The sequence below is a fragment of the Jaculus jaculus genome, chromosome 10 (genome assembly GCF_020740685.1).
Source record: "Jaculus jaculus isolate mJacJac1 chromosome 10, mJacJac1.mat.Y.cur, whole genome shotgun sequence".
In the NCBI taxonomy this organism is placed as follows: domain Eukaryota; kingdom Metazoa; phylum Chordata; class Mammalia; order Rodentia; family Dipodidae; genus Jaculus; species Jaculus jaculus.
The window spans coordinates 103,520,837-103,665,015 of record NC_059111.1 but is presented as its reverse complement, the minus strand read 5'-3'; the positions used below and the strand labels follow the sequence as shown (position 1 = coordinate 103,665,015).

General features: G+C 42.9%; 3 protein-coding genes across 8 annotated transcripts; 2 read left to right on the top strand and 1 right to left on the bottom strand.

Moving 5' to 3' along the window:
* The first annotated feature begins 86,141 nt into the window (after positions 1-86,141).
* On the top strand, positions 86,142-105,485 carry Kel (Kell metallo-endopeptidase (Kell blood group)). Of its 4 annotated transcripts, none has more exons than XM_012949367.2 (19): positions 86,142-86,330; positions 86,634-86,711; positions 86,957-87,098; positions 87,358-87,534; positions 89,060-89,184; positions 89,503-89,649; positions 92,541-92,603; positions 92,683-92,850; positions 93,078-93,226; positions 94,255-94,384; positions 101,078-101,188; positions 102,016-102,114; positions 102,292-102,369; positions 102,766-102,866; positions 103,009-103,119; positions 103,263-103,330; positions 103,541-103,710; positions 104,063-104,158; positions 105,262-105,485. In XM_012949367.2, exons 1-19 carry the CDS (start codon positions 86,328-86,330, stop codon positions 105,421-105,423), a joined length of 2,178 nt encoding a protein of 725 aa, XP_012804821.2. In that variant the 5' UTR covers positions 86,142-86,327; the 3' UTR covers positions 105,424-105,485. The 4 variants fall into 4 exon arrangements, with proteins under 4 accessions (XP_012804821.2, XP_045016638.1, XP_045016639.1 ...); XM_045160703.1 differs by having other exon boundaries at positions 92,451-92,603; XM_045160704.1 differs by having other exon boundaries at positions 86,142-86,357; positions 92,451-92,603.
* Positions 105,486-105,928: 443 nt separating this feature from the next.
* On the bottom strand, positions 105,929-107,007 carry Llcfc1 (LLLL and CFNLAS motif containing 1). The gene is made up of 2 exons (XM_004661150.2): positions 106,866-107,007; positions 105,929-106,339 (listed from the first exon to the last, which is right to left on the bottom strand). Exons 1-2 carry the CDS (start codon positions 107,005-107,007, stop codon positions 106,161-106,163), a joined length of 321 nt encoding a protein of 106 aa, XP_004661207.1. The 3' UTR covers positions 105,929-106,160.
* A 4,670-nt stretch (positions 107,008-111,677) lies between these two features.
* Positions 111,678-143,620, top strand: LOC101610537 (transient receptor potential cation channel subfamily V member 5). Of its 3 annotated transcripts, XM_004661076.2 has the most exons (15): positions 111,678-111,950; positions 114,524-114,621; positions 114,950-115,072; positions 115,559-115,696; positions 116,023-116,121; positions 116,267-116,439; positions 116,570-116,716; positions 118,803-119,015; positions 131,145-131,231; positions 131,338-131,414; positions 131,629-131,794; positions 131,997-132,063; positions 134,573-134,841; positions 138,294-138,400; positions 139,689-143,620. In XM_004661076.2, the coding sequence occupies exons 1-15, from the start codon at positions 111,841-111,843 to the stop codon at positions 139,963-139,965; spliced, it is 2,151 nt and encodes a 716-aa protein (XP_004661133.1). In that variant the 5' UTR covers positions 111,678-111,840; the 3' UTR covers positions 139,966-143,620. The 3 variants fall into 3 exon arrangements, with proteins under 3 accessions (XP_004661133.1, XP_045016435.1, XP_045016434.1); XM_045160500.1 differs by lacking the exon at positions 139,689-143,620 and having other exon boundaries at positions 134,593-134,841; positions 138,294-138,401; XM_045160499.1 differs by lacking the exons at positions 111,678-111,950; positions 114,524-114,621 and having other exon boundaries at positions 115,564-115,696.
* The last annotated feature ends 559 nt before the right edge of the window (positions 143,621-144,179 follow it).

The window sequence follows — 144,179 nt, the reverse complement described above, 5'->3', positions numbered from 1 at the left end:
CCGTCCTGTTCCAGTTCCGGCCCTTCCACTCCGGCCCACTCTTTTCCCCTGTAAGAACTTCCTGTTCTTTCTGGGCAGTCTTCAGGGCTCCTGTTCTATGGACAGATGGTAGTGGACAGAATCCTCCACATAAGCTAGTAGCTTTCTCAGCTGGGGTTGTATACACCGGGAGATTCACCAACACTTTCTTTATAAATGTCTGTTTGCCAGCTATGGACAGAACTTAGAGAAAAAATATCAGAGTGATGGTATCTTTGACCACTTAGCTGGTCATCACATCATTATTAGTCCAGAGCTTTTCCAGGTTTTGGAATGAAAATTTTGACTCATGGCAGGTTCCTCAGTTCTGGACAAATTATGATGATAATCTACTCTAATTCCCCTTGTCTTACCACGTGGCTCTCAAAGTCCTTCAGCACTTAAGCTAATTGCCAGAGGCTTCCACTGAGCTGGGAATGGAGCAGTGCTATGGAAATGTAATTGCTTTAGAGTTTCCTGAATTGCTCTCTTCCCTTGGGATAAGGTCCTTTCACTCTCTTTAGAAATCTTACCATTATTGGCTTGTAGCTTAAGGTGCAAAATTGGCTCATCTCTTCCCACTTGTTTACTTCTGTCTCATCCATGAAATGAATAAAACAACAAAATCCAGTGGGAATAAGAAGTTTATCACAACAAAAACAACAATGTCCTCAGTCTACCAGATATGCAAGCCAGAGTCCCTTTGCATTCAGCAAAACAGAGAGCTGGGTAGATGAGCTGTCAGGTTTGCTTGGAATTTTCCTCTACTCCTTCTATCCTTCACTTTCTTCTTGACCACATTATTTCACCTTCAAAACTTTGCACTATGTGCTGGGGAGATGACTCAGCAGTTAGTGGTACTTGCTTCCAAAGCCTACTGGCCTGGATTTGATTCCCCAACACCTACCTAAAGCCAAATGAACACAGTGGCTCATGTGACTAGAGTTTGTTTTCAACAACAAAATGCCCTGGTGTGCCTATCCTCTCATTCTCTCTGTCTCAAATAAATAAAAACAAGCCAGTAAAAATATCATAAAAACCTTTCCCTGTGATTGCTACAGTAATCCTTTATCTGTTGTCTCTATCTTCTCCTTTCTTTAACTCAAATAATCTTAAACTACTATTAAATTATTCCTTTCTAAAGCAACACTCTAATTGGGCACAACTCTCAACAATTTTTAGATACTCCTGCCAAACATGATAAATGATAAGCCCTCGATCTGACATTCAAGGCCTTCTGCCATGCCAACAATTTATATTCACAAACTGACCTCCTACTGCTTCCATTACACCCCTTATCCACTGAGAATCAATAATCTTTTCACATATCCTTAGATATGTGCCTCCCATGGAGCATTGCCCAAACTGCATGCCATCCTCCATAATGCCTTCACGGAGCTCACGCTTCCCGCTGTCAGAGGTATTTGCCTTTCTTGAGGTGTTTTCACATAACACCTGTGTATGCAGTATTCTGTAGTCTTCTCAATCAGTGCCACAGTTTCTGCTGTGAGCTCTCAGTGTCCTGAATGTGCCCTTACTATCGAAATTATCTCACTTTCTCCTTGCACTATAATTGCATGACTTCTTAGGCTTACCTTTAGTGGGAAACAAGGCTTGTACGAGACTATAATGTGCACCACAAACAGAGTTTTGCCTGTGAAAAGAGATACAAACAAGAAGCTGATTTGTTGAGCACCGAATGACAGGTGACATTCAGAAAGGAGGAGGGGACGGAAAGGATCTGAGTGGGAAAATGTTTAGAGATCTGACCAAGAGTGATCTGGAGAGAGGAGAGACACCAGAAGACCAATGTGTCAGGACAAGATGCTTCAAAATTGAAAAAAAAAAAAAAAAAAGAAATGAACTGAGAGATAAGTGTTAGAAAGGCAAGCTAGAGCTAGCTGTGGTAGCTCAAACCTTTAATCCCAGCACTTGAGAAACTGAGGTAGGAGGACCAGCCTAGGCTATAGAGTGAACTCCAGGTCAGCCTGGGCTGGAGTGAGATCCTGCCTCTAAGCAAGCAGTCAAACAGACAACAACAACACATGTGTAAAGCATAAAAAAAGAATGGTAAATTGAAATGGTACTGTGAAAGGCTAATTTTGGTTCAAATGAATCATTCTACCATGATGTGCTGCTGGGTACCTCATTTTTACTCCATGTCAATTTCCTGTTGAAAATTAAGTCCAGTCATTTTCCTCATGGCATGGTAGACCAGTTTCTTAAAGATTAATAAAAATAACAGTATAGGAAAGCAAAAACTTTGTGAAATGAAGTAAAATATATGTGTATGTGAAAAGAATGAAAAGGCGTGTGGGGACAGTGGTATCATACGTCCTCCTCACATCCACAGGTCACCCATGTTCCTTGAGGCAGAAGACAGTGTCATCCTCTCTGGGAATGATTTCCATACCACTTAATGATACAGTTAGTTATACTCCTATTAATTGATTAGGGAACTTGATATACTTTATAGTAAACTTATGACAGATGAGAATTTTTCTTTTCTTCATCTTCAGCTCCTATTTTAACTAAATCAGTGATCTGTGTCTGGATCATTATCATGCAAACTTCATCAACTGTAACATTAAGTGGAAAGGTATGAGCACATTCCCTTTCTGTTGTAGCCTTTGTGTTTTTTTCCAAAGTAAAAGCAATGGTTTCTTATTGGCATGGCCTTCCATGTAAATATCTTCAGTTCTTTTTGCCTGATTTTGGATGCCATATGTCACACATAGTCCATGGAAATAGGTTTTCTGAAGGACACCATCCTGGAGTCCTGTATGGTTCATCCTTTCCTTGCTATACTGCACGCAATGGTGAGTCTTGGCTAGATGGAGAGACGCTTTGGAAGTTGGTAAACAACAATCCTCTCTTGGGATTTCTAGAGAAGACTGACTTACCTGTTAGTGAACGCAGAGGAAGAAGGACTCACGCAATGTGTGGGAGGCACCAACCCATAGGCTGGGGTCCTGGGTGGTAAGGAAAAGGAAAGATGAAGAAAGGAGAAGCTGGTACTCATGCACGCTGAATACATTTTGAGGCGTATATTTTGGGGGACTATGTGTGCATGTGGTGTGTGTGTGTAGCACACATGATATCTATTCAGTGGATGCACGTGTGCATGGATGCGTGCACCCTGAGTGCACACAAGCTGAGGACGGGGGAAGACACTGGGAGTGCTCCTCTACCTTACTTCCCTGAGACAGGTTCTCTCAGTAAACCTGGAACTCTAGTGTTCAGCTAGACTAGATGACCAGTGAGCTTCCTGTCTTAGATGCATCAGTGTTGGGGTGATAGGCATTCATGGTTAAGCCTGGAGTTTTGTATGGATACTGGAAGGTCCTCATGCTAAGCAATCTCCCCAGCAACAGATGTGATTTTTTTAACTATATTTTCTATTTATTTGCATGGAGAAAGAGGCAGAGAGAGAGAAAGAAGAGAGATAGAATGGGTTTACATGAGTCCAAGGGAATTGAACCCCATCAGACTTTGCAAGCTGGTGCCTTTCACTGCTGAGCTGTCTCTCCAGCCATAGGTTTTTATTGTGGTTTGTGTGTGTGTGTGTGGGGGGGGAATCTCATTCTAGCCCAGGCTGACCTGGAATTCACTATGTAATCTCAGGCTGCCCTTGAACTCACAGAGATCTTCCTACCTCTACCTCCTGAGTGCTGGGATGAAAGGCATGTGCCACCATACCTGACCAGGTGTGGTTTGTACTGCCATTGTCACACATGAATCTCAGACTGTAGAGTCCTCAGTGACTTCCTGTAGGGTTTCTATGCCTTTGCACTGAGATGGGTGGCATCAGTGGTCTCCCTTGTTCTGAGACTTTTAGGTTTTTGGATCAAGCAACTGTTTCTCTGGACTACCTGTTTGCAGAGACTACTGTGGGCTTTTCAGCCTCTGATTGTACCAGCCAACATAGCAAGTACTCTCTAGTGATTACATATACCTATATATTTTATTGGTTCTATTGGTGGAGAACCCTAACTCACATGTTACCAAAACAGTAAATGCTATGTCAATAGGGTTATTACCTTAAGGAATTGTTTTTAAAATTAATGGTTAGAAAACACAAACAGCTAATAAGGTTGCTAAGATTAATTAAAAGGTAGTGGATACTCATCAGGAAAAGCAATCCACACTGCAAAATATCAACCAGGAGTTCATGATACTCCTTGCATTTCTTGAAGATCAAGGTCCCATGTCATGTTTCCTTTTCCACTCTGGTTTCTGGGAGAGGTCAAAATCCTTTACTGAATAGAAGGATGCATGACCAAAGGACCTAACAGAATGAAGACAGCGTTAAACCTTGAAGACATTCGAGGCTGAAATCACAGAAGTCATAGCATGGCCACTCAGCAACAGTCAGCTTTCTTGTAAAAAGCTGCACTAAGTTTGTTTCTGAAAGGAAGAATGTAAATATAATTAACAAACATGCTCCTTCCTTTGAAGCACTGCAGTTTCACCACTTTTTTTCCCCCCAATATGTACCTAAGGGATAGAAAGTGATGCCAAGAGACTATCAAGCTGCATGGCTGATACTGATAACCAAGGCAGACGGATTTCATGAATCACTGGGCCCACGGAAGCCAGTCATCTCTTCTTTGGGATGCATTGTGGGAGAGTCCCCACACTGCTTGATGTGTCTGCACACTATGGTTTCATGGCTAGTGTCTCTCCAAACCAACTAATCATACCACAATTTCTCAGCCTCTTGCTTGGATGTTTAGAAATATTCCACAAGTAGTAGAAATATACAACTAGGGTTGGGAAGCACTGAAATTGTGGAAACCCTTAGCCTGGAGTCTGAATCTAGAACATTTGACCTAGGTATTGAAAAGGGAATAATTACTTATAGGAAACTTTTAAGTGGCTCTGTGAACATGTATGAATACCGTGAGCCGGATTCTTTAGACATTCTCTCTCAGGTTTTGAAGCAAATCCCAAAGACAACGGTGGATGTTTGAACTTAAACTTCAGATAAGTTAGGGCAAGGTAGTAATTATAATTCTTGCTCAGGTCTTTGCCCAGATAATATTATAACTAGAAGAACCCTCACCAGAATAACTTAGAACCACGAGCAAACCAAAGTTCTTTGGACACTCAGCGTTTCTCAAGTGTTTATACCTCTCACAAATCTGCTTCCCTGGATCGAATGCACTTCATTTTCTTCCATGTCACTCAAATACCTACTCCTTTTTTTTTTTTTTAAATTTTTATTTATTTATTTGAGAGCGACAGACACAGAGAGAAAGACAGATAGAGGGAGAGAGAGAGAATGGGCGCGCCAGGGCTTCCAGCCTCTGCAAACGAACTCCAGACGCATGCGCCCCCTTGTGCATCTGGCTAACGTGGGACCTGGGGAACCGAGCCTCGAACCGGGGTCCTTAGGCTTCACAGGCAAGCGCTTAACCGCTAAGCCATCTCTCCAGCCCACCTGCTCCTTTTTAAAGAATCTAGAAGAAGAGTCTACGTGGACTTGAAAGCTTGGGGTTGACTCTAAAGGGAGTGTAAGAAAGAATATCCAAGACCTATATGGCATGAAAGACAAGGTTAGGAGGATGTGACAATGGTTTTTAGATAGCTTCTCTTCAGCACAAAACGTATATTCCTTGTATCATTCTTGGTTTCGGTTTTGCAGAAAAAGACATAGGTATTTTAGGAGTAGAGATCAACAGGCCTTTTATGTTCATCAGACATTTGTAAATTTGGGTAATAATCTCAGTTTTCTTTTGGTGTCTCAACATAAATTTCCTGAGCCAAAGCTGCTCTTGCCCGAAGCTTTTGAATTTTTCATTTCTTCCTAAGTATCTTTCCTAAATAATGTTCAATTATTTGCAAGGAGGCTATCATCAGACAGACATAATTTTGCTGTAATAGTGTTTAGCACTCTTCTGGGAAAGCCTAGCCCCTCTGCAGCAATTTCACCATCAGAGTATGTAATACACAATGATAACGATGCTTCTCTCCTGCAGAGATAGGGCCACAGGCTGGCAAGCAAGAGGCACGAAGGGACCTGCAAAGCCCTGCCCAGGCAGGAACTGCGAGGACTTCTCTGGGATGAAGAAAGCCCTTAGCGAGTGTTTCATTCTTGTTATGGGCAATTTAGTTTTCTAGATATCTGAGAACGACAGCATACTAACTCTTTTATTAATTTTCATTAGCTTATAATTTCCTGATAATAGCCTTTTCTTTCTTTCACTCAACTTCAATCAGACATTAAAGTGGGTTCATCTCTTGAGTAATCTAAGCCTCTAAGTACTAAATAGAAGATCAAAACAAAATGACATTAGTAGTTTGGGGTTTTATGGTCATGGGAGGGCCTGGCACATTGTTTCAAATGAGAGATGCAGTGTTTCCAGGAGGCAGAAGTGACTAAGCTATAGTTCTTGGAAGAGAAGTCAGTCATGAAAGAGAGTGAGCTGATTTTCTTGGCAGGAGATGGAGATTTTGATGGCGCCTTGGAATGACAGCGGGGCCGTGGCACATTATTGGCTCAGCAGTGGTAAGAAAGCAGTTGTATCAGAGAAGAGTGAAGTTTATGAGTTTGATTTGAACTTAAATCAGTTTTGGGCTGTTGAAAATGCTCCACTCCTGAGGTGACTAAGATGACATTGGAAGAAGGACAGTAGGTGTCTCAGTCTTGGTTCCAAACCCACCATTGTTGGTCAAAGCACCCGACTCTTAAGCAGGAAGGTATCAAGTGTGTGCATGTGTGTGCAAGCATGCCCAGCAGGAAGGAGGAAGGGATTTGGGGAGAAGATTTTTATTTCAGAAGGAAGGAATATTCAGAGGCAGTGCATTGCTTTCTATTTATATGTTTGGTTCCAAGTCAATAAGGAGCAAGAATAATTCATGTCCTGGGATCCTGAACAGGGGACTTAGGCACACTCAAGGGTCCATCTCCATAGTTCACAAATTCTTAAAAATTCCTTTATCATGAGACTCACTGAATTAGCAAGAACTCCCCAGCAAGCAGTGCTTTATGAAATAACCCCATGCAGCCTAGAATCCGATCGTCTCCTCTAGCCATATTTTACCTCTTTGGCTTTGGGGCATTTTCTGATGCCTGTATAATAATAAATGGTAATTTTTCTCTTCTCATAATAACATACAGTGATTCTTAACATCACCAACTTTCTTTGTTTACAGTTTATTCCCAAGAAATAAGACAATCTCAAAAATCTACTCGTGGGCAGAACTCAGCATCAGTAAATGTAAATCGAGTTTACGTGTGGTTAAGTCCAATTGTTGAGGTTTCATTTTTGCTAGGCACTAGCTTAAGATACAGGCTAAAGACGCTGGCTGATTCTTTCATTTCATTCTCCTTTCACCATGGTGGAGTTGTCATTATTTTTCCTCCTTATGACATCTCTCACCTTCATACCTAGAAAGAGCTCATTTACTTATTTATTACTCACTGTACTATTGGCATCCTCTTACCTAACCTTCTTGTCTTCCAAACCTGTGGAAAAATAGGTTTCTCTTGCCATAAGTGCAAATCAATCCATGAACTCTGCCTGGACCCCGCTGAGCAGTCTCTTTTGGATCTTGCGCTCTGGGAACAGTCACTCACGTTCACTGTCCCGAGCTTGCATCCCCCTTTAGTTGACCGACATTGGAATTCCCCTGGGGTTTTTCTCCTCTTCTCCTATGGTGTCTCTAGTGTTTTATGTGTAGCCTTATCATCCAAGCTCAATTACTATTGCTTTGCAAACCCAGCTTCTTCAAAGATCCCATGCCTCGCATTTCTCCACTTTACTCACTCCTTCCACTGCCATTTCTTAAAATTTTATTTTAACTTATTTGAGAGGGAAAGAAGAAGGAAAGAGAGAGAAAGAGAAAAGAGGGTGAGGACAAGCATGCCAGGGCCTCCAGACACTGCAAATGAACTCCAGATGCATGTGCTACCCTGAATATCTGGCTTTATGTGGGTCCTGGGGAGTCCAACCCAGGTTGTTAGGCATTTCAGGCAAGTGCCTTAGCCACTGAGCTTTATCTCCAGCCTTTCTACCTCCATGTTTCACTGTCAATGGCCACTCTCACTTTGTCGGTATGCATAAATTATCCTGCAAAACTTATTTTAATAATCTTGAGGTTCAAAACTCCTCTTGATGTTACTATACTTTGCTCTTTGGACGTTAAAGGGGAGATGATTGTGCCCTTTGCCAAAGTAACAGCAACCTAATCAAATCAGGCATATGTCCCTCATGTGTTTTAGGAAGAAATTGTGTGTGAAAAAGAGACTGATTTATGTCACATAGAAGTACAACTACCTTCATACCCTTTCTTCTGGAGCTTAGGCACAAGAGGTCATGGAACTCCACCTGGATTTCAATCTTTGAGACACATATTCCTGTGTTTATTTGTGATTTTTCTGGGCTATTTAACATTTAATTTTCATGTAAATGAATTATATAAATTGTAGTTCATCAAACTCAGTTTCCTTTTTTGTTTCCTTATATGTTCAGTAAAACATACTTCAAAAATTGAATGCACAAAACTCTCACTCCTGGGAATGCAACCAAGGAAATCTAAGCCAGTATAACACAGACACTTGCTCACTTATGTTTCTTGTGGCACTGTTTACAATGGCCAGGTTAGAGAATTCACCTAGGTGTCCACGTTCAACTACCGACAATGAATAAAACATGATATCTATGCACAATGGAGTTTGATTCAGCCAAAAAGAAGAATGCAACTGTTATTTACAGGCAAACCAGAATTAAAGATCATCGTGTTATATAAAGTAAGCGATTACCAGCAGGCTATGTGGAATGTCGGCCTTGTGTGTATGTGTGTGAGTGTGTGTGTGTGTGTGTGTGTGTGTGTGTGCATGCGCATGCATGTGCACATGCATGTATGCATCTGTCTGTCTGTCAGTGTGTGTATCTCACATAATCGTGACAGAAAGACTGTTTGGGCAAAGGGAGAGGGCTAATGGGACAGAGGTAACATGAGTGTGTAACAGGGAATGAGTAATGTCAAGGTATGTGATGCCCCAGCAAATATATCATTATGAGCACTAAGGAGAGTGATCAGCAGATAAAAACACTGCTTCTTTCAGATCCCCAGAATCCACAAAAAGTCACACACAGTACAGTGTCTAGATTCCACCCCCACCACCATGTGAGATGGAAAGCAGAAAACAAGTCAGGAAGCTCTATGGCCAGCCAGCTTGGCAAACACAATAGTAAACAAGAGATCCTACCTCAGCCACAATAGAAGGTGATAATTGATATGTGGGCTTGTTCTCTGACCAACAAACACTCGTGTTCTGTGGCATGTGTGCATCTACACACACACACACACACACACACACACACACACACACACACACACATTATATACAGACAGAAAGATAATTTAAAATATTATGTAACTGGTGGTTTGATTCAGGTGTCCCCCATAAACTTAGGTGTTCTGAATGCTAGGTTCCTAGCTGATGGAGATTTGGGAATTAATGCCTCCCACAGGGAGTGTATTGTTGGGGGTGGGCTTATGGGTGTTATAGCCAGTTTTCCCTTTCCAGTGTTTGGTGCACTCTCCTTGCTATTGTCCACTTTATGTTGGCCAGGGGGTGATGTCCAGCCTCTGCTCATGTCGTTGCCACCATAGAGCTTCCCCTTGAGTTTATAAGCCAAAATAAACCCTTCTTTCCCAAAAGCTGCTCTTGGTTGAGTGATCTTTGTCAGCAATGTGAACTTGACTGCAACAGTAACTCATCACCTTGTATAATAAACACTTATAATTTTTCAAAAGGGTAAAAATTATGGTCCATGCTATTACATTAGTCTGTCTTTATTAAAGATTTAATGAGTTCTAATTCTGTGAATATTTTAATAAAAACAAACCTTCAACATGCAACTGCCTACCCCCTACCAAAAAAAAAAAAAAAAAAAGATAAAGAAACCTGACCTATTAGGGAGGAAGGTGCTGCTACAGGTGACACTGGAAATACTTGTTGTTCAGCAAATATGAGGAAATCTGAGTCTGGCAAAAGTGAGCACATGGTGGTAGCCTAGGATGCATGCAGGGTCACATTGGACAAGAGTATATAGGACATAAGTCAAAGAGCTCTGCTTCTCTACTCTCTGGGGTTCATTCCCACATACCGCTAGCCTGGGGAGTGTCGCAGGGAGTCTGGGCTTCTTTGTCCTCTGCACCAAAATGAAGACTCAGGTTGTTGAGAGCTCGTCAGTGAGAAAGGTGTAACTGCTTGAGGCAAAGAAGGTGGGGAAGGATAGGGCAGTGCTATGCCTTGTGTCTTTGTGCATGGGAGATGATTTACATTTTTGGCTTGTTGGAGAAGTCAGGGAACTTTGTCATGCTAACAAGGAATTACAAAATCTATTTGGTTTTTGCAACTACAGTAACAGAATTCTGCTGTTATCATGTGATGACCTGATATGACAAAAAAAAAAAAAAAAGAATTATGTGACAAGATGAAGTTGGGTGTATGGTATAGGCACTGTGATGTAGCTTTAGGCTACTATATAAGTTACTTGCCCATAATTACTGTGATCCCAGGGCACTAGCTCTGGAAACTGAGGTAGTTACTAAGTACTACTGAGCTGGTGCTGTAAGGAGCATGGATGCACTGGGCCATGTCTGACACATCCAGAAGAATGAAACAGTACTGACATTTCCATCACATCACACCACCTTTCCTCCTGAGTGTTGAGAGCTAAGGAGATAAATTCTTAACTCCTCACCTGTGCTCCTGAGCTGTTAGTTTGTGAAGCCATTGTGCCCATTATCCAGCCCCACATAGTCTTATCTAGACTAGAAACTTGATTCTAGGGTCGTTAGGGAATCACTGAAGACCATGCCACAAGAGACGGGCAGCGGTGAAAGAGAGCAGCCACCGTCCCTCAGGAGGTTCCTGAGTGCTCTTGTCCCTGGGAACTCACAGTTCCCAGATTGAGGCTGCTGCTGGGAATCCCTTGTGCAGGCTGATGCACCTGGAGACTCACTGCCACAATTCTTCTCAAGACGGTGCACAGCAATGGTACCAGGCCTTGCAGGAGAAAGGCTGGCAGCTTTGTGAGAACATTTTGGTTTCAGACCTTCTGTCAAGAGTTCTTGGCTAGTAGTGAAGAAAGAAAGAAGACACAGGTCAAGTGGAGCATCTCCATCCTGATGTTGTTTCTTCTTGGTTCATTGCAGACCACCCCAGAGTGCCTGAATCAGGCAATGTGCCTGCAGAGAGCTAGGTGGGGAACTGGGGAACTCTGCCTCATTCAACCCGCTACACTTGCCCTGTTGTCCACTTAGTGAACGCTCTCCGTCCTGAATGTAGACCTAGACAATAGATGGTAAGCTGCCAATGTTGAGTGTCCTACCTTCCTTTCTGTCTCAGTCACACCTATCACAGTTGGCAACGGTAAACTTGCTTTCTGTTTCCACAACATGGCTGTGTTCATTCTCTGTTCCTACAGTAGCAATACACACAGTGCAGCCATTCATGTTTTATGGCATGAATGAGCAAGTTAATGAGCCATGCCCCACTCACTGAGCTACTGATAGAGTGCAAGATAGACTCCAAGCTCTGCATGGATCTCATTTTTCCCTTTCTCTGGGAAGAATCTTAGCATCTTCTGTCCCCTCCACTCCTCCTTCCCTTCATCAGAACAGCAGAAGCATCAGTTCCTTCCTGATAAACTGCCGTCCTCTCTCTGAGTCTTCCTAGGTTCCTCACTGCTTAGCTCACCTTCCTCCCGATCATCCTTTGTCTCTCATTCAATTCTCCCCACTGCCATGCTTTTTATTGAGAATTGTAATACATGGACATATTGTAATTTGATCCCAGTTTTCTCCCATTACTTTTTTTTTTTTATCCCTCACCCCTATTCCAGTGAACTTCCTCCTCTTCCCATCTAGTTCTTTTTCTCTTTTTATGTTTTTTTTTTCACCTTCCTCTGTCATCAATGTCAAAATGCTGATGGGATCCATGTCATACAGCTGCTATGCTATGACAACCTAAATGCACTGGTCACTTCATTCCTTAAGTACTCTGCTCAAGCCCTGGCTTTGACAATATTTCTGCCCAAATTTCTGCAATGTTTCCTAAGCTTTGGAGGGCATGATGGAGTTGTCTCATTTAGCTCAAAACACTCAGTAGCTCCTTATTCTCAGCACTTTCATGACTTTTGAGTCTCCCCAGTGCCCATGCCCATTTCTAATTTCTACTTCAGTCTTGCTTTTAGCTGTTCTGCTTGCTCTGCATTCCCAGTGTAAAACTTTTTAAAAGCACAGCAATTTCCTAGGTCAGAAAAGTTGTTTCAGGAATAAAAATTACAGGTATAATTGTATCCACCAGGGTTGAGTGGGTTGATATGAACAGGGAGAAAGGTTAGTAACAAGGAGGAGACTTTGAAATGGTTCCAAGTCTCTGCTGCATTATTATGTGCTCCTGTGAATTCAACAGACATCTAAACTGAAAAGCTTGCAGCATGCAGGACTTGAGGAGAGATGGATGAGGTAACATCAGTTTCAATTATGTACTATGAATATGTTCTTGAGGTTTAATCTGCACCACAGGGACTATCATAAATGTTAACATCTTGTGCACTTGAAATTTTCTAGGGGGCTAGATCTTAAGTCTCACTTATTTATAATGATAAGTTTGTGAATCCATGGCCATATTAGTAGGCTTGGCTAGAGGAATCAGTTTGTTGTGTAAGTTCATATCAAGACATCATGTGTAAAACTGAAATATGGACAACATCATGAAAAATGCCTTGCCTATAACTTACACCTGTAGGTAGGGGTAGCCATGCTAATCTTTTAAAATATGCACCATGCTAGTTTTCCTGCATAAATTAGCTCCTTGGTAGATTAAAGTTTTGGAGATGAATTGGTTTATACATGTTTTAAAATATAGAGTAGAAATCATATTGCTTCATATTTGAAAAGAAGCAAGTTGGGCATGATCACTTAGACAAATAAATTTTCTAGCAATGTATGGATAAAGCAGAAATTGAGACTCAATAAATAAGAAAATCATTAAGAATGATGTTGAAATAATGAAGTTAAGAGAAAACAAATCCTTGAACTAGTGTTAGGCAGGGGAAAGGAACTTGAATTAGTTGGTAAGGAAGTAGGAAAGAGCAGAGTTTCCTTAGAGTTTCCAGCCTCTGTCACTGAGGTGTTGGGAAGGCGTGGATATGATACAGATTTTGAAGGCTGCAAGAATTGTGTGAGTGTTCGGGCATGTGTGGTGGGTGTAGGAAGTTAGGGATGTGAGTTAGGACTCAGAGAAAGGCAATAATATCAATTTGAGAGTCACTTATATTTTTAAGGTTGTTTTGACTAAGAGAGAAGCTTAGACTTTTACAAAGGAATAAAAAGAGAGATGTAGAGGCCTCTGTTTTTAGAAAATAGTGGCTGGAAAAGCATACGAGAAAACAGAACAGAGAGAAAACCTTTAACTGCAAGAATCCAAGCAGTTTTTATGTCATTTGAATTGTCCCAGAGAATAAAAATAGGATGATAATTGAACAAAAAAAAAGACAAAGAGAAATAATATTTGAGACACCTAACCATTTCTAGTACAGGGAAAGAGTGTGGAAGTTAGCACTGGATCAAAATACATAAATATAGAAGTTCGTAAATATTTACCACCTTATCCCGGACCCAGGTAAATGTCATGCACAGAGCCAGAGCTTAACCACATATTGAATTAAGCCAAGGATAAGTGGATGATGAGAAGAAGGTGGCGATTTCTAAAACTCTTCACCACAGCCAGGGCTTTCCTTGTCCTAAGGACACTTCAGCCTTCTGGGAACACTGAGATTAATCATGCATAAGGGCTAGGATTCAGAGGGAACCAAGCCACCCATAAGAGAATTTGGTCAGGGGAGAAGCTAATGGTGGTTTTCCCACTAACATTTCCTGACCTCTCATAGATATCACCATGAAATGGCATCACATGCCATGAGTAACTAGTGGCATGACCAGGGGATTTGTGCTCCTGGGATTTTTCTCATCGACATGAATTTCCGATCTTCTTGATGTCTTTCATTCTGATGACATGTGATGGTGATGGTGCTTGGGAACCTGGATATCCATCCCCTCACATGCCTTGACCACCACCTCCACTCACTCATGTGTTTCTGTAACTTCTCTCATTTCCCAGGATGCTGGAATACCATGTTCTTGGCCAACTGCCTGACTCCATCTTTCATTTCCCTCTGGGCTCTACCACTTTCCTGAGGTAAACAGGGATAGCTTTTGATTACTATGCAGCCACCTGCCCTCATCTGCATACCCAACCACCATGAGAGGCCAGTTTGTTCGAAGTTGGCGTTGGCCTGCTGAGTGGTCCAGTTCTTTTCCACCTTCTGTTCCACCCCGTGGAAAGTACAGCTGTGGTTCTGTGGGCCTCAAATCATTGACCATTACTTCTGTGATTCTGCACCACTCCTCAAGCTTACTTGCTTTGTTACTGCCACGTTAAGCACGTGGCCTTCTTCCTGTCCTTTCTGCTTATGCGCCAGGCTGCTCACCATGGTCTAATCCTCACCATGATGGCGACACTGCAATTCTACCCTCCTCCACATTGCTAGAAGGCCTTTTCTACCCGTGCCTATCACCTCACAATGGTGGTTCTGGACTATGACAGCGCCATCTGCATCTACGCAAGGCCAGGCAAGGACTATTCCACACATCTCAACAAGCTGGTGGGCATGATGACTGCTGACTGCTCTAGTAACCTTTTTTTACCTTCCAGAATGAAAAGGTGAAAGAGGTCATAGAAGACATGACCAACAGGATCCACCTCAGAGGCTCAGCAGTCCACAGATGAAGAACAGAGGGTACCTGTCATGTCATAAGAGGGTCCGCATTGGGCACAGGCAGAAGACCCTCAGGCTAAAGCACCTCACTCTCCACATTCCTAGTCTCAGCCACTGGGTCCACTGCACTCAAGACTCTGCTCCCATACTGAGAAGAGATGCTGAACACATCATCACTCCAGGGCCTCAGAGGCAAGTGTCTGTGAGCCTGTGAGAGGTAGTAAGATCTGGATGACTTCAAGGGCACCATGGAGTGACAATGATGGAATGATATCCATTAACTGAGATAATCCAAGTGAAGCTATTAGAACTGAATCTCGTCTTCCATGAGCACTCAGTAATCATAACCTTTAATAATAAATGTGCTATCAAAATCTCCCTCCTTAATCTTGGCTCCATGGTTTTGCTTACATTCATCAGGTTTCTTTGTGGGTAATTCTTATTAAGGGTATACTTCCTTCTTAGGACCTGGATTCAGGGAAGAGTATGGAGTTCTATAATAGAAGACCCTGTAAGAAGAGCAGAGACATTTGGCACCCCAACACAGAAGAGACTATTCACCTCTGTTGGCTTCCCTGCCTCAGGCTTTTGGTTAGAAGCGCAAGTCACTCTCAGGTTGCCCACCTGTCTCTTTTGGACCTGAGGTCTTTTGTCTTTCATCAGCAAAGACTAAGTGCCTCCCTTTCAGTTCCATAGAGAAAGATCCTCAGAGCCTTAACATTTTCATGTATTCAGGAGAGAAAGGGAAGCTGAGTTACCACTCAGACTACTTATTGCTCCTCTTCTCCCTCAGAAACTCAGACCCATGTCCCAGAGAAGAACCAGTCAACTGGGACCACTGAAGCTATCTTCCTAAAAGCAACCTGAAGAAGCCAGAGAAGAATAAAGAAATAGGGCTGATTCTGCAGAAAAGGGTAGGAGTACAGATGGAAAATGGCATCCCTTGAAAACCAGTAGGTGGCAAAAGTAGGCATGGGACTATGGAGTGGTCAGAACAACTCTGGTGTCTGCTTTCTTAGAATCTGAATAGTATTGATGTGAGCAAGGCAAGTAAAAAAGAAAGAAAGAAAGAAAGAGAGAAAGAAAGAAAGAAAAAGAAACTTCCTCTTACTTCTTAAACTACCTTTGTCCACATGGTATCTCAAGGAGAAGCCCTTGAAGCCGTGTGGAATGTTGATAGTCACAGTGTGTGGGGTCACTATGGAGCCAAAGCAATGAGGAAAGATCACTGTTGTGCAGGCAGCATTCCTGGGTATACAGCCAAGTGGTACTCATCTCTTACTAAATTAAAATGGTGTGCTTTTGTGTTTTTACTTAAAAAAAATCCCCACAGAAAATTTTGCTTGCATCTATTGGTCTCACCACCTATGCACAGATAGTTTGATATTGTTGAAAGTACAGCAGGGCAAATAGTTGTTTTTTTTTTTTTTCAGACTAAGAACATTCCTTTATCTCTCAAGGGACTAATTATATTTCCCTTTTTGTTAACTTTGTGAAGAATGGAAGAACTGAGTAAGGAACAATCATCTCCTCTTGATATTCAGTTACTTGCCTTCTACTTGCCCTCTTAAAACAGTCAGCCCACAATCCACTTGGAGTTTCCTCCAGAGAGAAACCTTCCTAATGCTCGCTAATCTCTGAAATTATCACCTTTAAAAATTGAGAAATAATCAATGATTCATGGCATTCTATTGCCTGTTTCTCATCATGTTTTCTTAGGAGGGGATCCCTGATTGGTCAGTTTGAAGGTAGATGTGATTTGTCTTGGGGCTGCAGAACTGATACCCTTCACTTTCAGCATCATATGGTCTATACTGGCTTCATGATTTAACCCAATCATGGTCCTTAGCTGTTCTAAGTGTGATCCTTAGAAAGGCATCAGAACCCTTGAAAGCTTGTTACAAATGTAGATTCTCAGGCTCTATCAAGAACAACTGAATCAGAACCCATGGGTTTTTACAGTACTCTCAGGTAATTCCCATGCATGTTAATATTTGAGAAGCACTGATCTACAGAATTTCAATCATGAATTTTATGTTCAAGTCCTTTTCCTGAGTCTGGGGATGTAGATAAGTGGTATAATTCTTCCTTACTATGCACAAGGTCCTGCAATAGATCTCCAACAACACACACATACCACACACACACACACACACCACACACACACACATACACACCTGCTCCCATCTCAATATGAAGGGCACTGGAAGCAGAATTTGATATCACATTTGTTATTAGTAAAGCCAATTTCCTCAGAGACATTTTCCTCAAGTCCCACTTCTGGAGTCAGTAACCAGGCAAGTTGTTTCATTCTACTCTGATGTTACATGTCTTGAGTGGCATTAGCCAGCAGTCAAGTCCCCGAGTTTCAGGTAGGGTACTGTGTATTCATGATGTGGAGATCTTCTGATTCCATATATGTGCCTCAGTAGGCCAGTGGCTGTCACTGTGCATAGTGTCAAATGAGGTTTCTGGGTAGATATGACTTAGAAAATATTTTTGAGGGCTGGAGAGATGGCTTAGTGGTTAAGCGCTTGCCTGTGAAGCCTAAGGACCCCGGTGCGAGGCTTGGTTCCCCAGGTCCCACGTTAGCCAGATGCACAAGGGGGCGCACGCGTCTGGAGTTCGTTTGCAGTGGCTGGAAGCCCTGGCGCGCCCATTCTCTCTCTTTCCCTCTATGTGTCTTTCTCTCTGTGTCTGTCGCTCTCAAATAAATAAATAAAAAATGAACCAAAAAACTTAAAAAAAAAAAAAGAAAATATTTTTGAAAGCTTTCCAACTTGCTAGACCAAATCTTGGGATTTTAGTGCTAAGTCAAAGTGGTTGTTAGGAGAGTCTTCCCAGGTTTAAGTCATGATGTAATAAAAAATAGTGTAGCCCCATGAAATTGCAAGGGGGCTTGTAGATCATATAGACCCATCTCCCTCCAATTGAGTATGGGCATTCTCACTGTCACCATTGATAAGCCTGGCTCACAGACTATAAAATGGATGGAGTATCTTTGTCTTTGTGATGGTTTTTAATTTTAAGTTGAAACGTTTATGCCAAATGTGACTCCATCTAACACTTAAGTACTGTCCAATATGTCTCTCTTTGAATCACATAGAATAACGAGCACAAAGTAAAGATGTTACATACTCCCCTTATAGAATATTCAGATTTACAAGTAAGATGTGTTACTGAGCAATTTATAAACCTCTCACCATCCAAGTTGCTCCTCCTGGTCCTTGTTAGTAGGTGGATGTTGGAGCCAGTTGTAGTGGTAGCATAGACAACAAACTGAGGTGGCTGTTCTTAAGTTTCTGTTACCATGGCATTCCATATTGTAGATTATCATGTTCACTCATGTTCCAAGTTCATCTAAAAATTTCATTTTTTAAAGGCAGACAACACTTATTGAATACCAATTATCTTTTATGTGCAGGAAATACAAAGATATATAAGGCATGTTGCCTGACTTGAGAAGCTCAAAGTTTAGCACAGAAAGACAAAACTGTGTAGGAATGTAGCGGAGGGAATGCTTCATTGTTTTGGGTTAATTTGAAAGTTAAGTTTAAGCAACTTTCGATATTTAAGTCAAACTCTGAGATTTGAAGAACATTTTCACAGACTGAGAAAATAAATGTGACTTTCTCAGAGGCAATTGGTTATGCAATCTAATGCTGTATAGGTGGCAATCAAGGCTCTGGGAGGAGAAATTTAAAATGGACCGTCTGGAGAGTGGCCATGTGCATCTTCACTAATTACATCAGAGTTCCTCAGGGAGCTTGTGAGTGCTGTCTTCAAGATGCACTGCTCCTCTCAATTGGCCTTGTCTTGCTACTGCAAATTCAACAGTGGGCACTGAAGACCTTGGAGTACAACTTCTTGCCTTCGAGGACAATAATATTGCATTTACAAAAATTGCTATTTACCTGAAATGCCAGGATTTATTCATTTTAAGTTTCAAATAATCTAAATAAGTTCAAAGAAATCTTAACTTTTTGGAGAGGTTTTGTTCCCCCCTCAGTGAGCAACTCAATTGGCCAAATCTTATGACCCTTCAAGGCTGTTCTGGTCAGGCCTTCCAATGAGCAGAAGTGTGGGTATGAGAGCGGTTAGAATAGGGACATCTACTCTGGTTTCTTCTACTATGTCTGTGGATGAATAGAGGGAAGCAAATCTGTGGTGCTCCCCTACCTCTTTTGCTCCTTTGATCATAGAAAGTTCCAAAAGGACAAGATTTCATATGAGTCTATACAATCCAAACCAAGGTATGGGAGACCTAAGGACTTCTGAGTGAGTGTTTATCAGTTGAGAGGTATGTAGGAACATAGGTGAGAGTTGTTCTGTGAGGTGCTAATGGAGAAGAAAGGTGTGTGTGTGTGTGTGTGTGTACACAAGACTCAATATGCATGTGGAGGTCAGAGGACAACTATAACCTTCTTTGAGACAATGTCACTTGCCACTGCAAACAAAGTGTGAAAGTACCAGACTGCAAATAAATGTCAGACTACGTGGCTCACAAGATGATCACAAGTACATGTACAGTTTTGTTACTTTTTTAATGCGGGTGCTAGAGAATTGAACCCAGGCTGGCAGGCTTTGCAAGAAAGTCCCTTTAATCACTGAGCCATTTCCTTCCAACCTTTCAAAGCCTCCTGTGATATACAAGGCAACGTATTTACAAATTCCAGGGAGAAGGAAGTTACAGTATTGAAAACCAAGCTTACTCTGACACGACACACTTTCCTTCTGTCTTTGTCCATGTACAGTGGAGGGTTGCCTCTCTGGAGTGCTATGTCACCCAAGCGACAGGCACAGAAGGAGTGAAATGCCAATCTCTCCATCACCCATGCACATAGCAAGTCATCAAAACCATTTTGCTTGGCCAAATCTCACTCTGTACAACTGAGCTTAGATGTAGTTTGTGTAGACATCTAAAACAAAAGCTAATTATAGACTGTGTTTGATGTACTTGTCATGTATGTTTTAGAATAGCACAGCCATCCTTGGTTTTACAGATACTGCAGAGCACCACTTAAGAAGTGTGATAAATTTTGTTTGTAGAATACATGATTACCTGATAATGTATGTTTATTTTTTCAGAGCCATCTATTTGCCCCTCAAAAATTAGAGAGACAACTTTTTTTTTTTAACATGAAATCAGGCATTGAAAAAAGAAGTTCCCTTACCTGTCTGTCAAGTTTCCTTTGTAAAAATGAAAGAATTATCCAATGTGTGCTCGTTTTTCTCTCCACAGGTATCCTCCATATCCAAGCTCAAAGCACTGGAAAATGTTGTATCTTATTAATTTTCCAGTCTGTGTGAATGAGAAGGCAGAGCAAGGCAAACTTATCATGTATGTCAAGGACTCGGATGCTACACATATTAGCGTCAGCATTCCATAGGCCCAACGAGGGTGGCTTTTAATTTTTAAGCAGTTAATGATATTTATCAAAACAAACTACAGTTAACAAAATTGTATGTCAAAGAAGAGGTATTTTCTAGTTATCTGTTGGGTATCTGTTTCTAACACCAAACCAACAATGATTTTACTATATCTGCTTCAATTTTTCACACCATTTTTTCCTTCAACCTGAACACAGAGTTCTTGCATATCATCCAATTGATATTTATTTTATATCCATAATATCAAAGAAAATATTTCTTCAATGGTTTCAGAAGAATGTAAGACACTTAGAAGAAATGGAATTCACAAATCCTGACTATGTATTAACTCTGGATTTTATATATATATATATATATATATATATATATATACACATATACATATACATATACATATGTATATGTATATGTATATGTATATGTATATGTATATGTATATGTATGTATGTATGTATGTATGTATGTATGTATGTTATATATTATAAACATATATATTTTAAGCTGAAGTCTCCTGTAGCCTAGGCTAGCCTCAAACTTACTACTAGAAGAGGCTAAATGGCATGGCATTGACCTCTAGATTCCCCAGCCTCCACCCTCCAAGTCTTTGGATCTCAGACCTTCGGCAGTATTCCTATCCCCCAAATTGCATTTATTAGGCAAGAATATGGAATCTCACAGAGCTACAGTAATTCCCTATGTCCTAAGTCATCATGTATTGAAGGCTGGAGTTGAATGAACTTCTGATTGCAACAACTTGACTGACCATGTGTTTCTCCTGTCTCCCACAGAGAATCACAGTACAATGACCCTTCAGAATATTCTGTGACTTGCTGGAGACAAAGCGTTTGACTGAAATTATCCACATTACTTGACAATTAAACTTAACATTCAGGAGCCAGACAATATTTCATATGTTATAATGGGCAGTTATTGCTCACCCATGCTGCCATCCTCCCTGAAGATGACTTTCCCGGTGATAATACCATAACAGTATTACATGCCTTTTCTCTGCTTTAGCCGAGGGGTATCCAAATGGCTTACCTGCACGAGAATTATGTGAGTGGAAACAACATGAGTCACTATTAGTAGAGGCATTAAGAGCCAGCATTTGATTCACTCTGTGCAGGTGGTAGAGCATTTTCAGATGGGGTTTCTACTGGCCTGGGTCTCTAAGGGTCATCACGATCAGAGTCAATTCCCTGGGCAATGGCACACACATGGTATGAGCAAGACATAAGTGTTGTTAAAAGCCATCACAATAGTTGAGTTGGTCATTCCTTTGGCATGAAGTGCACTGTCGGAAGTGGTGTCGCAGTCCACCCAGACCTCCTGCTTCCAGTTAGTCATGTCTGTGTTAAACTTTCTTATCTTTGTGATCAGAAATAAAGGCAGAGGTTCAGAGGAGTGGCAGACAGAGAAAGTATAGTGTGTGCGTGTGTGTGTGTGCGCGCGCGCGCGCTCGTGCATGTGTGAGGATTATAAATATAGACAAAGCAGCAGGCTAAAGTGTCCTTGACACTCTTGCTGGATGCCCTTCTGGAGAGAATCACTCCTGGTCACATCTCCAGTTATTCTGCCAGCAGAGAAACCATTGTATTTATGAGACACTTGGCCTGGGCGGGGGTGGGGGGATCCACAGCAGGGAAATAGTAAGATCCCTTTGGGATGACCATTTGCTGCCTGCAGAGGAGGCAGCATGACATCTAGACCCAAATTCCACAACCAAGCAATGGCCGAGTGGGTACGGCTGCTCCAACAGCCCTTGGAGGATGTGTAGAAATGTGCGTGAACTGCCGTGGGTTTTCTGCTGCACTAGCAACCCCTCGCCCGTCTCTCCTGACCCTGTTTCCTTTGTGGTGGGGGATGACAGCGCGGGCCGGGCCGGGGCTTAAATCCGGGCTCCGCTCATTACCACTTGTGAGGCTGCACGAAGTTACTTCCAGAGCCTCCTGCTAGGATGCACAGATTTTGACACAGAGGTATGACTCTTGGAGATGAAGCCAATTGCCCTGGCAGTTGACTTGCAAACTGAAATAGGTCACAACCTGATAGCTAGTGAAAAAGTTAGCATTACTCTCTGTGCAAGCCAAGGCAGCCATCGCCGAAATTGATGTGAGTGCTGAACAGACCAGGGGAGACCGGGAACTCAGAGGAGAACACGTCTCCTGCTCCCAGTGCTGTTTACTCACTCTGTTTCTCAGGCTTTCAGGTCTTGCTGACGTTTAGACCTCAGTGGAGCCTGGTAAGAGGCTTCAGACTGTAGCCTGGTTTCTTATGTGGAAATGACAAGAAAAAGCAAGGCGTCTGCAAGGTTTGTATAATGCTGATGTTAGGCTTATCCCAACAGTGTGTTTCACCTCACAGCACACACTGAGGCAAACCCCACTCCGCCCATGACTCTGAGAACACTGCGTGTGTGTGTGTGTGTGTGTGTGTGTGTGTGTGTGTGTGTGTGTGTACAAGGACACTCACATGTGTGGTCTTTGGAGTTAAGCCTGATTTTGAAACCTAATGGATTTTCACTAAGCATTCACTGAATTAGATGCATTCCAGATAAAGGCTGGGGATTTTATCTCATAAATATCAATTTTATGGTGATAGTGATGCATCCCTCAGAAGGATATTTTCAAAACCAAATGAGACATAATATGTGAAGTAGCAGCACAAATATTCTGTAACATAATGGGCATAAAAAAGTTAATCAGTTGAGAGGAGCAAGCTGAGGCTTGCATAATGGATGGTGTCCTTCTCTCACCCTTTCCTGCCTGCTGTGGACCCTTGGGTTTCTATCTCAGGCTCACAGCGGGGATACTGTGCTGTGAAGACGCAAGGGCTGAGCGCCTTTATACATTCCATTAACTCTCCTAAGCTCTGAGATTGTAGTGAGCCATACACTCTAGCTAATGGAACAGGTGTCCATCATATTAAAAAAAATACATTTAATTATTGTCTCTAACAAGGACAATGTACATCCATTGCTGTGGTATTTTTTGAGCATCTGCTTTATGTTAGCATGTGATTTAGTGAACTCAAAGCTCCAAGGTTTTATTAAGAGACCTTTGTGGAAATAATGCTCTTTCTAAAAATTTTCCTAGGTGGCAGGGCCTCAAGAAGTTGGTCCAGTTGACCCTGAGTCAGGCAGGGTGTCTATTCCTGCTGATAGTTTCCTGCAGCCTATGGGAGGCTGATGCAGGAGTCAGGAATGCCTGCATTCCCATCTGAACTCAACTAGTAAATGGCCGCATGACTTTAGGTCACTTACTCATTGGGTTTACTGCATGAAAAATCAAATCTTAAGAGACCAGTATATCATTAATCATTCTAATCTTTTGTTCCTACCAGCAAAATATGGCAGTCTTTTTGTTCAAGTACAAATAAAGAGGTATTCTATCATGGGAATTTTGTACTCTTTCTTTCATTCTTTCCTTCCTCTTCTTTCCTTCCTCCCTCCATTTCTTTCCTCTTCCCTCCCTCCTTCCTTTTTTCTTTCCTTCTTACCTTCCACCCTTCTCTTTCTCCTTTTCTTCCAGTTTTCATCTTTTCCTTCCTCCTTTAGTTATCCTAGAAATATATATTCCACTGACAGAAGATCTATTAAAAAAAAACCCTAGATCTATAGCTCATGCTTCCAAAAAATAAATTCCAGATGGCTCAAACAGCTTTAATTGTAAAAAAGTAGCAAATGAGAATTTTTTTGCTTTTTAATTACTTTGGAGTATGAATGTAGACTTTGCTATAGGGAAACAGCTCCTAAGAGTCTTAAAAACAGTTAAGTATAACTACAGAAGAATGAAATATTTATTCATGGTAATAGCAAAATAGAAAAATAAAAGCACATGAAATAAAGGTTTATTTGATTTATACACAAGGTTCTCTTGGAACCAATTAGTTGATTAAGGAAAAATATAAATGTCTTTCAAATGCTATTACTCAAAAACCAAAAAATATAAAAATATTTCAAAAATTTAATGATAATATTTTTGAGATAGGTAGGGTCTTATTCTGTATCCAGGGCTATCCTGGAGCTCGCTATATAGCCCAGGTTGGCACATACCTTTGGTAATTTTTATAAATGTGAACAGAGCTAACATTATGCCTTCTCTAGGAAAGCATACATGAATCTTGAAACTACCATATGTTATGATGTTTGACCTTCTCACATAAACCACTGGTGACACAGGTAACATGAGACATCACCATGGTCCAAGGGGTAAAAGCACTTTAGAAACCTAGTGATTTAGATATGGTTATTGCCCTGTCCATGTCGAACATATATACCTATGGGCGGCTGAGACAGGCCTTTCTCATGCTGACTGCCTTAGATGAAGAGCTATGTTCTTGGAAGACCATTTAATGTTGACAGGGGGAATTTCTGGGACAGCCTTGGTTGTTGGCTGGGGGAAAAAGTATCTTGGTCCCGCATAAGGTCTAAGCAGTGCACCACTCTGGAAATATCTGGAAAACACTTGGCTGCTGACATGTCTGTGGCGGTTTGTGGAGGCAGCAGCAGAGGTAACAGCTACCTGATACCTGGTGTTCACTATCAAAGCTCTGTGGGTGGGAGCAGAACAAGATCCCCAAGAGAAGGAGCAGTAGGTGGTAAAACACCTGGAATAATGTCAATCAGTGATTGTTCCATGGTATTAAAGCGTGAGACAGAGGTGACACAGGGGATGGCCTTTCACCCATGGACAGTGAGAAACATTTTTCTATAATGTTTTGTGTAATTTATTCTATAAACTTTGTGTTTATATATCCACTTAGTCAATACTTTTTAATATTTTATTTTTAAAAAATTTTAAAATTAATTAGTTTTGTATTCAGCAAATACAGTCAGTTTGGTACCATTAGTAGGCTCATCTGTGACCTACCCTCCCCCCTTGGCCCCTTCTTGTTGAGGTATATGGGTCAAGCATTGTGGAGTTAGCCCTCAGTTATGGGTAGCTTTTATTTATTTGATAGTGACAGACAAAGAGGGGGACAGAGAGAGAGAAAGAGAGAGAGAAGAGAGAATGGGCAAGCCAGGGCCTTCAGCCACTGCCAACTAACTCCAGATGTGTGAGTCCCCTTGTGCATCTGGCTAACGTGGTTCCTGTGGAATGGAGCCTCGAACTGGGGTCCTTAGGCTTCACAGGCAACTGCTTAACTGCTAAGCCATCCCTTCAACCCAATACTTTTTTAAAAGTAGAAACTTTGTATGGACAAATCACATGTTGGTACCATTCCCCAAGATCTGGTCTGACAAGGTTGTAAAAGCTCACTCATATTGCTAGGAAAATAACACAGCAGAGAGATCAAAGCAGGGGCAGACAGGAAGGTCAAGCTCAGGGCTTTCATAACAATATATAACAGGGCAATAACCCTGTCTGTACCACGAGGTTTACAAAGTGGCTTCTGTTTTCTCTGGACCATGATGGCATCTCCGGTCCCCTGTTTCTCCAATGTGCTTATGTTGGGATGGCCTTGGGATTGAAGGATGGTCAATTGACAGATTTATCGAGCTGTAAAATCAGAAGCCAAGGATATATTCACATGCAGGGTCTGGTATGGCCTGTGATAGCTCTTGATGGGTTCCGAAGAGAGTCCTCGTGGAGGGTTCCATGGTAAGAGTCATGTGTGGGGAGTTTCCATGGGCACTGTGAAGCTCAGTCCTCCTCCATTCCTGCTGGTTGACTTTGGAAAAGCTAGAGTTAGAAGAAATTACACATCATAGGCATCAGTGCCCTGTTATATTAGAAGAGAACAATAAGTGAGTAAACACTCACAGTGGATATCACTAAGCTAATATGTTAAAAGAATGAACTTCCAGGGTTTCCTTAATCAGGCACCTTAGACCACCTGGCCACACTACCACACAGCATGTGGGTTTTCTGACTCCAATTTGATGGTGCATTTCTGATCTTATACCGTCTTGAAATGCTTTAACTTTCACTAAAGATGTGTTCCCTTTAAAACTGTGTTCTCAATATGACAGACTCCCCTGGTGGGAGATGTCTGTCTTCCTTCAGAAAAATTCTATTCTCATAAGTGTTTGCAGAAAGTGACTGAAAAACGTTTTGGTACAGCTTGGCCAGAAAGACATCTGTTTGGGGGATATGTCTGGGAGTTACTTGTCACACTGTCATAGCTATTAGAGTTACATAAGCTGGTTCTTCTTTAGTCCCCCCATGCTCTCCCACCGCCATGTCCACCCCCATCCCATAGCCATACTCAACTTATCTCACATTCTATACTTACTACAGTCACTTTCTGATTCACTTCAACTTTCTCTTCATCTTTCCTCCTGTCGCTCCCCGCCGTTCCACAGGTACTGTCCTCTGTTATAGGTTTGGATTAAATTTTTTAAAATATTATCAAGGTTAGCAAGGTTGAATTTTCTATAGTAACTGCACTCACTTCAAGCTGGAGTTTCGGACAGTTTTAGCAAGTTCGTGCACATGCCTGGTGTCCACCATCATCAAGTCAGAGAACATGTCCGGCCTCTGAAAGGTTCCCTTTGCCCTTCAGAGTCAGTGTCCGTTCCTGCTCTCAAGGCAACCATTGGCTTCCTGCTACTATAGATTTTTGCTTTTATTTCTTGTTTATTGCAGGACTATTAAAGCCTTGACTTGATGTCTGAATTCATTGGATTAATTTAACCTTTTAGAGATTCAGTCATGACTCGTGATGAAGCATCTATCAATTCGTTTTATTTATCTAGTAGTATTCCATTATATGGATATGCCACAGTTTATTTGCCCATCTACTTATTATCATTTGATTTGGTAGAAGTGCTTTATGAACTAAGCTGTTGTCATTATTCTCTTTAAAAAAATATATTTTACTTCTTTATTTGAGAATGAGAGAGAGAGAAAGAGTCAGATAGAGTAGAGCGAAAATGGACCCACCAGGACTTCTAGCTACTACAAACAAACTTCAGACACATGCTCCACCTTGTGCATCTGGCTAACATGGTTACTGGTGAATCAAAGCTGGATCCTTAGAGTTTATAAGCAAGCCCATGAACTGCTAAACCATTTCTCCAGCTCATATTGTCATTATTCCTAAACATGCTTTTGTGTGGATAGATGTTTTCATTTATCCTGAGAAAACATCTGGGAGAGGCATTGCTGGTGTGTATGGTAACTATTATTGTTTGTACCCTTTTTCATCAGTAAGTTTGATGTTATTTACTGTTAGGTTTTTAAATAGATTTTATTTATCAGTTTTTTTTTTATCAGGTTTTTAAATAGATTTTATTTATCAGTTTGAGGAAGATCTGTTTTGTTCCCAGTTTTCTCAGTTTTAAACCAATAAATGTTGGCATTAAAGGCTCTTTCCATCACTGGTTTTTATTCTAAATCTGTTAGTGTAGTGTATTTATTGATTTATATTATTTCACAATGTTAATTTTGAATTTCTAGGATAAAATTATCATGTTTTGATAATGTATTATCTTATTGTTGGATTTTCCTTATATTTTATTAAGAAATATCAAAAAAGAAAAGACTGTGGTCACCTATGTCCATAAGAATATTTAGTCTATATTTTCTAGGTATATTTTCTCTTTATATGTTTGATGTAGACATAATTATGACCTCAGGAAATACACTGGGAGATGTTTCCTTCCAAATTTTCAAGATTTTTTAATAGGAGTTGTATTGTTTCTTCTTAAATATTTAATAGAATACATCAAGAAAGCCATATAGATTTGAATCCACAGTTTTCTATGTAGGAAGCCTTTATCTAGTAATTTGATGTACTTAACATACAGAGGATTATTCAGTGTTTTTTTTCTTATTTAATCGGTTTATTTATTTCTTTTAAAAGATTTTCTTTAATTCTATCAAGTATGTCAGATGATTTCTTTCTTGAGGTATCTTATCTTTTCTCTTCAATTCACAATTAGAGTACAATTTTAGTTATACCTGTGGTTCATGGCAGATAAATAAGAGGCAGCCTGTCATGTAGGCTTATTAATTATCTGAACCAATCCAAACTCTTTAGATTATCATTTGGCATCAGTTGAAAGCAATAGCTTCAAAACATCTGCCTTTTGGCCTAGAAATTCCAACTGTGGGGAGTTATTCCAGGAAAATAATTGTATATGTATTTATGACTGTCTAAGAATAATTAGGGTACATTTTAATAAAAATAATAAAGACAACAAAATGTGACTCATAGAGGGCTAGCTAATTGAGAATATGACATCCATCCAATGGAATATAATCTAAGAGGGAAAATGTGCATCTATTCATGTTCTTATAGAAAGTATCTTTTATATATTGTTAAGTGGATGAGAAAAGGTTGAAAACAGGTTTTTCACAGCCTCCTTTTAAAAGTAATATAGAGACCCACATTTAGAAAATTTCTTTACAATTGCATGGAACACTGGCTTGGCTTGAGCAATTTAAGAAATAGGGAAGGAAAATTACCCTGAATTTATACCCTTCGATGTCAGTTGACACTCTCAGACTGAGTCGGCATGCTTAAAAATGAGAACCTAAATCTAGATAGATGTTTTGTAACTCTCACTTTTTACATCTTCTGCAGGACTGAGCAGATTTCTTATTTGCATTTTGTCAGTTCTTCCAGGTTGGGAGTATAGTGTCTGTAGAGGCTTCCTTCTGCTGCCTCCACTTGGACATGGCCCAGCTGGTAATCTGAGACATAGCACAGAAGAATCCGGTGGCAGGAGCCTTGCTCAATTGCACGCAGACCCACATATGCTCCAAAGAGAGGAACCTAAGACGTTCCGCAGGGTGAGGCTGGACTTAGCAGTAGGACGCCTCTGCAGTTTCCTGTAGGACCCCAGTACTAGACATAGGACCTCTGCCAAGTAAGTGGAGGACTCATGGTTTTCGTGGGGTATGAGATCAGGTTAAGGCATTCCCTGTTATGGGCTGGGGCAGATATTGTTGCATAGTTTTGAGGCCAACTGTGGTTTCTCCTATTGAACAAAGAGATGATTTTGGCCCTGAATTACTCAGAGGAGAAGCCGGGAATAAAGAGCTGAGAGGATGAACTGCTTGGAGTCTGGGATGTTGTCTGGATCCTTGAGGAAGGCATTCCTAGCATTAAGAGGTCCCTGTTGAGTCAGCTTTCAGATTTCACCTCTAAAGAAAAACTTTTAAAAGTTATATAACTTAATTGATCCAACAATGAAAACAACTAAAGCTTTTTTTTTTTTTCCCCTACTTTCCCAAGACTTATTCCTTAGAGACTTCATGAACTTGGGATGGAGGGAAAGAGAAAAATGAGAAACAGAGATACAACTTCAATGTTAAACCCACTATTATGAGTGAACTTATTCCTAAAATGCTGCACAGGGACAGGCAGATGGCTTCTTTGCCATGAGTGGAGGCACCAGCAACTTCAGTAGCTCATGGCCAGCTGGTGGGGAATTCTCTTCTGCTGAGTCCAGAGAACATTAGAAGTAACAGGGATGCCCCTCCATGGATGTGAGTGCTCTCTTAATGGTTGATTCTGTGGAGGAGACTGGAAGGATTGGGATGGGCAACTGGACATCTCTGGGACTCAATGCCTCCCAGAAGCCAAAAAGACTGGAGTCTGAGAAGCCAGTTAGGGGAGTGGCAGAGTAGACAGGCTCACCTCAAATCCAGGACTCAGTAGACTCACTCTCAGCTCTGAGCTGGGCCAACTCCGGCCACAGCGTCACTCTCAGTGCCAGCCAGCATCCTGCTCAGTCAGGTTCCTTCAGCCCAGCTGCAGAGAGAGCAGACACTGAGCTCTTCCAGCCGCTCTTTCTTTAAGCTGTGACATCTCTGTTAACAGGTCTGCCATAGAGAAATGGCAAGGGCAATCCTAGGAGTGAGGATGAGGAAAAGAATAGTGCTGATGTGAGGCAGAAGAAGAAACTGAGTTAAGTATGGATGAGCTATCGCTGGCCAGACGTATTTCCTCACTCCATTCGTGCACCCACATATTCATCACCTACAATGCCTTTTCATCAGTACTTATTTTACTTACGAATTTAAGATGTTATACATGATATACATCTTTATATACATATATACAAACATTTGTAGACCAAATGGATTTTATGTGCTCATCTTTTTTTGTTGTTGTTTTTTTTTTTTTTTGGTTTTTCGAGGTAAGGTCTCACTCTAGCCCAGGCTGACCTGGAATTCACTATGGAGTCTCAGGGTGGCCTTGAACTCACAGAAATCCTCCTACCTCTGCCTCCCAAGTGCTGGGATTAAAGGCGTGCGCCACCATGCCCGGCTTTTATGTGCTCATCTTGAAATACAGATTTGAAGATGTTTTTGCTCTCATGGAATTTTTACCTACTGCCATAGATTGAAAATATCCAAAATAAAATTCCTCTCCTTATTCTTTCCATATGGCATGATTAGCACACTAATATATTGTGTATCTTGTTTTCTTCTTTGCAGTGTAGCTCAGTCCCTACCTTTGATTGTAAATTCCACAGGGCAGGGATTTCCAGTTGTTCTATTTGTTCATGGTTATAGTTGTTCAATATTAGATGAAGGAAAGAAATAAGCAATTAGTCACGTAATACCAGGCAATAACAAACTATGAAGGAAACCGAAACTCTGGGGCTGGAGAGATGGCTCAGTGGTTAAAGGTCCTTACTTGAAAGCCTGATGGCCTGGGTTCAATTCCCCAGTACCTACACAGGGCCAGACGCACAGAGTAGTGCATGCATATCGAGTTCATTTACAGAGACAAGAGGCACCCATTCAGTCCTTCTCTCTCTCTCTCTCTCTCTCTCTCTCTCTCTCTCTCTCTCTCTCTCTCTCTCTCTCCTTGTAAATGAATTAAACAAAATATTTTTAAAAGTTGAAGTCTAACGATGAGCATGGTTTTCTGTTTCAGGAAAGGTGACTGGGAAGAGCACTTTGAAGAGGTGTCATTTAGGCTGTGAAATAAGTAAGTTGATGAGTGGGGGTCCAGACATCACGTCTGCTGGTGGCTTCAGATCTATTCTCTATATGCGCCAGACATGACACTGTCTTTCCTTCTTTTCAGGACTTTGAGGGAAAATGGAGTTATGAAAGAGTGAATCTACTTTGGAGAATTATCCCACATCCTAGATTTTTCATATGTACAACGTTTAATTTTAATTTTTCTTACTGGGAACTTTAACATATGAGCATGCTGCAATTTGGTTATGTTCCCGCCACGTTATTACCTTCTGTCCCTTCTCTCCAACCCCCATTCCATTGAGGACCCTCCTCTTTCAAGGTCATCCTTCCTCTATTTTCTTGTCTCATTCCTCTCATTTGTCAACCTCCTGTGTGTCAAAATGGTCATGGGTTCAGAACAATGAAGTGTTTTTCTCTTTTCTTTTTTGTTTTTTCAAGGTAGGGTCTCACCCTAGTCCAGGCTGACCTGAAATTCACTATGGAGTCTCAGACTGGCCTTGAATTCACAGTGATTCTCCTATCTTGGCCTCCCAAGTGCTGGAATTAAATGCAGATGCCACCATGCACGTCAATGCAGATTTTGTGGAAGATTCGATAATCATTGTGAAGAGACCTTCCTGTTCTGTAGTCATGTTTAAAATCTGAGGATAGCAACAACATCAATCCTATATTCTCTTCTATTCTGTTGATCCCCAAAAGGAGTGTGTACCATAATTACATGTGTGTGTGTGTGTGTGTGTGTGTGTGTGTGTGTGTGTGTGTGTGATATGTAATTATGTGTTGGTACCATCCTTTCCCTCATCTCTGCCCCCATTCTTCTGGGGACCTTTCTCAGTGAGATTTCAAGTATTCCCCAAGGAGTTGTGGGTCATGCATTGTGGCAGCAGCAGTCAGTTGTTTGGGGAGACAGTGCCTCTGGGCATGATGTCCCAACCTGTGACTTTAACAATCATTCCACCACCTCTTCTGAAAAATTCCCTGAGCCGTGGTAGGTGAGCTTTAAGTCTATTTCAGTGATGAGCTCTTAGGAGCCTCTGGATCTCTGCTTTGGTAAGTGCTGAGTATCCTCAGGGTCTGTCTCCTTCACCCTGGTGCTGATTGTCAGGCTCACCATGGAAGATGCATTCTTGCTCACCTCCCCAATTCCTTTGTGGTTTAGCTGGGGTTGGCTGAAATGCAAGGGGTGGTTTATTTTCTCAGATATCACTACTTTCTGAAAAAGAAAAAAAAAAAACAGATTCTCCAATGGAGAGTGAAGTCAGCACAGGTTAAGTAGGATAAGCATTATTAATGTAGGGAGAATTTGATGGCTGTAGCCCTCTTTTAGCCAAAGATTAGTGGGAGCTTGACGTTGGAGAGCATGATCTTTGTCTCCATAGGACTCTAGCCAGGTTCCTACATCCTGATATGGGTTCCTTTCTACTGAGCAGATTTCTTAGCCAATCAGAAAGCTACTGGTTACTCAACGAGGCTGTGTGCCACTATTGCACTTGTGTGTACTTCTTGCCAGGATGTTTGCTTTTGAGTAGCTTAGACTCCTGGTTGGCCAGACCGTTGTTGGCCACACTCCTCCCGTAACACATGTAGTGCTTTCTAACACTAGATGAGCTCTCTGGGATCTCTTCCAGGTTCCATCCAGGTCTCTCCATGTTCTGTGTCAGCAGCATATGGTGTCATCAGCAATAGGGTCTTACCTCCTACCTCAGGTGCGTAAACAAGTGTTTTGAAAGAAGCCTGTCTTGTTTGGGGAACCTCATAGGTCTCTAGGGTTAACAGCTCATGTGAGTAGCAACCACTTACAGGTAGTGGGAATTATAGGCCAGCGTCCAAAATAAATAAATAAATAAATAAATAAATAAATAAATAAATAAGTTTAGGCTTTATCCCACCCTCTCGAGGGCCCTTATTTTCAGGAGCTTTCCTCGTACTTTGGTTGATGGTTCGGTCTTCTAGTATATCTTTAAGGATAAAGGTTTCTATGGTACCAGTTCATTTATGGATTAGTTTTGTGTTTTTTCCTCCACCCTCTCTTTCCCCTCACCCTGAACCTTTCCATTCCTATTGTTTGGGCCTCAAATTGCCTATCAGGTATGTCAGCAACTCAAGCTGATCCAGGTTAGGAACTGCAGATGAGTAAGACCATAAGGTGATTGTCTTTCTGTGATTGTGTGAGATCACAGAGTCTGATTTGTTCCTAGTCTGTCCATTTGTCTACAAATTTAATTGCATCATGTTTTCTTAGTGCTGAGCAGAATTCCATTGTGTAAATGTACCACAACTTTGTTATCCACTCATCCACTGATGGGCACCTGGGTGAGTCCCAGTTCTTAGCTATTATGAATTGAGCTGCTATAAACAAGGTTAAGCAAATATCTCTGTAGTGAGAGATATTTGGGATAGATGTCCAGTGAGGGCATAAGCAGGTCTATGTTGATTCCCACAGTGGTTGGACAAGTTTCCATTCCCACCAACAGTGAATGAGGGCTCTCCTTTCCCCACTTCTTCACTAATACTTGCTGTCATGTGGCTTTTGTTTTGCTTTGTTTAGGCTTGGTTGTTTTCCTCCTTTTATTTTTTAATTTTTTTGTTATTTAATTTTGTACTCAGCGAATACAGTCAATTTGGTACCATTGTTAGGCTCATCCATGTCCTACCCCCTCCCCCTGGCCCCTCCTTGTTGAGGTATGTGGGTCATGCATTCTGGAGTTAGCCCACAGTTATGGGTAGGATAAATGTCTCTGCATATCATGACCCAGAATGTGGCTCTGTCATATCGTTTTTTAATGATTGCTATCCTTGCTGCAGTAAGGTGAGAATTCATAGTTATTTTTTTTAATTTGCATTTTCCTGATGGTTAGGAATGTTGAACATTTTCTTAAGTGTGTGTCAGCCATTTGAATTTCCTCCTCAGAAAACTCCCTATTCGGTTTTATGCCCCATTTTTTGAGTTTATCTTTTCTTTATATTTTGTGCTGTCTATATTTTGAGTTTGTTGTAGATTCTAGATATTAGGCCACTGTCTGTGGTACAGCTGGCAAAAATTTTCTCCCATGCTGTGGGTAATCTACTGGCTCTGCTTATGGTATGTTTGTTTGTGAAAAAGCTTTTTAGCTTCACGAGATCCCACTGGTTGAGAGATTGTTTAATTTCCAGGGCTACCAGTGTTTTGCTCAAGAAGTCTTCCCCCACTCTGATATCATGGAGAGCTTCTGCTATTTTTTTCTTCCTGTAGGAGAAGAATTTCAGGTCTTCTATTGAGGTATTTATTCCATTTGTACTTGGATTTTGTGTGGGGGGAGATGAGTGCGTCTAGTCTCATTTTTATACATATGGTTATCCAACTTGTCCAGCACCACTTGTTGAAAATGTTATCTTTTCTCCAGCCTATATTACTGGCACATTTCTCAAAGATCAAGGAGCTATAGTTACTTGACCTAAGGTCTTGGTCTTCAATTCTGTGCCATTGGTCTATATTTCTGTTTTTATGGCAGACCCATACTGTTTTTGTTACTATAAGTTTGTAATATAGCTTTAGATTGGGTATGTGATACCTCCAGAGATGCTTCTTTTGCTGAGGATATCTGTGGATATCTGAGGCCTGCTACCCTTCTACATGAATTTTGAGATCATTTGTTTTTCTATCTGTGTGAAGAATGATGCTGAAATTTTTATTGGTATGGCATTAAGTCTGTAGATTGCTTTTGTAGAATTACCATTTTCAAAATATTAATTCTACCCATCTGGAGTACAGGAGGTTTTTCCATCTTCTCAAGTCTTCCTCAAGTTCTTTCTTGAGTGTTTTTATGGTTTCATTATATAGGTCTTTCACATCCTTGGTCAGTGTTATTCTAGGTATTTGACTTTCGTGTTGCTATTGAAAATGGAACAGCTGCACTGGTTTCTTCTCTGTATATTTGTCCTTTGCATATAGAAAAGCTACTAATTTTGTGTGTTGATTTTGTATACTGCCACATTTTTGCAGATGACATGACTTTTGGGTCATTTCATCTGCAAATATAGCTAGCTTGACTTCTTCTTTCCAATTTGTGCTCCTTTTATTTTTTTCTCTAGTGGTTTCGCTTAGGCCAAGACTTCTAGTACTATCTTGAAGAGCAGTGGTGAGGGTGAGCACCCTGTCTTGATGGGAGATCCCTGAGTCTTTCCTTGTTAAGTATTATTTGGACTTTAGGTGCTTTAATTATAGCTTTTATTGTGTTGAGATACCCCCCCCATGCCTATTCTCTCCAGAATTTTAATCATGAAATGATGTTGTATTTTATCAAAAGCTTTCCCTGCATTTATTCAAATGATCATGTGTTTCTTGTGATTAAGTTTATTTACGTGGTATATTACATTGACCAACTTTCCTAAGCTGAACCATCCCTGCATCCATGGGATGAAGCCTACTTGATCAAAGTGTATAATGCTTTTCATGTCCAGTTGAATTTAGTTTGTGAGGATTTTGTTCAGGATCTTTTGAATCTAAGTTTATCAGGGATATAGGCATATAGTTTTATTTTCTTGTTGTGTCTCTGTCTGGTTTTGGTATTAGGGTGATGTTAGCTTCATAACAGGAGTTGGAAAGCATTCTCTATTCTCCAATTATGTGAAACAGTTTGAGAAAAAATTGTTTTCAGTTCACCAATAAAGGATTGATAGAATTGGACTGAGAAGACATTTGGTCCTGGACTTCTTTTTTAGGCAAGGTTTTTATTACCTTTCCAAACTCAATGAGTTTGATTCTTCTTGTTTTTCCAATGCCTTTAGGTGGATGGTTAGGTTTCTAATTTAGGATTTTTCTGTCTTTGTTATGAATGCATTTAGTGCTATGAATTTTCCCCTTAGGACTGCCTTCATTGTGTCTCATAAATTTTCATAAGTTTTATTGTCATTGTCATTCAATTCTAAAAATATTACAATTTTTTGTTTCTTTCAATACTCATGTATTTTTTAAAAGTGTATTGTTCAGTCTTCAGGAGCTAGTGGAATTCCTGAAGAGTCTCTTCTTGTTAATTTTTAGCTTTACAGCACTGTGATCTGATATGATGCAGGTAATTACATCAATTTTCACAAATTTATGGAGGCATGTTTTATGTCCTAATATATGATCTATTTTGGAGAAGGCTCCATGGGCTGCTGAGAAGAATGTGTATTCTGTAGAAGTGCTTAGCACAATTATAAGAGGTTATGTAATTTATAACTTTCAGTGGTTCTTCTTGTTTATCTGGTTAGGCAGTCATCAATCTGCCAGCCACAGAAAGAGCTATTTAAAAGTCACTCACTGGTGGTTCCAATATCTGAACCTGTATGCATTGAGGTTTCCTGAAAGTGGGTTATCTTTTTTTCTCCTCTTTATTTATTTTTCATGGTTTGTAATGGAAACCCTATTTGAATGGCATACAGTCAGTTTTGATGTAGATAACATTTGCCCACAGAAATGTAAAGACATTTTATTTGGTCCAGAAGTAAATTTGAGGGGTTCATGTAATCTGGTGAAGAAATTGAGCTGGGTTGGGGTACTTGGTTTTGTTTAGTGAACTACTGGTTAAAATTCCTTTAGTCAGATGCTGCTATTGTTTTGAGATTAGCATATTAAAGTGATATACTTATTGTGTTTAATGCCAAACAAGACCTTAATACTTAGTATTCGTTAGAGGTGCAAAAATATCATCAATGCTATTACAGGTGATGTTGATATTTTTGGCCTAACCAAATAGACATTTGTACGAAGGATAATCCCTTAGCCCCTTGGTCATGATTTTGATATGCTGAGGCCTGGTCTTGTTGAGACACATTTTCTTCTGACCATATCCTCTATTATTCTCAAGGCCGTGATGTGCACAGCTCAGAATTGTTTTGGACTATCTCCTGTAACATCACACATATGTGGAATTGCTTTCAATGTATCTAGTCACACAGGCATTTTCCCATATGGTTAGCACCTGGAGAACATTCTTAGAGAAGTGATCATGTTTTACATCTGCTTTTCTTCATCATCACCCCCCCAACAGATATAACTTTCATTTTACTTTTTGTTTTCACCACCTATTCACTTTTTGAGAATGAAAAGAGATAAAGAAAGTCTCCCCCTACTGATCAGGGGAACAATTCACCACGAGGACATCAAATTCTAAACGTATATACATCATCAAACACAGGTGCACCTAACTATAAAACAAAATCAACTAGATATAAAGTCAGAGGTAAATACCAACACAATAATAGTCGACTAGCTGGGTGTCATGATGCACACCTTGAATCCCAGCACTAAGGAGGCAGAGGTAGGAGGACTGCCATGAGTTCGAGGCCACCCTGAGCCATATAGTGAATTCCAGACCACCCTGGACTAGAGTAAGACCCTACCTCAAAAATCCAAATAATAATAATCATAGTAGGCTACTTCAGTACTCTAGTATCATCAATAGACAGGTCATCTAGACAGAAAACAAGCAGAGAAACAAAAGCTACATGATATCATAGATCAAATGTACCTAATACACATGTATAGAATGTTCTATCAAAACACCACAGAATATGCGTTCTTCACAGAAGCCCATGGAACTTTCTCTAAAATAGACCACATATTAGGTCATGAAGCAAGTCTCAACAAATTCATGAGCAAATTCAAAGAGCCAACATTACACTAAGACCAAAACTTGGTAGAGACACAATGAAAAAAATTTGTAGCCCAATATCTTTGATGAATTTAGATACAAAATCCTCAATAAAATTTTTGCAAATCAAATTCAAGTACATATTAAATATATCATCCACCTCAATCAAGTAGCATTTATGATAGGAGTGCAGAGCAGTTTCAACATGAATAAGTCAACAAACATAATATAGCACTTAGATAGATTTGAGAATAAAAATCATATGATAATCTCAATACATGCAGAAAAAGGCCTTTGGAAAAAATATAGCATCCCTTCATGATACAAACTCTGGGGAGACAAGGGATGGAAGGAACATATGTCAACACGATAAAGTCTATACATAGCAAATCTAAAGCCAATATCATACTAACTGGAGGCAAATTTCATATATTTCCTTAAGATCTGAAACAAGACAGGCATTTCCACTCTTTCCACTGCTATTTAATATACCGCTTGGAACTGATAGCTAGAGTGAACAGAGAAAGAAAGAAAAGGGACACAGATAGGAAAGAAGTTGAATTATCCTTATTTGCACATGATGTGATTCTGTATTTAAAGATTCCAAAGGCTACACCAGAAAACTCCTAGAGCTTTTCAACACTGTCAGCAGTATGGTAAGGTATAACATCAGTGCTCAGAAATCAGTAGCCTTCTTTTGTATTTTGCTGGAAGTAGTGGAGCATGCCTTTATATGAGAAAGAGCTAGTGAGCAGCAGGGAAAATTGGCCTGCCAGCTCCTCTACCCTGCAATCAAACTATAGATGTGTGTGTACAAAATAAAGCATTTTTAAGCAAATATATTTATTTATGTACAAAATAAAGTAATGGGAAAGGAGTATCCCACAATCTCATGGGGAATACCAGCAACCCCACTGAGGAGGGCCTCCAGTGGAATGGGGGCAGGGAGGAGGGAAAAGATGGTACCAACACATGGTGTATCTATACAAAGTACATTCTTAATAAAAAAAATATATTATGTAGACGCATGGAAATTATCAATAAAAAGTTTTTAAAAATGAAATGATGCTTGCATGATTGTAAAAGAAGAGGAATCTTTATTTTTCATCATGGAAGTGTAAACTGCTACAGCCATTATGCAAATCAGTGTGAATGTTTCTCAAAAAGCTAAAATTAGATCTACCTAGGATCAGGTTATATCACTCCTGGACATATAGCTCCAAGAACTCTCCACTTCACTACAGAGAGCCTTGCTTACTGATACTCTATTCATAGTAGCTTACAAATGGAACCAGCCCATCAGCAGACAAGAGGCTGAGGAGAATGCATCACTAAGTGAGACATCTTTACCGCATCCTCCAAGGCTCAGAGAACATCTGGAAAAGGGGGTAGAAATAATGTAAGAACTAGAGGATGGGTAAGAGTACTCTGGGACACTGTCCTCCAGACATGACATGGCCAGTGCATTCACTATCAGACCTAAACAATATTGAGTCCATCTGCATTTTGACATAGATGAAGTAGGAAGACAAAATCAATGAGACTCAAAATAGAAGAACTACTTGGAAAGAGGACAATGTCCTATGGACTGGGACAAAAGAGGGTAATGGGAGGAGATTATGATCAAATTAAAAAGTGAAAAATCTCTCTCTATATATATAAAAGATTTTGGGCTGCAGAAATGGCTTAGTGATTAAGGTACTTGCCTGCAAAGCCAAAGGACCTAGGTTCAATTCTCCAGGACCCACTTAAGCCAGATGCACAAGGGGGTGCACACATCTGGAGTTTGTTTGCAGTAGCTGGAGGCCCTGGTGTGCCCTTTCTCTCTCTGTCTCTCCCTCCCTGCCTATTTCTCTCTCTCTCTCTCAAATAAATAAATAAAGTAAAATATTAAAAACAAAAGAGTTACTTTTTTTCCTTTGCTAGGCTATTATTTTAGAGGTTCACGAACAGTAGCTATACAAACTATGGAACTTGGTAGATGTTTCTAAGTGTCATTGCTGGGGAGAAATGCTCAGATTTATTTCCATTAATGTACCAGTTGGAGGGAGTATTCTTCCATTTTTTTCTCACTGTAACAAAACACCTAAAGCTGAGGTTTATTTAGCTCACAGTTCTAGGCCTCTAGAATCATGGAACCACATATGCTTGGTACCAGTGAGTGACATCAAAAAGGTGACAGAACACACAGAAGAGGCCACAGGGCAAGAAGGAAGCAAAACTGAAAACAGCTAAGATAACTTGATTTCTTTTTGTCTTTTGAGACAAGTCTTCTCATAATGTAGGCCAGCTTGTGCTCAAACTCACATCAAGCTTCCTGTCTCAGCCTCTTTTTCAACCTGATTTTGCACATCCCATTCTCATAAAGCACTCCACTCCAGGAGGCCAACATTATCATATCCCTCTGAGAGTGGTGATGAAATGGCTTGATTACCTATGACATTGCTGAAAAAAAAAATCTGGGATGAATGTGGTGGAGAACCTTGAATACCCATATTCCTTGACTTGAATAAATTACTTATTCTCCTGTTGGAAGATATGACCTCCTCCTCTACTTTAGGAATCTACATAGATCAGATAAAGTAAGTGTCTTGCAGGAAATGTGTGACTTCTTCAGAATAAGTCTCTATCTTCTCAAGTTATGTCAGTAGAGTTGAATGACAAGAGAAATCTGAAAGCTGATGCTGGAAGCAGAGTGGTGAGGTTATACACCCAGACTTCAGACAGCTTGACTCTGCATGTAATGACAGGTCCTGGGGCTGTGCCTGCAGGGGGTTCAGAGTGGTGGATCAAGGAAGCTGGAAAGGGAGATTGTATAGAAGTGGATCCCTTCCTCCATCAAGTGGAATTTAACACTTTAGCAAGGAGCTCAGAAAATGAGTCTAATGCAGGCTATTTGCTGACTCATGAAAGTTTTCAGAAGTCACAACAGCCTTCATTAAAATAAGTAGAGATGCCAAAAATTGCCACGGGAGGCTGAAAGAAGGGAACAAAGAGCTTAGAAAAGTGAAAATGCCATAATTGGTCTATTACATTAGACGGAGAAACCTACCTGCTAATCATGTTCCCCAGAGGCCTTTGGGAAACTATGTAACTGGTAAGGCAATTTCAAAAGTGCTTTTAAGGAAGTTGTTACCTGGGATGGCTTGTTAGGAGTTACTATAACAGATTTAGGCTCTCCAGCAGCTAGGAGACACAGGTAGCCAGCTTATCAGAGAGCAGATAACAGCACTTAAATTTCAAATAGAAAGTATACACGTGTAACCTACTGGGCAAAAAGAATGAAGATGTCTGTGTAGAACATGATGCTTATGGGGTAAGATATATGGTCAGCCTCTAACAATGTGTTTAGTATACCTAATCAAAAGACCTCAAGAATGAATGAGAAGACTGAAGTAGTCATTGTAATGCAAAGTCATGTTCCTTTGCCCAGGCTCCAGATTTGAGCCAGTTCTCAGACCCAAAATCTATCAAATGCAAAGGAAGCTGTGATACATTACGACATAAGAACTAAATAAAAAGGAGATCCAGGGCTGGAGAGATGGCTTAGCAGTTGAGGCACTTGCCTGCAAAGCCAAAGGATCCTGGTTCGACTCTCTAGGACCCATGTAAGCCAGACGCACAAGGTGGCGCATGCGTCTGGAGTTCGTCTGCAGTGGCTGGAGGCCACTCTCATCCCAGGTGTCTGTCAATTACCTCTGTAGGAGGCCAGAACTGTAGGAAAAGGGGATAATTAGGTATCTGAAAGGTCTGTCACAAAAAACACAACACAAAAGGAGCCTCACTAGAAAGTGTGCAGGAGTCAGAGTGACTCACACCGGCTCCACTGGGCCAGCCCTGTCCTCTACCACTTCCTCGTTCCTGCCCATCACCTTCTCTTTTACCCTCTACTTATATCTCTCCAATTCCTTTCTGTGTTTACTTTCTGTGTATCTATCTATCTGTTTATCTATCCATCCATCATCTGTTTATATCGCTTCACATTGCTGGGAAGAACTGTCAAACAGACACAGTTAGTGTGAGTAACAGGAATTATTTCAGATTACAGATCAAGGGGAGGTTCCACAATGGCAGAAGAGACTGGCCCCCTTGCACAGACACAAGCAGAGAGACATAACCAGCCAGCACACACCCAAAACACCAGCAGGGGCCCAGGCTGAGGCTGAAAATCAGATCTGTCCCCTAATACACCTTGAGGGCTGGACCCCAGGATCCACCCACAGTGATACCTCTTCTATCCAGGTGGCTGTAAATCCAAGTTACGAGCTTTAATAAAACATCTGAGTCTATTGGGGGACATACCTTAAAACTACCACATCACACACCCGTGCGCATGTGCACACACACACACACACACACACACACACACACACACACACACCGAGCTCTAACTCTGCTGACTATCCTAGGTCCTCAGAACTTAGAGATGGTCTCCAGGCTTGCTGGCACAAGGAGGGACAGGAGCAGGTCAGTGAACAGAACAATGTATCGTGGCATCACAGAGGGACATTGGTGGAGGACGTCTGGCACCACTGTGGGGCGGGGAAATCAAGGATGGCTGCTCAAGTCAGTGCTTTTTGACTTCCTATTTGAAAGGCACGTGAGTGTCTTCAGGCAGAAACTGGGGCTTCCCCGTGTTCTGAAGCTCACGTTCACCTGGGGCTTGGCTTCTTTCAAGGTTAGTCTCCTGTCATGCAGATCTGGTCACGTTAAACAAACAATTTACAGGAAACCCAGCTGGTGTTAAACCAACCATGAGGACATTCAGAAAGCTAGTTTATAAGCAGAAACTTTCCCCTCAGGAGTCTGGATTCTGCCATGTCATTTCTCTCTCATGGTTGAGCTTCCTTCCTGAGGCCCCTAGAACATGCTAAAGATTTGCGTAGAAAACCACTCTGGCTAAAGGAGCTGCTCGGGCAAAAGAGAGGTTTCCTAGTGGCCCAGATTTTTTTTTTTTTACTCTGAATCTCATCTTGCCCTTGGTTAGTGGAAAAGCATGGAATTTACAGCTGGCCTTGGTTCCAACTCAATTTTGAGTGTTTATTCTGACATTGATATCTACACTCTCTAAATGTTTACAACGTCCATGTCTTCAGAAATCAAAATTAAAGCAAATTAAAAATATAAAACTCAATCCAAGCGTGTTGGAGCACTCTTTTAATCCCAGCACTTGGGAGGTAGAAGTAGGAGGAACGCCATGAGTTCGAGGCCAGCCTGAGACTACTAGTGAATTCCAAGTTGGCCTGGGTCAGGGTGAGACCCTACCTCATGAATCCAGTGTATATAAAACTTAGATACTGGTGCATATTATTCTCTACTGAATTTAAGAGGTAAAATAATCATCTGATATCACCTGTGCTTGCTTATTTCATATGCTATTTTCAAATTCACATGATGAGGAGTAAGCTAGAGTTTACTAAATTGCAAAAATAAAAAAAAAAGAAAGAAAGAAGAAGGAAAAAAGACAAATAAAGAAAGAAGAGATAGAAATACAAAGTAGATTGGGGAGAAAAGATACAAGGGAGCCGAAACATTATATTCAATAGGCAGGTTTATGGTAATCAATCCTGAAAATTGTTTGAAAATGCTCAGGGAACCAGTGAAACTGAAGAGGGATTTGTGGTTAAATTTTGAGAGAAAAAAAAAAAAATCCAAGGAGGAATTGCTAAGATCAGAAAGACAGAGAAAGCATAAAGTGGTCTACTGACAAAGTCAAGTTCCCTTCTTTGGAGGGTAGGCTAGATAGGAAAGCAGGCTGGGACCAGTGCAGGCCAATCCACCCCCTCTGAGTATGCCTGGTGACCACTGTCATCTACTCCCCTCCCAGCGTGAAGAGCTCTGCTTAAATGTGAAAGTGCAAGGCTCAAACCATGTTCAGAAAGAAGGGACTAATGTGCTCATGTATGTCCCCCAGGACTCGGTGGCAAGATTAATCCACCAAATCCTATGCTAAAGGTATTTAGAGCTGGACCCCTTGAGAGCTGAGATTCGACAGTGACGTTGGGGTGAAGCCCTCACTGTGGCATCCACTGCTACGAGAAGTGACAGTGGCATTGGCAGGGCATGCGGTCACATGCTCTTCGTCCCAACATTCACTGAGGAGGCTGAGGTGGTAGGATTGCTGTGATTTTGTTTCCAGCCTGGCGCTACAGAGTGAGTTCCAGGTCAAACTAGGCTAGAGCGAGACCCCGCCTCACTCAAACACACACACACACACACACACACACACACACACACACACACACACAGAGAGAGAGAGAAAGAGAGAGAGAGAGAGAGAGAGAGAGAGAGAGGGAAATGAGATCCCAACAAGCAAGCTTGCTCGGTCTTACCATGTGATGCATTCCATCACAGTAGGATGCAGACCCAGGCCCTTCCCAAAGCTGGAGGCCTACTCTTGGACTTCCCAACCTCCAGATGCAAAAACCAGTCCACCTAAATTCTTTATAAATTACCTAGTCTCGTATATTTTGTCCCAATCATGGAAAATTAACTAAGATAGGGGCTCAGGTCACAAATGTTGGGAGCAGCAATTTGAGATACTGTCAGGAGAGGGATGAAGAGCATATGAGTCACCTTGAGAGACCTCATCACCTGAGTGATGAGATTAATCACACAAGTCAACTCTTTGAAAGAAGTAATGCAGAATTAAGGCATTAGAAACAGAGATTACAAAACTTTGTGGAAGGTTGACAGTATCTAGTGACGTAAATTGGCCAATCCCTTGTTTACATGGTTAATATATTTTTATAATGCATTCTTTATAGTATTTTTTTATTGGAGAGGAGGGGAGGAGAGAGAGAGACAGAATGGGTGAGCAAAGGCCTCTTGTCACTGCAGATGAACACCAGGCGCATTTGCCACTGTGCATCTGGCTTTACACGGGTACTGGAGATCTAGCCCTGACCATTAGGCTTTTCGTGCAGGCACCTTGGCCTACTACGCCACCTCTCCAGCCTACATGGTTATTTTAAGTTTCTTCCATTAGATAATCGTATCATGTGTTTGTGTAATCTTTTTTGTTGTTGTTTGGTTTTGGTTTTGGGTTTTTGAGGGAGGGTCTCACTCTAGTCCAGGCTGACCTGGAATTCACTGTGCCATCTCAGGCTGGCCTTGAACTCACGGCAATCCCCCTACCTCTGCCTCCCGAGTGCTGGGATTAAAGGCGTGCACCACCATGCCTGGCTTGTGTTTGTGTAATTTTGAAGAGAAACTGTAGAGAAGGGATGAAGGAGGTGGACACTAGATGGTGAAGAAGATGTCAGCACAACTACAGAATGTGAGGCATGCAGAGGGAGTGATGTAAGAATACTGAGTGGCAAGAAAACATGCATAGTCTCTAGCTTAAGGTGTTCTGATTTAGTTTTTTCTTACTTAAAAAAATAACTTTTTTTTTTCAAACAAAGAGAGAGAGAGAGAATGAATGAATGAATGAATATGGGACCACCAGGACCTCTTATGGCTGCAAAGGAACTCCAGACACATATGCCACTTTGTGCATCTGGGTCTATGTGGATACTGGGGAATTGAAACCAGGATGTTCGACTTCATAAGCAAATATCTTTAGCTGCTGCTCTATCTCTCCAAGCCCCCGACTTACTCCTTTTTAACACAATTTTCTCAACCAGTATGCAACAATATGTAGAAAGCAATGTGCATTCTGTAGGAATCTTACTTCAACTTTTATATTTTGACTTTTCCCAGACTAGCAAGGTATACTGTGCTGTCCTATGATGCAAGGCAGTTATCCTCAGATCATGGTCAATGTGAGGGTACCCAACTGACAGCCTCAAAAGTGGATCTGACTGATTTATTTATTTATTTATTCATTTATTCATTTATTTATTTATTTGAGAGCGACAGACAGAGATAGAGGCAGAGAGAGAGAGAGAGACACACAGAAAGGGAATGGGTGCTCCAGGGCCTCCAGCCACTGCAAAAGAACTCCAGATGTGTGTGCCCCCTTGTGCATCTGGCTAACATGTGTCCTAGGGAATTGAGCCTCGAACCAGGGTCCCTAGGCTTCACAGGCAAGAGTTTAACCTCTAAACCATCTCTCCAGCCCCTGTCTGTATGTTCCAGATACTGTGTTTGCATTTCTGCCTCTCATCATGTCCACAAAGGCCCATCTCTGTGTGACATTCCACATTCTAGTATGGAGCAGGCTCTGTGTTGGATGATTTTGCTCAACTTTAGGCTAATATGTGTTCTGGGCACATTTAAGTCAGGCTAAGCTAGAAAGTTCAGTAGATACTGATGTCTTTGATTTAGAATGGGTTTTAAAAATCCCACTGAGGCTTGAGAAAAAAAAAAAGATAAAGTGAGGGGTGGGGTGGGAGTCGGAGCGTCAGAGGTGTGGGAAGGCGATGCAGGGAGAGTCCTTGCACACAAAGTCCAGAAAGGACCGGCCTAAGTGGCTTACAGAAAACCTGGGTCCCCTTCAAAACTGCTTGAGAGTGAAACATCTTGTCACGTTCAAGGCATTGCTTACATTGCCTGTTATAGTCATCTGACCTCGCTAAGGAAAATTACAGCAGAGAGCGTGAGGTTCAAGGAGTTAAAGAAACACCTCGACAGAAGTTATGCTTCAACTTGGGTCTGGTTGACATCAAAGCCACACCTTGGTGCTTCCGAACCACAGCGGGATGCTGACAAGTTCAGCGAGGCACCAGGCCTGGCCACACTGCTGACTACATACTGTGAGCTCCGAGTAAATAAATGTGCTTGGTCGGGGCTCTGGCAAATGAAATGGGCACTCTGGAAATGGTGCTGCTTCTGTCGCTGTATTGTATGAATTTTCTCAATGAGGGGCTAGTAAAAATAACCCACTTTATCGCTGGTTTGGGGGGAGGGAGAGTGTCTCAGTATTCGTGAGCGTTTCAAATGGGAGTTGGGGACTTCACATAGCCAGCCTCGCTCTACATCACATTAACAGAGAGTGCTTCACCTCCCGGGACCGTGCACGGGGCACGGTGACAGTGGCCGTTCCACAGGCGAGTGAGTTTGCAGTACGCAGAGGGACAGAGTATATAGCAAGCCGCTTGAGCCTGGGCTGTTAAACTAGATTGTGCCCTAGAACAATCCTGGACTTTTTTTTGGGGGGGGGGGCACGGAATTCCACAAACCCCAGTGACCATAGGTAGTATGAAAAGACTTTTGCTTAAGGTAGTTACTGATGATATTATATTTGCCTCTTGTTTCCAAGGGAATTAATTGCACTCACTAATTACTGTTTCTACTCTCCTTCCAAAGAACCTAAGAAAGCCAAATTGCCAAGTCTCAGGTACCTGTGCTTTCACGGAGGTGTGTCTCCACTCCCACCTAGTGGTCACTCTCAGAAATGCACTGGGGTTGCCTGAGCGTCAGGCAGCGGAGCGGAGTCCAGACAGAAAAAGCCAGAGCATGTATCATTCATTCATTGGGAATACTACCAGTTATTTCTACGAATGGAAGAACTTAACAGCTAAATTTTACGAGTTGTACTGGACTATTGTTGCAGTTACCTTTTCATTTCTGGGACAAAAATAGCAGAGCAAAGCGGCTGTTGGAAGAAAAGATTTTATCTTGGCTTACAGTCTCAAGAGGGAGCTTAATGGTGGTGGGAAGTGACCTAGTGTGGCAAGTATGTACATAGCACTCTGTATTCTAAGTCACCTAGAGATTGTTCAACGTTTCCAGGAGGATGTGTATGGGCTACATGCGAATACTGTTCCGTTTTTTATCAGGGACTTGATCATCCACCTTTTGATATATATGGGGCTCCTGGGAGCATCTTTCATAGTGTGATTATATTCTGTCTCATGTTAAGAAGAAGGCATGCAAGGGTGACTTAAGAGATCTCAGGTCTCATGGTCAAGATTTCTGAAGCACTAGAATGCCAAGCTGGAGTAGAAATTCAGGGCTCTGACTCCAAATCCTGTTCTTTCCTCATAGTGTATTGCTTTATTTATTTATTTTTTGATCATGTGTATTTAAAAATTATTTTTAAAGTTTGTTTCAAGTTATGTTTATTTGTTGAACTATTAGTAAATTCATGTGGTTTCCCGAAGAGTATAAGAGAAAATGAAAAGCACTGTCCTTTCTCTAAGCTATCCAGTCACTCAACCTCTACTGCCAATTAAATGTGTGTTCTTTCTCTGTAGTCTGTCATCCATGTCTATGAATAAGAAATGCTGGCCAGGCATGGTGGCTCATGCTTATAATCCCAACACATGGGAGTCTGAGGCAGAAGGATCATGAGTTTGAGAGCTATCCAGGCTGTATCACAAGACTCCTTCTCAGAAACAAACAAACAAATGAGTCCATCTCCAGGGGGTATGATGGAAAGTGGAATTGTGAAGGGGAAAGTGAGGGCAAGGGGATTATTATGGTTTATTATCTATCATTATGGAAGTTGTCAATAAAAACTGCTGAAAAAAAAAGAAATGCTATTTCTTACAAAAAAGTTACAACACAAGGTTAATTAAATTTCAACATTAAGTCAAAACTAATAAGCCCATTCCAACAAAAAAATGTAAATCCAATCAAAGTCTATTCATATAGAATTTTCAAAATTCAAGATGTTAACTCACCATTCAGTCAATGGAATAGTTTTGAGTCATTACTACTATAAGGCTTTAAAATGATTGCTTCAATTTTCTCCCAAGCTTACATGCATTCCCTAAACACTGTTACAAAGCAACAAATTATCTGTGGCCCATCTCCCTTCCCTTTCTTTTATTAAAGAGGCTCTTGTTATTCCCAGATCTGTTCCTTGGTTATTAAATTGACCCCTAGCCAGCCAAGTTAATTCAACTAGAGACACCTTCATGCAAAAAGCCATAGCCCAAAGCACCAGTCTGGATTTCAGATCTGGTGAAATCACAATCTAGATGGTCGTCCCTTTAACAAAATGCCTTGAAGTTTTAAAAATATTCCCAAACTCTTTCCCCACATGTTGTTTTGTCAGTATGAGGAGTCCAGTTTTCACATGCAAAGTGAATCAGCTCCATCACTCTCGATTTTAAGTTTTATTTATTTATTTTATTTTTTAATTTTTTACAGGACGTCCCATTTTTAGCCAGGTCACAGCTGAGCTTTCCTGTCAGCTAATTAGTACTTGTTCTCAGATCGGGCAGCTCCAACCCGAGTGAGGAGATGAGATGCAAGTCGTTTTCTCTCCCCTCTTAAAATCATGCATGCTGTGAAATGCATGCTCCCTGGTTTTTCCCTTTGTTAACCAGAGGGCTTGGTTCCATCCTGAACACGTCAATAGAACTCATCAAATTTTGCTGCTCTGATTTGAAAAGTAATAGAGTAATTTCTTGATATGCTTTACTTCTTTGGTTGCCAAGCAACCTTTAATTTGTTGTAGCTAACTAGTTTTAAAATTATACATGATAGCGAATCATAACCATGTGCTATCTGCATTTTAGATGTACATAATGCTGGCCAAGGCACAATGAAGATGGTAGCCTTGAAGTATCAAAACTAATAATAAACAAAAATTCCCACAAAAACTGGAAATGCCTTTTGAGATTAAGAGAAGAATTATTCTCTATTCCCTGATATAGTGAATACAGAAACCTGTGGAAATTGCACAGCTTGATGAAATCACAAAATTAGAGAAACCTGGAATACTGGAAGATCCTTGTCCCTACAGAAAATAGTTATAAGCTGGAAATGTGAGATAGGTTCTCTTGAAAGACCCATTAATTTGGTTACGCAGCCTATTTCTAACCTACAGCTTGTATAGGAAAAGTTAAAATAAACCAGTGAATTAGTTTGTAACCAGTTTATTAGGTGAGATACTTTTAGTGGGAATATAAAATGCTTTCAATTTTTTTTTCTCCAACTATTGTCTCCAACATGGTCCATCCATCTCCTCTCCTCCTCTCCTCCCACCTTTTTTTTTTGGAGGAAAGGTGTTGCTGTAGCCCAGGCTAACCTGGAATTCACTACATAGACTCAGGGTGGCCTCAGAACCATGGTGATAGTCCTACCTCTGCTTCCCAAGTGCTGGGACTAAAGGCGTGTGGCACCATGCCAAGCCATCCATCTCTTTTTTCTGCCCCTGTGTGAGATTTAAGGCAGCTCCTGTCTACAGACAGGCATTAATATTGCATCTAATTAAAAAAAAAATCTCCCCTGGACATAAGTGGCCAACACCTTGGAGATCTGGAGATGAACAGGAGTAGCCTGTCCTTTCACCCCTTCTTCCTGATGTAGGCTGGGCCTCCACTGGGCCCTGGGTCTTCTACTGGCCGGTCAGAAAAGAGGAGTGGGGAAAGGCTGGAGTCTTTTTTTTTTTTTTTTGGTTTTTCGAGGTAGGGTCTCACTCTAGCCCAGGCTGACCTGGAATTAACTATGTAGTCTCAGGGTGGCCTCGAACTCACGGCGATCCTCCTACCTCTGCCTCCCGAGTGCTGGGATTAAAGGCGTGCGCCACCACGCCTGGCTAGGCTGGAGTCTTTTGACTTGTCGGCAGCTCTTTGTCTTTTCCTTCACAGGCGTTCTTGCGGTCCTGCTCTCCCAGGGAGCTTCTGTGGAAGGACCACAGCATCCTGCACCATTTTCTGATTACCTTCCCATTCCGGTGGGAGCTTTTCAGTGCTGGGCTCTGCTTGCCTGCAGGGAGCAGACCATCTGGATACAGAATTTACATGAGCAGTCATAGTCAGCTAATTTCTATGGGCAAGTGTCGCACTCTTTTTGCTAAAGGCCATGGGAGAATAAATGAGTGAACAAACTAGACGCTGGTGTATCCCCCTCTTTAATACACAGTCCTTTGACCTTCTGCCTTGAAGGTCACATGAAGACCTGTGGGTTCTCATAGCATCTTGCAGAGTTGTCTCTAGTAGTTTTCCTTTAGAATTTATTGGCATGAACACCTATTTCCTGAGCTTTGGCCTTTACAACTTATAACAGTGAAAAATGTTCAGTTTAATCTGCCATTATGACGGGAGGCACGAGACAAAAGAGCCATGTCGCGTCAGGAAGAACAACCCTCCTGTGTGACAGTTGCCCGTCTCCGAGTCAGCCATCGACTCAGACTCCTCTGATGTTCTAGATTGGAAGTTCAGTTCTATGTGGAGTTCACAATTTTGGCAGTCAGGGGACACATCAAGAGAATGAAAGGGGGACAAGGTGTGGTCATGCAGCAGGACACGTGGCTAGCATACAGAGAACACGAGAAGGTTTGAAAGAGCCGTGTGTTAGAAAACAAGAACTAAAGCACCCTTCTCGCACCGTGGGTTTTGCTTGTCCTCTGCAAGCCTGCTGAAGGCAACGCCACCCTGAGCCAGGCGAGGTCCTCACAAACCGAATAAGCTCAGAGGTCTGAAATATTTCTCAGGGGAAATATGACAAGAGAAATAGAAGGAAGCCTGCGATGTGGAAGGTAGGTAGAGCCATGCCATCCCGGGGTGGGTGTGAGCTTTATGAAGGAGGCAGGCAAGGCTGGAGAAGTATGTGCAAAAGTCTGAGTCTGTAGAGAAGTTCTAACAGAATTGAGAAACAGAGTTTCCAAGTAGTTCTTGAGCCTGTTGCACAGTCCTGTGCTGTTCTTGCCACCGACAGTGATCAGCTGTGAGTCACTCCTGGCTGCTGGCTCAGGTAAAGGATTTCAGAGAACAGTCATTACAGATAAGACTGGCATATTTGCCTGGCAATTGCACCGTCTCATCAGTGAACGGGCGAGCCCCCCTTCCTTGGCCATGGCTAACCATTACCTTAGCATCCAGTCTTAGGCTGCGTTCTCTGCTGTGCAAGGACAGCCTTTGCTCTCACCACTGCACTTCCCATTCACTTCCTTAGCGGCAACAGCATGGATCTGCCTTTTTGAGATACTGCTGTAGCTGCGAAGACGGGGACTTCAGTAGTAGCTCATGTACCCTGTGAGTGCTGGTGCTTAGAAATAAAGTCAGTCCTGAAAGACTGATGTGGATTCCGCAGGGATATGTGAAGAGCCAAGCATCCGAGGAAGGGAAAGGGGACAATACAGGTTTGCACATCTCAATAAAGCAAGGAGAAAAGAGGAAAGAGTGTGTCCCTTAAAAGTAACTTCTGGGATAATATCATAATGTTTTTTTTTTTTTTTTCTCTGTAGGCTGAGGAGATGGGTTAGTGGTTAAGGTGTTTGACTTAAGCCAAAGGACCCAGGTTCAATTCCCCGGGACCCACATAAGCCAGAAGTACAAGGTGGTGCATGTGTCTGGAGTTCAGTAGCTGGAGGCCCTGGTGTGCCCATTTTCTCTCTCTCTCTCTCTCTTTTTCTCTCTCTCTCAAATAAATAAAATATTAGAGGGAAAGGTGTTTGGGGGTTGGAGAGATGGCTTAGCAGTTAAGCGCTTGCCTGTGAAGCCTAACGACCCTAGTTCGAGGCTTGATTCCCCAGGACCCATGTTCGCCAGTTGCACAAGGGGGCGCACACGTCTGGAGTTCGTTTGCAGTGGCTGGAGGCCCTGGCGTGCCCATTCTCTCTCTCTCTCTCTGCCTTTCTCTCTGTGTCTGTCACTCTCAAATAAATAAATAAAAAATGAACAAACAAATAAAAAAAGGTTTTGTTTTGTTTTGTTTTTAAGAAATGCTACCCTACTGGCTATGTGCACATTGGAAACACAAAGCAACCAATCAAATCTGCCACCTGCTGGTTGGCTTCAGATTTTCCCCATGTCAACAAACCTGTCAACATCAGCCTTTGCTCTCCTCAGCCGCAAGGTAGATGGTCAGGAAGGGACTTTGGTTTCTTTCTTAGAGTTCATGCATGGCTTTGACTACCCAGACATCTGTCCTTCCCAGACCGTCTCCCCAGAGTTCAACATCAGAGAAGATGGCTCAGTCTACAAGTGAGCTAGCCCAGGTTATGTTTCCCATGCAATGACAGAGCATCAACTCAAACTCATATACTTCCCCTTCATGTCTGAGGGAGTTCAGTAAAGTTTCTGACATCCTAAATTCAGTTAGGCATGAGAAAAAATTGCAAGTATGAGACACTTGACACTGGAAAGGAAAAGTTCTTGTTATTTTTGTTTTCATATAATATATGGATTTGGAAAACTCAAGAAAAGAAGGCAGAAGCTGTAAGGTAACCTAGAAAGGAGACAGAGCAGCACATTTATTCTCAGACTTAATACCTTGACATACACAGACAAACCCAATTGCAAAACATAAAGGCAGAAAGAGAATTTATTTACATACAGAAGCAAAAACAAACAAATATAACATTGATAGGAATGGACTTAGAAGGAAAGGTTTACATAAAGAAAACTTTAAAATCTCCCTGAGAAACTTGAAGAAGATTGGAACAAACAGAAAAGGGAACTTAATAGTACAGTCATTTCTCTAAGTGTAGCCATAAACAATTACACATCACAATTAAAATATCAATTTTTAAAACAACTTTCTTCTTTCTTTTCTTCCTTCCTTCCTTCCTTTCTTCTTTTCCTTCCTTCCTTCCTTCCTTCCTTCCTTCCTTCCTTCCTTCCTTCCTTCCTTCCTTTCTTTCTTTCTTTCTTTCTTTCTTTCTTTCTTTCTTTCTGAAAGAGAAAGAGAAAGAGAAAGAGAAAGAGAAAGAGAAAGAGAAAGAGAAAGAGAAAGAGAGAGAATGGACACTCCAAGGCCTCCAGCCACTGAAAACAAACTCCAGATGCATGGGCCACCATATGCATCTTGCTAAACTGAGTACTAGGGAATCAAACCTGGGTCCTTAGGCTTCTCAGGCAAGCACCTTAACCACTGGCCATCTCTCCAGCCCTGTCATTGTGAGTGATGGGTTAGGGATGTGGCTCAGTAGTACAGTGTTTTCCTAGCATGTGTAAAGCCCTGGCTTCTACCCCTAGGACTGAGACACTATAGGAGCAAGATGTTTCCTTGGCAAGGCAGACAGGGCAAAGGCGCCCTTGGTAAACCTAAGATGGTGGAGAGGGTGATTCACTTCCTTCTCTAAGTGAACGTTCCTGTGGGCGGGCAGGCTCGGTGGGCTTCCTGAGACCTGTGCTGTACTGGCTGCATTGTGAATCAGCCAGGTTCTTTGTCTTTGTTTACGATGACCAATCATGTACTCTGGATGAGTGACTTTCCCTCAGTCAATAAAAGTCCACAGCTACCATTGGCATGGCAGGTTTCCTACCTCTGAACTTAGTTTTTTTTTAAAAAATATTTTATTTATTTATTTGAGAGAGAGAAAGGGGGAAAGAGAGAAGGAGAGAGAATGGGAGATCCAGGGCCTCTGGCCACAGCAAAGGAACTCCAGGTTCATGCGCTCCCTTGTGCATCTGGCTTACATGGGTCCTGGAAAATCTAACTGGGATCCTTTGGCTTTGCAGGCAAATATCTTAACTGCTTATCCTTTCTCTCAAGCCCCATAAACTTTGTTTATTAAACACTTTCCTCCCTGTTTAATTTTCTAATCCACAGAAGAAACAAACCCCAACGCCCGCTCCCGACAGTGTCAGGATCACAAAACAAATAAAAATCCCAAACCCCTGACTTATGGCAAAGTTATCAACTTTCTAGCTGTATCTGAATGCAGATTTTGTAGCCATCATTAAAGCATTAAGTACTAACAGTAAGAAAAGAAATGGATTATTTAACAAATGGTCAAACTAGACAATTTGCTGGGACTAAATGTTGAATGTAGTATTATATACACCACAACAGAATAAATTTCAATTGGCTCAAACATTTAAATGTAAAAAGACGACATCAAAAGTTTGACACGAGCTAGAGATGGTCGCACTCTTCAGACCCTGTGGTAGCATGCTGGTGACAGGCAGGGTTCAGCTACGTCCGGCTCCCCAAGGTTGTTGCTCAAGTCCTGAGATGCACTCAGACGGAATTCAGGGCGCATGCCCAGACCGCTTCTGGCAGCAGCATAAACACTGTGAATGCAAAGAAGGAATCAGTGACCTGGGCCAGAGCTTGAAATGCTGTATTTATAAGGTGAACATATGTGGGGATCTGTTGTGGTAAACCAAAATCAATCTTGCTTCAGGCAAAAAGGAAAGGTAACAATCTTACCATGTTTCCCCCATCGCTGCAGAGACTGGCTGAGGCTTCTTGGTTCCCACAATGAATATTAATAACCTCACCGAAGACCACTGGCAGAACTGAGGCAGGGGAGAGAAGATCTATGTGTGCAAACTTTTTATAAAAAATACCAATAATGTTAAAAAAGTAATAGCTTTTTTATAACTTTGCACTGCCCATACATTAAAGTGGGGCTCACTCTTTAAATCAAATAAAGGTATTTCCATAAGAATGGATAAGATATGTAAAAGCACAAAATGTACACAGAAGTCACAGAAGAAGATTTTGAAAAGAACAAACCTGCTTAACAAAACTAAAACATCACTATGGTTTATACCAGCTCATACAAAGTCAGTATGCAACAGAAAAAAAAATACTATGAAGCAAACTCATAACTCCAACCACACAAGGTTGATTTGGCTAATATCTAAAGAACTTTGCCAAGATACTAAGTAAAATTACAAAGAACTAAATGCAAACATGTGCAAGAGAAATAGATAAAAATATATGATGTCGCCATGAATGGTACAATGACAACTAAAGGTATATTCAGATGTCACTTCTCAGTTTTTTTCTCAGTAAATTGCCGCATGCCAACAAGTTACAGAGTGCACTGAGGAAACATAGATAGGATGTACTAGTACAGTTTTGGTTGCTGGGACAAAAAACCCTGACAAAAATCAGCTTAAGAGAGGAAAGGCATAGTTGAGCATGCACTTCTAGATTGATCTCAGTCCCAGTGGCAGGGAAGACATGGCCATAGGAGCTGGAGGCAGCTGCTAACACAGCCCACAGTGAGGATGACTGCTGCCTTGGGCCAGGTAAAGTGGATCTTCCCATCGCAATTAATCTAAGCAGGATTATCCCTGGAATTCCTGTCTACTCCTTCTCAGGTGATCGAGGTCCTGCCAAGTTGACAGTCAATAAAAAAAACTATGGTCATATTGGATAAAATATTGTACAAACAGGGTTGTTTCTCTGTATCTATCAGAGTTGCAAATATCCACACCTTGGTGTAGAAATTGTAGTTCAGAAACTTAGGTGTAAGGAAATAATCACTATATTTGATTATGAAAATGCATCATTGGTTATAGAAGCAAAAGATCAAAATCAACTTACATATGGATCAACAGAGAATAGTCGATTAAATATATACTCGTGATCTGGAATACTTGGCACTACACATAGTACTTTGGGGGCTGACGCAGGAAGATTGGGAGCTTGAGGGCAGCCTGGTCCACTTAGGGTATATTCTTAATATACTATAATGTGTTCAAAGGGAAAAATATTGTCTGTATATGATTATATTGTTACTATATGTGCTTAACCTACATCTGTAAAGGAACATGAAACTTATAAAATTGGTTAGACTGAAAAGGAAAATCAGATAGCACACAAATAGGGAGAAAAATGATTTAAAGCTTTTGTGTCTTGTGAACTCTGACAATTTTGCTTTTTGTATTTGATCATAGTTGTCTTCCTTAGAGATGCTATTGCTTTAAAATATCTGTACAATACTAAATCTATACATACCATCATGGACAAACACGCATGCACATACTGTATATAGGCTACATCACACGTCTCACATTACCTACACCACATTACCTACGCTGCCTTTCTAGAACACAGATAGAAATGAGAGAGGACTTCACCCCAATGACATCTGCTAGACTTCCTTTAATCTACTGATTAATTTATTGGAGATAATTACAATTAGGCCTGTTAGAATAATTTGCTCACAAAAGATTGGTAAAAGGGCAGGGCCTTCTGAAAGCAGTGAGGAATATGGTACTTCATGACCAGGAGTCAGGATGGGGCAAAAGAACATCTGCAGAGTTTCTTCAAGAACCTTAGTCATTTTGTTTACTGAGTGCATAAGCAAAACATCTCTGAATCAGCCTTTTGGGAGGGAGACACCCTAACACTGACCTTGAGGGACCAAGGAGATAGTCAGATATGCTTGGTAGGATATGTTGAGACTGGTTTAACGTGTAATATTTAAATGAAATCTAAAAGTGTACTTGAGAGGCTAAAGAAGGAAAATCGTGAGACCAAGAACATCCTGGGTTAAAAAATGAGAACCTAGCCAGGCATGGTGGTGCACTCCTTTAATCCCAGCACTAGGGAGGCAGAGGTGGGAGGATTGCCTTGAGTTGGAGGCCACTCTGAGACTACATAGTGAATCCCAGATCAGCCTAGACCATAGTGGGGCCCTAGCTCAAAAAACAAAACAACAAAAAAAGGAACCTGTCTACAAAACATATATATATATATATATATATATATATATATATATATATATATGGAGAGAGAGAGAGAGAGATTAAAGGGAGGGAGGCAGTAAAGGAAGGGAGGAGAAAGAGAAGGAATGAATGATTATTAAAAATCTGAAACAGAGGAAGGGTTAACCAAAACTAAAGATATTATGAATAAGCCATAGGGCAGCATTCTTCTTCATTAGCTAATTTAAAATACACTGGATAAAAGAAAGAATTTGGGCAAAGTTATCCTGCAGGGATGGATAATGGTACATCCAGAAGCCATAGGTTGTTAGAGAAAAATCCCAGTGCCTGGGGTAATACCTCTCAATAAATGGTTGGTCAAGGAGGCCACTGAAGTCCCTTCAAAATACAGGATGTTGCCAACATTCTTGGTTACCCACCAGAAGCAGATAGTATGAGCCTTCTGTTGTAGTACAGTGAGAAAGCAAACTGGAGCTGAGGTTGACTCTTTCCCTCTATTCTTTAGCTTATATACTGGAAAGTGCTATGTAGGGTAGAAAAGTTATCAATAGTCTTAGTGAGCACTGGGCCTGCATGCTATACAATTGGCCAGTCAGGCAAAATGTGCTCAATGAAGCAAAAGTACCATGAATGTTATGAGGGGTAGTTAACCTCTCTCTGATTCAATCTGAGACCTACTCCATAGGAAGGGATATGCTTGGTACTGAAAACCAAGTCAAAATCCTATGGCTGGGGAAGCCAAAAGCCTTAGCAGGGAAAACTTACTACTGCTGTTTGGTAAAATGGATATATCCCCTCAAATGGCTTCCTAGATATTTACATTTTAGCCCATAGGTTAGTGCATCTCTCATTTTTGGTCAGAGAAGCTTTGTTTTGCAAGTGGCAGTGATCACTTGCAAGATCCAAGTCCTGTGCAAATGCTGAGAATAAGTTGAGTCCTCAGCACTAGGTTAGACATCTCTCCAATGGAACACTGTAGAAGTGGATAAAAGACTATAAACCAAAGGGGAGCAGTGCTTTGGAATGCTGTCTTCTGTATATGAAATGGTTGTTGCATTCCTGACCTCCTAGAGGCTGTCATTGTTTGCACAGACATGTATAATACTGGGCCCATCATCATGTCATCATGGATGGTGGAGGAGAGCAAAAAAAAAAGAAAAGAAAAAGATGTCAAAACAGGAGAGGGTGTAATTGGAAAGGAGAAAGGGTTCAGTGGAAGGAGGATAATTGAGAGGGACAAAAGAAAGTAATGGGAGGCGATTATGATAAAAGTACATTATAAACTTGTATGGAAATTATAAGTGAAAATAAAATAACACAAAAGAAGAAAAATCTAAAATAGGTTTTCTGGAAAACACAATAATACACTTCATATTGCAGATGACTTAGTGTCAATTTTTTTTTTATATTGAGTCAGGGTCTTACTGACTGATCTAGGCCTCACTATATAGCCCTTAAATTCATGGGAATTTTACCTCAGCCTCCCAAGTGCTGAGATCACAGGTATGTGTCACTGTGCCAGCTTCAAGTCTATTTTTAAAATGTTTACCAGGCCATCTCTTAAAAATGCCAAAATTTATTTTTTGTACTCAAGGAAATACCAACAGAAAGATTCATCAAGTGAAAACAGCAACATTGAGGCTTGTAAAAAAATGAGGCAATTAAACTATTTTAGGTGAAGAAAACATACAGGTCCCAAAGTAATTTTTGGCTTCTCTGAAATGGAATGACTCAAAAATCGCAATCAAAATATATATAATAAGCATTGCATGTTAGCAAAAAGAAAACAAGAACAATTGCAACAGTCATTAGTGCAAGACAGGTTAGAATCAAAGAGATGGCAAGGTAAATGATTAACCACAATAGTATCATTAAGACTATTGCTGGCATACTCTTTGACCCACCTATCCATTTCTAGGAATTATTCTTCCAGATATACTCACACAAAGGTACAGAGTTTATACATATGAATAGGTATGCCCTTGTTGGTAAAATACATATCTATTGCTTTGAAATAATGAAGCTAGAAACAAGTTAAATGCACAATAGAAGGGACTGATGAAATAAATTTTTCTATATCCAAAAAATGGAATACTACGTAACCATTAAGGTTGAAATACTATATATATCCACTAGAACATGAAGAAAAAATGAAGTTGTAGAATATCTTTCATATATATATACATATATATATATATATATATATATATATATATATATAATATGTATGTATATATGTAATTCTATTTCTGTGTGTGTTGGTGGAGAAGTGTCAGGATATGACTGGGAAGAGAATTACCTATAAATTTGGTTAAACTTCACATTTCTTAATATTACATATAGTAATAATATTTGACTGAAATAAATTTTTAAGATGTTGAAAAAGAATATTATTGTTAACAAAACTTTGAGAATGGTATATATTGATTTGCATCAAGGTTAGAGGAAATTTCTGAATGAATGGTATCCATTGAGTGCAATTTATTATAATAACCAGGGATGGTTCAGCCTATAGCTGCAACTCTTTACCCTTGGGAAGTACTTTCTTACCTTGGGAAATTCTTCCTTTTCTACTATACGTATTTATCTCAGAATATACAACTGTCTTCCAAAATTTATGATCCTACCAAATGATGAGCCTAACAGGGCCCACCTGCCCTAATCTGGGCCAGTCACATAAGGGTCTCTCCAGCACAAATAGTCATGTAGGCTTCTGAGAAATATCACTAGCAACATTTTGTCAGTATTTTTCAAACTGAACTTGGAGCAGAAGGAGAGTTATTTCTTCCTTGATGATGGGACTCAAAGGTGCATCTCTCCAGCTTTCATTATGAATGGAGGAAGCGAGATTGCAAAGGTCATAAAGCCAGTGTGAGGAGGAAGACACAAAGAGATGGTGAATCATTGGTCCAGGTGTATCTCTGTTTCTCTTCTCTTTCTATAGTAATATGAAGCAAAGAAGCTGGGCATCTGTCATTTGCAACCAGAAACATGCTAACTAATTGTGAAGGAAAACAATGAAAGATAACACATACATCCTTCCACCTTCTTTTCAATGGAAGTATAATGATATGTGAATGTAAATGGATAATATTCAAGAGATCACATACAAGGTTGACTACAACTTTCAGATGTTCAGAACCTGAGTCATAAAATCCTTGAACAAAACAAGTAGGCATAAAAACTCAAATTCTGTAATAAGAAAATATGTATCAGTTATTAAGTAAAATCTAGCTGAACATGGAGGTGCACATCTTTTTTTTTCTTTTTATTTATTTATTTATTTGAGAGCGACAGACACAGATAGAAAGACAGATAGAGGGAGAGAATGGGCGCGCCAGGGCGTCCAGCCTCTGCAAACGATCTCCAGACGCGTCTACCCCCTTGTGCATCTGGCTAACGTAGGACCTGGGGAACCGAGCCTCGAACCGGGGTCCTTAGGCTTCACAGGCAAGCGCTTAACCGCTAAGCCATCTCTCCAGCCTGGAGGTGCACATCTTTAACCATAGCTCTCTGTGGCAAGAAGACTGTGAGTCCTATGACAGCCAAGGTTATATAGGGAGACACTATTTCAAAAAGCCAAGGGCTGGGGGGATGTCTGAGTAGTTAAAACACTTACCTGCAAAGTCAAAGGATTTAGGTTTAACTAGCCAGTGACAACATAAATCCAGATGCACATTGGCACATGCCCTGGCACTCCCATTCTCTCCGTCTCTTCTCTCTGTCTCCACATATATATATTGGGATATAGAACTGAATTAAAGAAAGCTATCTTCAACCCATTTGGAGGAAAGTTATCAATGGAGTTGTGGTAGTTTGAATGTCCCCCAATAGACTCAGATGTTTTTATTAAAAAGCTTGCCTCCAGCATCCTGGCTGGAGGAGGTATCACTGGGGACAGACCTGATTTCTAGCCCAAAGGTATGCCAAACACTTGAGCTCTGTGGTTTGGGCTGCCAGTTTTGCTCCTGTACGTGGTGCTGGCTGTGTATTTGTTCCTCGGCCTTCTTGGATCTGTGAAAGAGGGCCAGTCTCTCCTTCCATTATGGGACTTGCCCTGGATCTGTAAGTCTGAAATAAATCCCATTCCTCTCATAAACTGTGTCTTGTTTGAAGATTCATCCTACCAGCATGGTCCTGACTATGACAACAGAAGGTATAATTGTTAAGGTCAAATAGAATAAAAATATAAAAGAGAGAAAAATGGCTGAGTGTGTGTCTGTTGTTGTTATTTCTCAAAATAAATTCTCACAAGATTTGGCACCTGGGCCTGATATACAGGTTTATAATTTCATCTTTTTGAAGGATGACACAGGAGGATTACAGGTTCAAGCAAGACCTGTCTGGGATGTAGACTAAGATCAAACAGCCAAGGAAACTTAGTGAGATCTTGTCTCAAAAAAAAAAAAAAAAAAAAAAAAAGAAAAGAAAAGAAAGAAAGAAAAAGAAAAAAGAAAAACCTGTCAAAACTATCAAAACTAAATGACAAAGATTTAAAAAATAGATGAACAAAAAGACTAAAATTACAGAGAAAGTAAAATGATATTCAAAGTAGAAGTCAAGGTATAAATTATTAACCATAATAGTGATTACTTAATGACATTGAAAAAGTACACTGAAAAGAACACTTAACACACTTAACATTTCATACAATCAATGTAATATAAAATATTATAATAAAATCTTGTTTAAAATGGAGTCATTATGGTGGCCATCAAAACTCTTCTTGCAGACCTCCAACCAGGTACATGGAGCTAACCAAATCTGTGCTCCGGCTTGCTTTGAAATTCCTCACTGGTAGAAGTTAGACCATCCCCACACTGCTGCCGTGGCCTCTAACCCACAGTCTATTTCTGGAGACAAGGAATTCTTGACCACTATTTCAGCTAGACAGCTCTATATAGCTGCCCAGTGATGCTCCTGGGTCTCCTTAAACTATGTAGCACTCCATAAATCTTAAATTCACCCTCATTCCCTGTATCCCTCAAGTGTTTGCATTTCAATTTCACGACTTTACCTAAACCTCTTTGATTCCTTAAACATAGCCCTTCATAGACATTTCCACTAAAAAAAAAAGACTTGCATAGTTGATCTGGTTTGGACCTCTACTTCTCTGAGAACCTGAACAAATGCAGAAAGAGTAATGCAATAGCACTAATGTAGAGAGAGATGTAAGGTGCAGAGTATTAGCATGCATGTATCTTCAGCAAGGTCAGGTAGCATGTGTTGTGATATGAATGTGAGATGGGCTCATAGGCTTATGTGTTTGAATGCTTGGTTCCTAGCTGGTGGCATGATTTGGGAAGGTTTGTGGAACTTCAAGGAGATGATGCATGGGTAGAAGAAGAAATAGTCTGCAGGGGCATAGGACTTATGGGCAGAGACCAGTCCTGCTTCTGGTCCTTGTCTCTCTGTGCTTCCTGACCACTACCACAATGTAACAAGAAGCTACTTCACACTGCTGCCACCATAGAGTGGCCCTGCCTTCACTGCTACAATGAGTTATATCCTTTTAACCCATGAGTCCAAATACATGCCTGTGAAGCCTAAGGACCCAGGTTTGACTCCCCAGTACCCACATAAGCCAGATGTACAAAGTGGTACATGAATCTGGGGTTTGTTTGTAGTGGTTAGAGGTCCTGGAAATCCCATTCTCTCTATCTGCCTTTCTTGCCCTCCCCTCTCTCTAATAAATAAATAAATAAAATTAAACATTTATTTCAGGACTGGAGAGATAGCTTAATGGTTAAGCACTTGACTGTAAAGCCTAAGGTCCCCAGTTTGAGGCTAGATTCCCCAGAACCCATGTTAGCCAGAGGCACAAGGGGGCGCACAAGTCTTGAGTTTGTTTGCAGTGGCTGGAGGCCTGGCACACCCATTCTCTCTCTTTCTCTATTTGCCTCTTTCTCTCTGTCTGTCACTCTCAAATAAATAAATAAAAATAAACAAAAATAAGTAAAAAATATTTGAAATAAGGTCTCATATGTATTCATGGCAGGCCTGGAACTCCTCATGTAAACCAGACTAGTTTCAAATTTATAGCAATCTTCTTATCTATGTTTCTTGAGTACTAAGATTACAAGTGTGTGCCACTATGCCTGGATAATTTACTTTTTAATCATATACTTGGAGATACTAAGGAGAAAAGTAACAAATGCAGAAAATTGGTACTGGGAGTGGGGTTATTGCTGTCTTAAGCACTAGTTTGTCTGGGGAATATAGAAGAATTTGGAGCTACATAGTCTCCAAGTTCCAGAATACTGTATGTGGAATTAATGAGTGATACTGGTGGGAATGTAAAAGACCATTATGTGGATAGAGACATACATAGTAAAGGCTGGGCCCATGAAGGTTTCAGACAGAAAAAAATTTCTATTATTAATTGCATTAGAGGTCATTCATGGTACATTCTGTGGAAGAACCTGACTAAATTCTGTTTGTGTTCTAAAAACTGAGTGAGACTATATTCAAAAATAAATGGAGTAACTGATAGACAAGCTATGAAGACAGACAACATATTGACTATAGCATGCATAGCTTTTACTAGCTGTTTTTAGTGAGGTGTATAGTGAGCATTAAAATCAATAAGCAGAGCAGAAAGATTGGGGGAGTATGTAGTTTGTTGAGGAAAACAGCAAACAAGACTTTTGAGAACAAAGTGTTTGTAATTGTTTAAAAGATTAGGGCTATTAAAAAGATACCAGGAAATTTTTTACCAGGACAATAGGAAATATGCCTGAGGGTAAAACTCCACCTATTGAGAGCCGCAGGGTGTGGCAATGCAAACTCATTTGAACAACTTTCATTTAAAAGACAGTGCTTAAGCTGGGCATGGTGGCGCACGCCTTTAATCCCAGCACTCAGGAGGCAGAGGTAATAGGAGTTCAAGGCTACTCTGAGATTACCTAGTGAATTCCAGATCAGCCTGGACAAGAGTGAGACCCTACCTTGAAAAACCAAAAGATAAAAATAAAAATAAAATAAAAGACAGTGCTTGAGTGAAAAGATACCCCAGTGTCTCCTCCTGGGAGCAGGGCTGCTTAGGAAGCATTTTCCCAGTTTCATCCATGAAAGCACAGAGATACTTCTGCGCAGGGCTTCAAGGAGCCAAGGTTCACTGACAGAAGAAGTTGGTACCATCCATACGGTGCTGGTGTTGTAGGCATGAAAAGTGCAAGTTGCAGGACCAAGAAGGCTTGCACCAAGTTTCTAGAAAGTGTTTGAGGCCAGGCAGTGTGTGACAGGATAGACTTCTTATGAGGAGGCCCTAATGGGCCATTCATTGAAACAGTGAAGGTGCAATGTAAGTTGAAATAGAGATTCCAGGGTATTGGAGTGACAAAAACATGGACCATCTACTGACGTGAAAACTGCAGGCACCCAGGGGAATCGGCCAAGAGAAGCTACCTACGCTACAAGCAGCAGAGCTATGAGGTCTGGGCTACTCACACCTGTTGAAGCTTAGATAATGTCACTATGATAACCAAATGTCCTTCAGTGTGCTTTAAGGCTTGTCCTGGTAGGTTTAGGTCTTTCTTTCGTTGTATCCATCCTTCTATGTGCCCTTATTCCTTCATTTTGGAATAGGAATGTTTACTCTGTTCCATTGTATGTTGGAAGTTGGTTTTGGGTTTTATAGATTGCTCACAGTTAAAAGACAGTCTAAGTTCCTAAGGAGACTGTAGTGTTTGCATTATTTCCTGATAGTGTTGGAACTATAAAAATAAAGGGACTTTTGAACTTGAGCTGGACATACTGTGTATTATGAGACAGCTATATATTTGGGGGGGGGGCGGGGGGTGAAATGTTTAAATATGAAGCGCACCCCATATGTTCAAGTATTTCAGTACTTGGTTCCTAGTGGACGGAACTGTTTGGGGGAGGGGGGCTAGAGTCTTTAGGAGGTTGGACTTACAGGAAGGATGTTGGGTCACAGAGCAACAGACCTAATGGGTGATAGCCCAGCTCCATTTCTCGCCTCTGTCTCTGCTTCCTGACTGCTGTGTCTTGGAGCAGCCTACCTCCCTGCTGTCACCACATGATGGATTATTTCTCCTTAAACCATGAGCCTAAATGAACCGTTCTTCCCTTAAGTTGTTTCTTATCAGTTATTTCTGCACAGTGATGGAAAAAAAAAAAGTAACTGATAAAGCATGCAGACTAAAATGTCAATATTTCGTATTTCACAAGTCAGAATGAAGTCAAAACTGGGCATAATATTATAATGGATCTGTGGTAGTTTGAACATAAAATGTCCCCCATATTCTTGTGTGTTTATTAAAAAGCCTTGTGCTTAATAGTGGCCACTCTGGGAGGTAGAGCCCTGCCAGACAAGGTATGTCTCTAGAGATGGACCTTGGGGTTTATTAGTTCGGGCCCATTGGACACAGCTAGCTAGCTCACTCTGACTACAGCTTTCCAGCTGCTGTGGAGATGTGATGACCAGCTGTTTACTCCTGTTTGTTTGTTTTTTTTTTTCCACACCATGATGAAGATTTCTCTTGAGACTGTAAGCCAAAAAACAAACAAACAAAAATCCCCCTTTCCTTCCATATGCCAATCCTAGTTTGGTGTTTTGTCCCACTGATGATATGGTATCTGCTACAGGCTTCTTATTTCAGTGTAAATCTTGGATTTCTGTTCTGGTGGGATTCAATGTTTTGTGAACATCCTAAACAATAGGATTTTCTTTTTTTTGTTGTTTTTTTAAGAACAGGAAATATGAGATGAAGGATGGTGAGTGACTCAGCTCTTCATCTAGCTGCCAAGGGATACCAGAGCAGAACCAGGCTCCTTAAGAAGTGGTGACGGTATAAGTGGGCGTGGGATCCACCCCTGAGATATTACAAGCAGAAATGGATGCAGAATTTCTAAGGCCTAAGAATCCGTTGTAACATTTTGTAGGGCATGATAAGACAGCTATGACTCTGGAGCCTTGTCTGCCCACTTCAGTAACATTAGGAGCAATAAGACTCACCACGGACTACTTTTATTATAGTCAGAAGTGGTAATAAGACCCTTGATATAATTCTTGTTTGTCATGACAACTCCCCAAAAGTATTGTGATTATTCAGAGTGGAAAAGGTAGGGATTGATAATATTATGATAATGAAAATTTCAAAGACTTGGGTAATTCCATTACCTAAGCAAGTTTAAAAAGCTGTGAAATTATATGAGGAAAAATTGAAATGTATCTGTCACAGAACATTCAAATAGGTCATAAAAGTATTTTTAAAATATCAACTACCAGCCTCCTGTAGCAAGAATGCCCAATACATGCTTTAACCATAACAGGTTTAAGAAAAAACTACGAATAATGAAAATATTAACAAATTGCCTAATTTCCTGAGATATTAAAATACTTTTTTATAAGTAAAAATTGGCTTAGGAAAGAAATTAAGGATGCAATAAAAATCCATTTTAAAGTAATAATAAACACAGCTCTCTTGCATATCAAAATGTGATGGGCTGTGGCCAAAACAGTGTTTAGAAGAAAATGTACTCATTTAAAGGTCATTAATAAGAAGGAAAAATGAGCTATTAATAAAAACTAATATACTGTAAGTTCTAGAACAGAACAAAGTATTAATCTAAAAGATTAAAAATAATATGCAAGCATAAAATAATAACCTGGAAAATAAATGGTATAATTATATACAAAACTAAAAGCTGGCTACTTGACAAATGAAGAAAGTAGATACATCTCTGATGAATACAATTTAAAAGATATAATTTATAAAGATATCTATCTGGATAAACCTACGTGATATTGCCAGTTACTGATCTTGAATACACACCTGTGCACACACGTAGATGAAAATCCTAACGTTTCTCAAATTAATCTCTTTTATTGGTTCTTTTGAAGGAGAGTCTACAAAATGTTGAAGATGCCCATGTTGCAACCTTTCTCCTGTCCTTTGCTTATAAAGATAATCTATGTAAATTTAGACCTTCAAGCTGCTGGTTCCAGCTCTGACCTCTCTCTTGAGCTCTAGATGCTTTATTTAAATTCTTGCAACACATCAATGTCTAAAAGGCAACCCAGAATGTACACATCTCAAAACCAAGCTCATCACAACTTGTTCCTTCTTTCATTTTCTCTCCTTCAGAGACTGGCACCACAATTCAGGTAGCTATCTAGGCATCAAGCCTTGATATTGTAATCGATGGCCATGTTCTCATCTTTATTTTAAGAAAGGGATATTTTATTATAAGGAGAGAGAGAGGAGAGGGACACAGAGAGAGAATGGGTGCACCAGGGGCCTCCAACCACTGCAAACGAACTCCAAATGCGTGTACCACTTTGTGCATCTGGCTTTTACGTAGGTCCTGGGGAATTGAACCTGTGTTCACTTTAACCACTAGACAATCTCTCCAGCCTCTCTGCTCTTATCTTATATGGAGTCTGTTGTATTCAGCTCCTTGCATTGCTGGGATGAACATCCAAACAGACACAGTATATGGGAGGATGGGCTCTTTTCAGCTTATAGATCCAAGGGGAAGTTTCATCAATGGTGGAATATGCTGGCTCCCCTTCACAGATCCACAGAGAGGTCAGACCACATAGCCAGCACCACAGGCAAGAGCAAAACCAGAAGCAAAGGAGCAGGAAACCCAGGCAGAACTTCTACTACTCTGTATATGTTTAGGCTGGGAACTAGATATGACCCCCAAACACACCTTAGTGCGGATACCAGGATCTGCCCTGTTACATCTCTTCCATATATGTGGCTGGAAATCCAAGTTTTCATAAAATTCCTGAGTCTTTTAGGGGAAATACATTCAAACTACCATGGAACCCATCAACTAGCCCTAATGGTACTATTTTTCATGATATATATGTATATGTGTCTGTGTATCTATTATATCTGTCTGTCTACCTGTCTATCCTGCTATCACCTTAACCCAGGTCTTCATCATTGCTTATTTGGTTCTGGCATTGATTACAACAGCCTCCTAACTGGTCCTTCTACTTCCATGTAACATAACCTCCATGCCAACGAGCTCCAGATGCATGCACCACTATATAAACTGTCAAACGACTTCCCACCATGCCTAAAGGAAGTCCACAATGTCTTCCCTCATGTCACTACATGCTGATTTCTTCACACCTTCTGTTCAAGTAGCAAATCATCTCCTTGAAAGTAGCATCTTATTACCAGCTCCCTCCACCTCTCTTTATCCCCTTTCCTATTTATTTTTTTCTTCACAGCAGTTATCACTACTGGTTTTAATCGACACCGGTATTGTCTGCTTATTTCAACCATCCCTGGATGCCAGAACACTGCATCTGCCCAATCACCACAAGACTCCCTCATGGAGGCTAAAACAGGAGCTCACATAGACACCTGGTCAAAGAGGTGGAACAGAGAAGATAGGCTATTGTCTGAATCTGAGTGAGCTCACCATATATCATGGTCAGAGGCAAGTCAATAAGCACAGTTGTTGCCCTACATCCTGGGGACATTAGACTGAGACCTTGGTGTTAATGTATGCCTGCTAGATTGAAGTCAGGTCTGGAGATGGCGCCCACCTCATATACATACAAGAAAAGATAGTATCTTTGCACTGCTACAGTGGACTTATTTCAATAATTGAGTGAATTTCAACAACAGCACACTACCTTTAATCCACCTCTATTCACAGAGGGGGAATCTAAAAACCACAGAAGGATTAAAAAGTCATGGTATGGCTTCCCCATACTCTAGGCTCTGTGTATATGGGAGTGCTGGGTGAGAACTTGGGAGTTCATGGTGATAGTCTGTGTGCCCTCAAAGACCCTGGATGTGTTCAGGCTCAATCAGGGGTGAGACAACATTTCTCAGAGGGTTCGACAGGGTTCATGCTAGTAGCCTGAGTTGGATGCACGTCCTGTAGCTTCAGACATCCACAGATAGACAGAGGGCTAACAGAGTGTGGCCAGAACTTTATCAAAAAGCCTTTAGGTATTCTAGATTCAAGTAGCCCACAAGTCTCCCTAATATGGTCAGTACATCCCAGGACACTCTTATGTTTCAGCCAAGTGCTGGGACTGCTGAATTAAAATCAAGCTACATCCGCCAGTTCTAAATTTATGGACCACAGGCTTCAGAAATTTTCGAGGAGAGTCTGGAAAGCAAAGAAAAAACATCTCACTTCAAAATAGGATTTTCTTAGATTTCAACTCCAGCAAAGATGATTATTCTGAAGACCCACACAAATAGATATAAGCAGGCTTAGAAGTGAAATAAAAATTCTTATGTTTTCTGATGATAAATTGGATGGGAAAACCTTATCTTGTTCAATGAAGAAGTAAAGATAACTGGGACTCTACCACAGAATATGGCATGAAGAGAATCTGGTGATGGAATAAAGATATAGCTCCTTCTATTTTAACTCTATCTCTGGAGTATACATATTCTTTTTCCAGATTGCTTTCTGGCAACTATGGGGATACATGCTTTCTCATTATGCCAAGAGAATGGAGGGGCAGGGTGGGAACAGAGCTTCTATTCTCTTAACAAAGAAAAAATGTAGGGTTTCTTTAAAACTGGACCAAGTCATATGTCCACTTATGATCCAATGACCGTGGCAAGGAAGATGTCAGGCACTGGTGGGCTTAGATATGACACAACCTGAGCTGATCACATTGTCCAGGGGAATGAAATAGCTTTTGCTGGCTCAGGTTAAATAGAATTTATCCTAGATAAGGTGGCAGAGAGTTAACCTCACACAAATAGCATTGTCTTCTTACAATGGGCTATGGCTTAAATGGATATAAAAGGTGTTATGTAAATTAAATTCAAGAGACTGCATGGCAGTTATTTCTGGGTTCTGTATTTCAAACAATTTTTCCTTGTGTGCTTTTGAAAAATTAATGTTGGCAATAAAAACATATTTTATAATAAAAAGAAAATACAAATAGAATAGAGTTTTAAATAAGATTATATAGAAATGGAGAGGAATGTTTAAAACTATTTAATAAATGATAGGCATATTTGTATGTACATATTATTGGAAGATAAGTGAAATGCATGACTTCTTATAAAAGTCGAGTCCATAATTTTAAAATCAAGAGAGAAAGCCATGGACTGAATGAGAAAGTAGGTAAATTATCAAAGAAGCAAACTCCCTTTATGTATCTACCCCACTTAACAGAATTTGACACTTTTCTCTAAATTTTCAAAAATCAAATAGTCTCTTTGTTGCAAAGCATGGCCTGTCTATAGCTGACTTAGTTACATTTGTGACCGACAAGAGCATTCTGAACATCTTCTTACGTTTAGAGAGTTTCTCATATTACATGCCCCACTTCAAGATAGAAACTGCATCCTGTTCTCCCAAACTTCCTTCTGATCAGGCACTGACTGGACTTCTCAACCAGATGCAGCTAAACCAGGCTTCAGCTACAAAGAAAACAATAGGAGAAAAACACATTTTGTGCAGACCATCTTTCAGCACATGTGGATCAGGGCCTCTGATATCTTTCCCCCAGCATCTCAGAAGAGAATCAGTGTCTGGGCAGTGGTAGCTTCAAGGGGACACTGCCTGGAATGTGATGGACTCCTACCATTATTAAATAGATTTCCCTGCTGACTGAACTTTATAGAATAGATCCTGTTCTTTGCAACAAAGATCAAACCAATACACTACCCACTTCATTCCACGGGACAACTGTAGTACTGATGTTATAGCGTGGACATCTTGTTTTCTTTAAATTTCAAGTTTTGAAGATCCTTGGGTAGTTGTCAGTTTTTTTTTTTTCTATTTATTTATTTGACAGCAACAGACAGAGAAAGAGGCAGACAGAGAGAAAATAAGTGGGCCAGGGCCTCCAGTCACTGCAAACGACCTCCAGACAATTGCACCCCCTTGTGCATCTGGCTAAAGTGGGTCCTGGGGAACTGAGCCTCGAACTGGGGTCCTTAGGCATCACAGGCAAGTGCTTAACCGCTAAGCCATCTCTCTAGCCCTCCTTGGGTAGTTGTAAGGAACAATATGGAATGATAAATATACCCTTTATTCAGTTTTCCCAAATGAAAAGCTATAGTATAACCTCACAGACAGTGTATTGCCAATGGTTCCAGTAAGTGATAGAATAAGTCTATCCCCACAGGGATCAAAGTTGCCCTGTGATAGCCAAACTTACTTCTCTCTAAACTCAACCTCTTTGAAACCCCAGGGCATCATTCATTTGTTCTCCATTTCTATAATTTCCCCTATTTAAAGATGTTACATAAATTGACTAATATATAATGCCACCTTTTGAGATTGGCAAAGTTTTTTTTTTTAATTTGTTTTGTAATTTTTGTTTATTTATTTGAGAGAGACAGAGAGGGACAGAAAGAGGCAGACAGGGAGAGGGAGAGAGAATGGGCACGCCAGGGCCTCCAGCCAGTGCAAACGAACTCCAGATGATTGCACCCCCTTGTGCATCTGGCTAATGTGAGCCTGGGGAGTCGAGCCTCAAACCAGGGTCCTTAGGCTTCACAGGCAAGCGTTTAACCGCTAAGCCATCTCTCCAGCCCGAGACTGGCAAAGTTTTAACAGCATTCATCCAAGCTGTCCTGTCCACTGACCGTCAATGTATTTTTGTTGCTGTATGATAGCATTATGGTATGAATTACCATAATTTGTTTAACTATTCACTCTCTGGAGAAATATGAGGTGTTTTACATTGTGTATTCTAATTTTTTTTGAGGTGGGGGTCTCACTCTAGCCCAGGCTGACCTATCACTCACTCTGTAGTCCCAGGCTGTCCTCAAACTCACTGTGATCTTTGCTTCCCAAGAGCTGGAAATAAAGGAGTGAGCCACACCACCCAGCTGTCCATTGTAATTTTGTGTGAAGTTTTATGAGAATATGTTTTATATGTCTGTAAACTATACCACTTTCATTCCTATAAAAATATGTGAGTGATTCAGTTTCTCCACATACTCTGAAGCGTTTGGTTGCCATGACTGATTTAAAGGTATGTAATATTTTCTCATCAGAGCTGGCTTTCCATTTTTATTATTTTTTTGCGACAGGGTCTTATTACCTACAACTGCTATTGAACTCTCTACACTCAGGTGTTGGGGTTACAACCATGCTCTACCACTTAAGGCTTTGCAAGAGTTTTAATTTGCATTTCTCTGAACAGCTAATAATGTACATTTTTTCAAAATTGGTATCTGCTTTTGTAGAATATATCTCTATGTTTATTGCCCATTTAACTAATTGGATTGTTCTTCTAATGTTGAGTCATGAGAGGTTTTTTAATTATTATTATTATTCTTGATACTGGTTCTTTGTCCAAAGCACAATTCACAAATATTTCTTTCCAATTAGTCATATGGTTTTTAATCTTCTGAACATGGTTGATGGCAGACTAAACTCTTTTAATTTTTTAAAATATTTATTTGAGAAACAGAACAAAAAAAGAGAGGAGAAAGAGAGAAAGAGAGAGAGAGAGAGAGAGAGAGAGAGAGAGAGAACAAATAGGCATGCCATGGCTTCCTGTTGCTGCAAACAAACTCCAGATGCATGCACTACTTTGTACAACTGAATTTACATGGGTCCCGGGGGATCAAACCCAGGACATCAGGTTTTGCATCAAGCACCTTTAACTACAGAGAAATCTCTCAAATCCAGAAATCTTTTAATTTTGAAGAATCCAAGTGATCAGTTCTTGTTTGGATTGTACATTAGGTGTCAAGTTTATGCAATCTCTATCTAGCCCTTCATTGCAATGATATTCTCCTATTTTTCTTATCACAGAGATTTATATATATTAGATGGCACAGGTGTCTGAAGTTCAAATGCAGTGGCTGAGGCCCTGGTGCACCAATTCTCTCTCTCCTTCTGTCTCTCTCACTCACTCTAAAATTTATATATATATATATGTTTTATATTTATGGCTATGATCTACTTGGACATCTTTTCCAGAATATGGATATAGGATTTTTGTTCATATTTATTTGCATATGAATATCTATTTATCTGGCATCCTTCTTGATCAGAATCTTCCAGAGAATTGCTCTTGTAGTTGCTCAAAGGCCAGTTGTGGCATCTGTCCCTGTTTGTGTTTTGTTTTGTCCTGTTTCATTAATCTCTATATCTTCATTACTGTGTATACTTACTGAAGCTACACAATATCTGTTGATAATAGAGAGACTGACCTTTCCACTTCAATTTTTAATTGTGTTTCTTATTCTCTTCCCTAAATAAATTTTAGGATAACTTTGTCTATTGCTCCAGAAAATTTACATGTGCACACACACACACACACACACACACACACATTTATTTACTTTTCTATTTTGTGATTTTTTTTTTTTTTTTGAGACAGCATCTCACAGTGTAACTCAGGCTGGCCTCAAGTTTGTGATACTTCATCAATCTCCTGAAATTGAATTTAAAAATAATGGATTAATGTGTTTAGAGCGGAAATTTCAAGGCAGGCCAACACTGATCTGTGGTATGGATTCTCTTATCTGCCCTGATTTGAAGCTACAGCTAAAGGGAGCAGAAAGAGCAGAAGTGGAAGAGATGAAAAATAAAAAGTTTGACACAGAAGGAAATGTGAGCGAATTTGAAGTTTCAGATCCAAACACAGCAGCCACTTAGGTGATAGATTTAAAAGAGATTATTACCACCATTAAAGATAAGTCGCCTGCTCTGCACTGGGAAAACAGTACGGATACCCTGAGGGCAAGACCCAACCCACTGAAGGTTCAAGATAGGAAGAATGAGAACGTTTTAGAAAGGAAAAGGCATGAAGGAAGAATGCTGAGGAGGTCTCTGCCCCGCAGGTCAGCATACGGAGACAGTTACAGCTCTTTCATGGGCGCCGGGTTTCACCCCAACCTAGAAGAACTTGACAGCATTGCCTGTGTGGTCCTGATTTTGGAAGAATGAAAGATACGAGATTTATGACATCATGAAGTATTGCACCTTGGCTCCACAGAGTTGCTGAGGCTAAGCAATGTGAGCCAGGTCAGAGACCCTGCACAGCGACCCCGTGAGGCCACTGCATGAAGTTGACCCCTCAGTCACAATGTAGAGCCCAGGGTGGCGCAGATGTCAGAACCATAGGACATGTGCAAGCTTGGAGCTTCGGGTATGCCCAACCCAGGAGACAGGCTACGGGCAGCACAGCCGGGAAGGTGGAGCTGTTTGGAATCCAGACGTGGAACTGCAAGACTTTACCTCCTGGGTTTCAGTCTTGCTTTGGTTTGGTCATTCCTTGCTGTGTCCCTGTTCTTCCCTTATGGATTAGGAATATTTCCTTTGTGCCAACGCATGTCAGTAAAAGTAACTGCTTTCAGATGGATGTCATAGGAGCTCACAGTTAAGAGTTTGCCCCTGTCTCAGAAGAGAGACTCTGAACTTACACTTTTTTAAAAAATTTATTTATTTATTTATTTATTTGAGAGCGACAGACACAGAGAGAAAGACAGATAGAGGGAGAGAGAGAGAGAATGGGCGCGCCAGGGCTTCCAGCCTCTGCAAACGAACTCCAGACGCGTGCGCCCCCTTGTGCATCTGGCTAACGTGGGACCTGGGGAACCGAGCCTCGAACCGGGGTCCTTAGGCTTCACAGGCAAGCGCTTAACCGCTAAGCCATCTCTCTAGCCCTGAACTTACACTTTTGAGCACCACTGTGACTGTTAAAGACTATGGGAAATTTTGAAGTTGGGCTGAATGAATTCTGTGATAAGACATAGCCATGAACCTTTGGGGACACAGGGTGAAAAGTTATGGCTTACAAGTATGTTTTACAAAAGTGTTGGGTTCACAAGAGGTGGTTAATCTCTGCTTGTTAATGTGACAGTATTAAGAACCACCACGGATACATCTCCTCTCTTTCTGTGACTCTATATAGTTATAATTGTGTTTTTTTAAAAATATTTTATATTTATTTATTTACTTGACATAGAGAAAGAGGAAGGGGGAAGAGAATGGGCACACCAGGATCTCCAGCCACTGCAAATGAACTCCCAATGCATGTGCCACCTTGTGCATCTGGCTAACATGGGTCCTGGGGAATCAAACCTGGGTCCTTTGGGTCTTCAGGTAAATGCCTTAACTACTAAGCAATCCCCCCAGCCCTATAGCTGATTTTTAATTAACTGTATGATGGCTATTTTAAAATATTTCCCAGATTATTCTAATATTCATTATTTCCATGGTGATATCTACTAACTTTTGTCATTTAGTTTTAGATCTCATTTTGTTGCTATTGTGAGTGGCAACTATTTATCAATTAATTGAGTTATTGTTGTGATTTTTTTCAATGAAACCTGGACATCTTCCTCTTACAGAATTTAGGTTTTTATCCAGATTAAAGACAGGAGGGACACCATCTTTTCATTACCATGTATAAGTAGAAGTTCAGAAGCCATTATTGCTTTTTACTAATAGTCCAGTGTGGAGTGCTTTGTTATCAGTGGGCAAGGGTGTGATTTCAAGCCCCCTACTTATCCTTTACCAACACTACTCTGTATGAGAGGGACAGGGGAGTCTGCCCCTTACCTAGCCTCTAATGACCATATGGCTGAGATGGGGTTTGCCCCTGTCCTTGATAGTGGAAGTTCTCACTCTCCACCAGTCCTCCTCCAGAAGGGGCCACTTACCACCAAAGCAATAAGAGCCTATACTAGGCTTTTCCTTCCCCACCTGTGTGCCAGAGTGATATATTGTGATTTCCTCATCACGGTCTCTCACAGGAAGTCCCGCGTCACTTGCTGGCATCGATGGCAATGGAGCCACAGTTTTTGCTGTGGTAGTTTGTTTGAGAAAAGTGATTATTATAAGTGTTTATGTCTTGTTAGACTATGCCTTTGCTGGTCCTTTAACTAGAACAGGCCCTCCTTGGGGTTTGTTGTCTGTGTCCATTGTGTTTATGGATATATGGGATTTTAGGTCTCTTCCTAAGCTATGCGAGAACAAAAGAAAATCCAGAGAGAACACCACCATGGCGCTCCTCAAGTGCACCGCCACTTCCCTGCCTATTCTCTCCTCTGTAAGTCTTCTGTTCGTTTTATATCCAATTCGCAGGATTTTAGTGGCACAAATGGCATTTAAAAAAAATTAGGGCTGGAGAGATGGCTTAGTGGTTAAGCGCTTGCCTGTGAAGCCTAAGGACCCCGGTTCGAGGCTCGGTTCCCCAGGTCCCACGTTAGCCAGATGCACAAGGGGGCGCACGCGTCTGGAGTTCGTTTGCAGAGGCTGGAAGCCCTGGCGCGCCCATTCTCTCTCTCTCCCTCTATCTGTCTTTCTCTCTGTGTCTGTCGCTCTCAAATAAATAAATGAAAAAAATTATAAAAATATTTATGCACAAGCAGAGAGAAAGAGAGGGAGAGAGAAAATAGTCATGTTAGGGTCTGCAACCACTGCAAGCAAACTCCAGGTGCATGTGCCACTTTGTGCATCTGGCTTTTCATCAGTACTGGGAAATCAAAGCCAGGTCAGTAGGCTTTGCAGGCAAGTGCCTTAACTGCTGAGCTATCCCCCCAGGCCACAAATAGTATTTTAAACATAAAAACCACAGGGCTGGAGAGATGGCTTAGTGGTTAAGGCATTTGTCTGCAAAGCCAAAGGAGCCTGGTTCAGTTCTCCAGGACCCACGTAAGCCAGATGCACAAGGTGGCGCATGTGTCTGGAGTTCATTTGCAGTGGCTGGAGGAGCTGGTGCACCCATTATCCCTTTCCCTCTTTCTTTCTCTCTCTCTTTCTCTATTAAATAAATAAATATAAATATATTTAAAATAAAAACCATAAACCATTATGCTCTTAAATATTCATGGGATTCAGACATTGCCTGGTACATTGCATCCTGTGAATATATGTGATTTCATGCAAATAACAACAACTCAAGTTTCCTATATTTGAAATTTCTTCCCTATTTTTTCTGAATCAATGTCTGTTATCAACAGACGTATTTGATATCGTCTTACCGTAAAGACTATAGTGGGAATCGCCCTTCTTCCACGAAGGGTGCTGTTTCCAGACAGACCTAATTTTCAAGGGCCTAGGGGTTTTATGCACAAGAGAAGATAACTTTCTGCTCAACTCCGAGCTACTTTTGGTAACCTGGCATTGCATCAGTGCTGTCTGCACTAAAAGACAGACAAATAAGCCATTTACTTCAGCAAATGGTCTGTGCTGGTCATTTGTCTACCCACAGCTTTATTTGCTGACCTTTCTGATATGCTCTGTACTACAAGAACTGTGATATCTTGGGTCAATTGGCCTTATGTTACATTAACAATATACTTGAAATTGCTTAAAAAGAAGAAAGGTTTATTGGGGCTCCATTGCTTCCAGGACAGCATGGCAGAAACATGTGACAGAGAATGCCAGTCACATCAGGGCATCTAAAAAATGAAAGCAAGAGAAAGAGGAAGGGTCAAGGTTGAGACGCACCCTCAAGGGCACTCTCTCTTTTGCTGTGAAGACTTCTAAGGAGGCCTCACCTTACTGTATAGGTTCCATCACTTTGCAGAAGTTGATGTGGTGTGACTTGTAAGCCCAGCTCTTCAGACTCTTGCAGCTTCCATTCTTGCTCTCTTGCAAAACAGTTACTATAAAAAGCATCCCAGGTATCCTGCTGGAGGGTCTGCCTGGAGGAGATATGAAATACCTAAATCAACAGGCCCAGCAACCGCCAAATGTGAGAGAGACCATCCTGCCTTGGTCCAGCCTGTCATGTGAAAACAAACACTTCAAGGGGCAGATCCCCTAAATATACTTATACTTAATGGAATGATCTATTAAATAGAAATCCTATGTATGAGAGGGGACTTTGGGCGGGGGATTTTCATCAAATTGTAAGGTTATTTATTATAGAGAAATAAAGAACTGGTACACTCTCTTACTCCTTGCACAATGTTTCTTGTGTTCTTTAAGGAGCTTATGAACAGTGGCTATCTAACATGTCCTATTATGTTTTCTGTTGTTCCAGATGGGAATTATTGTCATTAATATTTTAAGCAACACAGGACACTTACTGAACATTAAATAGATCAAGTGGTGGCAAATGTTTTCTGGAATCTATTAATAAGAGATTTCATTTACGTAATGCTTAAGGATACTTCTCTGATTTTCTTGCTTGATGAAACAAAGAAATGCAGTTCCTTGTCTTTGGTCACGTAGTTAATGTGGCTGCTTTAATAATAAAGCAGAATTGACTGCTCTTCCACACAGCTGTTCTTCTTGCAAAACCTGCTCCATCAGATTGGACATCACCTCTGGGTAAATCTTAGGCAAGTCCAGTAGCTATTCCAGGTGTCCTTCAGTCATTTATAGGGAATAAAAAAGATCAATCTAATCTACCCTCAAAACCCTGGATTGTTATCTCAGCTTTCTCTCCTCCAGACTGTACTCGAATCAGGCTCAGAGACTATAGTGACAAAATCGTGTCACGTTCAACATCTTCCTCCTTTCCTTGACTACCTACTTTCTATTGTGGCATGGTTGTTTTAGCTCCTTCCAGGTTAGGGCTTGGTAAGGAAGATGTACTCGAGAAAACAACTTTTATTTATTTTATTTTTTGCATGTGTATGTGTGTGGTGGTGAGTGTGTATGCGCGCACATGTAGAGGCTAGAGGTAGCTGTTTGGTTGTCTTATTCAATCGCTCCCCACTTTTATTCTTTTAGATATGGCCTCTTGCTGAACCTACAGCTCACCAGTTTGACTAGACTAGCTAATCAGGGAGCGCCAGGGATTCCCTGACTCTACATCCCCAGGGCTCGAATTACAGGCATAGAATGCATCACCATGCCTAGGGTTTACACGGATCCTGAGCACCCGAACTGAGGTCTGACGCTTGTGTAGCAAGCACTTTACTTACTCAGCCATCTCACAAGCCCCCAGAGGTTTTGCTATTAAACTGTTACTAGAGCCTCCTGAATGAGACGAATGTGAGATTTGTTTCTCTTTGTTTTACGAGATGCTCTTGTGGGCTCTTTCAGTACAAAGTCCTCTAGATTGGATCATGTTTTCCTGACTTAATTTTCATAACCTTGCCTTAATTTTCTTTGCTTTTTTTTTTTTTTTTTTTACTAAAGGTGTATGTCAAACTTTTTTCCCTGCTGAGTACTGTGCCTTCTGGCAAAAAGTCTTCCCATCATATACATTTTAGTGTAGTGCGCGGCCAGCAATTGTCCAAGAGACTTATGTAGCAGAGAAAGCACACAGAGCATGCGCAAAGGTGGAAGTGCGGCTTCTACCCAACACGGTGTTCTTGAGCTGGTGTTTCAGGGCAGGTACCCACAGTTTTTAAGCACTAATCCTTCTTCGTTGTTACGTTCTCCTAATTATTCTCCAGAACCTTCTCATTTGGCTTAAAATGGATATAAGAAATAATTCATGACAAGGAAAAGGAAGACCCCTGTATCTGTGAAAGAAATCCACTTTTTATAGTATCTTCAACATTTTAGTGAATTGTTCCATTCTATGCTACTGAGGGGCAGAACAACTCAAGAGTGGACAGGCCCAGTTCACAATCTCCACTCCTTGCTGCATAGCTTGTCTGATACTTTTGGGAATGGTTTTAAACAATTTTTAAAATTTAATTGTAGACAGAGAGAAGAGAAACAGAGAGAAGGGGCTCACCAAGGTCTCCAGCCACTGCCAAAGAAATACAGCTGCATAAACCACTTTGTGCATCTGGCTTTATGTGGGCTCCGAGGAATTGAACCTGGGTCATTAGGCTTTGCCGGCAAGTGCCTGAACTGCTGAGCCAACTCTCCAGTCCTCCTGGAAATGTTGAAACACAATAAATAGATAAGCACAAATGATGGTGAATATCATTTTCTTGTGTAATATGGCAAGCAGTGGACCAAATGTTCATTGCTTTATTCCTCATGCCATTTACGTTGGAAAAGTTGTGATTACTGTTTTATGGGTGATAAAATTCAGGGTATGGACAAATGAAGAGACTTTCCCAAGATTACATGTCTAATAACTTCTTTACATTGCCTGGAAATAAAATTCCTGTTCTTGGGTTGGAGAGATGGCTTAGAGGTTAAGGCGCTTGTTTGTGAAGCTTAAGGACCCAGCTTCAACTCCCCAGAACCCACATTAGCCAGATGCACATGATGGTGCATTTGTCTAAAGTTTGTTTGCAGTAGCTAGAGGCCCTAGCATGCCCATTCTCTCTCTCTCATAAATAAACAAAAATGATATAAAAATTTACAAAAGAATTAAAAATTCCCATTCTTTGCTCTAAAATATGCCATTTATGCCCAATAAATAAATGGAATATATTTACTGAAGATGATTGTATATATTCATATTCATGTGTATAAGTATGTTCATACATACCTGTCCACACGTGTACCAGGTGAAGAACAGGCAAGCCAAGACTGACTCAGGAGACTGGATATTCGATCATGGAGAAGATGTGACCTGGTGGGCTTTTGGCTTGACTTGCTGCACAGGAAGCAAGATGAAAAGAAAGCATGCCATGGTCGTCCAAGTAGATCAAGATTAAAGGTAAAAATTCAATAATAAAGGAAATGGAAAGTCATGAACCAGAAGTAATCTTTTCTAACACGCCCGCACACATACACTTGATGCACTCGGACACACTTAGGTTATTAAAGAACAGCATGGGTATGATGGTTCACACCTGGAATTCCAGCACTCAAGAAGTTGAGGCAGGAGAATAGAGTTTGAGATCAGACTGGGCTGGCTACACAGTAAGACCCTTATCTCAGAAAGAAAACAAACACCTCTACAACTGTCTTTGAATTGTCGGGGGAACCAAGATAAGGAAGAAAAAACACCAATAATAACTTCCAAAATTTGGAGTTGTGACTGTGGTTTACAGTTTCTTTAAAAATATTTTTAAGGAGCCGGGCGTGGTGGCACACGCCTTTAATCCCAGCACTAGGGAGGCAGAGGTAGGAGGATTGCTGTGAGTTCGAGGCCACCCTTGAGACTACATAGTGAGTTCCAGGTCAGCCTGGACTAGAGTGAAACCCTACCTCAAAAAAAAAAAAAAAAAATTTAAGGGCTGGAAACCTGCCTTAGCAGGAAAAGCACTTGCTGCATAAGCGTGAGGAGCCGGGTTTGGATCCCCAGAACCCACATAAACGCCAAGCAGGTGGCACATGCCTGCAATCCCAGAGCTAGAGAAGCAGAGACAAGAGCGTCCCTGAGGCTCTCTGGCTAGCTTTTTAGTCAAATCAACAAGGTCTTCTACTAACTATAATCTGATACATATATAATGTATATGTGTGTTTATTTATTTGAAGCATGGACTCACTATTTAAACTAGGCTAACCTTGAACTCACAATTCACCTGCCTCTGTCTCCCGCATACTGGCATTAGAACTATGCACAAGTCATCACTCTTGACTTATTATGATATTCACTTATTCATTTAATCAAATGGGATTTTAAAATTCTAGACTTACTCTAATCATATATCTATAAAATTAAAAGAAATGTGGCCTGGAGTCAAAATATCTAAAGAGCTCTGTACATTTTCAAGTCAAATGGTTTCAAAAATATTCTTAAACAGGTATGGTAGCCTGAACTGCATAAACAAGGCCCTGTCTCAAAATAAAACAAAATAGCAAACCATGTTGTGTAATGCTGAAGTTAAATTTTTTCTACATCTGATAAGATCTCCAGTTCTCAAGTGTCCCCTCCTTTGAAATCACCCTTGGGGGTCTGGCTCTTCTGGTTGCCTTGGTGACGTCCTCAGCACTGTTCACGGCAGCAGAGACCACTCTGGTCCATTCAGAACTGGGTTGATTACCCTTTGGTACACAGCCTAGCTGTTATCGCCATAATCAGATGTTCTTAGAATTGTCACCATGCGCACACCTGGAGGCCACAGAATGCTGATACATGTCCTGCCCTTCATGTTGGCACCCTGAAGCTGATGCTAGGTCAGTGATACAGGCCGCGGGCTTCAGAAAAGGAAACTGAATGCTCACAAGTTCAGAGAACAGGGCTAGGGCCGTGGCTCAGCAGCGCAGTCCTGGCCTAGTGTGCTTTCAGCCCTAGCTTAGATCCCCAGCACTGAGAAAGGAAAGGATTTACAGAGTAACAATTCTCCAAAACATCACATAGCAATATAAGGCAGTGACAGCTTAAAAATGAAGGGCAATTGGGCTGGAGAGATGGCTTAGCGGTTAAGCGCTTGCCTGTGAAGCCTAAGGACCCCGGTTCGAGGCTCAGTTCTCCAGGACCCACGTTCGCCAGATGCACAAGGGGGCGCACATATCTGGAGTTCGTTTGCAGTGGCTGGAAGCCCTGGTGCGCCCATCTCTCTCTCTCTCTCTCTCTTTCTGTCTATCTATCTGCCTCTTTCTCTCTCTATCACTCTCAAATAAATAAATAGAAATGAACAAAAAACTTTTAAAAAAAGATTTTAAAAAAATGAAAGGCAAAACAAAATTTCACTAAAAATAAATTCCTTCAAATAGAAGCTTACTGGCTGAGAGACTCCCCACTGTTAAGACTTTGGTTCAATTCTAAGTTCAAATAATCATTAATTTTAATGCAAATCTTTTTAAAAAATATTTATTTATTATGCAAGAGAGAGAATGGGCACATCAGGGACTCCAGCCACTGCAAGGGAACTCTAGACACCTTGTGCATCTGGCTTTACCTGGGTACTGGGGAATTGAACCTGGCTCCTTTGGCTTTGTTAGAAAGTGCCTTAACAAATAAGCCATCTCTTCAGCCTCATCTTTAATTTTATAACTGTGTACAAGTTAATTGTACTTCCTTGTACCTCAAATTTGTCATCTACAGAGCAGAGAAAACGATGCCTTTTATCTCCTCCACAGAATTGCTGTGAAGACTGAAAGGAAAAGAAAATGTATGAGCAAAATAGTCACACATTCCTGCCCCTTGGGAAGTGCTCTGTGCAAAGTAGACACTCTTGTTCCCACAACTGCTACTATTATTGTGCTATGATTCTGTCACTAAGCAGAAGCTCTTGGAGTGAGATGAGATGGGCCACTGGAAGGCAGTGTCTGCAGAGAGAAAGAAATGTGGTGGCTGCTGCATGAGCCCGGGCCTCTACCTTCTCTCTCCTCCTTGTCCGGCTCTGTGTGCTGGTGGCAGCTAATGCGCACATGGCTGGGCATGGCTGTGGTGGTGGTGACTCACCCAGAGCAGGACATGGGAGATAAGGGGGCCTCACTCCTGAGGCAGCTCCCACAACGGAGGTGACTTGGCTGTCAGGAGCAACGGGTAGGGAGGGGCGGACTTAGCAGGCTCTATTGCTTGATCTTCACAGTTGCCGGATAGAATCCTCCCATAGAGAGTCAGGGCTGAGGGGACTGTCCTGAGGACTCCTGTCACATAGCGAACTCCTGCCTCCACCTGCTCTCACATGCCAGCACCGTGCCATAACCAACTGAGCTACTTGGGTGGCAGCTTACCTGTACCTAATCTGAACTGACTCGACCAGCGTTCCTCTAGTGACATGTCGCTCAGAGCGCTGACTGGTAACAAATGAGCAAGAAAGGCAATACGTGGAGGCATGAGTGTTCATGGGTAGAGAACTAGACTTCCTGGGCGAGGAGGGCACCACTGGTAAGTACCAAAGCACACTAGATATTTCTGAAATCCTAAAGTAACAATTTTCTCTCAAGCGAATCCTACCCTTGACCAAAATCTCACTTCTATTACCCATGTCACTGTTTTCCTCCTCATCAGGGAATATCCGTTGACGCTCACCTGTGAGCCTGCTAGAGCCCTCCATCATCCAGGTTCTAGGATGTTGATTTCTTTTTTTTTTTTTAATTTTTATTAACATTTTCCATGATTATAAAATATATCCCATGGTAATTCCCTCCCTCCCCACCCCCACACTTTCCCATTTGAAATTCCATTCTCCATCATATTACCTCCCCATCTCAATCATTGTAATTACATATATACAATATCAACCTATTAAGTATCCTCCTCCCTTCCTTTCTCCACCCTTTATGTCTCCTTTTCAACTTACTGGCCTCTGCTACTAAGTATTTTCATTCTCACACAGAAGCCCAGTCATCTGTAGCTAGGATCCACATATGAGAGAGAACATGTGGCGCTTGGCTTTCTGGGCCTGGGTTACCTGACTTAGTATAATACTTTCCAGGTCCATCCGTTTTTCTGCAAATTTCATAACTTCATTTTTCTTTACTGCTGAGTAGAACTCCATTGTATAAATGTACCACATCTTCATTATCCACTCATCTGTTGAGGGACATCTAGGCTGGTTCCATTTCCCAGCTATTATAAATTGAGCAGCAATAAACATGGTTGAGCATGTACTTCTAAGGAAATGAGATGAGTCCTTTGGATATATGCCTAGGAGTGCTATAGCTGGGTCATATGGTAGATCAATCTCTAGCTGTTTTAGGAACCTCCACACTGTTTTCCACAATGGCTGGACCGGATTACATTCCCACCAGCAGTGCAGAAGGGTTCCTTTTTTTCCACATCCCCGCCAACATTTATGATCATTTGTTTTCATGATGGTGGCCAATCTGACAGGAGTGAGATGGAATCTCAATGTAGTTTTAATCTGCATTTCCCTGATGACTAGGGACGTAGAACATTTTTTTAGATGCTTATATGCCATTCGTATTTCTTCCTTTGAGAACTCTCTATTTAGCTCCATAGCCCATTTTTTGATTGGCTTGTTTGATTCCTTTTGATTTCTTACTCTATGTCTTCCAGCCACACCTTCATCAAGGATCTTATCGTCCCCAATACCTTGCTTTCTTTTTAATCATGTGTGTGCCACAGGACCACCTCAGGTGTCATTTCCATCTTGTTTGTTTTGGCACAAGGTCTCTTGTTGGCCTGGAGCTCACCAATCAGGCTAAATGGCTTGCCAGTGGGACCTAGGAATCCACTTGTCTCTGCCTCCCCAGGGCAGAGATTATAAGCGTGTGCCACCGCACCCTGCATTTTTCAGTGTAGTCACTCAGTCCCTCATGCTTGCGAGCCAAGGACTTTACCAACAGAGCCATGTCCTCCGTTCCTAGGCTCACCTTCTGCTCAGCTTGTTCTCTCCGATGGTGGTTTCTACACCTGATCTCTCCTACTGTGTGAGCGCAGTCAGCATGCGGCGAAGAAACCTCCAGTCTGGGCTCATCGAAGCTTGGACTTAAATTTTCTCCTGTAAAAGTGATTTTAATATATGTTAAAATCATATACATATATGCATATATAATTTTTATCATAATCACTTTCCTATCTTGTACTATCCAATTCCTTGTTTTCTGTGGCATGAGGTCCTGACTTTTCCTCATGACTTTCTTGGTTCCTCCATGACTTTGCCTTGATGAGCAGCCGTACTTCACAAATAATGGAGCCATCCTTCCACGCTTCCCTCCATCCCCCAGCAAATGCATTCACACTGCTCATACAGTCAGGAAATTTTGCCAGCATGTTGTTAGCATGGCCATCCCAACACATTTCGCTCATGTTGAAGACCCAGGGAAGAGAGGAAACAGCTGCTCCCCGGGAGGCGCTTGCTGGGCTGAGACTGCTGGTGCGGAGGGCGCAGCATGATGTAGGAAGGAGTGTTTGGGCTTGAAATTCTTACCCATCCTTACTAACATTGTCAAGTAGCCTGAGTGAATGTGAAGGAACAATGGTTTTCAGTCAAGGAGATGAAGAGTCGAGCTCCTGGCATGATAGAGTAGAGACTGACGAAATTCCAAAGACGCTCATTCCTTTTCAGCAGGTATGAGACCCTGTGAGGCAGGCATAGGAAAATATTACCTTCATGTTCCAGATGACAAAACTTGCTTACCTGCCTGTGAGTTTAAGTGGCTTGTTTATTGTCACAGAGCTAATAATTAGCAGATTAGGGTCTCCTAGTTGGGTGATCTTTTTAATGCATGACTCTGCTTATAACCAGCAGACCCATGGATTGCAAAGAAAAGCAATTAAGCATGTTTGAGAACAGTGAATGGGCATGGGGTTGTGAGGTCTCCCAGGCAAGGTGACATTTGACCCAGGAATTATAGCATCCAAGAGATTTCAATCAGAGAAGAAAGGAGAAGAGGAAGAATATTCTAGAAAGAAAGGAACTTTATGAACAAAGTCACAGAGCCAGGATAAGAGCTGCAGAACAAGGGCAAGATTGCTTGCTGCGTGCCCAGTCCTCCCTCTTCCCCCCACTGGAGGCTGAGATAAAGGAGGAGGGGAGGCCTGGGTGTCTCCTCGCTGATAAACAACAGGCTCCGCCCGGAGGCCAACCGTGCACATTTGGGGACACAGGGACAGAGTGGCAGAAGTGCCCCTTCTCCAGGGCCGTAAGGACTGGAGTGGGGGCAGGAAGGAAGCTACTTCTGAAATCCTGAGACTCAACACCTAGAGCACAACCCAGAAGGATTCTGGGAGCCAGAGAGAAGCACAGACAGATGGCAAGTGCCAGCCCCTAGGGGCGTGAGGTAGCTGTGTGCAAATGCCCTGCCCCCCCCCCCACTAGAGAGGAGGGAATGTGATATTTTTCCAGGATAGAAAGGGGGAAAGAAAACAAGGGAGGTGATGGGATAAGGAGAAAAGAAAGAGATCAACCCATTTGGAGATTCATTCTGAGGTCCATCTAATGACATTTCTGAGATGAAAATATATGTGCGTGTGTGGGGGGGCACAAAAGGGCTTGATGCAGCCCCCTTTCTGAGCCAACTTCTCTCTCTTCCTCCTTTCTCCTCCACTCGCTTCAGGAGGGTGAGGACAAAAGTGAGGAAGAGATGAGGGAACAGAATCAAGCCAGTGGAACGGGAACTCCTTGGAGCCAGGAGGTAAGTGTCGTCCCTCCAACTTCTGAAGCCTCACAAACTCTGCTGGATACTTTCCCAAGAGAATTACTTTCTCGTTTACCAAAGATGTAAAGAGGGCTGGATTGTAAGGAGAACAAGTATTAGCCTCTGCACCAGGGGACTCTTGCACAGACTTCTTCACTCTCTCCCCCTCCCCCTCCTCGTCCCCTTGTCCCTCTGCAGAACTCCTCTTTCTTATGTTTCTCTCCTGCTGCGCCCTCCCTCAGAGCCCTCCAGAAGAGAGGCTGCCCACTGAGTGGAGCAGACAATGGACAAGGGCCAGAAGAGTGCTGATAGCCATCCTACTGTTTGGCCTCCTTCTTGGTTCTTGCGTGCTTTGGGTGTACATCTTCAGGAACTGTGGTCCTAGTAAGCATGGTCCGGGAACCCTTCCCCCTGGGCAGCCCTCCCTCAGTCACATCAGCTGGCTCCGTGTTCCTGAGGCTACCTCCATCCCATGTACCCACGCCCCCACATTCCTTGAGGATCCATGAGTCCCACAGGAGGCCAACAGTCAGAAATCCCCTTCCTGCCCTTACTCCTCTTTTGCTCCTCACTGGGAAGTTGTTTGCCAGCCCCTTGGGAGGGCCCATTCCCTTCGCTTCTGGTTCTAAGCTCTTCTGCGCAGGGCCTTGTGAAACACCTGCGTGTTTGGATCTCTGGGCCCTGTACCTGACCTCTGGGAACAGCAGTGCTGACCCCTGCACTGACTTCTTCAGCTTTGTCTGTGGAAAGGACAATGGGACCAGTGATATTTTTAAGGCTGTCACAGAGAAAAACAAGAGCCAACTGCAAAGACTATTAGGTGAGGAAATATGCTGACTGATTTGGGGTGGGGGGCGGGTAGGAGAGACGAGGATGACCTCAACTTCCTCAAACCCTGCATGACTGTGGAAAACGGTCACCATCCTCAACAACTTGTCATCACTGTTCTAACACCTCAAGCGCCTCCCACTCTTCTGAGCTCCCCGTTCTTCATCCAGTCCTTTATCCCTGTCCCTTTGCTACTGCTCTAAGACTATTTCTCCATTCTGTTCAAGTTCTGCTTCTCTTCCTCATTATTCCTCCTTGATTTTCAGTTTCCATCCTCTGCATAGTATCTTCCTCCTCCAATAACTCTTCAATATGTCCTGCACCTTAATTCTTCTTTCCCCCATGACTGAGTCTATCGTCTCCAAAGGTTGTCTTCCACTGTCTTCTGGTCAACCTTACCTTCCCACCATTCCCCACCTCCTTTCCCTCACAATGAACCTCTTGCTTCTCCATTGAAACAATGGACTGTGGCAAACAAGTCTAACTGGAACAAGCGAGAAAATAAGACTGTGTGGTTGGTGATGGTGGAAGCGGAGAGGTGGGATGTTGGGGCTAGGAGCGAGGGGGTTTCAATGCGAATGGTATCTAAGGAAAAGAACACAAGTCAGATGATATGATGCAAGTAAAATGGAGATAAGGAACGCCTCAAGATAGAAGCTACAAAAAAAGGTAAAACAATGGCGGAGACAGAGGAAAATCAAGAGGACAAAGTGAGCAGGAAGATGGTGAGTGGAGATGGAAGACGAGCAAAACTGCACATAAAATAGACAAGCATTCCATTCCAAGGAAACCTAGAGAATGCATTGAGAACATGAATTGGAATCTGCCTCCTTTTGAGGTACAAAGAGTGGGGTGTGCTCCCTCTTTTGGTGAAGGAATTCTAAAGGCACAGAATGAGAATAATATCATAATGCTCAGGATAAACCTATCTCCCACAGTGGAAGGTAAGGTATCAGGGGCATTGAGTACTGGTGGGTGGGGATGTAAGAGAGTGAAGACAGCTGGAGGGAGACAGATGCTGCTGGATGTGTGCTTGAGTATTGCACCGTTTGTTTGCTTGTTCCCTAAGACCAAGGAGGTAAGGAGAGTTTGGACTAATGCAACCATCTCTTCATTCTCTTCACTGAACCTCTCCAGATAAATTTCTTCCCTTCAAACCCTCAAATTCCTCTGGTTTCCAGAAATTCTCTAATCTTTTTTTCTTGATCCTCCCTTTCATTTCGACCCAGGAATGTCCTTTGTTCATGTTCCACTGATTGGCATCCACCTTTTGTCTGTTTTCCTTCTTCCCTCTGCAGCTGACTTGCTGTCACCGTCATATATTTTTTTGTCTGCAGTCCCCTTTCCTTGTTCTCATTCTGCCATCAGGTTGACCCATTACAAGTTGGGCAGTCCTCTCATTTTCCCAAACTGGGTCCTTCCTCTCTCTTTCATATCCTATCCGAGTGGGGAACTTTTGCATAAGCTTGTGATCGTATTACCTGTTTTCGCTTAATTGTCTCATGCATCCTTTCTAGAAACCCCCGGGTCCTGGCATCCAGGCTCTGCAGAGGAGAAAGCCTTCCAATTTTATAACTCCTGCATGGACACAGCTGCCATTGAGGCTGCAGGGACAGGTCCACTCAGACAAGTTATTGAGGAGGTAAGAAAAGTTGGGTAACTAACTTTTGTGAATATGTAATTCATAGGACTAATGCATGCTTGGGGGGGGGAGAATGCCATAATTTCCTATAATAACTCTCTTTCCTAGAGATTTACGAGTTGTAGGGCGGAGTTGGGAATAGCAATACCCTACGAGGAACTGAGACTTTGGGTGAGAGTAGAGAAAGAAGAAATGATGCCCTAGAGGGAACAAATGGCTGAGAAATCATGAAGAGGAAGCTATGAGAAGAAGGGCAGATTAAGGCATGCGGGGATCAGCCTCACACATTGCTCTGCTCAACCTTGTTTCTCTTCTCAGCTTGGAGGCTGGCACATCTCTGGCAATGGGACTCCCTTAGACTTTAACCGCACTCTGAGGCTGCTGATGAGTCAATATGGCCACTTCCCATTCTTCAGAGCCCACCTGCTACCTCATCCTGATCGTCCAAGCACACCGGTCATCCAGGTGAGATATGACTGGCAGAACTATAGCTGGGCCTGGGCCTGTTCGAGCTCTAGGCTTCCATCTCTCAGAGAAAGATGTCAGGCAGGCAGATAGACAAATAGACAATGTAAGAAGCATGCTATCCTAAGGGTAATTATGACTGTAAGACTTAAGGACAGTAGGTGAGAGTGGAAGGAAATGCCACAGAGCCCGTTCTGGGAGGGGTGGGGTACTTTCAGCCTTCCTTGTTACTAATCTGGGTTTCTCTTGGATCTTTCCAATAGCTTTCTGACTCAGGATTTCCCTCCTCCTACTTACTCTTCATTTTTGCCCAAAGGACCCTTCTAAACCAAGGGTTAATTAATTCATCAAGACATGTTCCCTAATCCTTAGCAAAACACTGCAAGTTTTGTGATCAGATCCCTACCCTCTACTCCAGCCTTGTCTCCTGCTACATTCCTTTTCCTCCTCAAACACCAAGCTCTGCTGACTCACCTGTAGCTCTAAGAGTCTTCCTCCTTCCTTTGCATGTGGTGCTGTCTTGCAGGCAGCAAATCCCCACAATCAGGCTATAAGACTCTTGCATGATTTTAAGTGGTAGTCTTAAGAATCTCTTCCAGAAAGTCTTCACTGACACCCTATCCATGAGTTAGGTTGAAGTCTTTTGTCTGTCATCCTGTTAGCCATGCTTCCAGTGTTTAACACTCCAGAAAGACTGTGGCATCCTCTGAATAGCTAGAGGTCTTCTCAGGTAGATAAGTGGCCCTCATCAGGTGCTTGTTAAAAAAAATATACATATATAGATAGTGGAGCCATTGGTTTGGTAAGTAATATAGTGTTATGTATTTGGTACTGATGGTCAAAAAAATACCACAACTTCATAGACGATGAACATTCAAGAAGACATGATAAACACTAGAAGGTATTCCAAAATTCAGTTCTAAAGTATGTGCTCAGGAGTTTAAACTGGTGTGGCTTTGGAGGATTAGGAAGGTGTGGAATGGTAAAGGAAAGTCTAGAAAGGAGGGCAAGGGTTGAGTACTGAGGCATGGTTGCTTTATCTGGGTGTAGGTGGAGCTAAAACTCATTAAAAGGACAACAGGGAAATTCTGAGCTAAGTGATGTACTTGGAATGCTGTGACACCTCCAAAATATCCAGTGAAAAACTGATCTTGGGATAGGGTGGGGTGTACTAGAACAAAAAATAAGACTGAAAATATGGGTTTGGGCCTGATTGCTGCTGGCCTAGGATGTTAAGAAGAGTTAACAACTACTAACATGTGAGAAAAAAGAAGTCCTAACGTCAACATCTTTCCCATATGATGATGGCTGTGTGTAGAGCTTACACAGAGTGAGCAGCTTTGGGGATCAGCCTAGGTGATAAAAAAAAAAAACCTTCATTATCCTTTTGGGGCCCAAGAATAGTGATAGCAATGGCAGTAAGGAAGAACCAAGCCTGAGGATATAGATGGCTTTATCCTGGTGGAAATGACTTTATCCTGGAGTTGATGGTCCAAGAAGCTGTCTAAAGACTTGGTGACAGATGAAGGAAACACAAAATAACTCAATATGTTTTATCTGTGCAGATGGGGGATTGGTTATTATCTGCTCCCATAGAGATGGGGGTCTTGGAGGAAGATTAGATAGAGAAAATAGGCTCTATGAGGAGCTGAAGCCAGAGGAGAGGCACAGAAGTGTAAGAGTCATGGTGGTGGGCCACAGAGGAAAAGGAAGGAACTTCAGAAAGAAGGAATCATCAAGTCCAGAGAATAAATGGAAGACATCATTTAAAGCTTGGAGATTGCCAGGCATGCTGGCACATGCCTTTAATCCCAGCACTGGGAGGCAGAGGTAGGAGGATCACTGTGAGTTCGAGGCCATCCTGACACTACATAGTGAATTCCAGGTCAGCCTGGGCTAGAGTGAAACCCTACCTCGAAAAACCAAATGGAAATAAAAAAAAGAAAAGAAAAAGAAAAAAACTACAACCTAGTAGTTGAAGTTCAAGAGGACAATAAAGTTGAAACAATGAATAGAGAGACACCTTTTTCTCTTCTTTAAACTTTGGACAAAAAATGTGTTAAAAGAGTCATGTGAAGGATTTTTCTTAATAGAAATGCATAGGTCAGAGTGGGAATGGTCTCCTGAAATCAGAAGGAAGGGAAAGTGCAGAAGCAAAGATGTTTCAAAATCAAGGCTATACCAGAGGATGAGATGCGTGAGGTGCTTGTCTGGGGTACAAAATCTGAAACTCTTCACCTCCATCAACTCAGTATCAAGACAAGTGTCATTTTAATGAGAAAGCTTTAAAAATGTGAATGAATGAAAAAAAATCTATATTCAACAAAATATACATTTTTTTTATTTTGGAAAAATTTAAAATACTACCTTTTTTCAAAATGCAGCAAAATTGCTGTGTACCTTTAAAAATACTTATAGTTTTAAAGCTGAATAAAATGCATTGTGAAATTTACCAGAAAAAAAGCCCTGATAAGCAGAATTTTGCTATTTTAGTAATGGTGGATTTAGGGCATTTAAATTTTAAAAGTATGTATTGAGATGCACTTAACTGAGTTTTGAACACCTGTTAACTAGTGAACCTGAAATGGGTGTTTCACAGTGCTAACCCTAGGTGCCCTGGCACAAGGAATGGCCTCCTGTAACACACTGATTATTGTGTTTCTCTGTTGCTGAGCAACTCCACATTCATGTAATAGCCATCGTCTCTTGGTATTTCCGTGCTTGGACATCCCCCCCACAATTCCTTCCTGTCTTTGTATCCTTTCCCCTGTCGTTCTTCTCATTCCTCCCACCTCTCTAAGCCATCTTCTATGGTACCTCCCCTACCTTCCCAGGCCTTCCCTCTCCATCCCCCATGCTCCCCACTTCTCTCCAGTCTCTCTTGTGTCCAGATATACCAGCCGGAGTTTGACATTCTCCTCAAGCAAGAGCAGGAACAGAAGATCTATGCCCAGGTAAGACAGCATGCAGACAAAGCCCTTCTTCTGAAGCCAGGGCCCCATGGTCCCTGCCAACAAGGTTGCCCTCCCCCAGATCCTTCGGGAGTATCTGACTTACCTAAATCGCCTGGGAACCTTGCTGGGAGGTGACCCAGAGAAGGTACAACAGCATGCCTCCTGGTCGATCTTCTTTACCTCACGGCTGTTCCGGTTCCTGAGACAAGACAAGCTCTTCCATGAGATGACTATCGACCAACTGCAGGTGCCTGGAGCTGAGAGAGTAGGGACTGTGCGCATGTCCGCCTCTCCCAAGTTCTCCTTTCCCACTTACCTTCTTTCCTCTGGGCACCCTAAATGCCTTTCCATCCCCAAATTTCTCTAACTCCAGTCCTTCCCCCAATACTCTGACTCCCCATTTCCTTATCTTTCCTTCCCCTTCCTTCTGTCCTTTGCTCCTTCTCTTTCTCAGCTTTGTATCCCTCCTCTAAGGAAATGGCCCCTGCTATCGACTGGCTGTCCTGCTTACAAGCTATATTCACACCGATGTCCTTGAGTCCCTCGCAGCCCCTCGTGGTCCATGACCTGGACTACCTGAGAAACATGTCTCAACTGGTAGAAGAAGAGCTGCAGTCGAACAGGTTTGCCCCGGTGGGGTTGGGCAGGTAGTGGGGATGAAAGGAGAGTCTGAGGACCCGGAGAACACCTTGCATTTGATGCACGTGGGGGCAGAGAGCCGGGGTGGGGGGTAAATGACCCAAGAAGAAACACGATATAAGGCTTGCGAGCGTGGGGCAGAATGACAAATGAAATGAAGCAAGGAGTGATCAGACAGGAAAGGGGCTCTGCCAGGAGCAGAGCATCAACATTTTGGAATGTCCATGTTCTATAGGAAAGTCTAAAGGGCCCAGCCTCTAGGAAAAGCTGAGGGAACTTATGTCTTTTCCGCAGCCAAGGGACGAGGTACATGGGCAGAGGAAGAGGCTCATGAGTTGAGGAGAGGGCACTGGGGAGTCTGAGGATGCTGTCTGGGAAGGAAGCTCTGGAGGGATCATTTTCCAGCTCCTTATAGGGGGAAAAAAAAAAAAGAATTTCTAAGGCTGTTTCTTTTGTGATCAGAAAGGCAGATTGTGGGGGAGGTGACAGTGTGCTCTCTTGTCGGGCTGCTTTACCTGATGCCTGGCTGGTCATCGTGTAAAGGCAGTGACCTCCTTCCAGGGAATTAGACCCAAGCCTTTCTTCCTAGTAGCTCAGTGGCAACATCTGGAAATCCTTTACTGAGCAGGCAATGGAACACTCATGTGCAATCCTGAAGTCTTATACAAGGGTACCTGGGAAGAGAGCTGCTAGTAGAGCCAAGGGAAGCCACAAAGCCCAGCTTCTGTTTAAAGGAATGTATTGTCAGGCTAGCCGAGAGCTTGATTTGTTTGCGGAAACAGACAATTGGATCCTTCCCTCTCTGTGACTTGAGATGGCAGCCTGTTTATTCAGATCCTTCTGTCATACCAAGGAATACTCTTCTGGCCTTTTTCACTTGTCATAGAGTTACTCTTTGTACATACAGGGGAGAGGGGCCTGCTCCCAGTAATGCCAAGGTGATCTTCACAAGGGGGCTTCATCTGGATATGCCTAGAGCCTCATCTTCATTGGGGTCTTTGTGTCTCCACAGAGACATGATGCAGAGCTACATGATCTTGGGGCTAGTGGAGACCCTTTCTCCAGCCCTGGACAGTCAATTCCGGGAGGCACGCACAGAACTGAGCCAGAAACTAAGCGAGCTGACAGAGCGACCTCCCATGGTGAGGAAGGGAGATGATGTGTTTTCCAGATTGGCGGAAATGCTGATGCCTATCTGTCTCTGTCTGTCTGTCTGTCTGTCTGTCTGTCTGTCTATCTATCTATCTATCTATCTTTTTATGTATCTATTATCTATCTATTGAGAGAGAGAGAGAGAGAGAGAGAGAGGAGAAGCAGTCTCCTTCAGATGGAAAGACAGAGTAGAACTTGAGCACGCAGCTACCACACAAGTCTGGGCTACTCTGTGGCATTTTGCTGGGCAGTAGGGTTTAAATTTAAAAGTGACATCATCAAGGACAACTCTCACTCTTAAACCATTCCTGTGCTTGATAATTTGAAGACCTGGACCTTAAAGCTAATGATTCACTGGGATGAAGGATTTGTCATGTAGTCCTCCTTTCTATCTTTTTTCTTTCTTTTTTTTAAGGTAGGGTCTCACTCTATCCCAGACTGACGCAGAATTCATTCTGTAGTCCCAGCCTTCCTTGAACTCACAGCGATCTTCTTACTGTTGCCTATCAAGCGCTGGTTTTAAGGGCCTGGACCACCATGGCCAGCATCCTTCTGTCTTAATGATTCCATGTTTGATGTTCACATTTGCATCAGAGTTCATCCCTGATCCAGTGGGATCTGCTTGGCTATAGATGGTCTTAGTGAGGCATTTGCTAACATAGCTGAGAGTGGAGCATATACTGCACCAGCCAGAGTCCACTGTGTTGCCTGAGAAGTACAGCTACTCCTTTGGTGAGATCTTTGAAATCCTAGGTCAGGTACATTCAACAGTAAGTGGAGGGGCCTGGGCTGTATCTCAGTAGATTCCTGCCTAGCATGCACAAAGCCCTGAGCTTGATCCCACTCATAGCATAAACTGAGGTGGTAATTGAGTACTGCAGGTCCAGAGATAAGAGGGTCAGGATTTTAAGAGTGTGTTCAAGGCTAGCCTGACTACATGCACTTCTGTCTTGAGGAAAACAAATTGCAATCAGAGATATCCAGTACACTGGGTATATCAGAAACTCAGTGAAAGCTTCAGTTTATAGTTGTGAAAAATCACTTATTTTTCTTATTAACTTATGTATCATTTCTCTACTTTGAAGAAGTCTCAAAATTTTGTTAAATTCAGAATAGGAAATGTATTCATGGAGACTGAATGTAGTTATTGCTTATTGAAAGTTTATAATGTCCTAGACATTTTTCTGAACCCATTAGCTGGCTGAATTCTCAAATTCTGTGTGCAAAAATACATATGCATATATATACATACATACACACATATGTATATATATATTTATGTATATTTATATATATTTATTTATATGCATACATATGTATATTTATATATATTATACACACACACACGTACATACAGGGGAGAGGTGTGTGTGTGTGTGTTTTAAATACTCCTGGTGTCTGGTGTGCCCATTCTCTCTCTCTGCCTCTTCCTTTCTCTGTCTCTCAAAGTTAAAAAAAAAAAAACTTAAAAAAATAAAAAAATAAAAAGTAATGGATGTAAGAAATTTAATGCCAGTAATGTAGCTCATATATTGTCAGAGGAAGACTTGGACTCTGGAAGTTGGCCTTCAGGGTCTGTATGCTTCCTCACCATGTTCCATACAGACCACTCACCCAGAAGCCCTTCGCACAGCAGGGGGCAGGTGGACAAGGAGCTCCTGTCCAGCCTATCTCTTAATCAGATGAAGCCGAGCAGAACCCCGACTCTTCTTTGGGGGCTTGTTACCAACTTCCCGGTAACAAATAGCTTCCTGTAACTCCCAGCACCAGAGTCTGATGTCATGTCTTGGAAGGTGTAAGCATGTCAACACGATATGACTCATGCCTCAAGAATGTGGAAGGTTTATAAACCCTGAAATCGCCATCCTTTCCATTAGGGAACGTAATTGTCCTGGGGATTCAAAGCTACATCTAGCTCTGCTCACAAATAGCGATATGGCCTTGCAGATGGTACTTCATCTTTCAGGAGCAAGAGTACCAAATATGGCCCGTAATAACAACAGTAGATGACATATATTGAGTACTTACTACTTCCAGACTGTACGTATACCCCTTGATAAAGGTTATTTTGTTTAATCCCCCTCAAAATGTTGAAGTTTTTAATCCCCATTTTAAAGGTGCAAAAGTAGGCTCAAAGAAGGACAACTAACTCCCCCAAGATCACAGTGCTCATAAATGAAGAAACCGATTCTAAAATAGAACTGTTTTCCCCATGAGACTGGGTTTTGAGCAACTCACTGGGTGGGATTGAGAAATATACGGGTGCCACAAAGACTGGGTTAGCCAGCTCTTCTATAAAGGGCCACATAGTGAAATACTTTTGGCTCGACTCTGTCCTGGGAGTAAAGTAGGCACAGTTGTAACCCCAGAGAACTCTGGTTTTAGAGAATAGTTACCCTTGGAGTTCCCAAGACAAGGTGAGACCTGAGAGGGTTTGAATATCTGAGCATTCTTTGCAACAGGTAGTACTGAAGCAATGTCTAGAGTCACTTCTGGCAAAGACAGAGGTCTTATCTCGCTGGAACAATGCATGGAGCAGGGTGAGAGGGTCCTGCTGGTGGCTCTATCTGGGAAGAAATGATGGGGTTTGCATACAAAGCTGTGGCCAGTGCTAATCCTGAACCATGTCCTGGGTGCTTGAGAACTAGCAAGTAAGCCAGGCAGCTGGAATGGACTGGACAGGAGGACAATGGCGGCGTGGAAATCAAAGAGGGGCAGACAGGACCACACAGCCTGGTATGTCTCTACAAGGACTGCTGCTTGTCTTTGCATGACTTAGGTCATTAATAAGAAGTTATCTGATTTACGTTTTAAAAGAAGATGTTTTTAAGGCAAATGGTGCTGCTTCCTGATTCATGGTGTATCAAGGACAATACAGTTGATATCAGCACAAAGGTTTTGGTTTCGATTTGAGGAAAAGATTTGGTTCTGCGCAATGGTCATTAATTATAGACTTCTGATTAAGTTCCTCAATGTGATAGTGTTCTTATTCTAAAACACTGCTAGGCTTCATATTGGATCATCTTTTGTGGGTTAATTTTGAATATACTGTCAATTAAAAAATAGCTGTTAAAGCCATGCATGTCTTTTATGAAACTTATGAAGCTGATTTGGGGTAGTAACGATAGTATTCCACATTTGTATCTGTTAAATCAGAGCTGTTCATCTTCAACCCCTGACCTCCACTTATTAAGGCAATTTAAAGCTTTGTCCAACAATTTATTTTGTAACTTTTTTTTCCAACCTTCCCTCATTTGCAGTTTTATTCAGTGTTTCTTTATTCAGACCATTAAGATCCCAAAGGGTGAAGGGCATCAGGTTAGATTAGGATAACTTACCTATGCATTCATCAATTCACTTCTGGGCCTTTTCTGTTTAGAGATTTCTGAGATAGGGTCACAGTATGCAGCCAGGTTGATATAGAATTTGTGATCCTGCCTCAGTTTCCTAACTGCTGAGATTATAGGTATTTGCTACCACTTGTGGCTATATGAGCTACAAAATAAGTATTTAATATGAAAAACATGTGTCTGGGCACTCGGGATACGGCAGTGAGCAAAAGAGATGAGTAACCCTATCTGTGGTCACTTCTATTATACTGGAGGTTGAAAGAACATAAGCAAAATAAAATATATTGAGTGGTGTCAGGGAGGAAAAGCAGAACATGTAGTAAAGAAAGGGAGTGGGAGATAGGGAGGGGTGATGATTTGTAGTAGGGAGGTCAGGAGAGGTCATTCATTGTTATGATGCTTGGTTATGGTTCAACCAGACCGGGAGTCCATTCACACAATCATTCATCTCAGATTTCTCCATCTAATTTACTAGACTTAATTTGTATTTTTACCAGATGCCTTACTGATATTGAGATAATGTCAGCTGGGTGGCAATAGAATTTACAGAGCAATGCTAATTGAATGCCAGTGGAATTATATAATATACAGGGTACTTTCAAGGAATTATTTCATCTGGTCCTCAGGTCTGTGAGGAATATAGAACAGACATTATTACCATTTTTATAGCTGGTCTAACTGAAGCACAGAGGTTGAAGTTAATAACTCACAGTGGTAAATGTTGGACACTCTGTTCAAGGGGAGTATTGTGATGGCCATTGTGAATGAATTCTCTCTCTCTATATATATTATATGGCCTCAGTCTAGCCTAGGATCACCCGGAACTCACTCTATAGTCCCAGACTGGCCTTGAACTCACAGTGATCCACCTACCTCTGTCTCCAGAGTGTTGAGATTAAGGACATGTGCCACCATGCCCAGCTATAAATACGTTTTGGTGGCTTTTGGTATGGTTTAAGAAGTTGGAATGATTGACTGTTGTAGGTGGCATACTCACATTCAGATCGCCAGCCTGTGGATATGAGTTCAGGCATGCATGTGTGTGGAGCTCATGTGGGTCAGTCTTGCAAGTGACAAGGTCCGGCTGCACAAAAGTCACGCAGCTCATTTTGGCTGGGTGCACTCTCTCTGGTCTGCGGTCACTCCTTCATGCCCCGCACTTCCAACGTGTGACTTCAGGGCTCCTATTTGCGCTTGAAGCTCCTTGTCCTTTTCATACCCCAGGTTAATGAGCCTTTTAACCAGAGAAAAATTTTATTACCTTGATGTTATTGGTTTTTAGTGATCTCACCCTGACCTTTAATAGTTATACATTATTTTCCATGTCTTTACAAACATTCCTTAATGATACATTCTATAATTTTATTTAGAAATCTTTCAAGATTCCCCAATGACCTCTAATTTCTAACTTACACTTTATCAAAACATTAGCCAATGCTTTACTTATTTCCAGATGCTTTACTTCCTCTCTCCAGACTCTTGGAATCTTTGATTTCTTCTATTTCATCATCATTATATTGTTAATTATTATTATTTATGGCTTGTAAGTGATATATGCATATTTCTTTTTTCAGTACTCTTAAATGAACACACTGAACCTGATTATCATGCATTTGAAAGTTCTCTTCTACTCTTTATATTTTAGAGACGTTCTCCCCTCTCTAATTCCTCCCGCTGAACTCCATCAGTGTAGTAGCCTCCATCACCCCATGCTTGGAAAGACAGCTACAGTGGTAGTCTGAGTGGTACCTACAGTCTTGAGTTGCTTTGTTCCACAGCAACACATGCTCAATAAACAGGTGATAGGAAGGAGGGTCAGGAGACATGGCAAGAACCAGGAGGTGTAAAAAGGGCAGAGCGATCGATGTAACCATGCTCCAGTGGCTTCCTGCCGACACTGTTTACTGCTGTTCAGGCGTAGCAATAGTGAGATGAAGGGTGTTCAAACTAAACCTATCTGGAGCAGGCTGGACACAGAATGCGGCCAGCAGATCTTCCACTTGACCCAGTCATTGCCATCAGACCTGACCTGTATTCTCCTTCAATTCCTGGTGCGTTTCTTAAGCTGCAAGAGCTCCAACGAGTGGGTCACAGAGTCTGAGGCTTCCCTTCTCAAAAGAGACATCAGTAGACTTCATGGGTGCAAGAATAGAACAAACCGATGTGGATAGTCAGGTCTGGAGCAAACTCCAAACTTATAAAGTCCCCAACAGACAGCCTCAAGGAGCTTCTTCTACATTCATTTCCATAACACCCACCCACCCCCATTTTATTTCTTCTAGAAGGACACACTGAGACCTTTCTTGACTCTTAGAATCAGCTGAGCTCAAGCTCAGTGCATTAGTGATGGCCATGCAACCTTCCTGAGGAGTAGACCTTTTGGAAGTCGATGAGTTGCAGGAATAAAGCCTTATGGCTCCATCTTGTCTAACTCATATTAGCATGTTAGCTTAGCTCCCTTATGTCAGTTACTGAATCATTCTTCCCTGGCTACTTCAAAGTGTTTCTCTGTCCACCTATGGCATATCTGGGCTTATCCCTCATCCAGCTCTTATGCTACTCAAACCTACTGCTGAAACCGCTCTCTCTCTCTCTCTCTCTCTCTCTCTCTCTGTGTGTGTGTGTGTGTGTGTGTGTGTGTGCATGTGCACATGTGTATGTGTACACAGATATACACACTATGTATATGACGTGTGGAACACCGTTGATATTAAAGCCCTCTTTCTCCTTATCCTACTTATCTTCCCAGAGTTGGCTGAAACTTTCCCAAGTCTCTGAATTAAAAACACCTTTGTTTGGGTCCTCTTCTTGTGGCAAATAATACAGCATCTAAAGTCCACCCACGTTTGCTGATCTGTAAGATCCTGTAAAACGATACGCACACTTGTAGAGTGGGCGTGGGTTATGGTAGAGGAATAGTACTAGTCTCCAGGTTATATTTTGGGTAAGGAAGCCTGAACACGGGAGAGTCAGAGACACCACTGGGATTCCAGGGCCATGTGCACAGGATGTTGGGACCCAACTGAACAACATACCTGCTATGGTAGGAGGTTTGGCTCCTCCTTTTCTCGGGAGCCATTTACTCTGCAGAAGGATGTAGTGTAGGCATCTTGCTTTCAAACCAATAGGCAACAAATACAAGTGATTGGTGAATCCAACCCACCACTAGCCCTGAAGAAGAATGTGAGCCCCTTTCTGCTAAACAGTGGGTATCACAAGAAGGATGAGAAAAGAAAAGAAAACAACAACAAAAAACCCAACAATACAACAAAGATAGCATTGTCTGGGACAGAGCCCTTGATGGACCCCATTCACTCCTGCCTGTCTCTGCAGCCAGCCCACCCAAGATGGATGCAATGCGTGGACGTGACAGGAACCTACTTCGAGCCTACTCTGGCAGCTTTGTTTGTTCGTGAGGCCTTTGGACCAAGCACCCAAAGTGCTGTATGTGAGAGCTTTCCCCTGCCCACAAAACTTCTCCCTGCCCACCCTACCCACTTTGCCCTGATTGTATAGACTGTGCCCTTTCTCTGTGGCATACATGGCTGGCAATCAGATAGAAAACAGCCCAGCAAGAGGGGAAGCCAGAGGCCTGCTCCATCCCTTAGGCAAGTTCAGTTACAGGACACAAAGTATCCACAACATGCACTAATTTGGACACGTCACCAGATTTTCCTGGTCATGTGTTTCTTCAACCATAAAATGAGAAAAATCAAACTCCATGACCTTTAACGCTCCTCCCTGTTCAAGCGTTTCAAACAACACATGATACATCATGAGCATAGGGTGATGTCATCTCGGGGAGTGAAAATAAATAACTACTGAAGGAGTAGAGGATTAGGGAGTGGGGACTCTTGGAGTGGAAACACTTTGAAAGGGAGGGGGCTGCATCATGGGCCCGAGACCAGACTTAGGAATAGCAACCTCCTGCTTTTCCTCTGCTTTCTGAGCATTTGCCTGACTCCAAGAGCAAGCACCTCTCACATCTCCCAGTAACAAGCATCCCTGTACCCCCCTCAGGACAGCCAGCTCTCACTTCCCTCTGCGATGGTGCTGCAAAGACATACGTTTGTATCCTGAGGATTTGTGGTGCTGTGGGAAATAGTCCTTCCCACTGCCCATTAGGACTTCTCCCACTCCCTTTCCTGACAGCTCTTCAAGCCTCTGCAGCTCTCAGGGCCAAGACCCCTTTCTTGGATGAGGGGCTATGGCAGGACCAGGGTGCAGGCTGATCTAAGTTGTTTCCCTGTCCCCACTCTCACCCTCCACAGGCCATGGAATTATTCTCTGAAGTCAAGGATGCCTTCATCACAAGCCTCAAGAAGCTTTCCCGGATAAGTGAGGAGACCCGGAAAGAAGCCCTGAACAAGGCAAGGCTAAGGGTGAAGGACAATGTGGGGACACTTAAGGGGTGGAGTAGAACAAGAGATAGGGACAGAGCGGAGGGCAAAAGGCACAGGGCACACGCTTAAGTGACAGTGTTGGAGGCTCTAAGAGACTTCAATGGAATCCCAGGTTCTTAAAAACTTTTGTGTCTCTCTCCCTAGCTCACCCAGCTGCAGGTGGAGATGGGAGCCCCTCAACAGGCCCTGAAGCCAGAACTGGACAAACAGGAATATAGTGATGTGAGAGTCCTTTTCTTTCTCAGCTTCCCTTGGCCTCTCCTCACCTCCTTGACCCAGTTGAGTCTTTGTAGAGTGATCCATCTTCCACAGATGACTTCCTAGTGTTGGCTAGGTCTTATAGGCATAAAATGGAATTTGTTTGGGCTATGATGTGTATATGCACACATACATATCCATGCACATATGCATTTTGTGTGTCTGTGTGTTTATCTTTATGCTGATGCTGTGAAGCTTGTCTACACCAATGTGAGGTGATGCCATGATGTGCTCTCTCCTAATTTATGGGTGCTTTGCTGCCAGTGTCTACCTATTTAAACTTACATGTGCCCTTCAACTTTACATTCCTATCCTATATTTGCCTCTGTGCAGGTAAGTCACCTCTTATCTCCTTTCCAGATACAACTAGGTCCCAGTTTCCTGCAGTCTGTCCTGAGCAGTGTCCGATCCCTCCGGGGTAGAAAAGTTCGGAGCTTCTTGCAACCTTTCCCCTACCATAGGTATGTGACCAGATACCCCATCCAGAGATAGGCTAGAAACAGGATCATAGCTTCAGGAGCCGTGAACGTGTTTGGGAGGGACTGCAAGTGCCTTGAGGTGTGGTCAATGATGGAAATGTATCCACATGTACTCTCCACACAGATGGCAGGTGTCTGCCTGGGATGTCAATGCTTATTATTCAATACCTGACTATTTGGTCGTCTTTCCAGCTGGCCTCTTCCAACCTCCACTCTTCCACCGTGGCTACCCTAGGTATGGACCATTCTCTGAAGGTGGGCAGGAGGTGCTCCCAAGAGGGACTGACAGGTCTTATGATGGGTGAGCCTCGTGGTTGGAGAATTGGGGTCAAAAAGATTGAAGGAGGCTGGAAGTAAAAGAAGCCCTTGTCTCCTTAGAGCTGTGAATTTTGGCGCTGCTGGCAGCATCATGGCCCAGTGGCTGTTGCACATCTTCTACCACTTCTGTGGGTAACAGGGTCCACTGGGAGGTAGGGCCATGGGCAACATGAGGGAAGGCCTCCAGGGAAGTCTGTGGGGCAGAGGAAGGCTCTTCAAGGGAACCTGGAGGGACACCACGGAAAACTCATTGTTTGGGGGAGCCAGGTCAGTCTGTGTGTATCTCCCACGTTCTGCCCTCACTCACCAGTTCATTCTGTTGCTCCGTTTTTCTGCAGTACTCTCCAGTGGCTGTCTGTCCTGTGACACCCAGGCCTTACGGGAGGCACTGCTGTGTCTGGAGAGCCATTATGCTGCCTTGACGCTGCCTAGCACAGCCGCCTTCAATGGCTCCCTGACACCCCTGGACATTGCTGCTGATGTAGGGGGCCTGGCCATTGCATTCCAGGTGTGCCAGTCTATATTTACAGACTGGAAACCCTGTCTTCCAGTTTTCCTTCCATGGTTTCTCATGTAAACGTAGTTGCGTAGTTTTCTTCCCGTCACATTCCAACTGAACACATGCCTAGATGGGGACCCTCCCCTCCTCCTACCCTGTAGATACCCCATCTTCTAGGACATCTATAGGTCTCTGGTAAGTACCCTCCCTTTCTTTCTTTTTGGCTCAGACCAGTGCACCTCTATAAAAGTGGGTAAGGACCAGGAACTTGTTTGGGGGACTATGTAGTTGTCATCAGACTTCCAAAGGCCCCGGGGGTCTGAAACGTTAAAGCAACTCTCTTTCCCATTGTCATATCCAGGCATATAGCACATGGCTAGCAAAGCACAGTGGTGAGACCACCCTGCCCAGCCAGGACCTCACTCCCTATCAGCTCTTCTTCCGAAGCTTTGCCCAGGTAGGCAGCAGCCATCTCCCCCCATAGCTTGCTGTGTGTCAGCTCAGGACTCTATTACTGATGCTTAATGCAGCTTTCTTTCATGACGTTCCTTCCTCCTAACCCAGGTCCCTGCCATGGATGTCCTCGCTGTCACCCCTTCCCACTTGTCCCCTTGACATCTTCCTTCAAATTACTGCAAGTTTTTTAACCAAATTCAGCAACTGGCTTCCCTCATCCCATCCCCACACAAAGGAAGAAAAACCTCTACTTCCAAGTCCCCTCATGAGTTGAACCCAAACTTTTTTCTCTTTTTTTCATGTTTCAAAAATACAGAAGACTTGACAATGATCCAACAATAGGCTAACTCTTCCTCCTCAGAGATTCCAAGCCCAGTATTGGTCCCAACTTGACAATACCCTTTTAAGCACCCCTGTGGTCTGTAAGCTTGTATTAGCATTGTTCTCATCTCAGTGATTGAGTCCATGACCCGATGGAAAGAGTGTTTCTTCTAGTCTATACTTTGAGGAGAAACAGCCCATCGTGCTGGGGGGGCGGGGGGGGCATGGTACAGAAAATGGCTGCTCACATTGCAGCCGAAGTCAGAAAGCAGTTTGGCCCAAGTCCCTGAGCTTGTATTTTCTTTTCATTCAAGTTACAATGCCAGTGCATAGGTACCATCCATAGTTAGAGTGGATCTTCCCATCCTACTTAACCTCACATAAGAAAAAAAAAAAAAAAAAAAATCCTCACAGACATGCCCAAAACTTTGTCTCCTAGGTGATTTTAGATCCCATGAAACCGACAACCAATATTAGCTGTCACCATTCCCAATTGCTCAGCACACAAGGACTCCCTCACAGAACTTTTTCACTAGGCTTCTCTGTAGTCCCTTATCAATGGTGTTATTACAAAGCCCAGCACCCCCCCCCCCCCGGCAATCCTCGTTCCAGATTAAATGACCTACTAATGGCAAATGTTCCATGTGGCCCTTGACTGTTCTATTCCCATTCCTCTGATGGCTCCCTCGGATGATCCCTCGTCCTCACGTCTGACCCGGGGCCAATGAACCTGTGCAAACTCAATGTGCTCTTTATGGATCCTCAGCCTTTCTTTCTCCTCAGACGATGTGTAGAGACCCCAGCTCACAAGACCCTCAGGACAATCACAGCCCTCCAAGCCTCCGAGTCCATGGACCCCTCAGCAACATCCCAGAGTTTTCCAGACACTTCCATTGTCCACATGGTACGCTCTTGAACCCCTCCAGCCGCTGCCAGCTGTGGTGACTTGGCACCCAAAAAGATGGCAGCATGGATGTATGGACACCTCTGACCCCATCCAAGAGATCAGGGCAATACCCTCCTCTTCCCTCCTCTTGTTCCAAAATAATAATAATAATAATAGTAATAATAATAATAATAGCTGGTACTTTGGTTTGTGTCATCTCTTAATGACTATGTCCTGCTACATTCTATTCCTAGAAGTCAGAAAAGATAAGAGGAAAAAGGCCCAAAAAGGGCAAGGAGGGATCCATGGACAGTGGAAAAGGAAAGAACCAGCAACTGGTGAGCTGGTGTGTCTGAAGGTCAGCCAGGGGGGTCAAAGGTCAGGCAATTAAACAGACCAGTTAGAAAACTAAGAGGTTAAGTTGAAGAAAGCTGCTGCCAATTGCTTTCAGGATTTTATTCATTTTACTGTCAGCCTCCTCCCTTCAATCTGCTGTTTTGGACAAGTTTAAGAGAGAGCAGGTAGGAGGTGGGATGGGCGGCTTTGGCCCTGAGACATGGACCCCTGGGTTGCGGTGGTGGTGAGGGCACGATCAGGTGATGTCAACGGAGGTGGATGTCTTGCTGCTGCACCCTGGGGCCAGGTGCCGCTAAGAGGCAGGGAGTGGGGTGCACATTTTGAGGGGACATGACCTGGAGTGGGTCCAGAAGAGGAGGTCAGTAAGCAATCACGAAACGGAGGTAAGCGTGCAAGCCCTCGTGCAGGAGCCAGAGCACCACCTCCGCCTCAGTGTTCCTCACAAAAAAACCATGAAGCTGGCCAGGTGGAAGCAGAAGGCTAGATCAAAGAGATGGTCTCGAACAGCTGCTGCCCGGGAGATGATGTCCTCCTCCTGCTGGGCCATGTCTATTACCTGCCACTGTTCGCCCATCGATGAGGCCACAAAGTGCTCCTCGTACTGCTGTTGGCCCTGATCTGGAAGAAAGAGAAGAGCCAAGATGGACAGCCCAATCCTGACCTGTCTCTCCTGTGGCCCTGGCTTGGACTAGCATGGGGAGGCGGTCAAGGGTGGAGAGACAAGTGGGGAACAATAGGCAGCTACCTAGATGGGCTTGAGTGGAGAGGCGATATAGGCACAGGCCCATTGCAAGCATGCACTCAGCCCCCACTTCTAAGGCTGGCTCTTTCCTCCAATGTGCTGCACCATGTGGGGAGGGAAGGACACCTTCAAACATGAAGATTAATAAGCACTCTCTTCCTCAACAAGCACATTCATTTTCCCCCAGTAGAAGCTGCGTGGAATTCCAGCCAGCCCATGCTGCGGCCTTTAATACCAGACCTCTTTACAAGATGCTATCATTTCACACTGTGCTAGTAAGTAGCTCCAGTTTTATCTCTCTAGTTCGAACCCATTCCAGATCGACTCTGACCTTAATCAGCTCCTGGGGCCTGACCCCGAACTAATCCAGCCCTCCCCTCCAGATTTGCCTTCTCCACCTACCTGCTAGGGGTAGTTCCTCTTTCTGGCTCCTGTCTTGGAAGCCTGGGCTGCCCTTGGGAGATTTCACCCCCGACACTCGCAGCAGCAGGAGGATGGCTGTCAGGAATGCTGCCCTGCAGATCTGGGAGCCCAGAGAAGTCATGGCCCTCCTCCCGTCCACGGCCCTGGCCCCACTCTCGTCCACACCCGCCACCTCCACCGAGGCCTGTCTCAGCCCGTACCCATCCCCAGCGTCTCTGCTTCCCCTTCGCTTCCATAGGACCTCTGACTTCATATGTTCTGTGATATCATCGCCATGGGTCTGACCCTCATTCTAGAACACGCGGCCATTCTATTGACAGGCAGGGCAGTAGATGGCAGGGGCTCCTAAGATGGATGTCACGGGCCATCCAGCAGATGGCAACAACAACAAAAAATAAAGACTTAAGAACTTGCAAAGCACCTTCACATCATTACATCATTGGATCCACCTAACATGACATTTATATGCCCATCATATAGATAAGGAGACCGAGGGTCACAGGAGAAACAAGTCCCTCACTCAAGACCACAATTACAAACAGGCCAAGCAGAACTCTCCATTAGTGCTTTTGAATATAAATATGACATCTGCCTCACAAGTACATGAAGCTGTTTTCTGTGGAAAGTGATTGGCATAGATGAGGCCCAGACCAGATGTTGCAAGAAGAATCCTTAACACTTGGGCATGTTCCTGTTGCTGTACATGAAACAAGTCTGTTGAAGATTAAGAATAAGGTGGTGTATAGGGAAGAGAGGAAAGACAAAGGCTGGGCGTGGTGGCGCACGCCTTTAATCCCAGCACTCGGGAGGCAGAGGTAGGAGAATCGCCATGAGTTCAAGGCCACCCTGAGAATACATAGTGAATTCTAGGAAAGCATGAGCTAGAGTGAAACCCTACCTTGAAGAACCAAAAAAAAAAAAAAAAAAGAGGAGAGAGAGAGAAAGAGAGAGGGAGAGAGGGAGAGAGGGCACCATGCCAGGCTTATTGGCACAGGTCTGTAGTTCCAGCAACTTGAGAGGGTAGAGAAAAGCAAGAGGATCACAAGTTCAAGGCCTGACAATGTTACAAAGTGAGTTCAAGGCCAGCATGGACTTAACAAGACACTATCCTAAAACAACATATTTATTATTTTATTTTATTTTATTTATTTATTAGTGCCAGAGAGAGAGAGGGAGAGAGAGAGTGGAAGTGAGAATGGACACACCAGGGCCTCCAGCCACTGCATACTCCAAATGTATGCACCCCCTTGTGCCTCTGGCTAACATGGGTCCTGGGAATCGAACCTGGGTCCTTTGGCTTTGCAAGCAAGCTCCTTAACTGCTAAGCGATCCCTCCAGCCCCTCTCCCTCCCAAACAACATATTTTAAAGTGTTGGGAAGGAAGTTCAGTGGCCGAATGTGTACCTAGCATGAAAATTTGATTTCAAACCCCAGTACTGTGAAAGAGAGGAGAGAGAGAGGAAGAGAAAGAGAGAGACAGAGAGGCAGAGAGCTGGGAGTTGTCTCCAAGTGGAGGCGATCCTTTTCTCATCTCTTCCATGTTTGTTCTCATCCCTTGCCTTGCCCTCTTGAACCTCCAGGCTGAAACACCTTCTTCTCCTGTTTTGCACCTTCTCATACTCTCAGACACAAAAGAAGCTGGTAAAGGTGCCCATTCAAGCTTCTTGCTTGGCGGGAGAGTCTGCCTGGGAAAGGCAGTAAGGCAGGAAATCAAGGGCCCCACATGATGGAATGGTGGCAAACCTGCCACTGCACCCTCAGTACCCGTTCTGCCCACGAAGCAGGCTTCCTGGCATTGAGGGCGGGAGGGTTGTGGCTGAGGAGAAGGATACAGCTCTTTCCTGGACTACTGTCCCCGGATCAGGAGGGGCTGGCTGGGCACTGGGTGAGGAGAGGCTCACACCACCCTTGCTGCCCATGCACACCTTGTGGAAAGAAAAGCAAATGCAGATACATGTCTGCAGGTATGTGCACAAACACAGGCCTTTCTGCAAGAAGGAACTGTAAAAATGGGAAGGCACCATGAGATTCCCTCCCACAGAGGTAGCCCGCCCGCATGAAGCCTGTCCCACCGTCAGCAGCCATCGCCTCTTACTTCCTGGCGACCCAAGTCAGGCAACAGAGGACTGGGAGTGGCCCAAAGCGCACTTTATGGTCGAGGAGGAGAGATTGCAATGGGTGGTGACCCTGCTCACCTCGGCCTTGCACCCGTCGACCTTCAGATCCAGAGACTGATGCATGAATGGAAAAAAAAAAAAAAAAGAATCAAATCACTAATCTCTTCCCGGCTATTTGCTGGGGGCAGGAGGAGGAGCTTCTTGATCCCCTGGCATGAAGAGAGGCCATCTCTGACTGTGGGTATGAATGGCAGGGCAGCTGTGGGAGGGGCAGGCAAGAGCCAGGTTTGACTAACACAATGACTTCCACCTCTTTACCATTTACCCGTTTGACTCCCAGCCTCCAAAGAGACAAATCCTTGCAGAAGCCAGTAATTCTCTATGCTGTGCTTATTACAAATGTGTAAAACACAAAACAGTCCAAAGAAAAAACCTGTAATAATTCCGCCATCCAATGATAGTATTTTTTTTTTTACAACTTTTATCTATTTGCATGTGTGTGCGTGTTTGCCTGTGTGTATGTGCATGGGTATGTATGTGTGCGCTAGGGCCTCTTGCCTCTGCAAATGAGCACCTGACCCCTGTGTAACATTGCTGGGTCTGGCTTAGGTGGGCAGCTTGAGAATTGAACCCAGGTCCACAGACTGAAAGCAAGCACCTTTAACTACTGAGCCATCTTGCCAGAAGCAAAAAAAAAAAAAACAAAAAACAACTAATAATTACACCCATCCAATGATAACCACTATTAACAGAGTATTCAAGTATAACATTTATATCCTTTCTTAGATGCCTGTGGGCAGGCAGAGTAAGTTTGTTTCCTAAAACCTGAAATCCATGCAGATTCTCTCTTCTCCCGACCATGCCAGAATAGGAGGTTAGGCTGCTTTTCTGTGAAAGATCTCCTGGACTTGACAATGTGTGAGGTGCCAACCCAACTCCAGCTCCCTGTGCTGGGTGCCTGGGAGGCAAGTAGGGGAAACTGCTACCTGGAAAGGGAGTGTGCAGGAGAGTTCACTGCAGAATGCCGACGGAAGACTGAGTAGAAAGAGAGAGAAGAGGGCTGGAGAGATGACTTAGCAGTTAAGGCTTTTGCCTGCAAAGCCAAAGTATCCCAGTTTGATTCTCCAGGACCCATGTAAGCCAGATAGATGCCCAAGGTGACACAGGCATCTGGAGTTTGTTTGCAGTGGCTGGAGGCCCTGGCGTGCCCATTCTCTCTCTCTCTCAGATAAACAAATAAATAAAATATATTAAAACAAAAGAATGCTAATTGATAGAATATCTTTTAAAAAAGGAAGAAAGAAAGAGACAGAAAAGGTTGGCAACTTGACTATCGGAGGGATGAGGGCGTGGTGGGCGGAGAGCCAGGGAAGGGAAGAGGAGAGATGCCAATCTCTGGTCTAGCAGCTGAGACGGAGGTGAGGCAGGCGACCACCTGCTCTCCACACAGGCTACATGTTCACGGCCCTTCCACTGGCGGCCTGAGCCCTGGGGTCCCTCTTTTCTCCTGCTGGGATCTGCGACCGATGCCCTCGGTGGCCAGTCCCTCCCTGCACAGCTGCGTGGTGCGTCTCTGACCTGGCCGGCCTCTTGCACCTCAGCTCCTCCCCACCCCCACGCCCTGGAGGATTAGCTTTATGGGTTGAGCGTTTCCTTGGCAAGTGCTCCTTTCCTGACCTGCCCCCCACACTTATCTCTACATCAATAACCCCCACCTCAATCTTATCGCTCCCTCCATCTCCTTAGACTAGAAGTCCACAGGCTTCAGAGCCCATTAGCACCCACACTGCCCCAACCCCCAGCAAGGCATAAGAAGAAACACCCCACAAGGTGACCCTCCCCACTTCCTGGGCAAGAACGTGATTCCTAGGTCTCAAGCACCTCCTTTGCCTTTTCCTATTTGCTTTCACTTTGTTCATCCCTCAATCTGGGACCTCTTGCTTGCAGCAAGGAAGATGGCAGTCCCTAGCTCCTTAGCGTTCCCAAGGGAGGGTCCATAGTATATCCCCACCCAAGTTGCTCACACTTACAACCAAAAGGTTCCCAAGAAGCACAGAGGCCTGGAAGGTGACACATTAGTAGCTTCCATCCCAACTTCCAAACCAGGTTCAGTTTTGCCTCTAGCCCAGGAGCCGTAGAGCTCACTCCCTCTGTGTGATGTCTTCCCGTTCAGTAACAGAACTCTCCCCTTACTTCCACAGCTGTCACAGGTCAGTTGAATTATCACATTCAATTACACTGATATGCCTCATTGAAAACAGTCAGAATGACAATACTTGATACTGTATAATAACAATAGCCTAACAGTACTCATTATTCTTTTCCTCCTGCTGTCTGGTTCTTACAAAGCATCCCAAGATTTCTATTTTCTATTTTATTCCTGGTCAGGTCCTGCTGTCCAACTTCTGGAGAAACACAGGGCCCCCTGGAGGGTCTCCTGTGACCTGTATCCCTGTTATCTATCCCACCTTCAGAACTCTAGCCTAGCTCCCTTTCCAAATTCCTTGGCCCCACCCCTCAGCCTTTCCTCACCTTAGCTGCCCAGCCCACTGCCAAGAACCAAGAAAGTCCCTCCTCTTTCCTCTCTCGGTTACTGGCTGCTCTGTGCCCCCAGGCTCAGCTCTGTGAAGGTCTCCACCCCCATCGCAGCAGCAAGGTGGCCAGTCCTTCTGCACGTGCCCACAATCACTCCATAGCCACACACTCACGTACAAGTGACACAGGAGATAGAGCCACTGGGATCCTCACTCCGAGCTCACCCTGCTTGCTCAGTGGCTGCCATCCTAGACCGACTCCGTGTACCAGGTTACCATAAATCGCAAGCACCATCAAGAGACATGGGGGCAAAGGGGCCTTCGTCCCGCCTTCAGAAACTGCTCACTTGGTTGCTTGGAAAGCAGGACTGGAACCAGCACCTGGACCAGCTGCACATGCTACAGCAGAAGAGGTAAGTGCTCAAGGGCATCAGTTCCCCCAGCATGTTGATTCTCCATGCCTCCAACGCACAGGGTTATCCCCCTGGTAAAACACCAGAACCCAACGTCGGGTTTTTAGATGTCCTCCTTTCTAGGCTAGCCAGTGCAATACTCCGACCAGCCCTTCACACGCTTCACGGCGGTGGGAGATCTGACATTGGACCATATAGGGAGACCTTGGAAATGGCTGCATGAGCCAGAACACACAGAAGGAAGGAGGCATTAAGGGGCCCCAAAAGGGAAAGATAGAAGAAGCTGGAGTATGGGGTGGGGTGGGGACCGAGAAAGAGCAGGTCCCTGGGGACAGGGTTGCTGGGAGAGAGGATCAGAGCCTATAGGTTTGGAAGTCCTTTTGGTTTAGAATACTTGGTGGGAGAAAAAAAAAAAAAAGATAAGGGATTGTCATCAGGAAGAATGAAAGATGATTTTCTGGGAAAGGGCAGGAGAGATTTGTTTGTGTAATACCTGGAAGTAACCGGCAGAAAAAGGCAGCCCAGGTGAGACTGAGGAGTCCTGAATTCAATTCTGCCTTTTTTGACTGTGTGTAGTGCTTGCCCTGAGACCACAGAGATTAATAGAGCAGTGTCATGAGGTCCACATGCAAGAAGAGCAGCCCAGGCAACAGACAGGGATTCTCCTGCAGAGGAGCCTCTGACTTGGAGTGTTTGTGACACTTGACTCCCATTCAACAGCTGGCTGGAGGGCGGGGTGAGCAGACAGCTATGGTTCATGGTGCATGCATCACAAGAGGCTGTGCTTGGCTCAGTGCCCAGTTCTCCCTTCTAGCAATTTTTAATGATTGTGAACAAAGAGTCTTGCATTTATATTTTGCACTGATCCCTCCCACTGTCTAGGCACCAAGTTCCAACTGGGCTCTACAATAGAAACTTTGGCCACCCTGTCTCCTTCCTGCATTGTAGTGGGACCAGGGTGGGTTTTTAAGTTCACCTGCCTTCCAGACCTCCCTCTCCCCTGCAGACAGGGGTAGGACATACAAGGGTCTTTTTACAGTAGCCTCAAGACAGGGGGTCAGCTCTGGAGTGCAGCTCCTGACCCTGTGGACTGGTAAGGAACAAATGGCTTACTGGGACTGAGCTTGGGTGAGATAAGGCAGGGATGGAGCCCTCGCTCTGTAAGCCTCTCATGGGAGCATTATATGGGTTAAGATGCTTCTTTAAGTAGAAAAATCCCCCATCAGCTTTTGAAGACACTGGAAGAGAAGAATCTGGGCGTCTGAGGACAGGAGGAAACCCAGTTGACATTCTAGTTCCTCGACTCTCCCTATTGCCCCTAAACTGCCAAACCCTGTGTTTGCCTTTGGAGCCAAGATACCCTTGCCTAGTAAGACCAGTTTCAGCTTTATCTCCTGTTTTGTTTAGATCCAGACAGAGGTAGAAGCAAAGATTAACCCAGAGGTTTCACAGGTCTACTGCTCCAAGCTGCTCTGTAACCCAAGGCTCACCAACTTTTGGTTATAAAGTCTTTAGAATCTCAGGCCTAAGGGTAAAGTTCAGGAGGAAGGCATGGCCCGTAGTTGTCCCAATCCTCCTTCCTCAGCAAAGATGTATGTTTAAACAGCCCAAAGGCGTGGTCAGAGCTTGAGCTGGGAGAGATGCAATAGTCCAGTTTTTGACTTTTCGTGTCCCTGAGTTTTAGCTGGTGATTCTCACAGAACATGCAAGGTCTAAAGCTGATTCAAGTCCTCCTTCGCTGTTCTAGTCACTAAACTCACCTTGGCCAGAGCACAGGTCCAGCTGGCCTAGAAGATTAGGGAACTGCCAGAAATGGCCCCTCCTCCTCCCTGTCCACATCCCAGGCTCCTGATACTTTTTCTTTTTAATCTTAGATGAGGCCTCAGTACGTCTTGCTTCACAGGGTCATTCTGGCCATCCATTGCTGGGCTGAGGCCCTCCTACCTCAAGAATTGAATCTTCTGCTAACTTTCTTTTTACAGCTGAGCCATTGGCCACATACAAGCTTGCCCTTCATATGAGAAACGGCGTGAGAGGAATCGCATGGAAAGCTAGGGAAGCTTTGAAATACGCTCTTGCCCCAGTCTCTTCTCATTCCTTGAATACAATAAAACAAGGGTGACAAGGCTTTTGTGTGTGTATATATGCAGTGTGTGTGTGTGCACGTGGGTGCCATTTGGAGGTCAGAGGACAACTTCAGATGTCAGTCCTCCTCACCTTCCATCTTGTTTGAGACAGGGTCCCTTTTATTTGCAACCACTGTATACACCAGGCTAGGTCGCTCACACACTTCCGGGATTCTGCTCTCTGCCTGCTATGTTGCTGTAGGAGTGTTGGAACTGGACGTCCACTACTCCATCTGGATCTTACATGAGTTCTGGGTCTCCAAAGTCTGGTCATCTTGCTAACATAGCAAGCACTTTTACCCCCTGGGCCATCTCCCCAGGCCACAAGGTTGATTTGTTATTTCACTTTGTGAAAGTCACATCCATCTCAGAGGACACCCCTGCCTCCTCTGATTGTGGCTTCTCTGTGCTGGTCTCTCTATCTGACGTCCATTCATCTTTGTCCAGGATTTGGGAGTCTCCACTGCTTACAGCAGCCAAGGAAAATGACCTATGTATCCTGAAGAAACTTCAGCTAGACCAGAACTGTGACTTCCGGCAAAGAGGTGAGAGTGGACCAAACAACAAAGAGGTGCCTTTTGAAAGGGCCCTTTTTTTTGGTTCGAGGTAGGGTATCACTCTAGCCCACACCAGAGCTGACCTAGAATTAACTATGTAGTCTCAGGGTGGCCTTGAACTCACAGGGATCCTCCTTATGTCTGCCTCCTGAGTGCTAAGATTAAAGGCATGTGCCACCACACCGGGCATGACAGGGCCTTTCTGCTAAGGCCCTTTGCAGCCATAGTTCCTCAAGGAAGATGCCTCTGGATCCAGGAGCCTATTCTCATAGGGACTATGGCAAGCATTTGGTGTTCTTGTCTTACTTCACTCCAGGAGCCCTGGGGGAGACAGCGCTGCACATAGCGGCCCTCTATGACAACCTGGAGGCTGCTTTGGTACTGATGGAAATTGCCCCAGACCTGGCCACAGAGCCCACTCTGTGTGAGCCCTTTGCAGGTGAGAGGATTGCATAGCAATTCAAGGTAGAAATAGTTATGGGTGGGTGGACTATAATTTCTAAAATGAGCCCGTTCAGAGTCAGCTCAGGGGAATGATGGAAGGCCAAAAAGAAAGGTTTCCTGGAGCTTGGAGAAATGTAAGAATTTAGGTCTTGCATTTTAGCATTCATAGCTTCCCCTTTAACTGTTTCTATTTCTTTTTAGTCATCTTATGGTCCCCAAGGGCATAACTCCATCTCTTCTCTCATGACAATACTAGGCTGACGATATTTAAAGCAACCCTTCAATAGATGAGGGGTAGAGACTCTGATTCAGGACCCCAACAGATTAACTATCCTTGGGACCAGACTACTCTACAGAGTCCAGAGCAGGAGTTTTATGAGAGATGCTGTCAGGGAGCTTTTGTTAAAAGCTATAGGATGTTGTGTCTCAGAGACAACTGGGGAAGTGACATGCTTGTGACTCACAGCTCTCTCTGGGCCAGGTCAGACTGCACTGCACATCGCAGTCATGAACCAGAATGTGAACCTGGTGCGCGCCTTGCTCGCCAGGGGGGCCAGCGTCTCTGCCAGAGCTACAGGCTCTGCCTTCCACTGCAGTCCCCACAACCTCATCTACTACGGTGAGAGCCAGGGCCAGGCTGGGAGGAAGGGGCGGTGGCAGCTAGGTAGGGACAGAGGGAGGACAGGCTGAGGAGGGCCTTGGCCTGAGTTGTGTCTTCTGGGAAGCTGGGCGTGGCAGCCCTTTCAGGACTGGGGCCAGAGGCCGGTTCGCCCACAACCCTCTGCACTGTCCTTTCCTCTGGTCCTGCTGGGCCAGTGATCCCAAGCTCCTCGTTGAGGCCTAGGAGGAAGAGGAGGAGGAGGAAGTTGTGGTGTCTGGGGGCAGAATGGCCCCCTCCTCCTGTGCTCCTGCTGTCTCCTGCCATGAATCCCTCTGTGTCCCCAGGGGAGCACCCTTTGTCCTTTGCTGCCTGTGTGGGCAGCGAGGAGATCGTGCGGCTGCTTATTGAGCACGGAGCTGACATCCGGGCCCAGGACTCCCTGGGTAAGAGCTGGGATGAGGAGAGGGTCCTGGATGTTGAGTGTGTGTGTGTGTGTGTATGTGTGTGTGCTCATGATGGCTGAGGTAGGGTATAGGGCCACCAGGGACTCCAGTCCTGTGGCCACATGGCAACCTCTGTCCTCCCCAGGAAACACAGTCCTGCATATCCTCACCCTGCAGCCCAACAAAACCTTTGCCTGCCAGATGTACAACCTGCTGCTGTCTTATGATTTAGGGGACCACCTGCAGCCCCTGGAACTTGTGCCCAATTACCAGGGACTCACCCCCTTCAAGCTGGCTGGAGTGGAAGGCAACACCGTGGTGAGGCCGACATGACCCTCTTCCTTCCAACCTATCAAAGCATCTTCTTCTTTAGGGGAAGTGATTTGTTCACAGGTGTTCTCCTAGATCAGCGTCTCACTCACACCCAACCCCTGCTCTGCTCCTCCAGATGTTCCAACACCTGATGCAGAAGAGGAAGCACATCCAGTGGTCATGTGGGCCCATGACCTCCACCCTCTATGACCTCTCAGAGATCGACTCCTGGGGAGAGGAACTGTCCTTTCTGGAACTCGTGGTTTCCTCCAAGAAACGGCAGGTATGGATCTCAAGGAGAGCCCAGGGTCTTCCTGAGGAGAACCTCGTTTTCAGACAGAGCCTTTCTATCTGTTAAGATTCTGAAGTGCTAAGGCACTTCCCAGCCTTACAGTGGATAAAGAATAGTCTCTTGGAACCCAAGGAAGAAAACTACTGGCCAAGACTCATCTTTTCAGGGCCATGTCCCCTCTATGCACCTCTAGTCCTGCTTGCCTGCTTATTTCTCCCAGTTCAGATGACGAATTTGCCACTTTAAAGTAGTTTTCTCCCTTCCTACCTCTTTTCCTCCCTCCTCTCCTCCCTCTCTTCCTTCTTCCCTTCCTTCCTTCTTTCTTTCCTTCCTTATTTCTTCCTTCCCTTTTTTAACCTTCCTTCCTTTCTTCCAGCCTCCCTTCCTTCCTTCCTTCAGCATACTGAATGTCTGCTTTGTCCCAGATATTACACAAGGAAGAAAAAGTTCAAGTACATGCTAAAAAAAAACTATTACCTGTCAGTCAATTTCTTCATATTTTGATCCCTGTTCTCACAAACTGCAGCAAAGTACAGTCTGTCCTAGGGTCTGTACTGTAATGGGGAAAGTGAACTATGAATAGCAAAACAGAACTGGCCTCAACTTCGCGTAGATGGGTCAAGGAAGGTGATAAAAGAAAAGTGCTCCTCCTGGGTCTTCCAGGAAGAGTTGGGTGTCACTGGGAAGAAAGAGGATGAGAAGGAGAAGTAGGAGGGAGAGGAGGAATAAGGATCTTTCTATCAAACTTTCCAGAGATGAAGTGATACAGAGATCATTAGGACAGGGCTGCACTGAATGGCACAAGGAAAAGGAAAATTTGTCGAAGACTATAGTAGACAGGAGAAAAATGCCTATATTGACAGGGTATAGTTTCTGTTGATTATCTGCTATGTGTTAATCTCCTAATGACACTAAGAATCCAAAGAACTCCTTGGAAAGCTTGGAAGATCACTAACACTAAAGGATAGGAGAAAGATTAAACAGCCAGTTCTATGATTACTTCCAAAGAATAATCCTGGAAACACATTAAGTTTTGAACAGATTTTCTTAGAAATAAAAACCCCATTGCTGTATGTAGGTTTTGCTATCATACTCCCTTGGTGTTTTGGTGGCAAGTAATTCTCAATATTCTTCTCTGGGTCTTAGTCACCTTACGTCACCTGTTTTACCCTTTCTAACATGGCTCAGGACACCTTCTTCATGTTCTTCCAGCTGTCATTCATTTGCTGAAGACCAGTCTTCTCTACCTTATAGCTGGGGTTTTACCAGATTCTTGCCCTAAACTGTTAAGCCTGGATGGAAACTTTCTTTTTCCTTTCCTCTAATGAAAATGAATTTTTTTTTTTCTGCTGATGGTTAATCTCCTCTGCTTTTCTTTGAATTTGCTTCCTTTTAATTTTTCAAAAGCCTCATCCCTCTCATCACTCTCCCTCATTGGTATATTTACCTCTTGCTGTTTATATCAGTCCACCATGGTATTCGGCCTAGGCCACTGCTACATAGTACTAACTTATACTGCTTTTCTTTTTGTCCAGTGTTAAGTGTAGTTCCAGAGCACACTGGATCACTTCCTTGTCTAGACTTCTCAGTTGCTTTCTATTTCATTCAAAAACAGGCCAAACTCCCTATGTTGGCAGCCATGGTACACCTATGCCACGATCTGGTTTCTACTTACTTTACTCATTATAACTTCTGTCCACCAACCCCCAACAGATCCTCATGTACCCAGCCACACCTCATCTGCAGGTGGACAACAGCTTATCATGGTTTACTATCCTGTAGACTTCTGTGGCTTTGTGGAATGATCTTTCTTAACTCTCCCTTCATTTACTTAACTCCCGATCATCTGTTGTGGCTCAGTGGCACTATATGCTGGGTTTACGCCTATAATAGTCTCAATAGTTATAACACAAAGCCCAGCATAGAGCAGAGATCAACTGGTTGCATGTCACAGACGTGAGTGACTAACTGAATGATGGCAGTGACAGTTGCTTCCCTGTCCTTCTGGAACACAGCGGGAAACTCAAGCATCCTTGCCACGTTGGATACCCCAAGATGAACTTTCCTTCCACCACAGGCTCGCCAGATCCTGGAACAGACCCCAGTGAAGGAGCTGGTGAGCCTCAAGTGGAAGAAGTATGGGCGGCCCTACTTCTGCCTTCTGGGTGCCTTATATATTCTTTACATCATTTGCTTCACCACGTGCTGCATCTACAGGCCCCTCAAGGTCCGCGACAGCAACCGCACACATTCTCGAGATAACACCATCCTCGAACAGAAACTACTACAGGTAATTCTTCTTAAGAGGGTCAGAGGGGAGCTGGAGAGATAGCTCACAGGTTGAAGGTGCTTGCTTTCAAAGCCCGAGTCCCTGGGTTCCATTACCCAGTACCCACGTGAAGCCAGAAGCACAAAGTGACACATAGGTCAGGAGTATGTTTTTTGCAGTGGTGGGAAACCCTGGCAAGCCCATCCTCTCCCTTCCCCTTCCTTCTCTCTTAAATGAATAAATGAAAATTAAAAAAAAAATTAAAGGTGAAAGGAGATAGCCTGGGGTGATGGTGCTGGAGATGAGACTGGTGCTACATAAGAAAGATAATAACCACAGACTGAAGTTTTCAGCTTCCTGGTCAGAGGACAGGAATTTGACAGAAGATATGGGGGTGATATCTGGAGCTTACTGAATAAACATATTTGTCTAGAGTACTGTGAATTTTCTCAGCAAAACTTTGAGGAGAACATGGTATTAGTATCCTGTACATTTATGAAATTTATATAGAGTACCAGCTTTTTGTAGTGCAATGTTCACGGAAAATCTTGCTCCTCTCTGTGGAGGAAGCTCAGAATGGCCTTCTGATCAGTGGTTTCTGCTGTGTCATGTGAACTAAGTGCATAGACAATAATGGGTCAGCTATCTGACCTCTTGCTGAAGATCCTACAGAAGTATGCTTGGTCAGTGGTAGTGAATCATCTCTTCTCCCCTCCCCTCCCCTCCCCTCCCCTCCCCTCCCTTCCCCTCCCCTCCCCTCCCCTCCCCTCCCTTCCCCTCCTCTCCCCTCTCCTCTCCTCTCCTCTCCTCTCCTCTCCTCTCCTCTCCTCTCCTCTCCTCTCCTCTCCTCTCCTCTCCTCTCCTCACTGCTGTGGACTAATGAGTCTGTGGTGTCCTGCAGAGGTCTAAGAGGTGCTGAGGAGGGCTGACTAGAAGTGTACAGTAGATAGAAAATGCTGCTGGAGAGAAAAAAATAACCTCAGTTTTGTGTGTAATGAAATCAGTAGATTTTTGTTATGTTTTGTTTTTTTGAGGTAGGGTTTCACTCTAGCCCAGGCTGACCTGGAATTCACTATGTATTCTCAGGGTGGCCTCGAACTCACAGTGATCCTCCTACCTCTGCCTCCCCAGTACTGGGATTAGAGGCATGCGCCACCATGCCCGGTGAAACCAGTAGATTCTAATGAGTATGTTCAACAAGTTGAGTGCATCTATTCAATAAGTAGAATGATATTTGGAAAGTTGCTTTACAGAATATTAAAGTTTTCATTCAAGTGGCTAAAAATAGTTCCAAAAGGGTACGAAGGAAAGAAAATGAAAGAATAATTTTTCAAGGCAAATAAAAGCTATGGCTGGAAGGACAGCCATACTGGATGCAGAAAAGACCAGCCACATGAATTGTTCAAAATGGATGAGGGTAAGGAGCAGTTAGTGTGAAAGGAACACCCTAAAATCAAGAGACAAGAACCCTGAGTGGTGTTAGGTCAACATTAGATGAAAAATTTTGTATGTTATTTGTCAAAACATGACAAATAAAAAAATAATAATAAAATAAAAATAAAATTAAAAAAAAATACATGACAAATAACACCGGACTAGGTAAAGATATTCCATCTTTCCCATTTCTATTGTCTTTTTCTCTATCCATTCATACAGATATGTACGTGGAATACATGATATGCAAAATATAAAGAACACATATGATATATACATTGTACTATCTATCCAAATTATGTATTATATATATATATGTTGTTTATACAAGTTACTCCAAACAACATTAGAGTTGACATACATAAAGATAGAATTAATCTCATAAGATCTGAGTCTATTTTCACTTTATGATGCCTATGATTCAGCCATGAAAATTATGCTGAGAGGTGAGGAGGGAGATGGGAGAAGGGAGGGGAGAGAGAAAGGGACAGGAGGAGGAAGGGAGAGAGACAGTGAGATAGATTGATTTTTTCGCAGAAAATAGAGGATAACGCTGCCAGCATATTGGAGGTAGACATAACATGTTGTACACTCTCATGGGGATTTTGTGCACTGGTGATATAAACAGTGTTTTGCCCTGTCTACAGTTCAGTGATACTGAACATTTAATTACTACTAACTCCCCTGTGTGTCCTTCTCACCGAGGCAGGACTGATTATGTACAAACACATTTCATTGTCCCAGATCATCTGAATGATGTTTAAAAGATCCCTTCTCTTTGCCTTGGGACTAAGAAAGCATAATAAAAGCTAGCTGTCTCACATATCCCTTTTTTCTCTTTTGCCTTCTTTCTGTCTCCTTGATATTTTTAACCCATTGCTTTTTTTTTTTTTTTGCTTATGTTAGTCACTTTAGGTAAAAAAAAAATACAAAGAGATTATTGATTTTAATTATTGTGTATAGGGTGACAGATGGAATAAAATGGTTAAGAATGAAGTGGTGAGGATCTTAGATAGCAAAAAACAACAATGAAAGGTCTCTATTCTTTGGTTTTTTCCCAGAGTTTACAGAACACTCTCTGTTCCTCACTTAGTATTAGGTCAGATTAATTAAGACGGGGGTGTCCCAAACTTATTACCACAACTTGAAACATTCTGAGTTTACTTTGCATCAATTTTTTAGATTATAAAATATTCCTTTTGTACATTTATGTTACTTGAAAGTCTTAGAAAGATAAAATCTCACTAATTGGCATCTTGATTTAAATGCAATTAGTGGCCAACTGATTTGCCCATGGGACGTTTGCTTAAATCAAAGAATATTTCAATAGCTGATGATATTCATAACTGTTGGATTTTAGTCCTACCTCAGAAATCAAATAGTTGTTTGACCTTTGATAAAATCCTACTTCTTATTAGATCTGTGGATGTTAAGCAGGATGGTATGTTGCAGACCTGGGAAGCTAGTAAAAAGACAAACTCCCATGCTGCCATCCAGACCTAGTGAATCTGAATCCCTATATTTTAAATAAACTATATGATCATGTTAGCTAAGGTTGAGAACTACTAGATTATGTCTTTGAAATTTGTTCATAACTAACTTTCTTTTTTATATTTTATTTTTATTTGAGAGAGAAACAAAGAGCAGATAGATATCAGATAGAGATAGATAGATAGATAGATAGATAGATAGATAGATAGATAGATAGATAGATAGATAGGGCACACCAGGCCTCCAGTTGCTGCCAATGAACTCCAGATGCATGTACCACTTTGTGCATCTGGTTTACATGGGTCCTGGGTAATTGAACCTGGATCCTTTGGCTTTTCAGGCAAATGCCTTAACCACTAGGTCATCTCTCCAGCCCCATAAGTAACTTTCTAGTCATAGGATATTTGGCATGAGGTCATTGGTTAATACCCATCATCCCAACTGGACATGGTGGTTGTAGCAGTTACCTTCTTGTTGCTGGGACAAAACACCCTACCAGAGACAGCTTATGAATGAGAACGGTTTATTGTAGCTTTCAGTTTTAAAGTGAAGCTTCATAATGGTGAGGAATGAAAACATGGAGAAGGCAGAAGACTCACATCCTTATACAACAGGGGAGGGGGAGAGTGAGCTAAGTCTGAATATTAAATGAGCTGGACTAATAAATCTCAAGTTCTGCTTCCAGTGACACACTTCTTGCAGCGAGGCTCTATCTTCCAGAGGCTCCATCAGCTAGAGGCTGACTGACATGCTTAACCATGAACCATCGAGGCTATGGGGGACACTTTACATTCAAACTACCACAATGATGCATCTCTATAAAATGACATTCCAATGGTTGATCCTCTATCAGGAGGATTGCAAGTCTGAGGTCATCCTGGGCTGCACAGAGAGGACCAGGCTAGCCAGTGCTACATAGAAATATTCTGTCTTGAAAAATATTGGGGATAGAGAGATGGCTTAGCGATTAAGGTGCTTGGCTACCAAGTATAAAGACCCAAGTTTGATTCCCCAGGACCCACATAAGCCAGATGTACAAGGTGGCACATGCATCTGGAGGCCCTGGCATACCCATTCTCTCTCTTTCTCTCTCCTCTCTCTCTCTCTCTCTATCTCTCTCTCTCTGTGTCAAATGAATAAATAAAAGATTTAAGAAGTACATTATTACTGCTACTTGTTGGCTGTTCCAACAAAAGATTTCCTCAATCTCTCCTTTGTCTTTTTCTTTCCTAGGTATATTTCACTATTTTATTCATTAAATAAATGATGTTAAAGATTGTGCCAGGTGCTTGAAATTCAATAATCATGGTTTAAGTAAAACACAATATGGACAGCATTTTGCCCTAAGAATTCATAGACCAATTTAAATTGACAAAATGAGCGTAACAATAGATACTACATTACAAACTGCTTATCAACTACATTATTTCCCTCCATGGTAAGAAAAAGGTTGTGATGCTCAGAGAGTATGTAACAGTGGCTTCATTGCTCTGAGGTATAGAAAGATGTCTGAGGAACCCTAGTCTGTAGAGCTGAGATATCAGTGAGCTGTAGATGGAAGGAGAATTTTAAGTAGGAGGAATGCATAAATAAAGGACCTGAGGGAGGAAAACTCTCGTCAAGGTCTAGGAAATAAAAGAGTAAGTAGGGCACAGAGAATTAATGGAGCCAGGTGTCCCCAGCTGAGACTGCACAGGCAGTTCCATCTACATTGCACAAGGGTGTTCCAGCCCATATTCGGGCTTTTGCTCTTCATTTCCAAGGGGGCAGGATGCTTAAGATTTTAAACAAAAGAACTTGTCCAGACTGGCTTGGTATTTTCATCTGTAATTAGTCTACCTAGGTGAGCCTCAAATTCTTCACTATTCCCTTGCTTCATCCTACTGAGTACTGGGATTACAGAAGTGTACCACCACACCTGGCTATGATGATGGGCGTTAATCAAAACCTTCATGCCAATTAGCATATTGGGATACAGAAAAGATTTGAAGGGACTAAGCAGATATGGAGAAGTCCATAAGGTGGCTGCTATAGATTAGCAAGCAAGAAGTAATAGTAAATGGGCACAGAGATGCCTTAGGGAGTTTGTGCATGACAAGGTTTCATAGGAGGAGGACAAGGCACGGAGTCTTTGTGGAGTCTTCTCCATTTAGGACATGTGTCTGTTTTATCTTGTTCTCTGGAAAGAGTACCACCATAGATCTTGATCTTATGGGACCAGTTCCTATAGTTCTTGAGACAGATGCATTTTCTACAAGTTAAAACTCACAGTGACTCACAGGTTTCATGTTATTTGATGAGCAGAACTAAAGACAGAGGCTCTGGGTTCTGTAAAAGTTCAAAACATGAGCATTTAGGTGTGGTTTTTTGCCTTGAAATTTAGAATGCTAGGCAAACAGAGGTGACATAACCTTGTAAGTGGCAAAGGGAAGGGTGCTAGCCATCAGTTTCGGAGGCTGGCACAGGACTGAGAGTTCCAGGCCAGATGGAGCTGTGTAATAAGGGCCATATGTTAAAAACAATATTAGCATACAACAACCAAATTAAACAAAAATATAAAGAACAAGAGAAAGACATAATCTTCCAAAGGACAACTCACAAAGGAGCAGCCACTATTACATAGTAACTTCTTGAAGGATAGTGAGAATTCCTCAAGTCAATTTTCCTGAGAAAAGCAGAGACTAGGTTATAAACTCTGAGTAAGTAACCTTTCCTGGGATCCATAACTACATATGGCCCTCTAGTTCTTGTCTTGGCATACATATCATAAATAACTACTGAGCTTTTTTTTTAAAGAAAAAAAAAAAACAGTGAAATGATCTAAACTGCCCAAGGACTGTGCTTTGTATGTGTGTGGTGGTGAACAGTCCTGTTTAGAAAACACTACTCACTTTACACAGTCAGAATACCCATTATTACTTGACAGCAGGACTCTTTGCAAGCCTTGGAAGTGGGGGACAAAAGGAAATCTAGACTGGGGTTGCCAACTTATCCTTGTTGTCCAGCCTCCTATCTGTGGGGGTGTGTGCCCCTTGCCCTTTCCTGCATGGCGCACATCAGCTCTTTCCACTCACGCGTGCTCTGGGCTTTCCTATGCCCACTCCTGAGCATTCCACTCGGACAGTAAGCATAAGCGCCATTGCAGTTTCTCCATCAGGTGTGAGCCTCCAGCCCTGTAGGGGATCTAGTTATTTACAACTCCCAAACTTCCAAGGTGCTGACAATTCTGAAAATTCTAAACTATACAAAATGAAAAGGGAACCACATACCAACTTATCAGAAATAACGAGAGAACCTAGGCTAGTGGCTGGATTCACAATTAATACATAGAGTAAATTGATTTCATGCTAAAAACAAGCAGAAAGAAATGTAATATTTAGGGGGCTGGAGAGATGGGTTAGTGGTTAAGGCACTTGTCTGAAAAGCCAAAGGACCCAGGTTCAATTCCCCAGGACCCATGTAAGCCAGATGCACAAGGGGCACATGCATCTGGAGCTCATTTCCAGTGGCTGGAGACCCTGGCATGCCCTTTCTCTCCCTTCTCTCTCTCTCTCTCTCTTTCCCTCTCCTATTTCTGTATCTCTCTCTCAAATAAATACATAAAAATATTTTAAAAAGAAATGTAACATTTATAGATACCATTTACAATAATGTTAAAAATATAAATAACATTATAATGCCTGCATGAGGCAGCAGATATCAGAAAATCTTTTCTTTTTTTCCTTGAAAATTTATGTCTGAAAGTGGATGCCTATCTATTCATTTTATTTTATTTATTCATTGAAGTAGGGTCTCACTTTAGCCCACCTTGACCTGGAACTCACTGTGTAATCCAGGCTGGCCTCAAATCCACAGTGATATTCTCTCTTCAGCCACCTGAAGGGCCAAGATTAAAGCTGTACACCACCATATCTATTGAAGTCTTGATTTTTGACAATATATCCACACACATACATACACATACACATATATATAATTTTTGATCATACTTTCTTCATTACCTTCTCTTGTCCCCTGCCCACTGACTTGAAAGCTATTTGTTTAACTTTCAGAACTTTTCATTGACAATTTTCATACAGATACACATTGTATTCCAGTCATAATTCCCTCTCATTACCTTCTTCTCCTCCCTCCCTTGTTCCCCTTCTTCGTCTTGTCCAGAATGTACCTCTTCTACTTTGCTATCTTTTATTTTTGTCTCCCTCCATTATTATAACAAAATGTTAGTAGGTCCGATATCATGCAGTTTTCTGCAGGTAATAATGTATTTTTTAAGCAGTGGGGGTGGGGTGTTTGTTAAGTTTCTTATGTGTAGGCAACCTTGAGCTAGAACTCTGGCCCATCTCAGAAAAGCTCAGTTAAGTTGTCATGTTTTTTTTCTTTTCTCCTAATCCATTGACCCATTCCTGTGTATTGATTCATCCTTCACCTCCCTTTAGGAACTGACAGGTGAAGCTGAGTGTGTCTGCTGTCCTCTCCTTCCATCGTTCCTTCCTTACTAACTGAATGCTTCTCACCACGCTGTGCAGTGTGGATAAAATGTCACTGTCCTCAGGGAACGCTAAGACAGCCGAGGACTTGGCAGTGCCCTGGGCGAGGGCCGTATACACAGAGCAGGTGGCCACATGGGTACAGGAGGGCAGGAACAGAGACCCCAGGGAAATGTTGGCTTAGTCTGAATCTTGAGACATAAAGGAGGGCGAGGTGGCAGAAGGATTTCCTAAGGAAAGGGGGCGTTGACCCTGTAGCTTTGTGTATCTGAAGCTCACATGGAGAATAAGGACTTGAGTCAGAGGTCAAAGCAGTGAGGCTTTTTTAAAACTAGGATTTATGTATTTTAATTTTAAATGGTTTTTGTTGTTATTTGTTGTTGTTTGGTTTGGTTTGGTTTGGTTTTGCGAGGTAGGGTCTCACTCTGGCCCAGGCTGACCTGGACTTCACTATGTACTCTCAGGGTGGCCTTGAACTCAAGGTGATCCTCCTACTCAGCCTGTCTGGGATTAAAGGCGTGCACCACTATGACCAGCCTTAAATGATTTTTTTTTTTAATGGATTATCCATGTACAAGGAGAGGAAGACAGAGGGGTGGGGAGAGAATGGACACACCAGTCCCCCAGACTCTGAAAACAAACTCCATATCCCTTGCTAGTTTGTATATCTGGCTTTATGAGAGAACTGGAGAATTGAACCCAGGCCATCAGATTTTACAAGCAAGTTCCTTTAATTGCTGAGCCAGTTAAACCAGACCTCTAGGTTTTATTTTTTATTCTTACCTCACCATGAGCATTTCTAATTAATAGAACCCATAGGCAGGATTTTAAAGATCAAAACATGGAAAGCAATGATTCCTGGGTGACACATGCCTGCAATTCCCAGCTCTAGGGAGATAAGAGACAGAAGGATCCACCGTGATTTCCAGGCCAGTCTGGTCTATACAATGAATTCCATCCGGGCCAGCCAAGGGATTCATAGTGAGACTCCTGTCTCAAGGATACAACAGCAACAACAAACAAAACAAACATACAAACAAACAAAAAAGCATCTGAGTCTCTAACTGTCCCTCCTCGTATGTCCCTCCCTCTTGCTCATGTCTCATTATCTCTTTTTACAGTTGTCACTTCCATGACCTTGAGACTGCACACTTCTACCTCTATTTGTTACTCAAGTGGAGACCGTGTCTCATCTCTGAATCTCTCCTCTGATAAGGATTTAGGGAACTCCCTCACTGCCATGTATTCTTCGAAGGCATGGAGCAACTAAGGAAGTCATGTGATGGCATGCACATTTTTAGATCAGTCTAGAAGCTTGGTGGGGACAGTGGGATAAAAGAGAAGAACATGAATGCAGGTAAACAGGATGGCAAATGCCACCAGGTGGTTTTTCTTACGGTGTTAGTTCTGTGGAATGAAGGAGAGAGGAACATCGGAGAGAACCGAAAGGCTGAGTAATCCGGAGTTAGAATGAGTGCTTCTAATAACATACTTTGCCCGACAAAACCTTGGTCTTGATCTCCAAGCCTTTTCTTTTTTTTTTTAAATTTTTTTTTTGTTCATTTTTTATTTATTTATTTGAGAGTGACAGACACAGGGAGAAAGACAGATAGAGGGAGAGATTGAGGATGGGTGCGCCAGGGCTTCCAGCCACTGCAAACGAACTCCAGACGCGTGCGTCCCCCTTGTGCATCTGGCTAACGTGGGACCTGGGGAACCGAGCCTTGAACCGGGGTCCTTAGGCTTCATAGGCAAGCGCTTAACCGCTAAGCCATCTCTTCAGCCCTCCAAGCCTTTTCTTTTTGTTTTTAATTTTTATTAACATTTTCCCTCCCTCCCAAGCCTTTTCTTAAGGACCATAAATCTAGAGTGTTAAAGACTAGCTGCTTAGTTTAGACGGAAAATCCTGACTACAATCTTCTAAGGAAAAAAAAAAATTCTGAAACTTAAAGGAAAACCAGCAGAGAGTGGAGGCTCATGCCTGAAATCCCAACAAACTGGCTGGGAGGCTGGGGTAGAAGGGTTACTGTGAATTTGAGGCAAGCCTGGGCTACGTAATTATATCCTGTCTCAACACCAGCCATAGAAAATAATAATAAGGAAAATCGATTATTTGTTTGGATTTAGGGTTCAATTCCAGGGGAGCTAGTAGTTAGTTAAAGGGGAGATCATGTCATGTGACACCAGAAGTCAATCATCAAGATTCAACATCCCTTTGCAGTTTTCAAACACGGTCACTTTCTCAACTTTGTAAAAAGCACCTATTCTAAACCCAGAGACAACATTGTATGACAACGTGGAACATGAGAATTCCCCTGCAATGAAAGCGTTTGACAGGCCCATTATTATTACCATTATGGAACCTCTCTCTCTCACACATGGCTTCCAGGAAGAACAGTTTAGCTTTTTTTTTGTTTTGTTTTTTGTTTTTTTTAACACACATCTCCGTGTATGTGGTTTGCTTTCTGGTCTTGAAGAACATAAACGGGGGCTTACATGGGGGCCCACCTTGTATGAAGGAGGGAAACTTTGGAAAAAGTCACGGCAGCAAATCCTAGGTGGAGCTGAGGTGGAACTTACCTTACAATTTCTAGATGCCTCTCAGATTGGCGGATTTGATCAGGAAATAGCTCCACGCAAAAGAATCTGCCGAGTAGGGAAAGAGAGGGGTGGGTGAGGGGGCGCTCCAGCAAGAGTCTGGTAGCCAGCCCATTTTGGCCCCCAGTTCTTGTCTTCATTTCCCCAGGGTATAGCTGGTGCCATTGCTTCACTGGCCTCTAGGGGCGCTCTGATCATTAAAGCTCTGTTTTCCCTCCCTTCCTTCCTTCCCTTCTCTCTCATTTTCTCTCTTCCTCTTTCTTTCTTTCTTCACTTTTAATTTCTTTTTCTTTTTTTGAGACAGGATCTCAGAAAGTTTCTCAGGCTGGTCTTGAACTTGTTATGCAGCCAAGGATGACCTTAAACTCCCAATCCTCCTGTCTCCACTTCCCAAGGGCTGGTATTACAGTCTTGTTTCACTACACCCTACCCAGTGCCTTTTCTTGACAGAAACAAGCAAAGCTTGGTGGAATTTTCTGGATCTAATCAACTGGCATTAGTTTGGTTTTTAATTCAGCAATTTTGAGCAGGCTCAGATTCATTTATCTTATTTGTATGTTTAATGCTAGTTCTAAAATTAAGGTGTTTACTATTTATTCTCCTACCTACTATGTGAGCATAAAAAGATGTTGGGGGCTGGAGAGATGGCTTAGTGGTTAAGGACTTGCCTGTGAAGCCTAAGGACACCGGTTCCCCAGGACCCACTTTATCCAGATGCACAAGGGGGCGCACACTTCTGCAGTTTGTTTGCAGTGGCTGGAGGCCCTGGTGCACCCATTATCTCTCTGTCTGTCACTTTCAAATAAATTAAAAAAATAAAAAATAAATAAAAAAAGGACAGTGGCATGTTTACAATAGAAGACAGATATCATAGGAACACTAAAATAAAGGAAAAGAAGGCAGCCCATGAACTTAATTTCAGAAGGGAGATAAGGGGAATTCATATAGTTGCTAGGGCTGGGAAGAAGACAAAAAAAAAAAATGACCAGCAAACAACAAACTCTAAATAGACTAAAAGCTAGCTGAATATGCTAGAGTGATTTGTAGTTTCAGGCTGAAATTGTCTGAACATCATTATTTTTTTTTTCCAGCTAGTGGGTCCATAATCTTTCTGACATTCTCAAATGAGGTCATCAACTGAGAAAAGTAAAGGATCATTAGCAGAGGATTATGTCACTGTACCTGTGTGACACTGCAGAGCCTTTTCACTGATGCAACATGCACTGATGCGCGGTGGGCTTCCTCTCACCTGGACCCCAGGACTATACTTCCAACACTGACTGCTCACAATAAGCAGAGTGTCTTCGGGGCATTCTACCTGTATCTAGCCAGATATCCACCCTATTCTGTTGCCAAATTGTAGTATAACTGCAATAGATATATCTATGGCCTATTGTGGTTTATCAAATCCATTCCAAAAACACCATCTAATACAATTTTCACAATGGAATAAGCTTTAGAGTCTCCTTCTGAAGTTCTCAGATATTAAATTACTATTCCCGGGTCTCATTAGAAGTTCTGGGCTCATTGTACGACCTGAATTCTGAGATATGCTTGTGGTATCTTCTACTCAGCATGAACCACAATGAGATTGGGATAGTAGTATTTTCCCCAATGGCTGAAGCCATCCATGAGTGGCTCTGACCTCTCATTCACTTGGTATCATCTGTTCTTTTGCTTGCTCTATTTTATTTTACCATTTCTGTAGAAAGGGTTTCACTATGTAGCCCAAGCTAACCTCCAATGTTTGGTCCTGCTATTTCAACCTCTTGAGTGTTAGAATTTCAGGCATGTACTACCATGCCTAGAATTTTATTTGGTCTTCTTGATGCTTTAAATGTGTTTTGGGCTGCTCAGTACACATCAGAAGTTATTTCTCACAACATATGTAGAAGAGGTGTTATTACTAGATAGTAGCCCCAGTCATTAGCCTATAACCTGATGATAAAGCCCTAGAGACATAAACTCATGTCCTAGTCAGAGAGTTGGCCACAACGGCAACAGCAGTGGGTTGATGGTGAGACGGTACAGAGCTTTCATTCATCTTGGATGTATCTTGGCAGCTGTAGATAACTTGCTCCAAAAGTTCCACTTTCCACCTCCAAAACCATTTCTTGTCCTGCATATCCTTCCACAGGAGGCATATGTGACTTACCAGGACAACATCCGGCTGGTGGGGGAGCTGGTGACTGTCCTTGGGGCTGTGATTATCCTGCTTCTAGAGGTGAGGAGGAGGGCAGTGTGGGTGAGAGAACCATCAGCCTGAGACCCCCCCCCTCAGATTGAGTTGTAGTCTATAATATCGTTTTATTTTACTGCCCTTTCCCCAGATCCCAGACATTTTCAGAGTGGGTGCCTCTCGCTATTTTGGACAGACAATCCTCGGAGGGCCATTCCATGTTATCATGTGAGTGTCTCCTCTCCCAGACTCTGCTTCCACTTGCCAGGTCACTCTTGCAGTGGTTATCATGTGGTATCCAATGCAGGGATTCTTGTCCAGATAGGTGTTTCAGTTGTTAAAACCGAGCCTCAGTGTGTGGGTGCCCTCCACATCACCACAGTGCTACAGGGGACCTACACTACTCCTGAGCCTCACTCTTTCCTCTCTACTTTCACTCCAGCATTACCTACGCCTCTCTGGTGTTGGTGACCATGGTGATGAGGCTCACCAATATGAATGGGGAGGTGGTGCCCATATCCCTGGCCCTGGTGCTGGGCTGGTGCAGTGTCATGTATTTTGCCCGAGGATTTCAGATGTTGGGTCCCTTCACCATCATGATTCAGAAGGTTAGTGCTTCCCTAAACCTTCCTCTGGCTCAGCTCAAGGACCTTCCCAGATGGAGGGATGGGAAAAGATATAAAGATGAACTGATGTTCAGAGCAGAGTTGGTGGAACCTATGGGGACCTTCGAATCTGTTAGCGGTCGCTTCTCAGAGACAGTGAGGAAAGAATTGCCTCACCTTTCCTCCTCTTCTCTGTTTCCTGTAGATGATTTTTGGAGACCTGATGCGCTTCTGCTGGCTGATGGCTATGGTCATCCTGGGTTTCGCCTCAGGTAAGAGCGCTACTTCTAGAGTGCTGAGTACAGATCTTCAGAAAGCTAACTCGCACTTCCCAGCTCTCATTTGCACTCCATTTCAGTGTCATCGTTTCCTATTAGAAAGCGAGTCCAAAGCCATGCCTTTGTCCATAAGTTAAGACAACTCAGGCCTACAAAGACTCATGTGATCTGGGTTGGATAACTGGCCACAAGACCTTTAGAAAAAGCACTGGAGGGCTGGAGAGATGGCTTAGCAGTTAAGCGCTTGCCTGTGAAGCCTAAGGACCCCGGTTCGAGGCTCGGTTCCCCAGGTCCCTCGTTAGCCAGATGCACAAGGGGGCGCACGCGTCTGGAGTTCGTTTGCAGAGGCTGGAAGCCCTGGCGCGCCCATTCTCTCTCTCTCCCTCTATCTGTCTTTCTCTCTGTGTCTGTCACTCTCAAATAAATAAATAAAATTAAAAAAAAAAAAGAAAAAGCACTGGAGACAGGGACATTAAACAAACAAACAAACAACAACAACAAAAAAAAAAACCCTGAATAATTATGGAGCTCAGAAACCTATATGGACAAATGGAAAGACACCAGGGTTAAGTAGTATGTTGATAGCTCAGAAGATGAAACAAGAGGCACTCAGTAGACCAGACATTCTCTTTCCGTGCGTAGTTAAAGTTGGAAGAAAAGGAAAGAATTATAAAGGGGAGGTAAAGAATAAGAGTTTAAAAAGCCTGAAGTGTGTGTGTGTGTGTGTGTGTGTGTGTGTGTGTGTGTGTGTGAGAGAGAGAGAGAGAGAGAGAGAGAGAGAGAGAGAGAGAGAGAGAGAGGGAATAAAGAGTTGTAAGAGGGTCTGAGTCGCTGGAGAAGAGCAGGAGCTCTGTCAAGGTGCAATGTGTGAGCCGGGAGTAGTGGGTAACAACAGCATGGCTCTTCACATATGCATGCACCCCAATAACTACACCCACTTCTGGCCACATTAGGTTCCCTGGCACCTTTTCTCCACACCCAGGTGCCCAAGCCCTCAGAGACAAGCCTGTTGTAACTTCTCTCATGCTCACTACCTCTTGAAGGGGATTATGTTGCAGGGAGCGTAGGTGGACGTCCACATGAATGCACATGTGTGGGCCCACACTCATGAACACACAAGCTCACCACACATGTACACATGCAAAAAAAAAATAATAAATAAATCCCCATCAGGAGTTAGCTGTAATTTGAAAACTACAAACTGTTGGTCAAAGAAAGGGATGTCTGTAAGTGACAGTAAGTGGACTCCAGACACAGTGAATAGCACACACTAGTAAGAATTTATGGGTAAGGCTGGGTGCCTCCCAATGTTTTTATTCTGTTGGTAACATGAAAGCACCACTCAGTACTATAGCTAGTCAGAAACTTCAAAAGAAAAAAAAAAGTATGTGAAGAAAGAGCTGGCAGAGCTGAGGAGCAACAACTGGTGGAAGAGAGATCTTAGAGGCAGCAGCGGGAAAGGCCATGTCGGAGGCATGAAAGACAGTAACTCTAACTCATTCCCCAGTGTTGTGACTGAGCACCTGTTAGACAAGAGAACACCAAACAGAAGAGCTCTGCACACCCCCATCCATCACCCCCCCCCCACGTCTGCCTAGCTCATTACCAAACTCTATCTCCAGAAATCTTCCTGCTCACTGAAGTTTCCCACAAAACAGTAGATGAAAAGGGTTCTATGAAGACCTTGAGTATGAAAGGATCCAAATGTGAATCTGGCTGGACTCTCGGGGCCTCATACAGGCTTTCCTCCCTGTCCTTACCCCATCTGCACTTTTCACATATGTAGATTACAATATAGGGACACGATGACAGAGTACTTTTCTATAAATGTGCTTACCTAGGAGCTCCTAAATGATCACTTCTTGCCCAATGCACATGCACTTCTTAACTAAGGAAGCAGATTCTTGTTACAGACCTTATTTTGGCTCTTGGGATCGCCTTTTCATATGTTTTAGTATCCCATGTAGATACGCTCAGGGTCTAGTGCTATCATTAGATTCTAGGACCACCTTCCATACACTAGGCTACACTCCAATCAGAGATGACTTTTCCATGATGATCCAAGCTCATGATGGTCAGAGAGTTTCAAAGTGATGGTAGTATGGGCAATGAAGACAGAAAGGTGAACTTAATTGAGCCTTGTAATGTACTCTGTTCTTTAAAACTGTTGGAGATTCTGTGGATTCTTTTAACAACTGAGTTTGCAGATATCTGCTCTTCTAAAAAAGAATAACCTGTTAGGTGACTTATACATATCCACAGCACATATTTGTTTTTGATAAATGGCTGAGTGCTGTCATTACCTAACACAGTGAACTTAGTCATACGGCATCTTTGGGTTAACCATTTCTGAGGTGAGTATATTTTGGGTGTGTAATTGTGTTTACATGTATGTAAGGGATGGCAGCATATATATCAGGGTAGAATTAACGTTAACCAGGCCCATACTTATGGTGACCACTTTATTTCCCCGTCCATATTGCCCTCTTCTTGGACGGAGCAGCGTTCTATGTAATTTTCCAGACAGAGGACCCGACCAATCTGGGGGAATTCTCCAACTATACCACGGCCCTCTTCAGCACCTTCGAGCTCTTCCTCACCATCATCGATGCCCCTGCCAATTACACAGTGGACCTGCCCGTCATGTACAGCCTCACCTACTCCGCCTTTGCCATCATCGCCACGCTGCTCATGCTCAACCTGTTCATCGCCATGATGGGCGACACCCACTGGCGGGTGGCCCAAGAGCGGGATGAGCTCTGGAGGGCCCAGGTGAGCTTGTTTAGAGTAGTCTTACTTTGGGGCAGGGTCTGCCGAGGAAAATCGTTGCGGGATATGTAATGGCCGACCACTCTCAGGAGAGTAGCAAAATGGCCCAGAGGCATTGTCAACTCAGTTAGGTTTGTTTAGTCCTGAGGTGCACATGGCTGCATGGAAGAGACAGAGCAGGATAAAAGGTGGGAGAGGGCTGTTTAATCACAGGTGAAAAGTAGATGCAGGAGTCCCTGAATCCACTAAAAACAGTAATTTAGCCTCTTAATTCTTGAATTTGGACCTGATCTTCAGTTAAATTCTACAAATCCCTAAGTCCCTATTACATAGTTTCTTTGTATCACCATAGGTTAAATAATTCTAGGTCTAGACGTTGTCTTCAAATGCCTGTTAGAAGTAGTTGAACTGGTACTCAGTAGAATGATGGACTGGTGGGAGGGGCCACTTAGCACCTTTAATCCAGCCAACTATGACTGCGTTATCTTTCACATGTGAATGGCGATTTAGGAGTCGAAGAGTTTCCCACATTTTGGAAGGTGTTGTTCTTAGAAGTATCCATGTTGTACTGAACTGAAGCCTATCTCCCTATAATTTTACTCTTCGTCCTCAGACTTCCCTCTCACGTGACGGAGAACACACATTCTTCCGCGTGTACTGCCGCAGTTAGCTTTGCTTTGCTGACACAAAACACCCGACCAAAAGCAAGTTTGTGGGAAGAAAGGGTTTATTTTGGCTTAAAGGCTGCAGGGGCAGCTCCATGATGGCAGGGGAGCCTGGCATAAGCAGAGGTTGGATGGCTCCTCCTGGCCAACATCAGGCAGACAACAGCAGCAGGAGAGTGTGCCAAATGCTAGCAAGAGGAAGCTGGCTGTGATACCCATAAGCCCACCTTCAACAATATATCACATCGAGGAGACACCAATTCTAAAATTGCCACAGCTGGAGACCTAGCATTCAAAACACATAGGTTTATGGGGTGGGGGACACCTGGATCAAACCACCACATATACTATGTAAGTATTTGAATATAGCCAGTGTTCACCATTCAGATTTTTCAGTCATGCAACCAGTCTTCTAGATGTAAGGAAGTGTCTAGAAGCTGGGGTACAAGCATGAACGTCATAGATACAACCTATTTCCTAGTAAACCTGCCAAGCTGTTTGGAAAGACAGGCATTAAATTACTTCCAGAAGGCTTCAAAGCACAGAAGTAAAAGTACCACAGAAAAATAAAAGGTGCTCTGAACAGGATGCAGCTGAGGAATTAAACTGGAAAGTGAGGGAGCGCCATATCGATGGAGTGACATTTAAGATGAGATGCTGAAAATGGGGAAGATTAGTCAATAGAGAAGAGTGATTGGGGGCAACAGACGTCAGGTTTGTAACAATGAGGACACAGGACTGCAGGGAGGAAGAAACTAAACTCATAAGCTTTGTTTATAAAAACAGGGGAAGGTGGTTGTGTTACAAGGTTTTAAAGAGTTAAACTAGATTTAGGGAGTCTGGCCTGAGCCCTGTCTCGGTTTCCCATTTCTGTCAGCTTCCCTGCTCTGCCCTCTTTTCTCCTGACTCTCTCCTGTAAGGCAAGCTGTCTCATCATGTTTTCGGGGCAGCCTACAAGGCACTCCAGATGCCCGAAGGAATGAGGAGGTGCCCTGAACGGTGCAGGTCCCAGGGCCCCGTTCTGTGAACATCCTGGTGCTGTGCCAGGAGGCAGGCTTTAAAAGAGCATCTTTGGACTGTGGTCGTAGTAGCTCAGTGGTAAGCTTACTTACCCAGCATGTCCAAGGCTCTTTCCAGTCCACAGCATCTCAATCAATCAATCAATCAATCAATCAATAAAGACAAATATAAAGCATCTTCACAGACAATTCAGAGTAAGTTCCATGGCTCTGTAATAAGTTTAAGTAGCTGGTACAAGGTTGAATGTGAGATAAGGCTCGAAGCTAGATAGTGAGGCAGTAGTGGTGGTGGAATTAAGAAGATGAGGAGATGATGTCTCCTCACCTCCAGTGTGTTAGGGGGAGCAGACCATACTGGATGGAGTACAGCCCTCTCTACTCTAACCAATGGTCTGAAAAAAGGTGAAGAAGTGATGCTCTGGATGAAAGGTGGTTCTGTTACAAAAAAAAAAAAATGAGTGTTGAATGAAGGAAGAAGAATCATGAATGCACATTTTGAGGAAAAGAAGAGCTATGCAGACAAGAACAGAAAGGTTGAAAGACCTGAGCTGGGAGAGAACCTGGTCCATCGTCAGTTTGGAGCAATGAGGAAGAACGGACGAACGTGTCACAGAGAACCGGCTGTGTTAGGGGTTGCCATCTCCTTCCTGCCATGGCCTCCCATCTCCAGCCCATCCTGAGTGCGTACTGTGTTCATGTGTTAAGAGGTCCTCATCCCTCTGACACTCCAACAGTCCCTGTGAAGATCAGAGCTGGGAAGCACAAGGAGAGGCTTTTCCTTGCTTTGGATGGAATACCACTTCCTATGAACAGCCCTTGAAAATGGAGTCACACCTTCAAGCAAATATACAACTGGTCCTTTCTGAACTCATGAGCAACTGTGACATGAATCACTTAGCTAATCCCCTTCAATATAAAGTAGGACTTCATGTTTCGTTCTGTTAAATTTCACGTTACTGACTTTAGAGCAGCATTCCATTTCGGTGAAATCATTTTATATGACTTTTGCCACCCCACATATTGCATATCCCTCCCAGTTTTGTGTCACAGGCATATTTGATAAGCTTGATGTCTGTTTCATCTAGGTAATTAATGAGGGCTGGGCAAAGGACAGAGCATGGGGCACATAGTTGGCAGGGACCACTAGAAATGTCCCTGCCAACTATGCAGACGTTCATCAAACAGCTTCCGTCTTAAGATATGAATTTATAATTTGTAATGAACTCCCTGACCTGCAGCAACATCATTTCAGCCCTGAGATCATACGGATTCTATTTAATTATTTCATTTAAATCGAGATCACTGGTCTGTGGCTTTCTCATGAAAAATAAAAAGGAAATAAGATTAGTTTGGAATGACTCATGTCCTGTGAATACGAATAATAATGTAGGAGTTACTGATCACTTAAAAAATAAAATGTATAGGGGCTGGAGAGATGCTTAGTGGTTGAGGCACTTGCCTGCAAAGCATAAGAATCCAGGTTTGACTTCCCAGAACCCACATAAGCCAGATGCACAATGTGTCATATGTGTCTGGAGTTCATTTGCAGTAGCTAGAGGCCCTGGCATGCCCATTCTCTCCCTCTCTCTCATAATAAAACATATATATATATATATATCTCGATAAATGGGATAAATGGTGGTCCTTGCCTCCAGTCTCCAGGGCCCTCATCCACAGGTTGCTTTTGATTACATTTATCAGTGGCCAAACTGTCTCTCTCTGACCTCATGGATCTTTCTGAGATCTTTCTTGACTTCTCATCCATCTCCAGGTTGTGGCCACCACAGTGATGCTGGAAAGGAAGATGCCCCGCTTCCTGTGGCCTCGCTCAGGTATCTGTGGTTGCGAGTACGGCTTGGGAGACCGCTGGTTCTTGCGGTAAGTGGCAGTATGCCCATACGACCCGTAGATGTGATCCATGGCAGTGAGGGAAGCCTGAAATGTGAAATGTCACTTGGGGGACCGCGGTTCTTGCAGTAAGTGGCAGTATGAGCATACGACCCTCAGATGTGATCCATGGCAGTGAGGGAAGTCCTGAAATGTGAAATGTCACTGGGCTGTCTGGGCGGGGGTCAGAGAGATGGAGCTGAAGTGGGGGGATTAAAAGAATGGTGGGTTGTTGCACCTCACAACACTGATTGTGGGCAAGTGTGTCTACATAAAAGGTGATGGTTAGATGTGGGCATGGGTTATGCCACTTGCCCAAGTGTTGTTCTTTCTATAACATTATTTCCAGTATATTCTCTCCTTGAATCTATCTTCTTTCATACTTAGCCTTGACCACCTTACCTGGCTCTTCTTTTCCTTTCTTTTCCTTTTTTAAAATTTTTTTGAGGCAAGCCCGACAGACTGGTCTTTTTTTTTTTTTTATGAGAGAGAGTGAGAGTGAGAGTGAAAGCAAGAGACTAAGAGAGAGATTTGGCACAAGGGTGTCCAGCCACTGTAACTCAACTCCAGATGCCTGAGCCACCTCGTGTAAACGTGCGACCTTGTGCATACTTCACTTTGTGTGTCTGGCTTATGTGGGATCTGGGGAGTCGAGCATGGGTCCTTGGGTTTCACAGGCAAGAGCCTTAATCACTAAGCCATCTCTCCAGCCCTATTTTTTATGTATTTACTTGAGAGAGAGGGAGAGAAAGAGAGAGGATGGGTGTGCCAGGGCTCCAGTCACTGCAAATGAACTCCAGGTGCATGCACCACTTTGTGCATCTGGCTTATGTAGTCTTGGGAAATTCAATGTTGGTCCTTTGCCATTGCAAGCAAACACCTTAACCATTAAGCCATCTCTCCAGCCCTTTAAAGACTATTTATTATTTTATTTTATTTATTTGGGACAGAGGGAGAGAGAAAGAAAGAAGCAGAGAGAGAAAGAATGGGCACTGACCCGGAATTGAATCCTCTAACCTTCATGATGCTCATCTCTCCTAAGTGGCTTCCCCTTCTCTTTCACGTTGCCATGTGTGAGTGCGGCACACATCCTGTTACCTTCCATATCCGACTGTTCTCCATTAATCACGTACTCGACTTAGCTTTCCCTTCCGCACACTTGATCCTGGATGCTTTCCCTGCTTCCTACATTTCCATTTTCTCCACGTTCTTTCCTCTTCTTTCTGAGGGTCCTCTCCCCCCACTTCAGACTAGTCTTTTCTGTTTAACCTCTCATCAGGGTTGAGCACCTCCATGACCAGAACCCCTTGAGAGTGCTTCGCTATGTGGAAGCTTTCAAATCCTCAGATAAGGAGGAGGGAGAGGAGCAGCCTTCTGAAAAACAGCCCTGCGGGACTGAATGTGAAACTGCATCCAGAGCCTCTCTATCCAGGACCACATCGCTAAGCAGCAGCAGCCACCGTGGCTGGGATATTCTTCGACGAAACACCCTGGGGCACTTGAATCTTGGACTGGACCTTGGTGAGGGTGATGTAGAAGAGGTCTACCATTTATGATGAGGATTCTTGTTGCTCTTCACCTGGACCCAGGTGGGCATACATGAGGACAGAGAAGGGGACACCTGCTTCTGCAAGGATCTAAGTGCCTGCTAATCATGGGAGGATGTAGACAAATTATTTTCTAGAGGATAATATTTCACCCTTCCAATTTCAGCATTTCCAGAGATGGACAGTACTCTATTGTATATGTTGTGTAGGTTCTTTGAAGACATCTTAAGAGTTTTTGAGCAAAGTTGAACTTGGCAACTGAAGACATGGGAAAGAGAGATAGATTAACATCTGAACCAACTTTCTTTTCTTCCCCCTTTTGGACATATATAGGCACGAGAAAAATAATAAGCCCTGAGGCCTGTTTGATTGTCTGATTCCTCAGGGTTCACTGTGGTGACAGACAGTGTGGGCCATGAAAGCCATGGTCCTTCATCTTTCCTCCTTACCCTGTTCCCTCCATGGGACTCTCTCCTCACCTAGCAACCAAACCCCACCTAGAAAAATGCAAGAAGAAAAAATCCTTTTTTTTCTTGCCTTCAAATTTTCTTTTACTATGGCTAAAATGCATATAAGATCTCTCATTTTGACCATTTTCAGTTGCATTAAATGCATCCAGACCATTGTATAACCACGAGAACTATTCGTCTGCAGAGGCTGTTCATCCTCTCCAACTGAAACTCATACTCACTGAGCAATAGCTCCATGCTATTCTTTCCCTTCCGTCTTCGATAGCCAAGATTTCACTTTCAGTCTGAATTTACTCTAGATGTTTCATAGACGTAGGATCATGCAGCGTTAGGTCTATTCAGTCTGGCTTATTTCATTTAGTATAATAGTCTCAAGGTTTCATCCATGCTGTAATAGGTATCGGAATTCTCCTTTTTGAAAATGAAATGCAGACATTCCAATTGTCCACCCATTCATCTGTCAGCAGGTGTGGTGAATAATGCTGCTATGAAAGTAAGAATGCATGTATCTGTACTAGCTCTTGTTCGCAATTTTTGTGAGGGGGGTGGATAACTCAGTAATCTGACTGTTGTACCATACAGAAACCCCATGTTTAATTTTATTTTGGCATGGTGTCATACTGTTTCCCAAAGAAGGTTTCACCATTTTATACTCCCTCCCAAACGGGTGTGATACGGTATCTCATTGTAGTTTTGATTTGCCTTTCTCTAAAGATGAAGATTGCCGAATATCTTTCATGTACTAATTTATAATAATTGTTGTTCCTTTATGTTTGTCCTTTGAGGGTCAGTCTGACATATTTGCATCTCATTTGCATCGTGATGTGGTTCTTAATTATGAGTGGTGAATTATGCCTTCTGTTGTCTGAATGGCTCAATCATTCCTTCAGGTGCTTTCCGGCAGCTAATCTTCCTTGAGCCTGATGGTAAAGGCTCTTGCTTCATGTCCTGGAACTTCTATGCTCCACACACATGATCCTTTGCTCTTGGGCTGAATTGCATTCATACAGATCTGGCCAATCCTACCAGAGGCAAACTTGGAACCAGAGGCCCAAGGCACCCATGACAGAGGCTCCTATATGGCCTCCCTTCTGTTTCCAGCCCTGTGTCTCATCTCACTTCTATTGATGCCTCTATCAAAAAGTCCAGATCAACTTTAAAGAGAATTGTAGTCTGGAAGATTAAAGAGATAAGTGGAATTTGGGAAACCTCAGAGAGCTTCACGCCAATAGACAAACACAGAACAGTATTGCCCAACAGAGGATCACAGGAATGTGTGTGGTGGCACGGGGGTTAAAAGTGCTGAGTCATCATGATTCACCTTCTTGTATTTTTTTTCTTCCTCTTCCACAGTGGAAGCACTTGGACGTCTGTGTGGTCTGTGTGCCAGGTCCAGTTCACTCTGCATTGTCAGACACCGGTGATATTCCCATCCCCACCTCTTCTGACCCTTCTCACTTGTGTCATCTTCAAGCTCTCCTCCACAGCTCTGTCACAAATTAAATATGGTGCATTCTTTTAACGTCCTCTTTCATCTCTACCTCTCCTTTGAACGGCTCCCCTATCGTTTTTATTTCCTGCTCACAGGCAGTTTCCCTGGCTTTTTGCTGTTTCCTCAACCTATCGTGGTCTGACCTGGGCTTCTCCTGGGTGTTGATTCCACTCTTGTTCCCTCCCGGAAGTGAGAACCACTGAGCCACCTTGCTTTTGCTCAAACTCTGTAGATTCTAGTTGACTATTCGTCACTTTTCACCTTCTTGTGTTTTGCCACTCCTTTAAATACGTTTGGTCCACAGGTCTCTGTGTTTTTCTACCTAGGCAGCTCCACTACTGACATAGATTATCCACGTGTAAGCTCATAACTTACAAGTGCCTATCTTCAGCTTAGATCTGTCTCTTGAGCTTCAGGCGTGAACAACTTGGACAGCCAGCGATTGGACCGCTCTCCCTGGATACTTCATGGACACCTCAAGCTCATCATGTTCCTAACTGGGTAGCTTTTCCTCCTCACCAAACCTGCTCCTCCACCGGCATTCTCAGCCAAACAGGTGGGAACTCTGCAGGGAAAGTTGCCTAAACGACAGTTCCAGGTGTCATCCTCAGTACTTCTGTAGTTACCTCTCATTGCCTCAGATTTCAAATAATCTGTTCTCTAAACCACCATGCTTAAAAATAACTAATTTTGATTAGATAGGAAAAGGAGCTATCTTACTATTGCTCCAGCTCCTTAAGTACTTTCCCTATTCACTAGTAATAATTCGTTATTTATTTACCATTCCCAAAACATTACCAATCTACTCAAGCACATATATGCACATACTTCTGTTCAAAACATAAAACGATAACATTTTAGAAAGATGATTCTTGCTTATCTAGTCTGATAGATGTTGGAACTGTCCCCATAGCAGTACAACATTAGAAAAACTCTCCCAGGGTCATGTGCAGTGTTGTTACACACCTATAACCCCAGCACTCAGATGAAGCATGAGTTCAAAGCCAGCCTGGGCTACAAAGTGACACCTTATCTCAGGAAACAAAACAACTATGAAGGCTTCCATTTGTTTTCACCTATACGAGCTCCTGCCATTCTTCTGAGTAGGCCACCATCATCTCCCCCTCTGCATCGCATCAGCACGCTCCTTGCTGCTCTTTTTGCCTGTGGTCTTGATCTTCTCCAATGAACAGTCTATGCTGCAGCGAGATTGTCCTTTGTCAGATACAGCTCCTGCTTCAAAGGATAGTCTTTGGCAAGCCCTGCTGTGACCTGACTGCCAGCAGCCGCCTCAACTCTACAAGTCCCCCATTTAGAACTATCATCCCGCAACATGTATAATGTTTAGTTCCTAGATACTAATTCTTTTTCCTTTCAACCTTTATGACTTATGGATATTCCTACCTGCCTGCATTCATTGTCCCTTCCATCTTTGTGATTTTTTTTTAAATTCAGTCTATTGGTCTCAGGTTAAAGATATTTGATGTGTGTGTACGCATGTGTACGCTGGAGAGTTGGTTAGTCCCTGACTCCCAGACTAGGTTATAGAGGACCTATTCTATGTTCCTAGACCATTTATATTTTCTTCTGTGTGTTATTGACCTCTTCTGCACTTTATTGCATTTGTTTCTTTAGATATCTGTTTTTCTTAGTAGGCTACATGTGCCACAAAGGCAAAATCATGTCCATCTTGTTCACTATTGTATTCCCAGCACTGGCACAATGCCTTGTACCCTGTATTGTACAATAAATAGCTATTAACTGAATCTATGAATGATTAACCTGCTTTAAGTTCTCCCACTGTATGTACACGTGCACACACACACACACACACACACACACACACACACACAAATGCTTTTTGAGGTAGGGTTTTACTCTAGCACAGGCTGAACTGGAACCCACTCTGCAGCTCCAGGCTGGCCTCACATTCACAAAGATTCTCCTCGGCTTCCTGAGTGCTGGGATTAAAGGCGTGTGCCGCCACGCCCAGCCATCAATTTTATTTTGTTTTGTTTTCTTGCCTCTTCTTTTAAAATGCTTTATGGACAACCTCCGTAATATACACAATATATCATGATGTAATCTCCTCTCCACTACCCTTTTCCCCCTGCCCACGCCCCCCCACCTCCGCCTTATGACCAGTTGATCTCTGCTCTGTTTCAGCGTCATGGTGTTTCTCCTCCTGTTGTGCAGGTGTTGTACAGGTAGCGTCAACCTCTGTGAGGACATGGATGCCATAGCCACTTGGTGTTTGGGAT

Bases quoted from the DNA above. Each gene is read 5' to 3' on its own strand.
- Kel (XM_045160703.1), top strand. The intron at 93,227-94,254 runs GTTTGCCCCGGT...GTGTCTCCACAG, and splicing joins GAAGAGCTGCAGTCGAACAG to AGACATGATGCAGAGCTACA. The intron at 101,189-102,015 runs GTATGTGAGAGC...CACCCTCCACAG, and splicing joins GACCAAGCACCCAAAGTGCT to GCCATGGAATTATTCTCTGA.
- Llcfc1 (XM_004661150.2), bottom strand. From the start codon at position 107,007: ATGACTTCTCTGGGCTCCCAGATCTGCAGGGCAGCATTCCTGACAGCC. The intron at 106,340-106,865 runs GTAGGTGGAGAA...TCTTTCTTCCAG, and splicing joins AGAGGAACTACCCCTAGCAG to ATCAGGGCCAACAGCAGTAC.
- LOC101610537 (XM_004661076.2), top strand. From the start codon at position 111,841: ATGGGGGCAAAGGGGCCTTCGTCCCGCCTTCAGAAACTGCTCACTTGG. The intron at 114,622-114,949 runs GTGAGAGTGGAC...ACTTCACTCCAG, and splicing joins CTGTGACTTCCGGCAAAGAG to GAGCCCTGGGGGAGACAGCG. The intron at 132,064-134,572 runs GTAAGAGCGCTA...TGGACGGAGCAG, and splicing joins CATCCTGGGTTTCGCCTCAG to CGTTCTATGTAATTTTCCAG.